A 142323-nucleotide genomic window follows, 5' to 3' on the forward strand; every position below is an offset into this window, starting at 1 on the left:
AATCATTGTGGTTTTTTGTATTATAGTACTAGAGCAGAAATTAAAAATTTCTGTCAACTGCCTGGGTGAAAACCCCTTTGAGTCGCTTTTCATGTATGTAAGGCATGATTAAAGTAACATTTTTCTCTTCTATGGCTGTGAGTAAGACCTGATCCTGTACCTTTACTAAGAGAATGATCCATTGATCATAATAGGAGCTTTTCCTGCAGAGCAGTGTTTGCTTCTATTAATAACATCATTTGGCTATGCAGTTGTTGCACTGTTTTCTATTGAGGCAAAGAAATAATTCAGATTTGTTTTCCTTTTAAAAAGCAAAACTTGGTGTCTCTCCATCTTTCTGGTGCACATTCCCGTAGCGGGACGTGCTGGTGACTGAATGGCTCAGTTGCCATCTTGTCCTGGCTTTTCACTGTCTGGAGTTTCAAGTAGGATTGCATTAATAGTGTGAGAGATGTCCATTGAGGATTTAGAGCCAGCGGTGGTGTTCCAGCATCTGCAAGTGATGGTAAGTGTGTTCAAACTTTGCAGCAGTCTAGCATGCCTGAGCAATCAGCCCATGTGGTATGTGTTTGTATTTGACAGTGACCCAAATTCTCCTTTGTCATGGTCACACAAACTGTTCAACAGCTGTGGCCAGCCATGTCCTTCAGTCACCTACCAGTGCATATAAAAGTTGCACATTTGTTATTGGGGATATCAGACTCATCATTACACAGCTGTTTTCACTAAAACTATCAATCATTTTCCGTGTACAAATGATAATAGAATCATAGGAGCAGAAAGGACCTCTTCTTAGTCTATTCTTTTTCCCCAGCTCTGGCTTTCTGCTCCTGGCAGATATTTCTTTAACTTATTCTTAAAAACACCTGTTCTTCCCATGCAATCTTTTTCTCTGCTCCTTATTGTTAGAAAGTTTTTCTACTTTTCCTTGCCATAATTTAAGTCCGTTGCTTGCCTTCTACCTTGTGGAAATCATTCCCTTCATCTTTGTGGCAGCTTTTTACATAGCTGCAGACTGTTCTCAAGTCACGCCTGTGGAGAAAAAAAAAAAAAGCACAAAACTTATTGATATGCTGCTGGTGATTTTGTCAAATGGATGAAATTTTACTCCGTATTGATGACTTTTCTGACATAACTTTTAAATCATATCTCCTTTTTCAATAGCTATTTGTTTCTCCTCAAAGCGAATGTGCTATTCACGTATGCTTCCTCAAGTACATTTTGCAAAGCAATTTTCTTCTCACCGTCACTGCCAGCAGATGACTCTGTGTAGTGTCAATCACAAAACACCTGGATTTGCATCCTTTTCTGTATTTTCTGTATGAAGCATTTCCTCCTTCTAAATGCAGCTTTCTATGACACAACTTAAGCAGTCTGCAGTCCATTTTCTGTTGCAAGCATGGTTTTCATCATTCTGCGTGAATTCTGTAGAGTGACACAGTTTTTTTCTTTGCTGTGGGGCAGCTTCGCTCGTTTACACTAGTTGCTCCAGCAGGGCAAAATTACAGGAAAATACTGCACATAGAGCAAGGTGGACAATAAATACTATGTCAATGACTGTAACTGACCCATTTTGTATTATTGCATATGATGAATTCTAACATCACCCCTGCAAGACTGTGTGAACACATTCTATTATGTAACGTTAATTTGTGAGTAAACTGATATTTTGTTAATCTTATTATAAATGTGCACAATTTTGCTCTGGCTGCATCTATTCCTATTCAACATAAATTATGGAACAATCACAATCAGCAAACAGATCTTCATTTATAGTTAAACTGCACCATTTTTTACATGTATGGAAATAGAGAGGACTTTTTTTTTTTTTTTTACTGTAGTCATTACTTCTGTAACCTTGTCTAAATAGCTAACATTTTTTATTTCCAAAACACATTGTATTTGTAGCATACCACTGTCTCATACCACTGCATCTCATAAAGAGATCCTCCTTCCTCCAGCCTTGTCTCCCATAATGCAGAAAGGTATTGAGAAGCTGTCAGAAGTGATACCTGGCCAGCTCCCGGGGAACAGCCGCGGCCACCTGAGGTCAGCCTCGGCCAGTGGCAATGCCTCCAGGGCAAACCTCACTGTCCTAGCATATCATGTGCGTACAAGATGACTGTATGGCATCACCTCATAGCTCATATTCCTGTAATCTCAATGAGATCTAAAAATTGTCATAGCTTGTAAATTCATAAGGTATTTATGGGTATCTAAAAAATCTGTATTGACTAGCCAATCTGTTTGCTGCAAGAACAATTACTTTCAATACATTTTCCGATAGGAACCTTGGCAATTTTTTAAATTACAGAAGGATAGTAGCGCTTTTTCTTCTGCCTAGAAGTTGTGCTAACAGAAAGCAAATCAAAGCAGACCAATGGCCATATCCCAAATCTGCAATAGGTAAAAATAGGTTTTGGCGACTGTGGAAGGATCACACATTATACCAGAGACGGTATAATACCATTTGTAGTGCTTTCTCAAGAATTTGAAATGTCCTACATGATAGCAATTCAATTACCTGCCCATTTGTTTTAAGGAGAATAGTATTTGAACGTTATTCAGTGGATGACCCTTATTCAAATAACTGCACCTATGCACGTTAAGTAAAGGCAGCCTTTACTGGATATTTGGACAATGTACTGAAAATGCAGATGAAAATCTAGTCAGCTGCTATTTTGGAAATGCACTTTGATATTTCCTTCGTGCTATTCATTAACCATATTCCCAAACGCTGAATGTGTGCCAGTGTCCATGACAGCATGGCCAAGGCAGCTGCCCAGATTTTGTCTGAGCACCAAAGGAGGAACACAGAGCTGTGTGCTGGTGGGGTCCCCTCCGTGACCAGAAGGACACTTGAAAGAGCCTTGCCAGTAAAACAAGATCTAGAAGGAAAACTCATATTCCTCCACTTTTCCCATCTGCTCTGGTGAGGAGAGAGCTCAGAGGTACTTGGGAGGGTGGCAGCAGGTGCAGCACAACTCAGGGCTGGTGCTGTGGATGTCTCCCATGGCATGAAGCCTGGCCCAAAGCCTCATGCAGCTTTTGCCTGGGAGCCAGAGTTGTGCACCAGAAAGGGCTGGCCCTCATCTGAGATAAGCTCGAATCAGGATAAAACCTGGGGAAAAATGAAAAGTGGGGAAGTAAGGGTTTCTTTTAGAGGAAGGGTGGAAAATGCTCATTGTTTCAGTCCCTGAGGCAGAAGTGGAGCAAAACACCAGTGTCCTCTCTACGCCGCAGAGGTGGAAACTTTGACAGAGTAAAGGAGTGGAAGAAGGTGGGCTCGCTCTGCCCATGAGCAGCTCTGTAGGAAGCCATGATGAGGGATTAGAAAGTGGCTGGGCTTGTTTCCTTTGGATTTGTATTTGGAAGTGCCTTCGTCAGGGGATATTGTTCCTTTGGCTGCCTGGATAAACTGCTGGGCCTCTCCCTCCGCCGGGCGGGCAGCGGGCTGCTGCAAAGGGCATGCAGCCAGCCAGCCTGATGCTTCCTTGAGCAGGAGGGGTGAGCAGCCTTCCCCCCTGCCCATACCGAGCTTGAATGAGCACAGAAACGTGGGGCGACGCAGGTGTTCGAGTTCTATCAGCACAGTTGTATGTTTATGGGTAACTACGTGAAAGTATTATGTGAAACCACGCTGTCCCTCAAGCCATGCCATGGTACCAGAGCCCCAAGGCAGGCACGGGCAGCCCCAACACCCCGCCCAGGGGAAAGGCCTGGGGCAGGCGCCTCACGGAGGGCGGAAGCCCCATCGCCTGTCCCCGGCCCGCCCTGGCAGTCCCTACCGGGACCGCCCCGGCCCCTCCGGGCTGAGCGGGTGGCACTGCCGCTGCCGCCCGCCGCACAGGTAAGCGGCGCCCTGCGGGGGGTGGCCAATGGCGCGGCCCGGCCGCTGCCGCCAGCCAATGGAAGCGCGCTTGGCGGCGGCCCCATGGAAATGTGCCTGGTGGGGAGCCAATGGGGCGCGGCCGGGCCGCGGGCGGCGCTTTATCAGCTGCCAGGGCCGGCGGCGGCGGTCGCTGCCGCTCGTCCCTCCCTCTTTCCTCCGCGCCCCGCCGTCCCCGCCGCGCAGCATGGCCGGGCTGGGCGGCGGCCCCGCCGCCTTCGGGCGCTGCACGCACGCCGTGGTGCGGGCGCTGCCCGAGTCTCTGTGCCGGCAGGCGCTGCGCACCGCGGCGGGCCCCGAGGTAGACTTCGCCCGCGCCGAGCGGGAGCACCAGCTGTACGTGGGCGTGCTGCGGGGCAAGCTGGGGCTGCAGGTGCTGGAGCTGCCGGCTGACGAGAGCCTCCCCGACTGCGTCTTCGTGGAGGACGCGGCCGTGGTCTGCGAGGAGACGGCGCTCCTCACCCGCCCGGGCGCGCCCAGCCGCAGGAAGGAGGTACGGTGCGGTAGGGGCCGGGCCGGGGGGAGCGGTGCCCGCACTGTGCAGGTGGGCTCGGGGCGGCCGCGCCGTCGGGCGTGTCCCCGGGCCCGCCGCGGAGCCCCGGCGGGAGCGGAGCGGGGGGCGGCGGTGCAGGGGCGGTGGCGAGGATCGCTCCCGGAGCAGCAGCTCTCCGCGGCGGGCCTCGGCGGGCAGCGCCCGGTGCCGCGGAGCCCGGCTGCGCTGGGCTTTGTCGGAGAGCGGTGTTCTGCGCCTGGAAACAAGTGGACGGTGTAAACTATGACTCATCCTTTCCGGGGCGTGTGGGCTCGGGCTCCTGCTCCGTGCCAAGTTGCCCAGCTCGGTCCTGCGGGATGGGTCGCCAGTTGGTTCTGCAGGTTTGTGTCCGTGCTGCAGCGCTGCCCAGTCCAAACCTCGTTTTACTTACCTGTTCGACTTGAGCTCTGTTCCAGGCACTGCATTACCGATACCTACGGTGATTGTACCCACTGGCCTGTGCAAAAGAGCTGGTGTCTGCTTTGGTGTGCTCAGTGTTAGCCTGAATGCCCTTGAACCTGGTGTCGCCTTCCTTGTCCAGCCTCTGTAGGCTCTGTGGGCCAGAGGTGTGTGGATGTGCAAGAGACACAGGCTGTCTCTCTGGAGAGATGTGAAGGATGTGCAGCTGCAGGAGCCTTGTTATCTATAGCCTTGAGACTGTTTTAATACGCTCAGCCAGTTCACCGTTCATAAGGCAGTGCGTGCATTGAAGTGCCACCCAGTCATCTCCTCAATGAGTTGTGAGTAGCAAATTAAGCCAACCTTACCTTGTTTGAAGCTGCGAAACTACTACACTGGCAACCTGCCTTCCTGTAAGCATGTGTTGTTGTAACCCACTCCTCATCTCTTCCAGTTCCCCTCTTCTCTGTGGTACCATAGCTCATCTTGCGATCCACAAGCATGTACTGCTGTGCCTGTGGGACAGGAGTGGACCACTAGCCGTAGTTTATCAGTAGCTGCTCTTAGCCATTAAGTGCAATAGATGAATGTCTCCCCTTGGTATTTTCGATATAGTACCCTTCTTTAGCAATAACAAAGTTGACTTGAATTTTGTCCAACAGCGTAACAGTCTGAGTTACTGCACAGATCCTGTATGCGTGTACTTCTTGTGTGTACCCATCTGTGTTTACTCTTTGAAGCACATCTGAATACTCTTAAAGGTGACAGCATCAGAGTAAAGTGTGTTTGCCACATGCTGCTCTCAGAAGCAGCTGTTTGTCAGCCAGAGTCCAAGTGAGTTTTCACTGGTCCTTCCCATGACTCACTGGTATGTAGCTATATGACTCCCATTGCCGTTTGCCCAATTCCCGCTTTGGGGAATGATCAAAGGGGGAGTTGAGCAAATTCACAAGTGTGTGTGTGTGGGGAATCAGCACGCACTCAATATGCTTTTTTTCCATTTTGAAGTCTCAAATTGTGCCAATGCACAGTGAATTACAGGAGATGAGATATGACAGCGGAGCTGAATGTGAGAGTAGCTGTAACTATTTGCTGTACCATTTGAGGTGCCATAAGGAAATTAAAAAGTGTGAAATGAAAAAGCAAAGGATATGGGTTACTTTTTACTCTCTACAAAGAAGCAGATTACTTTCTCCTCCTCCTCCTTTCAGTGTCTCTAGTTGTTCTGGCTTAGCAAAGGTAGTGGACAAAGACATAACCTAATGCTGCAGGAGTAATGGAGGAGAATTAGTGATGGGTGAGGCAGAGAGAAGGGGTTTGCTGGGCCCTTGAGCAGAACAGTGTTGGGTGTGAGTGCCTGACTGCATTAGCCTTCTCCTGGGGCTAATTAAGCACCAAATTACTTGTATCCTGCCTGTTAATAAGTATCAGTCAGGTAAAGCAAACCTTTTTTCTTTGAACAAAAAAGACACAAGATGTCACATTTACTTCTGTAATCCTAAATATGTTGAATTGTTTTAAACCATAATTAGATGCTATTTCCCAGTATCCACGAAAATTAAAAATAATTGTGCTGCATGTTATGCATATGGTAACAATTTATTATTGAATTACACAGTTTGTCAGTTTGGAAATAGTACAAAATCTATTCTGTTTATGTTCTGGGGTTTTTTGCTCAGCCTGTGCCTGCTGGCCCTGAGATCAGGTTTCTTACTGATCAGCACTCCCTATTTTGCATGAAGTAGTTCAGAAGTGATTGGAAGTAAAGCCTGAACATGGTAAACTTTTGCTAGAAACAGCAGAACACGTTTACTTCTTTCCATGGATGGCTTGTCCAGGCAGAGTCATGAATCAAGAGGAGACAAAAAGCTCTGAAGCATAATTTGAACCTTATTAGTTTTCTTGAGTGATGGAGCGATCCCTTCCCTGAGTTTCTGTGAAGTAAAAAAGGAACAATAATTGAACAAACATACTCTTAAAGCTATAACAATGCATGGCACTGCAGCGTAGTACTTGTCTGAACATGTAACTTTTAATTATTTACAACAGTTCTTCCTCCTGGGAACATCATTATGGCAGTGCTTTGCAGAGAGGGGGAGAAGAAGCTCATTTCTGTGGGATAACGCCTGGCTGCTCCTGGTCCCTTTCCCCTCCAAGGCAACCCCTGGGACGGCCTCTCCTCCCCAACATGGTGCCTTTGAGTCAGTTATGTTTAGCTAGTGAGACTGCTTTGTTTGAGTAGTTAGTGACCAGTATGTCATCTTGAGAACAGTAAGATGGTCAAGACTTTACAAAGCAGAAATATGTTCTTGACTACTTTTCCCAGAGCTCTGTGTGCTGTGGTGGAGGGCTTGCCATGTGCCTTGGGCATCTTGGCAAACATCTACGATAACCTGGGTTTTATAAAGGGCTGCCCAAGAAGCAGCAGTGTTTTGTTTCTTGTAGGTCCCTGAGAGGATGTTTCCTATTGTAGCCAGAGTTTCTCTGCTCTTGCTGCCTCCCGCCCTGGTTCTGGAGGTACCAGCTGCTCAGGCAGTCCAGGCACTGAGTGAGGCCTGCAGCTACCCTGAGCTGAGGGAGTCCAGCACCTTCTCCTGACCCTCCTCTTCATCCTGGTGGGTGGCTGTTGGCAGCTTCCCAAGGTCTTTTCTGAAGCTTATATTCAGTCTCTGCCGAATTCGCCATTGAGATAATTCCTGGAGGCTATTGGCAAGTGGAGTTGCTATGGAGTCTGACTTAGCATCTGCCCTGTTAAATGTCTTTATCAGTGCCCTGGAGGAGGTGGGGCATCTGTGTAAATCTGTGAGTGGCCCCAAACCTGGATGTGGGGAGCAAGAGTGAGAGGCAATAACCATGAGGTCTGGGATGTGGTTCAGAGGGACATTGCCAGGCTGAAGGAAGGGGCTGATCCATGGGGACCTTATGGACTTGAACAGGGACAGATGCAAAGTCCTGCCCCAGGGAAGGAAGGATCCCTAGGTGGGACTGAGTGGGTGAGGGACAGCTCTGTGGAAAAACCGCTGAGGGGAGTCTGGTGAGCATCACAGTGGCCCTGAGCCAGTGGTATGCCTCTGCAGTAAAGAAAGCCAACAGGATCCTGGGCTGTATTAACAAGAGCAGAACCAGTAGACTGAGGAAAGTGATGACCCTTTCTACTTGACACTCGTAGGCTGTGTCTTACCGAGAACATGGAGCAAGGCTGTTCAGTTGTGTGGCAGGAGGGAAAGAGACAACAGACCTAGATTGAAACATGAGGTTTTAATGGGCTATAAGGAGAAGGCTTTTCAATGCGGACAGCCAAGCGGTGGAACAAGGGCCTGGAGAAGCTGTGTTGTCATCCTTGGAGGTTTTCAAGACCCAATTGGATAAAGCCCTGAGCAGCCTGGTCTGTTCTCATAGCTGCCCTTGCCTTGAGTGGGAGGCTGGCCTAGAAAATTTCGTGCTAGAAAATCAAAAGGATGAAGCCCTGTGAAACCTGTTTCTTTGTGCCGCTTCTGAAAGACTGTACTCCTGCCTCTGCTAGTTTGTCCAGCCTGGTATGAAAGTGAACCGAGGGTGGTGTTGTGCATTGTCACTCATATGGTCATCTGGGTGACAGAGGAAAAGAGAGTAGATGCGGTCTGTGTATGGCACCAGTTTCTCAAAGTGCAATCTCTTATTCTTTTTATGTAGTGTAAGTACAAACCCATGAATGTTTTAGCAGTACAGTTGGCGCACGCTTGGTTTAACCCAGTTAACGTAAAGCCCAGCTCCTGAGCATGCACTCCTGACCTGAGCCTCCCCCTACAGCAGGACTCAGACAGACTTGTCTTGCTGATCTCTTAACGGTTTAATGGACTCTGTACAGAGCAGGCGGAGGAAGGAAGGGGTGGGGGAAAACAGGGTTGTAGGGTGCCATCTCTGCAAAGAATTAATGGAGGGAGAGCTCGTGTCCAGGAGGCCTGCGTTAGGTCAGGCTCTGAAGCCTGATCAGACCAGTGAAAATTGAAGGGCTCAGGGAGCTGCCAAGGTGCATCCCAAAGACAATGTACTGGTTGAATATGCAGCTGGAGCAGCCCTGTTTCAGGTGCATTGTGACTCCTGATAAACTGTCCGCCAGATGCGTGAACTGAGCAGTGCTGTCTCTATCTCCCCTGTTTCTTGCTACTGAAAACCCATAATTCAATATTTAAGAACTGATGCAGCATGTTCTAGACTAGTCACTGACTAGACTCCTTATTAAGAAGGCTTGTCATCAATTACTGTAATACTGTATGCAGCAGGGAAATTTCTGCAGTAGTTTGTAATAGCACTGATTGAGCTTTCGGGCTTTATAGGGTCTATTGCTTATCCTTCCAGCACCAATGAATTCTTTACTGGTTGTCTGGAATAAAACAAAATAAAATCTGGGGTTATGTCTGTTCTTGCTCCAAGTTATTGTAGGGAGAAAAGAGTTGAATTAAATTTGGTCATGTTCAGTCAGTACTGGGAAAAAGCCCAGTATTTTTTTAGTAAAGTAGAAAAATTAGTCATGCATTTAATGATTTGTTTGCAAGAGTCAGACTTATTTCAAGGCATTATGTTTCTATGTTATCAATTTCTGAACTTGTTTTAAAATTCATGATTTCTAGGGAGTTTTGGATTTGGTAGAAAGGTAAAGGCTTTTGAAGTAAGCCAGAGATGTGGATAAGCTGGTGTTTTGTTTATCTGTGTGCAGTCACCAGTGTACTTGATCTTCAAGTCGAGTAACTCCAATGGAAATATTGTGATCACTGATCAAATTGCTGGTTCCAGCACCTTTTGTTCTCACAGTATGTTCTCACTTGTTTATTCCTCTAGAATAAACTCTTTGCGTCACCTTCTGAACACAACAGGGTTAGTTGCTGAGAAGAGCCCTCATCATCACATTGCTCTTACTGCCTAAGTTGTCTTAATATGCTTGGGATGGCACAAAACAGCATTTCCACCATTTTTGTGCTTATGCAGACAGATGGAAACCCAAAAGCTCAGCAAAATGCACCCACAGTGACCTGGCCTCTTCTCAGGGAAAGCAGAATAGCTGCTGCTGGGAAAGCGTCAGGAGCTGCTGCAGCAGAGAATGCTGTGGTTCCTTTCTTGGTTGTTGAGAGGAAATTTCCACCCAAGAGTAATGCGGTTCCCCACTCCCCCAAGACCCACTGGGAATGACTTGTGGGGCTATGTTCCTGTGGTGTAGGAGGATGGACAGTCCTTCAGCAGTGAGGACAGGAGTTGAGCAGCAAAGGAGTGTGTTTGTCAAATCCTGTCCTCAACAAGCGTAGGAGAAGCCTCCTAATTGCCTTTTGAGCCTCTCTGGGTACCTCTTCCCTAATCTGCTTGCTGGGTGGCAGAGCTTTGTCCACAACAGTCCTTCTGTAGAGCTTCCAGCTGTGCTGGGCCAGGAAACCACCTTCTCAGTGCTGAGCACCCTCACCTCAGCTGCCACCCCCCTCCCAGTCTGTACAGCTTCTGCTGGACTGCACAGCCATAAGCAAAATAGAGCTGGCACCCTGTGCTGGGCTGCGGTCCCAGCTGCAGCTTGCTGCTTGCAGGAGTGTTTCTCAGGCCAGTTGGTGGACACCTCTGAGAAAATAGAAGGCAAAAAGAGTTAAGCAATAAGTTGTGTATGTATTGCAGGTAATACCACATAGCTACTGCTAAATGCTAGACACTTTCTCCATTCCCTCTAGACCTAGATGGTTCTATAGGGTAATGATGTCTACTGCAAAGTAATAGCAATGCTAGGCTTGGAGAAGCAGATTCAAGGCTCTGCTAGCTCCTGAGCTTAATTAGGTTCTGGGGGTTTTATTTTATTTTATAGCACATGCTAGTACAAAAGAACCTGTATTTGCTGACTAATCACTTAAACCAGCATCTCTCTGTACACCTGGCAAAGATCTGTCTCGTTTCCATGGAGGATTAGAACTTGCTGATCGCTAGAGAGGCAAGAGATTAAACGTTTTATTACTACTTTAAATAATTCATAGTTCTTTAAACTATCATAACAAATTATGGAGGTCTTCTATATTTGCACTCGCTCCTTTGCATGCCCTTATTGTACTTTACCCTTCATGTTACAGACTAACTTGATGTTCTGCCTGGAAAGCTTAATGATAGAAAGCGCAGGGGTAGCACTGTGTCACTGCTTAGTGCTTAACACAGCAGATGAGTAAACATGTGCAAAAGCAGTACTTGAAGGTTGACAGAAAATTAGGAATGGCACTAGGTACCTTTCCACCCTCTTGTCAAATTGTTTTTTCTGGAATACCTTTCCCATTTTCACTGAGTGATAAGCATGCTCATTTAGCCTATCCTTTTCACCATCTTCTCAGTCTAACCTCAAAATTAGAGTGAAAGTTTGCAAGATATTCAGTGTGTTATTTTCAGTTATACTGAAAACATGTTGAGAAGTACCAGTCAGACTTCAGATGAGATGTATACCTGATTTTTAATGTGGGTTTTGGTTGTCTTTTGCAGAGCATATAATTAGCAGAACAAAATGTAATGATCTTCCACAAAGTGTGTGTCACTTGGAGGCTTTCTCCAGGAGCAAACCGGTGATGCCCATCATGGGGTACAGCAGGCAATGAAGTAACTCTTGTCAGAATCTGCATCAGTGTTCTCTTTAATATATTTCATTTACTTTCGTATTCAGTGTTTTAGTATTAGCATATAAATTAACCGAAAGCACCTAGTAGAGGAGAAAAGCTTAAACAGTACTGAAGTTTCCTCTTAAACAGCATTGGGAAGTTTAAGAAACAATCTTTTGGACACTATCAAGTAGACTTGTATCAGGAGCCTATGTGTAATGGTAGTATCAGTAGACATGAGAAGGGATGTTTTAGCCTCCTAAAGCAGACTATTTCAAAAGCAGTTTGATTTGTTTCTGTGGCTCTGTCCCTTCCATCTGCTTTGCAATTTGAGCGCTGCCTCATGGTTTGGGTAGGTGGTTCTTTGGTCTTAAAGTTCATTGCTGATGTAGCTCTGACCCTGCGTTAGTAGGGCTGACACTTTCGGTGAACTGTATTTTTTCACTTTCAATTTTGCTTCTGTGATTTACAGATTTAATGAAAATGTTAGGAAGTATCTTCTAGTCAGATCAATATAAGTGAACTGTGTTCATTGTAGTTGGTTTCTATCTATAGAACTGTAAAACAATCTTTAAGGACAGTCTAAAAGCAACTTGAGTTTCTTGATTTTCTAGCAGAGGCAATATTTAGATCTTGTTATTAAATTGGGATGTCAAATTTCTCAGGAATATCCAAGTTGCTGACCAGAAGATTAAAAAAAGGCAGAACCCAAATTAAATGCCTGTTAATCTCCTGTGGACACTGATTATTATTGTACAAGCCTGATGTCAGCTTTTGTACCTTGTTAATCACTGTTCCTTTAGCTGTAATAAACAGCCCTTGGTGAGCTTGGTTCAGTACAAATGCTAAGTGGTTAAAGGTTCCAAATGACCGTAAGCATTTCCTCAAGGTGAAAGAAGCCTTTTCTGCTGCTCTGACTTACACATATGGCTTGGAGCTACCCTGTTCCTTTCCCCAAAAGCTTTCTGCCTAGACTTTCAAATTGAACCTAAATCTTTTTGATAACTGTTTTTTTTTAAAGCATTGTTTAAAAACTAGTTTACCACAGTCACTGTTGGAATTCCGGTTTTGAGATTCAAAGGTGAGTTTGAATCCCCGGTGTAGGTTGCCTGATTGTTGTTTTTGTAAAATCCCATGCTCGCTACAAGCCTGCAACACCCTACACCCTCTACAGAAGAGGGTTGGTATGCAGACTGCAGTGCTGTCTTGCTCTTGGTGGGATCTGACAGCATCTCCAGAGTGGCAGAGCAGAGTGTGTGATGCAGAAGAGCTCCTGCATGCTCTGCTTCTGCCTGTTGGCTTCTGAGATGCTCCGGCATGGAGGGCGAAGTTCCCAGCTGAGGGTTCCGATGCTGTACTGATGGTATAAGCAGCAGCAGCTGCTTGCACTGCCGTGCTAGGATGCACATGTGCACAGAAGCAGTGTATGTCTTCATTTTCCCTCCTCTGCCTCCTACATGCTTCCACTTGCAAACCCACCTCCAGTCCCGTATCTCTCCACCTGGGCCCCTCTCTCACCCTCTGTATCTCCAAAGTAGCCTCCCATAGCCCCTGTGTATTGGTCCTCAGTCTGGGATCCTGCTGTGCCCTGCCCACCGTGCTCGCATGTGGAGCAGGGACTATAGTGGTGCTGGGCTGTACTGTACTTCCTAGGGGAAGAACAGGAGCTGGGCTGGCAGCTCTGACAGCACCTCTGTGGGGCTGTGCTGTGATCGAGGGTGAGGGCAGCTGTTTTCCCCTGATAGTGTATGGAGGTGCCTGTCTGTCACTTCATTAAAGTTTTCTAAACTTAATTTCCTTTCCACTAAACTCGTCAGTAACCAGTGTGTTATAGGTTTGCATAGCATTTCCTCTGAGCGATGTGATGCCAGGTCTTCTAGCTGATACAGAGCTTCTGTCATAAAGGATGCTGTCTTGAGAAAAGATGTACAGTGCTTGTTTCTATGTCCTTTACTCCACTTTCTAGGAAGAGACAAGTTTCATGTTTTTATACAATGTTATTTATCTAGCTATGTATATAACCCTGTGGAACAGTTATTCCTTAATCTCTTATTCCCATTCTCTTTTACACATTTGTGTTTCTTTGCAGGGCCTTCTGGCAGTTGGCTTTATAAAGACAATACTCTCCACATTCTGGTGCAAGTTCATTGTGCTCTCTTTTTGCCCCAATGCTGCGTTTTGCCAAACTTCCTCCACTTCTAGGGTTCTGATTATATTATACAAAACTCCTGATGCTGCATATAAAACCAGTGTGATTCCCTTGATGCCAATTCAAGAGCATGAGTCTTAGCTCTGGCAGTGGACAGGCTGATTCATTGTAAAACATATTTACTTCTGACATAGAAACATAAATGTGGCAGAGGCAAGAACCTCTGGGTTGTTACTGTTTCTCCCAAAGCTGCATTTGATCAAGGCCAGTTGTGTCCTTAACAAACTCACTGCCTCCAGTTGTCCCTCTTGGTGAGGTGAACAGGGCATGCAATTCTTCAGCAAGCATGATTGGTCTAAAGACTAACTTTTTTATTAAAATAAACACATGCAGACTAATTTCTACCAATATTACTGGTTATTCTTCCCTTGCTGGTTTCTCTGGAGTGACTCTGGAGCAGTACTTGGCCTCTGCTGCAGACACAGCAAGACTTCACCAAAGGTGTTATGGGAAGTGACCATATAGCAAGCTTTAACTTGCAATACTCCACTCATACTGGATTTTTTGTGAGCTTAGCAGCTCAGATTAGCCTGGGCAAATAGTGTCTGTGCTTCTGTGTTCAGTTCTCAGAGGATTTATTGTCTCTGTCAAGAGTCTCCTGGTAAATAGTGTTGGATCAAAAACATAGGTCAGACATTTAAAAATGAGGTCTGAAACACAAGGCATCTATACAAAACAGAGTCATCATTGCCCATAAGTTACCCTGATACATTTAGATGTCTGTGTAGAAGTTATTGCTTATGGCAGGCTAGCAGAGGCTGGTGGCTGCAGAGAATGTGTTGCTATCAAGAAAGAAATTACTGTCCGTAATTACTGATCATTAATTGTTTTTTTTAAAAAACTTGTTTTTTACAGGTGCATATCTCTAATAGTCAAGTTTATGATGTAAAAGATTCTGTAAAAAGATCAGATGTTGGCAGTCATAGCTCTATGGTGAAGATAAATGATGCACCCACAGCATCAGGTGCCGATACCTTTTCTTTCTGCCTCTTTTGTAGCAGTATTAGGAATTTTTCTTTCAAGAAAATTTTAATGAAATGTTTTATGGCTGAGTTGTACCTGAGCCAGGTCTTGCATTAACCCAAGGCTACTGATCACATGCAGATCAGGTAGTCACACTGTAATGTGCTGGTTTTCTGTCATTTTTGAAGCAATAGCAAAACCAAACAAGTATTTTAAAGATAGCTTGTTCAAGACTTGTGGAACTCATTTTCATTTCAGTAGAGATTCAGAATTTGGCACTATCTTTAAAAAATAATTGTGATAATTTGTTTTTGGAAGGTTTATATATGTTAATAGTAAAGGAACTGGCTATCCATGTCTGTCTCTAGATGCCAACTGAAGTTCTCTGGCAAGATGAAATTCTGTCTTAGCTCAGTCCCAGCTGGCCGCTGAAGTAAACTGAAACAAGACTGCCACATAATTGATGCAATTGGCAGTGTTGTGATTGATTTTGCATTTCTTTTTTTTTCTGAGGCTTAATGTAAGACCTGTCAGAAGCTGAATCCTGTACCTCATAGAAAGGGTGATCTTACAGGACAAGAATCTGGCTTGTGCGTATGCCTCTACTTCAGTATGGTTGATATCCTTTGAGTCACAGACCAGCAGCCGTGTTTTAGAGATGGAGCTAGTTTTTGGCCTGCTTTCCAGAAATAGCAAGCTATGCCTTTTTAATACTTTAAATGTTTAGCAGTAAACTCCAGACCATGCCTCTCTAAAGATGAGACACTTACCAGTCCTACAGGAGTTAGTTTTTCAAACAGTGCAAGTGCTTTGGAGAGTTTCACTTACCCAGATAGCCAGTGTGCCTGTCATCACTGTGCTTAAAACAGTAAAAGTGATGAATCTTAAGTATCTCATGTTCTTCCAACACTATAAAGACAAGAGGTGGTGTGGCTTGCTAATCACTAGGTATTCACTGAAGTTTAATGCACTAGTTCATGGCTCAGTGTCTGTTACGAGCCTCTGGTGGGAATACTAGTGCCTGTGCTAGCAAAGAGCTGAAGTGAGCAATGCTGTTGAGGCAAATGGAAACTGATAGAAAGAATAGATACTGATGGAGGATAATACAAATTGAATATCTGTATTTTTCCAGCAAGCACTGAAGTCTTCTACAAGTTTAACCTTTCTTTGCAAAGTGCTGCTTAGTCCTGCGCATGGGCTGGGGCAATCTCAAGCACAAATATAGGCTGGGTAGAAAATGGATCAAGAGCAGCCCTGAGAAGGACTTAAGGGTTTTGGTTAATGAGAAGCTCGACATGACCTTGCAATGTGTACTTGCAGCCCAGAGCGTCAACTGTTTCCTGGGCTTTATCAAAACAAGTGTGGCCAGCAGGTCAAGGGTGGTGATTCTGCCCATCTGCTTTGCTTTGTGAGACCCCACCTGCAGTATTGTGTTCAGCTCTGGGGTCCCCAACATAAGGAGGACATGGAGCTGTTGGAGCAAGTCCAGAGGAGGGCCACAAAGATGATCCGAGGGCTGGAGCACCTCTCCTACGAAGACAGGCTGAGAGTGTTGGGGTTGTTCACCCTGGAGAAGAGAAGGCTCCAGAGAGACCTTCTAGCAGCCTTCCAGTACCTAAAGGGGGCCTACAGGAAAGCTGGAGAGGGTCTTTTTGCAAGGGTGTGTAGTGACAGGACAATGGGTAATGGCTTTAAACTGCAAGAGGGTAGATTTAGATTGGATATAAGAAAAAAAATTTTCCCTCTGAGTGGTGAGGCACTGGAACAGGTTGCCCAGAGAAGTTGATGCCCATCCCTGGAAGTGTGCAAGGCCAGGTTGGATGAGGCTTTGAGCAACCTGATCTAGTGGAAGGTGTCCCTGCCCATGGCAGGGGTTTGGAACTAGGTTATCTTTAATGTCCCTTCCAACCCAAACCATTCTGTGGTTCTATATGGGGTGACTTCTGTAGTCATGTGTATTCAGAAACTTCCAAATGTGCTTTTCTGGAGTCGAGGATGTTAAAGGAAGAGGAGGAGGTAGCACAGGGTTGTGATAAACCCTTTTCTACATTCCTTCTGGCTGCAGCAGCTCAAAATGTGTGCGAAGAACAACTGGTTTTAATGCGGTTTCTAGAAGAAATTAGATACTACTCTGCTGTTGGCCTTACTCTGATATTTGGCCAATAATTCTTGATCCCTTTGATCTGAACTGGTTTTAAGGAAGGAAACTATCTGAAAGGTAAAACCCCACCAATGCAGGAAAAGTAGTCGGGACAGAAGTTGAGATACAAGAGACACTGTCAACACCAGTATGAAGAATGGGGGGGGGGGGTGTGTGTGACCTGACAGTCTATGTAGGGCAGAGCCCTTGTCACTGCTCTAGGCACCAGGCCGGATGCCACATCACAGGTGCTGCCAAGTCCAACTGTGAAACTCCAGCCCGTATGAAATGGAGCTTCACTGGTGCCATACAGCAATCTCTTGTTTTTATGACCCTTAAAGCAAGTGTTTCTGTTAATCCTCCTATTGTTCTAGGATGTGATCTTACTGTCACAGCATAAGACAACCAGCTTGCCTTTACCACAGGGCTCTGGGTTAGGACAGTCCCTTCTAGATAAGCATTTCTGAAACTCTTTGAAATGCTATATACTTCCAGTATTGCTGACGGCTGGTTTTTTGGCCGGACTTAAATAGATTATTCATCTGGACTTGAAATGCTGTGTAAGGTTCTGGTTACCTGTTCTGAAATGCAGTTAAGGAAGCAGAAAAGGAAGGGGTGATTGAGAAGACCTTGCTGCAGTGTAGGGCTGGTTCTGTATGAAGTGATGCTGATCAGGTAAATGTCTTCAGCTAAAAGTTATTTTGGGCAGAGGACGAGAGAAATAGGAGAGATCTACAATATCTCAAATGGTACAGAGAAAATGAACTGGGAATGATAGCATGAAACTTGATGACATCCAGAGAAATACCCAGGCAGCGAATTCAAGCAGGAGGAAGCGCTTTGTCATGCAACGCACAACTGAACCGTCAGATTCACAGCCAAGATGTTGTGGGTGCCAAAAGTACAGCTGGGTGTCAACTAATGAAGGGGAGATCCATCAATAGCTGTTTAACACGCTGATCCAGATACATTATCTGGCTTTGAAAGTATGTACGTGGCCTCTTACAATAAGCTAGGGAAAATATACTGGACACTTGTCCTCTTCATGTTATTCTTTCCTTAAGCTGCTGATGCTGACCACTGTTGAAATCAGGACACTTGGATACACAGATCTCTGTGCCTTCCTTAAGCTGTTCATGTATTATGAATAAGTTGTAATACTGATAGCTGTTTAGCAGACTCATTATGAGTCACTTGCTGTGATCCTCAAGGTCACGAGTTGTCCAAGGACTGCCTTTTGGGAGTCAGCTGCCCTGCCTTAATGTTGCAGAGATCTTGCTGGTATTTCCATCCCACTGGGCAAGTGGAACCTCAGGTCTAATCAGGGTGTGTGGCTTAGGCCAGCCAGCAACTAAATGCCACACAGCTGCTTGATCACCCTCCCCTACCCCCAGAGGATGGGGAAGAGAATGAGAGGAGAAAAGGAAAAGAGACCTGTGGGTTGAGATAAGAACAATTTAATACAACTACTAAAATATGAATATATACATATGTGTAATGATAATATATATAAACAAGTGATGTACAGTGTAATTGCTTACCACCTCTTGACCAAGGACTAATGATCTCAAAACAGATAAGTCCTAACACCGCAATCCCGGACAAGCGAGAGGCCCGAAAAGAGAACGTGAGAGAGAGAGAGCAGTCTGAGAGTGAGAGCTCCTAGAAGAGCAAAGGCCCTTCTTTCTGCCTAACCCTCATTTTTATACTGGGCATGACCCTACATGATATGGAATACTTCATTGGCCAGTTTGGCCCTCAATCCTAAGTCTAAGTACAAACCATAAGGGGAGTTGTGGACCCTTTGTCCTGGCCATGCTCCCCCCTATCCTGTTGTGCTCCTGCACACCGGCAAGAACATGGCAGCTGAAAAGTCCTTGAGGCCTCAGTGCCAACTATAAACATCAGTGTGCTATTAAGATTTTTCTCATAATGAGTCCCAGACTAAAACCAGAGTGCAGAGCTCTTCTAGTTGTTAAAAAGAACTAAGTCTGTCCTAGCTGAAGTCAGGACAGATGGCATAAGGTGAGCCATCACTAGCTCCAGGAATGGATGCTCTGAGGTCAGATGTTGATTTATTTTTTTCTTCCCTGCCTCAGTATATCCATCCTAGAACAGATAACGGTGGAATCATTCCATTTTCTGCTAAGACAGACAGAGATATTTTATGTCAACAGTATAAAAGGATTCCGCCCCCCCCCCCCTCCCCCAGCAAGTCAGATTAACCCTAGGAAGCAGTACACACTTTGTAAAGCAGAAATTTCTCATTGGGAAATGTTGTTTCTAGCTTTTCCACATCAGCTGTGAAAACATATTGCCATCCAGTCTTTTCAAAATGATTCTTAGAAAGGCCTAGCAGTGAATACTTGGCATACAAAGGTTTGATATATTGGGAGCCAGGCTTAATGTTATGGAAGAGTGTCCTAGAAGAGCCTTTGCAGAAAGGTGGCAGGGGGAGGACAGTCTCCCATGGGCCCTGGGGTCTGTGGTGGTGTGGGACAATTCATGGCAGCTGATAACCTGCCAGTTTGTGTGGTGGAGATGATGGACAGGCCTGAAAATACCAGCATCAGTGACAGGAAATAGCTCTCCGTTCTCAAGGAGCGCAAGGAGCCTTTTGGAAAATGCACCACTCTCTTCTGCCCTTACACCTCTGCTTCACAGCTAATTGAATCACTAAAAAGTTGCAAAACAGAGCTGCTGGTCTTTTTATGCTCACAAATGGGAGAAGTGGGAGCTGTTTCTAGGTGGGTTTGATAAATGTCAGGCTGCCAGGAGTGGCATCCATCTTGTTATTTGAGATAATGCCATGAGCAGCATGAAAGCCATTTCTGACAGAAGAGCATCAAACCAGCCGTGCATTGCACAGGGCTGACTGGAGAGCCTTTACGGGAGCAGGACTAGAACTGATGTGGCCAGGGTTGGATGGTGATCACTCTTATGTGGCCATGTTAAAAGTCCTCCCAGCCATCAGCCCTTTGCGTTGAAGCCTGGTGTGGACCCATGGCATCAGTGATGCCCTGATCAAACAAGGGGCAGTGAGAGCCTGGGACCTGTAGACGTTACAGTCTGCTGGGCAGGGAAGAAGGGCTCTTGTGCTGCATCTGTTTGCTTTGGTGCCAGTGGCTTGGCTGCAGTAACACTCCCAGTGGGTTTGCCTGACCCAGTAGCTGGAGCCGTGGCTCCCCTGCAGCCTGAATTGCTGTGGCACCATGTCCTGGCCATGCAGCATGACTGGAGAGTAGCAAAAGTAAATGCTTGGGAAGGTTGAAACTAATACAAAGAAGGACGACTGCTATCCAGGCTCTGACAAAGGCAGCTGGGTTTGTGGGCCCGGTGGGAAAATACTCCTGTGACTGTCCCCTCCAGTAGCCATGAGTGTGTCCTGTCCCTCCTGGGGTTTGCTGTTTTATGTCCTGGCTTTGATATTTCCCAAGCATGGCTTTATCTTTCTCATTTCTCCATCCTTAGGGAACCTTGGCACAGATGTCACTAGCCACCAGAAACCTCCAAAAGCTTTTGTGCAGTTGAAACGTGCTCTGTCCGTGCTTTATCTGAAGGACTAAATGCACTGCTTGTAATTCTGCACCAGGCTTCTCTGATTTTAACCTAGTTTCCACTTTGCTTAGTTTCTGTACCCTCTTTACAAGCTTGCTGCACACAACCAGAAGCCTAACAGGAGCTCCTAAAGGTCTGCCAGCCCTCCAATGTGCAGCAGTATTCCCAAGACTTTTTAAGAAATGGGTTTGTATTTCTCCAGGATGGAATGTAAACAAAGGGCTGCTAATAAAACAGTGTGTAAGGTCTTATTCAGATTTATGTAAATCCTGAGACCATGTCTAAAAATAGTGCCGTGTTTTGCATTCCTGAAAGCAGATTCACTGCATACCTACATCTGCCATGAGATGCTATGCTAGTCACAAACTGGACTTCTCAGGAGTGGTATACGTACTGAAAACCCATTTTAATTTTACTAGCCTTACAAAATACATATTGACAGTCGTGTTAATATTTAAACACATGGAATGGACTTCAGCTTTGGTACTAGCAGGAGGCATCTAGTATTGGAAACAGCCTAGAGGTGTCTGTCGGAGAAATACAAGTGTTGGCTGCCTGCTCTGAAGCTGGTGGGATCTGGAGCATGGCGGAGTGTAGGGGAGCTGGATGTAGATCTAGCTAATGATTTCAGTCCAGAAAGGAGTGGAAGGATAAGACAGGCAATTGCTGTGCGTCCTGTATGTTATATTAGGATTGAAGGAGAGGGACTCTTAAGGCTTGTGCCTGTGACGCAAGTATGTAAGTAGCTGGGGCTCAGTCCTGTAAGGTGCAGTGCTTAACACAGAGCCTGTAATCACTCTTCTTGGTTTAAAGCACTTAGACTCTTTCCTGCCCTGTGCCTGCTTACTTACCATCTCTGTGAGCTGATCTCATGATTATGTTTTTCAATAGTGGAAAGTCTGATGTAATGTAACGTTTGTCAAAGATGATATGGCTTTAGCTTTAAAGTGTTTCTTAGTCTTAATTATTGACTAGGAGGTTTTAGACTGTAGTGTGGTGCCTGCAAAAGTGTGTGGTTAACAGCACAATAGAATTTGCATGCATAGTAATATCAAATACAGCATGTAGCAATATTAAATATATCCTGCAATGATTTTTAAGAACAAGCTAAATCCGTGTGGAGCATGGATCTTTAAAGGGATTTTTAAAGAATGCTTAACCTTTGTGCCTTGCTTTCTGCATGCTTCTCCAAGGCTGGGAAAGCTGTCTCTTCATTGTTGATGCATAAAGCATCTGACATGCCTCCCATATGTGGTGACTGCTCTAGCAATGAGATTTTTCTGTGGGTTTGCCCCTTTATACCTAGTAGAATATGGATGTGCTCATTTAGCTTTTTGGGAAGGTACTTCAGAGGAGCTGAGGATGAGGAGGTGCTGATGTCAACACCAGCTTCTCTTGTCACATGTACCCTGTCTGGTGCAAGGCATTAACCCCAGCCCTGCGCAGACACCAGCGTAGGTAATAACTCCTGTGGATGAGATCAGCAGCAGAATCTTTTTAAAGTATTTTAACATGCTTGAATAGCTGCTCACACTGTGGTATGTGTCCTCTGACCCCTGGCCAAAGCCTGAATAAGTACAGGCTCAGCATCTCTGAAAGGCAGGCTCTTTCCTCCTGAGCTTACTATGTGATTTAGGAGCCCAACCTAGCTGTGGGCACTCGTACTGCCAAGTTTGGGCTTCTGTTTCTAAACTTACCCTTAAAACTTGAGCTGCCTGTATGCTAGGAGTGGGGTTTTTGGTTTTTGCAAAAGGTATTCTTGCCCTCACTTCTCCTGCTTTTGCTGCTATAAGAAAGCTAAACATGAGGCAGAGGAGTGTGCCGTTGCACACAGGAGGTAGGAAAGGTATGTTTGAAAGTTATCTGAAGTTATGACTGCTGCTTGTATCAGTGTATCTAGCTGTATTTCCAGTGAACAGCTAGAAGAACGTCTGAGGGTCACCTCTCTTGAAAGGAGCCAGGTCCTCCCACAGTGTCCAGCATGGTCCTTACTCCATGTCAGTGGCATGGGTGTGCATTCAGGCTCTCCTACGAGGTGAGGCCTGGCATTAGGAGAGGGGATTTGTGTGGCCCAAATACTGAATTTCCAGCAAGGATTTTTTCTGAGCTGATCTGTCAGTGGGAATTGTATTGATCCAGCAGTGATGCCTAGAAAGATGCTTCCTGAAGTACAGGTGTGAGCTGTAGCAGCCTAAAGTATCTGAACTATTTACTGCGAGTGAGACATTAGTCACACTGAGAAATGGCCTTGTCTGGCTGTAGTGCAGGCTTGCATGGTAATTCAATAGAAGAGATCAGAAAACGTGGAAACTGTGGCTTCCTCAGTCTGTCATGAGTTGCACTTTTAGGAACACGCATGAAAGATCTGCAGGTCTTGCCTGAGGCTCCTACACAGAGTTTTCACCAGCTAGTCATCTTGATAGAAGTGCTTGCTGGAAGTACCCCAATACTCGTGGAAAACCTACTTCAGTGTACTTGGAGAGTCAGTCGTTTGTTCTTTCCGTAGCACTTGCTTCTCTGGAGTAAACTGCTCTGGCACCCTACTGTGGTGGTGTCTTACCAAGCTGTTTTCTGGGAAGCGAATTTTTTACTGATACCTTCAGCACTGTAGCTTCCAAATTCAGTTAATCTCAGTGGAAGCAATCTTCTAGCATGGAAGCCAACCAGACATCCACAGCAGCACAGGGAAGAGCTGAGTTATTTTAAAATTCTAAAATTAAAAAGTGGGTTTTTCACTTGCATTCCTGGGTCTTGGCCTGAACAAGGAGTGGAGGTGCCAAAATACTGCGAGAGCGTCTGTTGCAGTAGGTCTGGCTGAACCAGGAGCAGGAAATTCTTGTGAGAGCCTGTCTCAGGAGATTGCCAGCCAGCTCAGAGCCTTGCTGGTTGCTCATTGTGGGTGTGAGCTGGTGAGGTGGGAATGTGGCTGAGAGAGAAGTGCTTGAAGGTGGGTAAAGTGGTTCATTAGAAGTGATAGCAGAGTATGGGGGGCTGGTGGTTTTCTGTTTTGAACACAAAAGCAAGAAGTGAATATGCAAAGCAAACTTGCACCACCTTCCTCCTTCCAGTGGAGGAGGAAATAGGGAAAACTCACCGCATGGGTTGAGTACTCCTCTGCCGGAGCTGCTCTGCCCCCGTGCTCTGCTTTTGGGTCTCCCTCTGGTTTGAAGGGGGCCAAACCCAGCCCCATCACTCATAGCATCCTTTTTAAAACTTGTAGGTCATGATTTTTTTTCTTACCCTAGGCGAGCCTCTGCTCTAAAACTTTCCATGTTGTGTGCAGAGCTGCCTTGGCAGGAGCAGGGATGCAGGCAGGCGCTGCAGTGGGAGCCCTGGTGCTTTAACCCCCTGTCCAGTAGACTTACTCCACCTTGGCTCTGATTCAAGACTATTTAAAAGGCTGTAGCCAGTCTATGCTGCTGTTTTCAGCATTACTGCTCCTGGTGGAGCTGTAACAGTGGGAAACTTTAAAGGAAAAGGACATAATGGAAACTGATTAGAAAAGTGGAGAAAGTCTCAGGGTACAATAAAGCATTGCCTAAAGAAAGGAGGGGGATAAGGTGAGGCCTTAACAGGCATGTATTCGATCACAGCAGGGCAGGAAATAGCTTTAGGAGAATTTTTTCTTTGGTCCATTCATAACCTGGTTTGTACCTCGTTAACTTTCTGTTAGTGCTTTTTTTCTTCTGGAATCCAGGGCAGCTGATTCTTACTGAAGTCAGTGTGAAGAGTCGTTCAGCACCGAGCGCATGAATCCTCTCGTGCAGATTACAGAAGAGAAGCTCCCTCATCCTAGAGGGATGAGAAGCGTGTTGAGGATGTGCTGATGATGCGTGCTTTATTTATTCTGTTTCCGTGGAGCTACAATAAGCTTCCCAAGATGCCTTTTCCAGGGCGCTTGCGCCATTTTTCTATAATACATTGCATGTGCAAATGACAGCCCCGGTGAAACCAGTTCCACTCTTGCTACTGGTTGCATTAAGCCTGTTACATTGTTAGAACCTCCTGTTTTTTGAAGGAATTGCCGTAAAAGCAGCATGGCTTAAAATGTGCCTGATCATTTAAGATCATGGAGATTTTTCTTTCAGCCATTCGCTACTTACCTAACAAATGCTGGTTTTGTGAACTGTTGCTCTGCAGTGCTAAAATTGAATTCCAGGTATTTTAAACTCCGCTTCATTATATCCTTTAGGAAAGACAGCTGGGGTTTTGTGTTGCTGATGGAGCCTAATTTGAATGACTTTTCTTGTCAGCCTGTTTAATTAAGATTCATTACATTCTGTGTAGTTTAATGGTGAAAATGCAGAAGTGTCCCCTAGGCAGCCAGCTGCCGAAAGGGAGGAATTAGCTATGGCAGATAGGATAAGAAGTTGTGGGATTAAACTGCAGCAAGCAAGATACAGGTTCAATACTGGGGGGGGAAAGGGAGAGGTAGTGAAGTGTTAGAGCAGGTTGTGTGGGTGTTCAGGCCTTTCCAGTCCTGGAGAGTGGGTATGTGTACATCTGTGGGATGCACTTATCTGCCTGTGGGGTAGGAGGGTAGACCTCTCGCTGTCCTCTCCTGCCTTCTAAGAAGGTTTAGTGTAGACAGCACAAAAGAGAGAGGATGAACTCCTGCAAGCTTTTGTAAAGCCTGTATGGTTTGCAGTTATATGGGTCTTACTCAGGAATGAGGAAACAGCAAGGCAGAAGATAAAGACTGGAAATACCTAAAATGAGGTACTGGGTTTTGAGACAGGAGCACTGGTCGTATCCCAGCTACTTTGCTAAGTTTTTGTCCCTGTGTCACAACTGTGTGTGTGTATGGGGAAAGGAGTGCTTTCTCGAGTAGCTGTTCAGCAACAAACACTTCCAAAGACCCATCAAAAATCTTTTGTGCCAGCGTCCTTGGTGGCAGTTGGCTCTTCGATGAAGAAATGCTTCTGTGAGTCCCTCGAGTGGTGCAGGGGTGCCACTGGAGCATCCATGCAGGCCATTAAGTTGTAGATCCAACTTCTGCTTCAAGGCAGGGATGAAGAGTTGTGTATTGGGTTTTGAGGGGTTTAAGGGGTTGCTTTTGCTTGAAAGGAGAGTTTGATGGGTCTTATTTGTATTGAAAAGAGGAATAACTTAAAGAGGGATGCTTCATATAAATCTCATGAGCCTGGAAAAAATTCCAGGTATGTTTAAAAAGCTTGTTAGAATTCTTTCTGAAGTGCCTGTTGATCTTGTTTGCTCTGATCAAGAGGGGAAATCTTAGATGGACAAACCATCAGAAAGCCTAGCATCACTGGTCAGACCTGCCATTCTGTGAGGAGCCTGCTGAAGACCAACACTTACTCCTTCTGGTCCCAGTTCTTCCTATCTGTTCAGGTTTGCTTTTTGCTTAGTTGGGTAGGCTTTTCCACATTCAGAGCAACAAAACAGCAGGTGCAGTTTCTTCTCTGGCATGAGTTTTGTGGCTCTCACTCACCTGGTTCCATAGCGTTTGAAGGCATTTTGGTTCTCTACCCACTGCAGCCACTGGTTGGTGGCCAGGCTCCCCCTCGCCAGCTCTGCTCAAGCAGAACTATGTCACCAGAGAGCTGTTCCCTGGCACTGCCATGCCATGTGCTGGGACCCCAGGTGGTGGCAAAGCACTGGTGGGGAGCCGGGAGCTCCCCTGCTCCCAAAGGGTCTCCCAGGAGCATTTTATAGCCCACACTGAAAATACTGTGTGAGAAAGCTTAATTAATTGAGATTTTCTTCATTTTATTTTTAACAGTATGCAAGGAGACCACTGGTGTCCCAGGCACAAACATAGCTCCGGGTGCTGCTCCCTGGCAGAGTGGGCAGGTGGAAAATGGATATCTGAGACTGTACAGGACATGGTCTGAACTTACAGATTTCAGAAAGAGACAAAGAAAACACAAAAATAGTGGTTTCTGTTGGAGGCTCTAATGTGGTACAATGAGCCAGGTAGTGTCTTGTGGAGCATCTCTGCTAGCATGGGGTTACATCTGTTCTGCTCTGTGCTGGGCAATTTCACAGACCTGTCTGTTGTGCGTGGTGGGAAATTGCTGTTCCAGGAAATACTGAAAATGCTGAGATTCTCCCCCTTAGGTTGCAAAAACTCACTAAGCATCCCCAGCCCCAGTTGAAAGGTTTCTCATATGTGTGGATATGCATATATGTACACACATACAGTGTATGTAATGGTATATACATATATGGTTCATTGTGAATGATACTGCAGTTTTTTATTGCTGCAGGGAACTGCTCTTATGTGGTAATGTCTACTGAGAGTTAAGTCCATCATTGAGAGCCGTTTTCAGTCTTGATCTTAGGCAGGTTTTAAACCTGGGACCCAGAGGTCGGAAGAAGTGTCCTAAATGGTGACCCTAGCTAACTCTGAATTAGTGTGATGTTCTTGCTGCCCATCTTTCTCTTTCATCCTTCTCCCTGACTGTATTTCGAGACATCTTGTGGAAAAAGGAAAAGTCGTTTCCTTTAGAACTGGCTGTTTTTCTTCTTCCCGTATTTGTTTTTTTCCCCTGCTCTACTCTCAAGTTAAATGGGAAAACAAAGTATGCAGTATTTCTACTGCGGAGTTAAAATATTGATGAAGATTAAGATGCATTAAAAGACTGAGGAAATTCATGGGACAGGAATAAAATAACAAAACCCAGAAAATTAAAAAATGTTCAAGTGCATGAATAGCCCTTTATCTTTCTGCCTTCCTGTATGACTTCGAATAAAATGTTTCAGCATCTTGATGCAAACATTCCAGTTTCACTGAGCTGGGGGACAAGGAAGTGCTGTACAGTAACAGTTATGGGGGGAAAATGTTCTGTGCTGTGTTGGTCTTGGACTTCCTCAGAGTATTTTTGTTCCAGATGTTAAACTGTTATTTTTTCAGAAGCCTTGTTAAGTTGCCAGAACATTAGATTTTTTGAAGGATTTTCCGAACCCCAGCTGAGTATCACAACACGCAGGAATCCAAACTTGGACTTGGCTTCGCTGCGCCGCAGCAGCTGCAGAAAATCTGTGCGAAGGCCCTGGTTCGCAGCGCCATCATTGAATGCCCTTATAGGGTAAAACAGGGAGTGAGGGAATTCTGCTCTGCTGCCTCGTACAACGCAGGGATTCACGTCAGCCATTGAGTAACATCGAGTTCCCCAAAGCAGAAATACCACTGCACGCGCTCCGCGGCAGAGGTAGTAGCAGAGCTCCCAAAAGAGCCACAGCAGAGCAGCTCCGGGATGGAAAAAATGACATCTCATCTGCCTCCATCCAGGCAAAGGATAGCCTGCTCAGAGCAGAGGCAAAATCGGTCCCCAGCATGTTTTGTTTCTAGATATAACGGTGCTTTTTTTAGCTGGCGGTGTGTGATGCAGCTGATGGTACATGGCACAGATAGCATGTTGTTGCTTGGCTGAAGTCAAGCGCCACATCCCCTTCCTGCTCACAGCTCCCTGACCAGGGCGCTTGTGCCCCAGCTCCCTGCAGCCCCGCTGCTCACATTCTTTTCAGTCCTTTCATCTAATCCTTATGGAAATAGATGGAAAAAAGTCTTCTAGGCTCTGGTTTGTCTGTTGAGAGTGTTGTCAATAGGAAGCTTCTCTTTACAAATGCAATAAATGTATAAGCACCTTCTACTTTTTACCTGCCTAATTTTTGTCTTTGTGCATTTACAGAAACTCTCAGCTCTGATGTTTTTGCACTTAATGTGTCTTCCTGACCTTCTCTGTACCTCCCTTGCTGCCTTCGTTTCACTTTGAAGGGTCGTCAGCCCATACAAGAGGAAGCCTGTGACTATCCTGGTATTAAAGACAGCATGGAGCTCAATGTGTTCAAATTCCTTTCCCTGACCACAGCCCTCTTTTCACAGGCGAAGTCTGCCAACCGACTCGGGCGCCCCGCTCTTCCGTGCCAAAGAAAGCGGCTTGTTTAGCCAAGCGTATCTGCTTTACCTGGAAAAGGGCTGCTGGAGGATGCCGGAGCGAGGCTCCTGCCTGTGAAGGGAGAGATCCCCAGGCTGCTGGTGGCTGGGGCAGTGCAGGGCTGCCAGGGTGTGTTGCCAAAATGGTAAACAGATTTAGCACGCTGCAGCTTTTCGTTGTCTTGGTTCTGCGCCTGGTCTGTAAGGACCATAGTGCTCTTTGCTGGGAGTGATGTGGGGTCAGAGCACTTGTGTGGTGCCTGGATGGAGCTAAGGGTGGGCCTCCCACCAAGTGCCACTGACTCATCCCCTGCCTTGACAGAGAGATGGAGGACAAGACCTACTGAAAAGATGGCAAAGAAAGGTGGCTAAGATGTCTGTATCTTTAAATGGAGTTTCATTCAGTTAGGTACCAAGTCAGCAGTGGCTTGAGGCAGCTGAAGTAGAAAGGGCAACAGTGTCACCTGTCTTCTGCTGTGAATGTCTCAGGGAAGAGTTGATTAAAAACAGGGTCCGAAATGTGAGATATGAGCAGATGCAATGGATAAGTGGCTATGAAATAGAAATAAAAGCTTTTCAGACCCCTGGAGCTGAAGTTCGTGCCAGAGATCCAAAGGGGCTCGTCACTGTAATGACATTAATATGAGGCTGAGAGAGGGCTGTCTCCATCTCCTGGGACCAGACCCTGTTACTCACATGGGGTTTCACTGTGGTGTCCAGTGTGTTGGACAGGAAAAGCTCTGGTTATGACTCATGGTTGTAGCTGAAGGGAAGGGCCTGTGACTTATCCTCTGTCACTCGATGCCCCGCTGTGTGGGACTAATCCCAGCAGTGCTCTTCTGGTTTTGTTTACTTTTCAATAGTATTTTGTAAAGGATTTGCTTAAGTCTGTTTTTATGTAGGAAGTATCCACATGAAGAGCATAGACGAAACTCTTCCAAAGCAAATCTGAAGCTTGGAGTGAAACCGGTCAATGAAGGCAGAAATTTGACTGCAGAAGTACAAAACAATCTTGTCTCTGTGTCAGCCTGGTCTTCAGCTGGCTTTGGAGGGTGATAAAGCAAGCATAGCAATGCATACGAATGGATATTGGCACTCCTCACATGCAGCTTCCACTATTCCGCTCTGACTCATGGGTGCAGAGATCTCTCTAAATATTTAAATGACAGTGGGTCCCACAGCATTAGGTGAGAGATTAAGCCCATCTTTTAGTCAATGTTACTCTGGGTAGACTACCCCCATTAGCATCCTCCAGACTCTTCCTTTTCCAATTTCAGAGCAACGGAAATGGAAGAACTTGTCCCTTATTTACACAAACTGATGGATTTTAGCAGTTTCCTTTGAAAGGTACCATTGTCCTAATTAAGTGAAAACAACTACCAAAAGTCTCGGTATTATAAATAGAGATGTTGCAGTTCAATTGTATTTCCAGACTCGGGCGAGTTGCTGGAATGCATGCAGTTTAACTTTCCTCTATGATATAACAGTTTAAAAGAGATCAGGGTACATTTTACCATAGTGTCTAGCAATGTGAGTTTATTCAGACTTTTGGCAGGCAGTTCTGCACACTCTTGCTAAAACTGTGAATCATCCATTGTTGGCTGATTGCACTCTAGTTGCTAAGAGATCTGTCAAGTGCATACTGAGGCTTAATTCTACATTTGCTCTAAGAAGGGCTAAATGTATTAAATTGGAACATGTCACATCCTTCCTAAACAAGTAATTAAGGCACTGCTATGAGCCTGTCTGATGGAGAGAAGAGAAGGAGCTGGGAACAGCTGGAAGATTTAACTCGGGTTGAAGTTGTTCTCCTCCGTCTGGGAACACTAGACTTATTGCATGTTGGATTTTCACAACCTGATGCATAGTGGAAATAGAAAGGGGAGGGAGACGTTAAAAAAATAGAATTTGCAAAAGGACTTGTTTTCAGTGTCCTTATATAAACCTCTTAAAATGATCTAATGCTATTTCACAAAGTGTAATTTTTAGTAATGGAAAGACAATACGTCAGTGTTTCCCAAGCCGCCTTGCCCCCCGCCCCCTCCCAAGTGAACTCTGCTCCTCCTCCCAAGTTATCCCATCGCTTGGACATGCTGCGATACATATCACAAATGCTCTGTGCGTTCATTCAAGATCATACCATTTAACGTTCCTGTTTGCTGAGTACACCAGCAAAAGTGGCGAGTAAGTGGTGCTGTGAGATATCTTTAACCACCCTGTCTGTCCTAAATAGCCACAGCTTTTCCAGGGAGGCCTTTTACTACCTGAAAAGAGAAAATTGATCCATTTGTCAGTAGTAAACCAAGTACGTCATCTGTTTCTGTGAGGGTACTCCTGCCTGCATGGGGATGTGTGGCAGCAATTGAAAAAAAAAAAAGTAAAAGAAAAGTTCTTTAGTCAAGATTTTCAGACTCATCTGTTCCAAAATTATATCACTTGTGCTGGCATTAGCTGCTGTCTGAGAAGTGCCTTAGTTTCACACCAGGCTCTATCTTCTTTCCCTTTGCTGAACAAGGAGGAAAAGTCGTGAGGTCATGGTTTGTCTGTCAGTGTTTTCTGGTGCCTAGACTAGCGACAGGCTCCAGGTTCAGCCTCTCACCCATCGTCTTCTCCAGACCCACGCTATCCACGTTGGGGGGTGGGCTGCTTGCTGCTGAGCCACGAGTGCCCTCTGCTTGGCTGCGAAGAAGGGAAGAGGTTAACACAATCCTTGCTAAGTTATCTGAATGATAAATTATCTTCCTTTTAAAAGTAAAGACATTATCCCTCCATCAACCATAGCTCCTGGTTTGGATTCAGCTTCTAGGCACTGTATTGTGTCAGAGCTTGTTACTGAATTTCTATCCTTGTGTAGATCTTTGCAGACATGATTGAAGACCTCTATAATCCTCTCTTTGATCAGCGAAACAGATTGAGCTCTGTGAATGCTGCTTTGATTGAAGTTTTGGAAATTATGCCTTCTTCCTGGTGGCTCCTGTCTGAGACCTTGGTAAGAGTTGGATGTTCTCCATGTGGTGGGTGTGGTACTGGAGAGCAGCTGTGGCAGCAGCAGGTGCTGGGATGGTGGATCTCTCTGCCCCTACACAGTGTTCCTCTGGTTGTCTGTCCAAAGGTCTCTCTTTGATCGCAGGGTTGCAGTTAGAGCCCACGTGCAGATGATGATCCTCTGCGGAGGCTCGGTTTTATGAAATGAAACAGATGGCCCATCTTCTGGCTGTGGCCCGAGGTCCTTGTGCCAGCCCGTAGCCTTCGCAGTGGCCATATGGCGGTGTGGGTTGGTTGCTTGTCCTCTTGTGCTGTCCTCTCTGCCTGTTGCCTGATTTGCTCATGGTTTAGCACTGTCCTGGCTGCTGACCAGTGGTGATTGTGTACCCTCAGGCAATTTGTGTGAAACTTGAGTGACCTTGCACTGATGGGTGTCTGTTTGAAACACACCTATTCAGCAATGATTTCTGTTCTCGTCAGATCTTGAGGTACCTGGGGAAAACATGCTATTTGCATACCAGCAGCAGTATCCACTTGCATACATCTTAACCTGGTGCGTCAGTGCTATCACTGCTATTGACTGGAGTTATTATTTCATCTAAAGCTGTACCAGACTAGACAAGATTGACTTTCTGTAAACACGTACTGATTGGTATTAATTATTTTATCCTTCAGTTCCTTCTCTCCTGCCAATCATCTTGCAAATTTTTCTGGCATCCTCATTAGGCTGTGAAGGATTATGAACACTACAGAACTCCTCCTTAGGTGGAAATCATCCTGACATGCTGTTTTAAAAGTGCTTTTTAATGACTGCTGTTTAATGGCCTCCTGTGTTACGGTTGGGATGAAAATTGCTCTCTGTAATAAAATCTGAATATTTAACTGGCTTTTTCCCCATGCAGAGCAGAAATATTTATTCAGTACTTTTACTTTTTTGATGCGAATATTGAGAATTTCACCCTTTCCAGGTAGTAGTGAATCAGCACCACTGTTGCTATTCCTGTTGTTTCTAAGGCAGGGAAGCAAAGGAGGGGAAAAAAAAAGGCCCTTGTGAATCTTGGTTCTGCTATCCAGAGATTTTCACTAGGTCCTTTTGCTTTATAAGTTCTCTTAATTTCTGATATATTGCCCTAAAAGCACTAAAACTTACTTGTCATAATTGGTTGGCTTTTATATCTGATTTAATTTCCCCTCTACACCAATTAACTTCGCCATTATCTTTGATCCTTAATCTAGTACAGCATTCTTTCTCACATGTGAGAGCAGACTTTCTGGACATTTAATGACATTTTCTCAAATTGTTCCTGGGCATCACTTATTTTTAGCATGTGAATTAGCTGCTTAGTGATTTGGCTCAACTATTTCAGCTTTGTGAAAATAAAGCTTTTGAAAATTATTAGTTCTGTATGTTCATTATGTAACTGCTTTACTTATTAGAGACGTTTTGTCTGTGGTATCTGTCACTTGTTTGGTGCATTTTAGCTTCACTACTTTATCTGTAGCTGAAAGAACATGGAGTGTTATCTGTATTCTGAAAAAAATATCATGCCTTTATAATTATCATGCCTTTATAAATTAATATCCACTAATTGTGCGCTAGATTTTTCAGGAGCATCATCTTTGTGGTCATTGTAACAAGTGGCCTCTGAAGGAGAAGCTGTACTCCTTTAGAGCCAAGTGAGTATTGAAAAGACTTGGTGTGTTCCAGTGCATTGAAGACTTGCTTCCTACTTTCACCCTCTTTCTGATCTGTTACTCTGCTGATGCGGGAAGATGAATGTGGAACAGGCCAAACAAAATATCATATTCCTTCTGCCCTGACCTTGTAGACTCTGTTTCTGCAACTTCTCTTCACTATTCTGTAACTACAGTTATGACTTTATTTTACCAGCCAGAACAGCTAGGAAAACAAGCCTTTCCCTTTGAGCGCTTACCACTTGTAGGACATCAAAAGCATTCAGCAGTAGATAGACAAGTTTTGAAAACAATGCTAACATCTACAAAGAATATAGCAGTAATTATTTTCCCAGATTTCAGCTTTATTGCTTGACCCACGGATCTGTAAGTGCGTGGAGTTATACTAGCCAGCAGAAGACCCTTCCTGCAGAAGAAGCTGAAAATCTCACTGTACAATATGTGCTTGTCTCTGGTCTTCCTAAGTGTAACCCAGTGAGGAGTGAGCGAGGAACTCTTGAGCTGTCTCCCTTACATGGGGGTACATAACTAGCAAGTTTTAGGGCATCTTTATTTTCTCCAGGATGCTTGCAGCAGATGCACTAAGGACTCAGTGCTGCAGTCAAAGGCAGTTGTCCATAGACCAGATACTCATGGCAGTTTCCCCCACACTTGCCACGTGGTGCAGGCGTTGTTTCCCTCCTCCCAGGCTGAATAACATGGCATGTCCACAGCTGAGACCTCTTGGTAGGGCTGGGGCTTGCCTGGCTGGGACTGTGGGCCTCGGGGAGGCTCAGCCACCCTATGCAGCAGTGATGTCCTCCCCAGTGCAGCCAAAAACAGCTGCCAAGTAAATACACAGTTCAGCTCCTTAATGGCAGGAGCACATTAAGTGACTTTTTTAACTTTTTTGTTAACTGGCTGCGGCTTCAGCCCCAAGCTCACCTTTTGTTTGCAGCAGGTCTTGCCGGTACCTGCGGGCTCTGGCATCACCTTTGTCTGGGAGCGCTGTGGTTACAAGCTGTTACCTTACTCTCACACCTCTGACTGTGTTGATAGCACCTGATGAGGTAATAGTTTCCACTTAGTTATAATTTTACAAATTTCAGTATTTCCTTTTGTTTCTGTATTGCGGCGAAGTTATGTAGTACTGTGCAGAGAAAGGAAAAGCCATTAGACTGACTATAAAGTAATACTGGAGTCTGCTGTATCACTGACTCTTGGCTGTTATTCCAGCAGACATGCTCCTTCTTCCCACAGGAGTCTGAAAAAGGACTGCTGTTGCCTTGTGTCCATCAGTCGTGCTGCTGCTGTTTGCTCTGTGCAGTGGTGAGTCTGGGCTGGGCTCCTGCGAGGCAGGTGTCGCTCCAAATGTGGGACCTGTTGGGAGGATCATGGTATCACTGCATCCCCTCGTGCACATGAAGCTGGCAGCAGGCAGGAGGGCAGAGCTCGGATGCTCTGGTATGTAATCCCTTGGGAGCATTGCTGCTGCTCTGCGAAGGGTGCTGGCTTGGATGCAGTGAAAGATGGGCATGTGCTGCCTCCAATACAGGAGATGTAATTAGAAAGTGTAGATCATCAAATTCAATTAGCCCAGTGCAGTCTAGCTGGGAAGAGTTCTTGCTGAATTTACTCCCCCTTCAGAGTAGCTCTTACTAAATAATACCTTAAGTGAAACCCTGATTTCTAAGGCACATTTAAAAGCCTGCAGAGAGATATTTCCCTTCCCAAAGTTAACTGTTTGCAAAACCACGCGATAAGATACTGAAGAAGCCGTGTCTCCATCACAGCTTCCAATGAGTGGGATGCGTGAGTGAAAGGGAGACAGCTCAGTTTGCAAAAGCACACCTTGCTAAAGGAGCGCGATTGGCTTAGGAGTCTCACATCTAAAGCATCTTTCTACTAGAAGTTTAATTAAGTAGAATCTTTGAACAGTTACTTTTTACTTAGCTGTTATTTTGCTTTTCTTTATTTTCCCCCTTGTCCCTGTGCATTACAAATTTCCCTTTAGCTTCCCTTTGTTTAAATCTGCTTGTATTTTATGCATGTACAGGTGGAAGATATTTATACAGTAGCAAAGTGTGGAGTAAGCGAGTTGCAGACATGTCAAGGAAATATATTTCTTCTGAAAATGTAACACCACCACCACTGATTTCACTGCACTTCTAGATGAACATAATATTTAGTTCTATTGAGAGAATATGGTCTCCGGATGTTTAAAGTGTGTAGCAGCTTGTTTGGCAGGGAAAGGAGCAAAACAATGAACCATGTTGCACCTGTTAGTGCTCTGAAAGTGCTCTCCTTACAGGCACGCTGACATTTGCGTTTCTGCATTTATTGTATAAAATGTAAAGGGGCATCTTGAGTAAGGAGGGGGGAGGATCCTGGCTTCGGTGGGGCCAGGATTTCATCCTCTGCTGCCTGTCTAGACCTTATGTCCTGTGTTCAGGTTTGACCCTCCTAATTCCCACTTGCAACTAAATGCTGTCCTACTGGCAAATCTGTGTGGAGTTGTGTTGATGATGCAGGTGATCAAAGCAACAGTGTCCTCTGAGGTTTGAAATTACCATGACTTGAACTTAGAATAAGCACCTAAGCAATTTCTATTTAAAAAAATAAGTAGTATTCAAGTCTAGGTTTTGGTTTTAAACTTGATCAGTACTCATCCATCATTAAGTATTAAAAGGATGTGTGTTGCTGTGCTGCATCTTTACAAAATGTTTTAAATTCTCTATCTTTGTGCCTATATTGCGGAAATTGTTTGGAGGAACTGAGCAAATGTCAATGCACTGAAACTCATGTAAACTTCAAGGTAATTAAATGCAGGGAGGCCTTAAAGGGGTTCCTTTGGCTTGTGTTTTGTTCATATTTGTTGCGTAGATTGGAGTTTTTGCGTGCCCTTTTTGTCTGGATGAAACATCACTGTGTTGAAGGGTGGATGAAGAGAGGAAACAGCCAAGCATTTAGATGTCTGCCATAGACAAGAAATTCACAATTTTTCAGGACTTTTAGCGATGTATCACCCATATCCAAGTTGGCGCTCAATCATGGGGCAGACTGGTGCCTTTCACAGCAGTTCTGATGGCAAGGGTTTGGAGCAGCTTTGGGAAGACTTCCATGCCCCCTCCTCAGGGCACAGTTTTATGTCTGGTGGGTCCTTGTCCCCTCTTGGGCATTAGGACTCAATGCTGTCACGCAGGACGTTTAATCGCCATGAACTTCCTGTTCTACAGCTCTCTGGTAATTTTACTGAGCAACAGTGTCCTGAGTCCCCCGAGAGGTTTGTGAGGGAAGGAGGGGAGGCAGGCTGTGGGCACACTGGGTGAAAAGTAGGAGCTGTGTTGTGCTGGTATCACATTAACATGACGTACGTTACAACAAAGGCAGTCTGCCTGCAGTTGGTGGTGGTTTTAAATGAAATATTGCCTGTGAGTTTTACGGCTTAAAACCACAGAAGTTGAGAAGGGAGCTTGTACTGCAGTCCTTCTGTCCCCAGGGGCACAGGGGGGACGAGGGATGTCCTGGCCAAGCAGCCTGAGAGGCCATGTTGTCCCTCTCCGCGTTTGCAGGGTTGCGCAGCAAGTGCCTGGGGGGGACAGAGGCTTCTCTCCACCTGGTGCTGCGGGCTCCATGAGCTTGCAAGGAAGGGCAGGGCACTGCACATACAAAAGTTTCTACCTCTTAAAAACGTGTGGTTATGGAGAGACTGTATGCACTGCTGTACTTTGCACATACTCTTCATGGTTTAATGCCTGCTGCTCTGTTTGTGTCCTCCGTATGACTGTAAGCCTCGAATGGGAGATCGGCGCAGAAGCAGGACTTGCAGAGCTGGCTCTTTATTCGCCTTTGTCAGTTTGAGTTCAAGGAACAGTAGCCAGAGGTGGATACTTGCTTATGCTTACTGCATATTTAAAGCTTAAGAATTAATTAAAACTCATCAGTAGAATATTAGACTGCTAAAGGTTATTTTCAAGTTGAAATGCCCTACCTAGCACTGTGATGGCCAGTTTGTTCAATACATTACTCCCAGTTTGCCTATTTGTGTTGAGATGTATTTTTGACTACTTAAACCTGTTGGTGTGTCTTCAAGGATTTAATCCCATTTCATGGATACCAGCAAACTTCTGTAATACTACTGGGATGACCCTTTTTTTATCCAGTAGTGGAGACCTTACTGGAACTAGGTGGGAGATGGAAAATGGTCAGAATTTACATTTTTTACTATTGTTGTTATATATGTCTAGACACTTCAGGGCATTCTTGCAGGATGTGTTAGCATAGCTAAAATAAGATAGACAACTCAGCTTCTCTGAAAGCATGAATGAAAGCTATTATTAGAGGGGAAAAAACACTGGGTTAGTATAACCTCTGCCCGTGGGGCCCTTGTTATAAAATAACATGGGAGCAACCGGATGCTCCTCAGTGAAAGGCTAGTTATTGAGCGAATTCAATGTGAAGAAAATATTCTCTTTGCTGCCTGTGACGATGATTATTGCTTCTCGAGCTGGGCTGGCTCCAGAGGGCCCTGGACAGGTGCCCACGCTGGAGCAATTGCTTCTCCTCCCTGCCCATCCTTGGTAGGTGGCAATGGGGACTTGGAGGTGACCACTGAGTCTTGTCTGTGGCTCTCTAGCAGACAGGCTAGATGGGACCAAATCTTCCTGATGATGATTCTCTGCCATTGTGCAGCTGAAATCTACAGGTTGATTCCCACATGCTTCAGAGGTGATGGGAAGAGTTCAGAGCTGGGTGGTGATAATGGTTCACTGTTGGGACAGAGCTAGGTGAGAGCTGCTTTTCAGCAGTATCAGGTTACTTAATACAATATTAAAGCTTCTAAATCCCCTTCTGAGAAGAAAACTGACATGCTTCTCAGTGTTAGAAATTACAAAACTCTGAGTCCCCTTGGCACAATGACATGTACACACAGCAAGATCAGAAGGCAACAGCAGGCATGCCAGCAGTTTGGCAATCAACTCTGAGGGATCTAACAAAATCCATTTTAATGCAAAACAAACACTCTTGAAGGTTTTTTCAGAAGTTTTTGATATTTATTTTGATTGATAAAACTAAGATTTAGTGGAGGGAGGAGGAAATGAGTTGCTAAACTGCAAACTCAAATAAAAATTCAGGCCAGACCAAGCTTGACAGGGTGCTAGGGAAGCCAGGAGGTGCTCATACTGTTTATCACTACTTTGAAATTGTGAGCACCCTATTCAAGAATTTACAAAACCCCAAATATCCTGGTTGAAGTATAATTATTTTTCACTTCTTCAGTGTAGATTTTTTCCTTTGAAAAGAGTTCACTACCTTAAAGTAAGTGGAGTATTATCCTTGCCAAAGATCTTTCAGCCTGTTTAGAATAGGGCATTTAGATTACTGGGGACAAAGTGAGTATCTTGAATGCTCTGTGTCAAGGCACGAACAAACGACACAGAAACAGTAGTACAGTACAGAGTGAAACCTGACAACTTGGTGTTAAAGGAAAGGAATGTTACTGTATGGTTCGATTGTGATCAACTTATCTTCAAGTGGGTTTATTAGCAATTTAATGAAATATTGGTTATTCAAGAGCCATAATAGCCCTGGTTGAAATGTCCCTTCTGCGTGGTTTTCCCATACCCTGTGGAATGAGCAGAATGTGACAGTTGAGCTTTCAGCAGGCTTCATGAATTTTAAATACTTTTCAGCTGTGAAATGGGGCACATGGCGTGTGGTCAAGGGTGGACAAGGAGCTGGCAGCCACTGGGGGTGTTATGGGATATTGAGTGTCTGGGAGATAATGAATGCTTGGCTTATCCAGGTACATTCTTGGCCTGCTGTGCATGTCCAGGCAGAATGGAATATATTTCTCTGCCTAACACTTCACAATTGATCATTTTGTAATTGTAAGCAGAAAGTATGTAGGACATTACTTTCTCAGCATGCCTGTGTACGACTTAAATTTCATGTCATCGTCTTTATCTGGCAAAATCTTCACTGTTTTTCTGTAACAATGCATTCATGATGCTTAAACTTTTCCACTAACCTGATTTTATGCTTAGTGGATCGTAGCGAGCCTTTTCTTCTAGTGACTTAAATCTCCGTCTTTTTAAGCATCCTTTTTTTTGCTGTGAATTTTTTATACCAAATTGAAATTTTTTCCACTTGCTGTGGGTTGAAATTTCAGACCAACTTTTTATAGCAAGTGAGCAGATTGCTGGCTTCTGTTTTGTGGGAAAATAGTGTCCATGTGTTTTAAAGGCTAAGTGATGGAGGAGAGGAAGGGGAAACCTAGACCTGGTTTACTGCTAGTAAGCTGTGTTGAGTTCTCAGGTGCTTCAGTTCTGTTTAGCTATTAAAATGCAACATGCTCCAAGGACATCCAGATTAATTGTGTGTTTAACTGTGTGTACCTGGGAGAGGAGGTTGCCACTTGACCTTCTGAGACTTGCCAGGCTGGAGCTCCCCTCCTATGCAGCTGAGAAGCTCCAGAGGCCACCTGCCACTTTCTTCTCTTCCTCCGTGTGCTGTCCCTCTCTGTGCTGCCTCGGGTCTGGCTCTTTCTATGTTTCCCCTCCCCATTAATCCCTCATGGTGCTATTCTCACCCTAATCTTGGGTCGCTCTCTAGAGACAATGGACATTTGGCACCAGATGCACCAGCTCTAAACACACAGTTTGTGACTATTTCTGTAGTAGGGCAGTAAGTGGATTTGGATTCATAATTAGCAGTGTGTGGGCAATAATGAATGGGGTAATTATCCATGTGGCTCTTTCTGAACTCTGTGATTCATAAACTACCTAAATTCTACCAAAAGCTGCACGTGCTTGGTGCAAACTTTGGGTAAGGGTGAAACTGTCTCAGAGCTGCAACCTGAGAGTGTTGGTGTTGGAATCTGTGTATTGGGAGCAACTAACAAGTTATCTTCTGCTTGAGGATGTGGTGTGGAAGTGCCTCGGTGTTCCTTCGTGACCCTCCCGTGGCCTCATTCGATGAAAAATGGTTGCGAGCAAGCTGTGCTGCATGCACACTGGACAACACGTCTGGCTGGGTGGGGCGGAAGGAGCACGGCGTCTGCCGGCACAGTGCAGTGCTGACTGCGTGCTGGTGGGTGCTCCGGTACAGTCACTGAGGCACTACGAGTCTGACTGATGCTACAGCACAACTGCCCCATCGTTTGGGTAAGGACTTGGCCGTGGAGCTCCACGTCGGCAGAGTGCAGCAGGTTAGGATCAACTGAAACTCCCAAGAAGGGTTTTCTGGTTTTGCTGACATAACACTGATTTCCACATGTCATGATGCATAGCCTAGTTTGATGAAGTCATGGTCAGATTGCCCTGAACTGAGTGGTCTGGATGCTGTTTGTCCGGGTGCAGTGGGAGCAGCAGCATATCCACCCATGCCAGCTGAGCAGCTGGCAATTTGCTTTGGGACCAGGCTGCTGCTCGTCTTTACCTTCTCTTGCCTTCCTGAAAGAGGCAATGGGATGGACACAAAGGCCCTGCGTAGGTGGAAAGGGGAATCGATTGCCAAATTGAGCTGCAGTCTGTCAGCTGGCAGGGGCGGGAATGGCAATTATAGGGCATCCTTACAGGGCTGTGCTGGTGGCTGTCTGTGGGACAGAGCTGACCTTACTTGTCTTGCACTTAACACACTCCTACAGCATGATCTGCATCAAATAGCAGTGCTGAAGCGTCTTGTTCTTCCACTGCTTTCCCGCTGACCTCTCAAGAGCCAGGGCCCTTTCCGGTGTCAACACTGGGAGCAGGAGTTGGAAGCTCTGCTACAACCCATGTCCCCTGGATTTCTGAGATCAATATACACGAGGGTGTATATCTGACCTACTTAAACCAAGAAAACAACCAGTAGTGTGTTTTTTTTCTCGTAAACCTCAAAACTATTACAGTGCTGCTTTATTTTCTTTGAAGCCTCTGCAAGCCCAGAAGGGCAATGCTTATCCTCAAGAGGAGACAGGCTTTCCTCATCTCCAGAGGCCAGAACCTGGATCGTGACCAACACTGGTATCTGGTTTTGCAAAACTGAAGTCTACCCTTTCCTGGCCCCGGATTTGTCCATCTCTATTTATAGCCTTCACTCGGAGCCTTGCTGAAAAATGCATTATATATTGACAGTGGCACTTTGTGAACTCGGAGCTAATGGCTCCAGAAATAGTCACCTCAGAGATATCATAGTCTAACTTCTGCGTATATAAAGTGTGACATTTGCTTTGCACAGCTATAAATGACAGTTTAAAACACAATGAAGTGGAGACTGAAACCTAATAATTGTGATTTACCACACCGGAGAAATTAGTGGTGGATGTAAAATTTCAGGAGACAGTGTGGTAGTGTGTCTTGGGCTAAGAGCTCTTTTTGTTAGGGCTGCAGTTGGTCTCCAGAGATCCAAGCTGTTAACACTTAGAGCTGAGCTCCACTGGTTTAGAAACCTCATTTAATCTCATCGAATGGTCTTCTGCTCTCCAAATCTCTCTGCATCCTTTACTTCAAAACAGGTCTGCAGACACCTTCCCCCTTTCACTGAGAGCTTGGAGGTGATGGTGGATGGGTAATTGCAGTCATTAGGGGATGCCTCATTTGGTATGATCCACAACTTCTGCTGAGCCCCAACTGTGCCCCTGCCCATGGGGCATTTGGGAGCCTTGGCGGTGCCTTGACCGCAGTCCTGCTGCCCAGCCCTGGCACCCCAGGGGAAAAGCTGCCCTGCTCTTGGCAGGGGCAAGCCCACGGCTCGCAAAATCATTTCCCTGTTTCCCCTGTCTTTTGAAAAGATAATTTCCTTCTTACTGTCAATAACGTAAATCCCATAACATGGTTATTGTGCAGAAGACCAGTAAATAATTTAGGAAACAGCCTCTGTTTAGAGTGCATCAAATACTAATATAGAGAAGGAAAAATCCCTGCACATCAGTTACAGTAATTGGTGGAAGGCACCCGTCCAGAGGGTAATGAGCTCCATTTTTAAAGCACAAGGAAATTAGATTCTTATAAATGTCAAACACAGTTATTGTCCTCTTTCCTTGAAACAGAGCTGAGCTGGCTGGAGCCCATTGTCTCTGTCAGCTTTGCTATGGATTAGACACATCCTGTCTCACACCAGGAATGTGCTTATTAGAAAAAATATCAGTACACAAAGCATACAAGCTTTAACACTCAACCAATGTACTAATGGGTATGTGTACAATAAAACCCAATATTGTGTTGCAAACCTTAAGCTGACCTGAGATAATATGATACAGAAATCTTAAAGGATACAGATGAGTTTTCTTTATGTGCTATGATTTGACTACCTGGGATTTTAGTTTTCAAATAAAGGAGATAAAATGAGGGATGGTGACTTTTCCTCTTAGCTACTTAAGAAAAAAGCAACCAATAAGTTGTCTTCATAGTGAATGTACTTTTAATCAAGTCATGTTGAAATACTTGTGTATTTTACTGGTGTCTCCTGAGTAACTGTGGCTTCATGGAGGACTTTCTCCATCCTCCTTTTTTCAGTTCACTCCTGGGAAAAAAAGCAAGAGGTGATTATTTGTTCATACATCAAAGCTAGCTCTGGGAATTAGTCTTTCATTCATTATAAAAATCTTACTAGTATGTGTTAAGACTCCACACTTCAGAAAAATGGACATCAGTTGTTTGGGGAGGATAAACGTGAGGAGGATAGGGGGCTTTGTCAAATCAAACCCCTTTGTGTCCCTATTTTTCACTTCTTTCTTGAAGATAACAATCACTTGTCTCTCCTTAGTTAGAGATTGTATCTTGTTTTTTTTCTCTGGGGTAGGAGCTCTGTTGGAAAACGACACAGTCCTTCCTGATGTGGGAAGGCTTAAGGATGAAGCCGAGCTCTTGATTGCCTTTTGTAATGATGAGATACAGACTCGAGCTACTCGTGTGTGCGTACCACACTAACACAAACTCTGAATGATATAGTACGCTGTTTCCAAGATGGTCGTGTGTCAAACATACTGTGGACATGCTGTGTTGGAGACTCTACTCAGGACTGCTACAGGATAGCTTTAAAGATGATGATGTGGGCATCATGTGAGTCTGTGCTATCCCCCTGTGCAGGAAAATCAGCTCTCTGCAAAAGCAGATGAGCTATTCAGTTTTGGTTTCGTTTTTCCAGAATCCTGTATTTACAAGTTCTTTTTTTTTTCCCCAGTTGCCTTTTTAATAATGCCAAGCCATCTCTCCAATCTTCTCCATCTCAGTTTGTGCTCCTTTTTTCATTTCTGCTTCTTCTGAATGAAGTTCCTAGTGTTGCCCATAGAAAACAGTAACTTGAGACTTCTATTTTATCCAAGCAAGGAATATCGAAAGATATTCCTAGCACATGTCGCCAGATGTGTGAAGAGCACTTTCCAATTAAAACTCTAGGAATTTCTACTGCTTACTTAAAAAACGTGCATAACATTGAACTGTAGACTTGAATCCATTAATGCCCATCATGGAAAAAAAGATCCAGCTATTTATATGGCAGTAATTTTGTTTATTTAAATTTGGTTTCATAAGCTAAAATGAGCTCAACTGTCAGGGGAAAAACATCTTGAGCATCTTACAAATATCTTCAGAGTCTGGAACAATCATCAAGGAAATTAAACTATTTCTTTGATTTTGGACAACTTTCAGTTCTGATAACATTCTTTAATGACGGTGCTACAGCTGCATCAACCCCTGTAAATTAAATTAAAGAGACAATTCAAGGCATCTCTGACATAGCCTGGTGGTTAAATGCTAATTGCCAGCTGGTGATTAAAACATACGTATGACTCAAATCACAAATCCAAAGTCAGCATTTACCTTCTGCTATTCTCATTTAGCTAGGCACTTTACTTAATTAGTACTCTAGGATGAGTGTTGTTAATTGGCCATCCTGGCCCAGGGATGTGAGGTGCTGCCCCTTCCCTGCCTGCCCCTGCCCGGGAAGCTCTGTTGCACCTTTGCTGGCTGCCTTGGAATTGCTTCCCAGGATGGTGCAAGTGCTCTGTATGGTTGAAATGCTGAGATAAAAGGTAGGTTTCCCAGTTTATAGAGGGACCCCACACCCGCCTCGGTGTCTGGTGCATGTTTGTTCTGGTCACAGGCACGTCTTCTGCCAGGTACATCCACCTTTGGGCTATTGTCTCCCCTTAGCCTCCCGCACATAGCCAAGATGCATGCTGCTTTTCTTCTCTCAATAGTCTGCCTCCTTAGACCATTAAGTTTATTCAGCTATTAACAGACACAAATTTTCCAGCCCGACTGCCTAGCTTGCTTGCAATGCTTGTTGTACGGTTCCTGGTCCTGTTAGATCTGCAGGCAGTCTTGCAACATGAGGGACCTTCATGTCTTCTTTTCAGGCTGCCCAGGTTTTGCACCTCTTTACTCTCTCAGATGTTCTTCTGTGGTCCAGAGAAATTTTTGCTTTCAGCTCTCGCCACAGAAGGTAGGTAGGATGGTCCTTTGCCACAGTAACATCTGCAGCTCTGCTGATGCTCCAGACTGGTGGGGACATGATATCAGGGAGGACAGAAGCGGCATGGGGAGCGGGTGCTCAGCGAGGGCAGCTGCTGGCTTGGCTTCCTCTGCAAGCCCAGGCAGCTGCTGCTGGGAGCACCCGATCAGCAGCATGTCGCCTGAAAGGGCTTTCTCTTCTTGGTGTTTCAGTTTTGGAAGCTGCTGGAGGTGATGGATTAACTGGAGATAGGTGACCATGAAACAAGCTAGGCGATCCTGTTTTTTCCTGTGGTTTGGCCTTCTGCCTTAAATAACCCCCTCTAATGGACGTATTTGTTTATTCCAACTGCCTGTGGCTGGTGTGCCTGTGTGTCAGGGTGTCCTGGTTGTGAGTCTGCTTCATGTCGGCACAAAACAGTGAGTCTATGTGTCTTGGATTGGGAACCTTCTCATATAATGCTGCAACTCTATTATTCTATATTAAGCAATTGTTTTCTTCTTTGGGGTCTTATGGCTCTTAAACGCATAGCACCTGCACAGTAAAAACCACTGTACTTCACAGGTGAAAGAAATCATTCTGCATCAGCAGATGTTACAAAATGCTGCTGTGTTTGTACAACAGTTGTTTTTCCAATATTAATTCAGTTGTTTCCCATTTATTTTTAAAATACCACATGGATCCAGTCTTCCTTATAAACCTAATTTTGAAGATCACAGGACATAAAGCAGCAAGACTAAGATAAAGCCTTGCTGCTAAGCTAGGAGACTCTTGAGTGCAAAGTTTCAGCCTGAGGTCATTTTAGCTTCAAGTGAAAGACAGGAGAAAAAAGAAGCGTTAGTAATTGTAAAGAGTAGGTTCACTCCAGTCTGTGTGCCAAAGCTCTTAGGTGTGGTTTTGCATGGGGAAGATGAGTTCCTTGGTCTTGGGAGGCTCCCAGGGACAATTCTGTGTTGCAACATAACCCATCAACGATCTACAGGTGGCACAAAGACCTGCCTTTGTCCTGTTTGACTTTAAACTGAGGCACTAACTTTAACAGTGTGCATGTCCAAGGTTTTTTGTGTAAAGTGGCTGGAGAGCGAGGACATGTTAGAGAGAAAGAACAACTTCCAGAAAGCAGATCAGTCTTGGATAAGATGATGCCCCAGTGTATCCCTTATAGACCTACATCACCTGTCCTGACAGCCCATAGAGACCTGCTCTTGCCTTTTGGGCCTGGGCTTCGGGTTTAATGGGATCACTCACAAATGCCACATAGCCAAGTCATGGAAAATGAGCAGGAAAAGGGGGCTTAGGTGTATCACGTCTGCCTCCTCCCTTGCTTCCCGAAGCCAGCACTGCTCTTAGGAAGGTATGACAGCCAAAGTATGTGCTGCTGTTGCTCTGAGGCTGCTGCAGTGAGGGTGAAGGAGTAGTCACCATCATGTTCTCCTTTCTCTGCTGTGACAAGTATAGTTTGGCAGACCCCAAGAGCAGGGCTCCTAGAGTTGCTTCTGTTGGTGTATGGTTTTGGCAGACAAGTACCATGTCACCAGCTTTAGCTTCTTGCTTTTCTTCTAAAAATGCTTGATTTATCATACTAAATAAATAAATGACCTGTGGGACATGCAAAAATCAGAGCTGTCTAGCAGGTCTTTGCTGTGTCATCTACGTTCATTAGTGCTTGCTGGACACCTCTGGTTAACTGCAGTAAGGTGGTGTGTGGCATCAGGTTCACGGGTTTCTGCGGATGAGCTCGTATTTATATTGGCCTTCTGCAAGCTGTAGTCATAAACTTTTGGTGAGCGGTTGGTTGTGTGTAGGTGCTTCTTTTGGCTTACAAGGCACCAAAATGATGGCACTTGAACATAGCAAGCGTGATCCCCTCTTATGGATGGCCGATGACGTGAGCCTCTCGAAACTGGTTCTACTCTAGGCATCCTCAGCAGCTCTCACTGGGAATGAGGAAACCTACTAAAGCTGCATTCTCTGCTCCCGTTGTGAGCTCCTTTCAGCAGAAAATGGGCTCTGTAGCCCCAAGCTCCCTGCCACACGCGCAGCTCTCCACGGCCAGCAGCCAGCCACACAATGTGTAGACATGAAAGGTCTTGTAATTCTGTAGCTCAAAAATGTAAGGAGAGCTAGTGCTTAGTAAAGCTGCAAAACTATGAAGAAAACGAGCATTTACTGATTTGGGCATTTTTTTCTTCCTCCAACTGAAGAGGGGCTTGGGGTAGAGATGCTACCTCCATGGCTGGTAGAACCACGTCCGTATCTGAGCAGTGTGGAAGGAGGGAACATCACGCCTCTGTGGGTGCTTTTTCCTGCTCCAATCCAAGGGACAGAATTTGCAAGAGAGGGTATTACTGTGCAGAGGGACTGAACTTAAAATGTGTTTAGGACCTCTCAACCGTCTCCGCTGGATGTTACGTCATTTCTGTGCAAAGGCAAGAACCTGATCACTGCTGCTTGACACCCCATCCCCTCCAGACAACAAAAGTCTCTGGAGAGAGCTGGGGAGCTGCGATGGGCAGAGACACAAAGGTCCCTGCCATCTGTTCTGCTAAAGGCGTGTTAAAGGACTTTAATTCTTATTAACGATATGTATTTCTTGTCATTTTTTCAAGTTTTTCAATGATACAATGTATTCTAAACAACTTTCTTTTTAATAGGTTGAAGCCATGAAAAGAGTACTAGAAAGCCTCAACCTCAACATTGTAGAGATGGTAGATGAAAACGCAACATTGGATGGTGGAGATGTCTTATTTACAGGTATAGTGAATTTGCTGTTTACGCATTCTGACTGCCTCGAAGACTGCATGTTATGTCATCTGCATAATAAAACTTCCTTTGTGTGGTTTGTTAAATTAGCTGTTTACTACATGTCACAAAGGTAGCTGAGAGATGAATTTTCAATGTAGCCCTCAATGTCCTGCCTAATGCCTGAATAAATGAAATAGCAGTACACGCAGTACAAAGAGCAGTACTGTGCATACAAATTTTATTTTAGCTTGTAAAGTGCCAATAAGAAAAATGCTTTTAGTAGTCAACTGCCTGCGGTTTCGTATTTCTTATTACAAGCAGCTACGTTCATCAGACTCATTGTCAAGACTTGTAAAAGCTTGATACAGGCAATTGTCACTAGTTCAATGAATCAAATGCAAAAAATGCATTTTAAGTTTATGGAGAAAGTGGTGGAGTTGACTGCCAGATGTCATGTGCTAGACAACTTACATGCATGGCTGACTTCAAAGATGAAGATCCTGACTGTGTTTTTTATGTCATTAAACCCATTAGGCATTTTCTCACATTGGCTGTGCACATGCTTGCTCCCTGCCTGTGCTGAATGAGTCTGTTTATTTTGATCAGCATCACAGCAGACTGGCTGCTTGCCTTAGCTCACCAAGGGGAAAAGAGGGGTCTGAAAAGAGGCAGACTGGGAAGGAAGGCCTTTCTAAGGTACCGCAGATCCAGCACTGATTTTCTGTGGACCTGGAGGATGCAAGTGACTGCAGAGCTGCCTTTGAGACCAGAGGAAATCTCAGAGGGAGAGGGAAATGGTCAATCAGTGCTGTACTAATCCAGCCCAGCTGTTCTCTTTTCTGACTTGATGACCATTGCAGAGCTTTAGAAGAGGAAGCTATTTATGCTTCTGATGAAATGTGTCTTCTGGAAAAAGATAATTGCTTTAAATTATCAGCTCGCCATTGCAGGTTGCATTCTTCTATGCTGAATTTTCAATTTTATTACTCAACTTGAGAAAAGAAAGATAGCAAATTATATGCATGAAAGATTGCTTCAGAATGTCTCTAAAACTGGCCTGTTTTTAAAATGTGTATGTTCTGATGAAGGAGCTGATGGGGTGATTTTTTTTTGAATGGCTTAGAAAAAAAAAGCTATAATTGTTTTGATCTTCATTTTTTCATTCCAGGCAGAGAATTTTTTGTGGGTCTTTCCAGGCGGACAAATCAACGTGGTGCTGAAATTCTGGCTGACACATTTAAGGTTTGTAGCTTCTTTTGTGCCACAGGAAAGATAAGCTGTCATCTACTGAACCAATTCAAAAATTATACTGGCCAAGACATTTGTTATACTCAAGTGCTTTATTTAGGACTTATTTTTTTTAAAAAAAGTACAAGTTTCTGAAAAGGTTTGAGCATCCTGTGAAGTGACAGATGCCAGAGTTGGATCTGAAATCTGAGATCACTGCATAAAAGTAACTTGGATAGTGGGAGGCTGTTATTATTTGAGAGCGTATCAACATTCACGTTCTTACTGTTTTCGTGAATCAGCAACATGATCTTGTTGCTGATCCTTGGAGAGGTTTTATGTATGTATTGTTTAATTACGTATTTTAATGTATTTCTTTAAAGTTGCAACAATAGTAATTTTTGAAACATGTTCTGGATCTTACTCCAGTGCACCAGACAAGACAAGCTGGACCAGAGGGGTATGTCATACTTAAACAGTTGACTCTGTGCCCTGGGGTATGTTGCTATTGTTAATTTGCAGAGAGTAAAATTAATTATGGAATGTCTTGATATAATTATGGAACTAGGACAATTTAAAAATATTTATAGCAACCATTCTTTGCTTCCATACAGGATTATGCTGTTTCAACAGTCCCTGTTCATGATTCTTTGCATCTGAAGAGCTTTTGCAGCATGGCTGGACCAAACTTGATTGCTATCGGATCAAGTGAAGCTGCACAGAAAGCCCTCAAGGTAAAGCACATCAGAAAGTTTCCTAAACAGCAAACTTGTGGGTTTTTTTTGTTTTTAATCTCTGCTCAAGGATGCTGGTATTCTAAAATAGATACAGATCAATGAAAGAAGAAATCAGTACATCTCAGGGTCTCTTGTATGTGCAAACTGTAAAGCATGTTTATATCAGCCAAGGGAACAGTGATGTTAATTTAGCTTTAGCTATCTTCAGGAAATAAATGAATTATACAGGTTATTACTTTCAGCTTTCACTAAAAAGGTGATAATTTGGTGATGAGAGAGGAAGGATATCATCAGAGCAGTGGAGATGTTTACTTCAGATATTGTCATGAGGAAACATGGCTTTTAAAATTGCTAGAGGGAAAGTAAAAATTTTGGCATGAAGGAGGGAGAGGGGTCGGATCCCTGTTGCGAAGATGACCTGTGTACACATTTTACAGTGTATATACTTTGTGGATAAAATCAGTAAGTAACTCTGGCTGCAGGGACCAGAGTCCAGGACTCCCCATCTCTCCTTCTTCCATCACCTGGCTGCAAAGTCAGGTTCCTCTCTGGTCCCACTTTTTCCTCTCTGGTCCCATGAGGGTCTTACAACAGCATGGCTTCAACAGAAAGAAGGGATAATAGTCTTATCAGAGCCTGGCTGATAATTCGAGTCTCTGAATGTTTTCCTTTAAATTGGGAGGTGTGAGTTTGAACCCTTGGGCTAAGAGGCCTCGTGAATCTGGGTCTCTCTTTGCTGGTAGACTTGTAAACCAGTAATCTGTGTGTAGCAGGTCAACACTGTACTACCACCGACATCTGTAATGGGAAATGTTTGTTGGTGCTGTGGTTTGCACTGGACTCAGTGGCTTTCTTGCCTGCTGGGTGTGTTCAGAGCAAATCTACCAATTAACTTTTTTTGGAGATGTGGGCACAGAGACACCTGAGGCCATGGGTCTCATTATGCATATAGGCAATGAGACAGCTCACCAGAGACACCAGCATCCCTGCTCCTGCATAGTAGCACAGCTGCAGGCACTGATTCTTTGCAGCAGAAACTTTGGCACCAAAACAGCGAAGTGCTACTGAGACTTTACGTGGAGTGAATCTTGAGAGAGTTTGCCTCTCTTGATAAATTAGGACCTAAAATCCTGCATGCTTTGGTTTGAGATGCAGGTGAACTGGAGCATGTCTGAAAGCATTACATCTAAGTGTCTTATGCCTTTTTATCAAAACTTGCCTTCAAAGGTTAAACCAAAATTTACTTTTCAGTGATAGTGGCAAGTCCTAAATTTTCAGTTTATGGTTATACTGATTCTTTTGCCAATAAATAAGAACCTAAATGCAGGCTTTGCTCTTTGGCTTTGCAGAAGCCTCTTTGATCACTAATGCAACATGATCACTAATGCACGGAGGAAGCCAGCTGTGTCTCCTTTATAACAAATGAGGAGGGGTGGAGATAGTTTTGCTGTACTAATGAGAAAGCTTTCTGAAATCCACTCAGTTTAAATGCAGCTTACGCAACCTGGCTTGTATCTCTTGCCTTGATTATAAAGCATGAATTATTTTTAAGAACAGCACTGCTGTCGGTGCCCAAGGCTGCTGATCTGAATCTGTGCCACGCAGAACATTTACAACAGAAAGAGTATGTAAGTCTGAAATCAACATCCTTGGCCCCCAAAAGAGCTTAGGAACCCATCCTGTATGTCTTGTACATCTCCTTGGCTTCAGTAAGCTAGTGATATTTATTACTTTAAAACATCCTTAAATATTTGCAAGATAGAGGCCTGAGAGACTTCTTGTCCTTACTGCCACACTGTGATATCTCATTGCACGTTTGCTTTTCATATTTTATACGTTTTCCTCATTGGTGTAATCCTAGGACTTTTCCCAGCGGCATTGTTTTTACTATTGGAGCTGAGCAAAAATTTGATGGGTTTTTTTTCTTTTTTACCTTGTGACAGTTCAAGATTTAAAGTGTCTCGGTCCCCAGCTAAGATAAAACCAACATTTCAGATTTCAGAATCTCTCCTGCTGCACACAGGTTGAATTATGGAGGCCAAGAAAGTGCAGTCCTGGCTGGCTTAACTTGCAGCCTGGCAGCAATTAAGGGAATAGGATAGCAGCCCGATTGCTCTGTGTTAGCTTAGGGGAGCCCTTAAACAAGAGGATAGTCCCTTGACTTCCCACATAGTCTGGAGTGGCTTTAAGTTTGCTCATTCATTTGAACAAGCTGTCAAAGTTACACTTAGAAATCACTACTTGAAACTCTGGGGGCACATTCTATGCACTATCCCGTATATTCAGGCTCAAACCTGAAATGTGTCATGAGCAGCAGCCTGATGAAGTTTGCAGATATCCAGACAGCCCTACGCTTGCATAGAGTGTTTATAAACATGAGCAAAATTCAAGTACAATACTGGTTGCTCAGAACTGCAATTTGAACTTGAGCCAGGACTAATCTGGGAACTCATCAGTTTGATTAAAGCCTTTTGCACAACTCGGCTAATGGTGTTGCAGTGCATCAATTTAGCTATTGTAGCCAAAAATAATTTTTGGATAAGCTGATTAAATGTTGCTGGTAACTAGCCATCAAGTAAATACCAGCATGAATCAAGGTACAGTAAAAAGCAGACACATTTTTAAAAGAAGATGGTAATTAACAAGATAATCTAGTGGTCTGATTGTTGGTGGATGTCTTTTTAGAAGTAAATCAACTATGTCAGTTTTCAGAGTGTTTCTCTGCATCAGACATTTAGCAGCATGTTTGCATGGGTGTGATGGTTGTGTTTGCTCGCACCCTGCCAGCGAAGGTTAGGGACTCTGGCCTGGAGCGGCGGTTTTGTGTCATAGCAAGTGCCCTTCTCGTGTTCCCATTAAGCTGACAGGTTACATCAGGCAACCACGTCACAGGGCAACAAATGAAGTTACCCAGAGAGTGTTTCTTGCTCAGTGTATTGGATCCAACTCCAATCTCATCCTGGGGAACATCTCACTCTTTCTCCAGGAGTCTAAATCTCTTCAGAGAAATTAGTGGAAAGCAAACAGGTAAAGTGTCCGCCTCAAAAATGACGGAGTTGGCAGTGCTGCTGATCACTAGCTTCTTCCAGCATTTGAATTCTTGCTTTTTGACCTGAGTATTTGCTCATTTGCCTCTGAAGAAAAGAATTTCATTTGGCAATCAGCTTCCTGTAGTCTTGTGGGAATGCAATTGCAAGAGGATCTCTGAGGTGCTGATACTCAGAATTAAAAGCTGCTCCGTGGATTTCAGCAGATGGACTGCACTATAGCAGTGTTGTCAGCTGCTCCTCGTTACCCATCACAGTCAGTGTGGCAGAATGGTCCCCTGAGCTACTACCGAGTCATTTGCCTGGCACAGCCGAGCGTGCCATTCCTTTATTGTGATAGCTTGCTATTTTAAACTTCTCCTTTGTTGTTGCCATTTTTCACATCTGGAAATGCAGTCATACAAGCGAGATGGCTAAGCTGTCTTTAACTATCTCTGGTAGTTGAGTTGTTTTCATTCTGCAGTGTGTCTTGTTAGGCAACAAGTGAACTGCTACGTCATGCTATCCTAACATTTTATATTTAAAATAGGATTTATCTTCCTACTAACAATCTTGTTTGAAAGAGAAATTTTTCTTGATTATTCTTACTGGTGCAACTCACTTATCATCACAATGCTTTAAAAACAAAAATAAATTACATCTGGTGCTCACATATGGTGGAGTGCAGTTGATCATGAGTTTAGTGCAGTATGTGTAACAAGTGCTGCAAGTGAGCTAGGGAAAGTGTGCAGAGTTTAGGATTATAGAGCACATAGTGGAAACAGATAATAAATCAGAAATGACATTTTAACCATTAAATCCTCTTTAGGCTCTGGCAAGTATAGAACATTTCTTTGGGCTGCAGCTGAAAAGTGGCACTTGAGGAAACTGGGTGAAAGAGATGAATTAACTGCAGAAAGTACCAGGGCCTGTAGTGCTATCCCATCTGAAACTTCCCTCTGCCATTTTCAGCATGCATTTAATTCCTTCTTCTGTAGTTAAACCTGTTCATAATTCTGTACACATAATTCCATAGTTGGTCATTGGCCATGGCTGTTGAGCTGGTAAAGCCTGAGATGATTATTCTGTTCCCTCAATGAAGCCAGGATTTCCTCCAAACATGTCACCTTTGGGCGCAGGTCCTGCACTATTGGAGTCACTGACCTCTACCATGAGCGTGAATGAGGACAAATTCGGGCTGTGATGGTGCTGGCACTGGTGTAGGGAGGTGATGGGGCAGCCCTGCGGGTGCACTGCTTTTTCTACAAGGGACACTAGGTCTGGGGTCTTGCTGGGACAGCAGAAGAGTGGGAACTGTCCCAGGACATAATCCAGTTCGGGTTCCAGCAGCAAAGGCAAACACTAGGCAAGATGATGATGGGAACCATTGCACAGCATCTGTTACGCACTCCTTTCTGTACTCTCTTGCTCTGTACTAAATCCTGAAAAGCAGAGTTTCTGTCCTTGGCTGTTTGTGTTGGTTGGTACAGAGCACAAATCCTCTCTGCTTTCTGTGACACGTGAAGACTTGGACAGCGGCAGATGATGGTGGACACAGTCCTTGGTTTAAGCGACTTTGTCTACAGTCAAACCATTCTCTGTCACCCTTTGGATAACTGGATAGCAATCCCAAGGGGTTACACCTGTCATTCCCAGCTTTGACAAGTTCAACTATTCCCTTGCTAGCAGTACGTATTGTATTTGTAGCAAGTGCCTGCTAATGAAGTTGTTCTCTCACCCACTGGGAAATGAGATTGTCTTTTGGGTACGCTCTGATGTTGGGCACTCTCCAGAAGACTAGCCCCAGGGTCTCCCCATGGGACTGGTAGAGAAAGCCCTGATGTGAATCTGCTGCTCTGGGGTAATGCTGGGTGCCTGGTGATTGCTGATGGATCTCAGAAGGGAGCAGAAGACTTGGAAGAAGGTAGGAAACCTGGCATGATGCCTAGGGGCGAGGGCTGCAACATGGAGAGCACCCATCCCACCATATGGCCTGAGCTTAATCCCCGTGGCCAGCTATGTCTAGGGTATTCCCTCCAAGATCTGGGATAATGGAGTTGTGTGTGAAATGTCCAGGTTTTCAGTTAGTCATTTCAGAGAAATGGATGCTAATTGCAGAGGCAGCGTGGCCGTGGCAGATATGGCATTTCCAGGCGGGGTGCAAAGCAGAGCATGTAACACAGCTGAGCGTGTAACTCCTCGTGTCCCCTGGACAGGCCCAACCCAGCAGGACCCAGAGCGGTGGTGACATCTGCGCTTCTGGACTCATCCTTGGTATCCCACGCTCCAGCCTCATTAGTCAATGGAATTGCATTGTGTGTATCGGAGTATGTACAGTAGTGCAATACTGTGACTTCAGCAAATACCTTTCTTTCCACCCTCCCCCCATCGATAAAAGGTTGGACATGATTACTTTGCCTTTTTCTTGACTCTCCCATTTAGTATCTCATATTGGGAGCGGAGCTGCTCATTCATTCCCTAAATTATTCCCTGAAGGACACTATTGCAAATGCAGCTGTTTTGACGGAGGTCAAGGGAGGCTTATCGAAACCACATCTTAAGCATAAAATAGAAAGGAGTCTCTTTTGGCCAACCAGGCCCTTGGTCTGTATCCAAAGCTATGAGCAGAGCAGTGCTTTTAAAGACTTGGGCGCAAGGAGTTGTTCTAGCATTGGCACTTGCCCCCATTCCTGCGATTAAATGCCTTTTGTTCTCATTCCATCTCGTATAACTGAAGTCTCTGCAGTGTGCCAGCTTTAAAAAGCCAAGTACTGTTTCCATGCATGAGAGCAGGGTTATAGTGCCTGCATAGAGCTGAGGGGTTCCCAGCTCTGCCACAGAAGCACCTCCAGAATGTGCTTTTTAGCTATGGGAAAACTTCATCTATCTAGTGTTCTTAGAAAGCAGTCCATAATCCTGGGCAGCATGAAAAGGCTTGGTTAAATCTGCTCTTCCCATTGTCCTTAAGGTGTCTGTCTTTTCTAATAATGCACAAGTTTGCATGAAAACATTATCTCTTCTTCCCTAAGAATTCATCATTTGTGCCTCTGCTTATTCCCTGCATGAAGTCATAATCCTCTATTTACGATATCACAATGGGTTGCTGTGGAAATGATTACTAATATTAATAACCCAAAGAGGATGACATCAGGTAGGGAATTAGCAAAAAGTGCAGATGAATGCTGACTTTTCTGTAATGCAGCAACAAAGAAAAGTTAGTGAAATGCAGAGACCAATTGACAGCTTGCCCCTAAAAATAAAAATTAAAAAATGAGACTTTGCTCTCAGCCTTATAGATAGAAAAATTAGTCAATTTATAAAATTCTGTGCACTTTTCTTCAGCTCCTCCTGATTTTCCACTACTTTATGAATTACGGGTGTACAGCATCTCAGATGACACAGGTCTTCACAGAGTACCAGGTAGCCTGCTACTTTAAAAAGGCAACTAGTTGTGTTTTTCTTTTAATTAAAAGTTAAATGTTGTAATAAACATACTGCACTTAACTGAGTGTCAGTGCTGTTCAGTTTGCATATGTGCAGAAGAATTTCGTCTTTTGGAAGATACAGACTCAAATGTATATATTTATAGAATAGAGACTGTTGTATTAGCCTATTTTGCTCATTGATTTTTTTTTTTTAAAAAGGATGAGAGAAGTGTCCCTTTCAATATATATTTGTTGTCACCAGTAAGGCTGTTGGCCACAGGAGCTGGGTCAGAGGCTGACTGAGAAATGTCATTTGATTTGCATAAATGGGGGACTCATGTTTCTATTCCTTTGCTCTGTTTTTGACTATTCTTTCCCTGGGTTCCTGTTCCGAAAGACAGGATGTTCGTCCTCTTGCCTTTTTGACCGAAAGCAACAACACACGTAAGCTGCTTCCTTTTCTACTCCTCAGGTCGTGGTTTCCCTTTGCAGAGGTCTTTGGCCAGAGCTGGCAGGCAGGTGACAGCATGCCCACAACACAGGGTGGTTCAGAGGGGCAGAGCAGCACAGGTGTGCATGTGAATGGCACGTGATACCCGTCACATCTGTGGTGATGCAAAAGGTGTCCCACACCAGGAAAAGCTGAGGAGCAGGGTGGGAGAGGTTGCGTAAAGAACTCTGCCTTCTGGAAAACATGACTGAGAGAGTGCAGCAGGGAGGAAAAGCCCAGCTGCGGAGAGCGTGGGTGGAAATTAAAGTAATGCTCTGTGTATTGGCGTATTGACCATGGCAGACTGGGGCATTGCTGGTTCCAAATAGATCTTGAATGCAGTTTGCATCCATAGGGTCTCTGCTGTCCTATCCTGTGTCTCTAGCAGACTTTTTGGTACCTGACAAGAAGCCTTAGATCATTCTACTGTGGTTTATGCTGCTCAAAGTGGCTGTCTTGTCCCCTTCCTACTGAGTGTACCCCACTGTTACCTCTCCCGCCTATCTGTGTTTTGGGGGTGACAGTCCCAATAATTCTTGACATTCAAGCAAGATCACTGGCTTTTCCAGCTCTGCTCTTCTGTCCCCTCTGGTCAGCCTGGCCAACTGTCTGTTGGCACTGCTGTGTTTCGAGGAAACTCTGAGGAGCTGTTGAGTAGTGTGGTTTGTATGGCAGGCTGGGTCCCTGTGCACAGGCATGTAGCACCGTGGCATAGCTCGCCAGCCCCGCTCTGTCCAGCACTTCTTGTGTTGAACCCTAAGGCTGCTGCATTCCCTCTCCAGTGCCAATTGTTTCTCCAAATATGAAGACGCAAGGGGTCTCCAGCTCCACGTGAGAAGTGATGATATCCCACTTCTGGATCCTAAGACAGGGACTGGAGGTGACTGAGATTTGGTGTTGTCCTGGTTTTAGCTGGGACAGTTAGCTCTTCTTTTTAACAGCTAGAAGAGCTCCGTGTTTTGGTTTTACTCAGAGGATCGCTCTGAGAAGAATGTTGATAGCAAGTTGATGTTTGTGGTTGGACGTGATACTCCAAGGACTTTTCAGTGTGCCGGAGTGCAGAAGCACGGCGGGATAAGCGGGGAGCATAGTTGGGACAAGGGAGACACGATTCCCCTTGTGATTTGTGGTGGAACTTAAGATTGAGGGCTGAACTGGCCAGTTAGTATTCCATATCATGCAGCGTCATGCCCAGTATAAAAGTGAGGGTCAGCCGGAAAGAAGGGCTTCTGCGCTTTGGCTCTTTCGCCTCTTTCGTGCTTGCTGTGCTTTTGCTCTGTTGCCTTTTTGTTTCCTCTCTTCCAGTACTCTCAGTCTGAGTACTATCTCTCTCTGCCCCTCTCTATTTCGGGGCCTCGCATTTGTCTGGGATTTGCAGCTTTGGGACAAGACGGGCTTCGCATACAAGGGGGTGGTTTAGTTGCTGGAGCAGCCTAACCCACAACAGGTGTGTGGTTCCTGGGAACCTCAACTCATCAGCTGTCATACACAGTGATACCACCTGTGTATCTCCTCCATATTTCTCCAAATATGAAGGAACTTAATAGAGACAGGGCAATAAAACAATGAGTGCAATTTGGTGTAGATAAGTGTAAAATGCTGTGCAGCCAGGGACAGGGAGAATGACAATGTGAACATCACGTATGAAATAATGTGCTCTGACTGATCATTACCACAGAAATAAGATCCCGGGCTTGCTGAAATTGACAGCTCAGCTGAAAACCAAATGGAGACCATCATTATGCCACTGATTAAAGCTATGCATCTGCATGTTGGCTGTTGTGTGCACTTTGCTTGCACAATCCATTCATGCAAAAAAAGAGAGGAACAGGAAAGATTCAGAAAAGTGTCATAAGGGTGGACAGATACCTGGAACAGCTTGCCTAAGGAGACAAACTAAGCAAGCTATGGCTATAAGCTAAAAAAGAGACAACTGAGATGGGATCATAGGTGCCTATAAAATCAGGGATGATATGTAAAAGGTGACTGGAGATCAATTGTTTGCTGTCTCTTACAGTGCAAGAACCTAGGGACCTCTAGAGGCAAGGGAAAACTTCAGAAAAGGAAGGAAAAGAAGTGTTTCCTCACACAGTACGTGTCTGAGCTCTGAAGCTACCTTGCTATGGGTTCAAAAGTGAACTGGACAGACTCCTGGAGCAGTGCTGTAGGTGGTATCGCTGTGTATGACAGCTGATGAGTTGAGGTTTCCAGGAACCACACACCAAATCTCAGTCACCTCCAGTCCCTGTCTTAGGATCCAGAAGTGGGATATCATCACTTCTCACGTGGAGCTGGAGACCCCCATCATGCAGCACTAAAAACGAAGCTCTTCCAGGTTCTGCAAGCATTAATAAATGGCAGGTTTGGTAATCAGCAGTATTTTCCAGGTAGCAAGCAATAATTTACCATTCTTAGTCCTCCTTCCAGATGGCAATGTACTGGCCAGGTGCCTGTCCTCATCTTTTGCCTTAAGTGTGTAAGGGCATAAGCCTTCACTTTTCCCCGACGAGTGGTCCTTCCTCCAAGCAAGAGACATGTGCTGTCCTTCCAGACTCCCAGCCAGCCTCGGGGAATGTGACTGCATATTGCTGAGTTATTCTTCTCATCAGTGTTAGTTGCCCTGCACCACAAAAATACTTCATTTTCATTGTTTTAGGCAAAATCTTTATGTAGCTTAATCTTTTCTCACAACTTTCAATCTCTTGGATTAAAATATTCCAATTTGCTCTGTACCCCAGGCCAAGTGTTGCTTAAGCATCAGTGTAAAACAGCCCGAACTTTAACATGCTTGAAAAGAAGGATGGGAGATGGGATGGAGAAAATACCTGAAATAGTTTTAAGTGAATAGTTTTCTTTTAAGAATTCTGTGACTTGAAGGATTTAGGAAAGGGTAGCTGAAAATCTGGTGAGGGAGTGATCCTATGGGTGTAGGGCTACCTGTATTTGACTTGGGCTTAGATTTTTCTTAAAAATGTTGGGGGCCAGGGGAGCCGGGGCTAAGCAAAACAAAAATCAGACCCTGGAAATCTACACTTCTGCTTCTCTGTCAACATGTGGGCATTTTTAAGTGCAGTGTTCGTTGCTACATAACCAAGGGGAACATTCACTATGTGTTTGGTTCTGCTTGTGGAGTGTTGGAGATACCAAGGCAGGTGTGGTGGGTTTTGTCACTGTCTGTCCCGCATCAGTCTGGATGCGAGTAGGTCCCGGATGGTAGCAGGGCTCTGACTGGGGGCTTCCTCCTGTTGGGGGAAAACTCGTAACTAGGCTTGGCCTGTTTTAAAAGTGCATGTGGTCATCTTAACTCTGTCGGTGATAATAGGCCCTAAACGCATACGCATTTTTCCCTCATGCATAATGCTGCTTCATATTTAGGATTATTTAGCTTATCCATTACCTCAGTTGTCTGAGGACACACTGTAAAAAAACTATAGAAAAGGCATTTTAGGCTATGTGAATGACTTCAGCTTAAGGAAAGCATGACTAAGGGCTGAGAGAATGTGGAGTGAAAATTACCCTCTTCAAGATGAAGAAAATTCCCAGAAAAACTAGGCATGGGGGAAATGCCTGGCTCTTTAACGTAGCTGGTCGTACAATGTTTGTGGGCAGAAAGCCAGCCCTCTACAAATGCATTGTGCGAGCGATGTAGTCTTTGTAAACTTGTCATTTAAATAAAAAAAACAACACAACATTTTTGGGGTGTATCTGATAGAAAATACATTCAAAGGACCTTGTGGTTATCTCTTTCTCTGCCCTGGAGTCCTATTGGACCAGGCACATGTGCTCAATGGCTTTTCATAATTCAAATATGGAAAATGCCACAGGTCTTTAAAATAACCTGATTGCATTGTATCAGTGCAATTCTGCTGCATCCAGAGGCTCTCTGTGGGGCAGGTTTGGGATGTTACTGCCTGCCTGGGCGCTGTCAAGAAAATGGTTTTTGAAATTTTTTTCAACATGCAGGCATGGTTGTAACAGTGATGAAAGCCTGCAAATATGATTTCTTTTTTAAGAGCTGAGGAAGAGAGTAATCTTGTATTGTTAAACCTCCAGTTACTAATAAATGCTTTCTTGTGGTGTTGTTGAAGTGAGCTGAGATCCCATTCCCGCTGTCACAGCTGTGTACTCAAATTCCTGTGCTGCTTCATCTCCTTTCCCACTCATTTTTTTCTGAACTAATTCAGTGACCACCTCTGTACTTTTAATCTTGAAAAAAAGGCTCCTAATGTGCCCTTGCCATCCTCTCCCAGGCTCCTCAAAGCTGGCTCCTGCAGCACAGCTAGAGCCCTGCCACTCACTCTTCATTTCTGCTCGCTGCTGCTGTTCTCGCTTCAGAATTTTGCAGAAGTGAATGTATGGGGAGATGTGTCCATACCCTTAAGAATTCATTCGTAATTTCGTACGGAAATGTTTCACAGTGATTCACAGTATATTTCTGATGAATGAGCTGTTCCTACAGAAAAACTACAGTATCAGGCTTGTGTTTCCAACAAGGACTGGAGAAAGCACAAGTGTTTGGGAGCTGAGTTAAATCCAGACATGGTGGCCTTTCCTCTACTGATACATGTATTTTAGTGCAGATTTAATAAATATATTTCCTTAATCGAGACTTAAAAAGATTATGTAGGGAAGAAAAGAGAAGCTGAAGGCAGAGGACAAGTTTACTGGCTCAGGTTACCAGGGAGAAGAGTTGCACTGGGTGCAGGCATGTCACCTGCTGCTAGATGTCTGCAACATCAAGGAAAGCATAATAAAATACATCTTGGCAACATAGCAGAAACAAAATTGTGACTAGGAAAGTCAACCATGGTAAGCACAGTAATAGTACATCCGGTGAAGTAAAGGTGCAAGGAGTTTTCCCCAGAAAAACACATTAACCTTTTATGGAGGGAGATGCGACCTTGGGAACTCAGGAGAGTTTCATAACTCCAGAAGGAACAAGAAATGACAATCTGATAACACTTCCTCAAGAATGCATGGCATTCTTTGTCGTGAGTTTCATGTTCTCCGAGGGATATGGATGACTCAGGCTACAACAGGTCTATGAAGGAATTACTTACTGGAGGTGTGTGCAAGTGTGAGTTGCTTTGTTGCTTCCCAATATGTTGTAGATCCTTGTTATAATTCAGTCCTATATAGTATTTTTTTATGAATGAGAAGTAGTACAAATGAATGACCTTGTAAATAATTTGTGATAATCTTAACTGTACATAAAATTAAAGTCTGCACTCTGCTATGTGATGTAAATCTGTGGGGTTTCCCACAGAGAAGAGAATTTGGTTGAAAAATTTTGTTAACGGAATACCAGTTTATTTTTAAGGTAATATTAGTGTGAGAATTTGTAACCTGAAAAAAAAGCCTTTTCTTTGTTTGCCATGTATGTAGGAACATAGCGGGGCTAGGAGAGAAACTGAAACACTTGCACCTGCTTATGCTTTCAATAGGACCAAAGTTTTTGACTTTGAGCTTTGTTCACTTCTATGTTATTCTCAGTCTCTGTCAGGGTGAAGCTGATGTAAAGCTGGAACGGTGCAATGGGGAGTCGGGCACCTTGTCTCCAGGCTTTTCCCGTCTTTATTAAAAAGTTGAGCCTGATCCAAAGCATGGGATATCAGGCTTCTCATGTGCTTGAGAGTATCTGTCTCTGAAATTCCAGCCAGGATCCAAATTTGTGTATGAGCCATATATCTATAAACAGAACCTCTGAAACCCACCAGCTCTACTGTTCTGAGGAGGTTATTGTGTTGTCCCCTTGGGAACAAGGATTAGCGCAGACGTGCCTTCTGGCTCCCTGGCACAGGTGCTTAGTGAAAGAGTAACTGCTTGGAAAGGAGAAAGGAGGTCTTTGGAAAGAATTAAGATTGGGCTGATATCCAAACGGGGAACTGTTCCTGCCGTATTTATGTTAATTCATGCTCATTTTATAAATATTGAATGATGGCTGCTTTTTTTGAAGGTGCTGAACACCTATAGTTTCCATCAATACAAGCGGGCATTTTGCATACTCAATGCGCATTCCTTAGGAAAAGATCCCACTGAGGATGCTTACTGAGTCCCCTGCTTAATTCTGCTGCTTGCAGGAACCATTCTACAAAGGTTTTCTGCTGCTCATTTCAGTTAGGGTTAGTAGATTCTTCCTCGAAGGGCAGAGATGAAAAGAGATCTCCTTGCTTGCTGCATAGCAAAATGGCTCTTGGCTGACCTGGCAGTCGAAATTAGCTATTTTTTGAAGGCTCTGTTCTCCCATTTGTTTGGGACTGGTAGTGTTTTGGCCTAAATAGCTGTGCTTTGTGCCTCCTGGCAGACCATGCAACAGATGAGTGACCACCGCTACGACAAGCTGACGGTGCCGGACGATGCTGCAGCAAACTGCATCTACTTAAACATTCCCAGCAAAGGCCACATCCTACTGCACCGAGCCCCCGAGGAGTACCCAGAGAGCGCGAAGGTGAGAGCTGCGCTGAGGGTGCCTGAGACACCCCCAGCACCCTAGCCTCGCTGGGAGGTCAGTGGGAGTTGGACTTAAGTGCTTTCCAGAATGGGCTGTTGCATCCCATCATGGAAATACCAGATGGTGAAAGGTGGGAGTCCTGGCCTCTGTTCTCACCTCCACTACTGATTTAATTACTTTGCTTCTTCTGCCCCTGGTGCTGCTTCTACATAATTAGAAGTAGTAACAGTTTCCCTCGCTGCAGTATTGATGCGCATGAATCCCATAGCCAGAAGGCCACATATACTGTAAATGTTAGCGTTGATTACAAACGATGAGACAGCTTAGCACCCGCTGATAATCCATGCCTGTTCATTCTGTAAATACATAGAGAAGAGGGAAAATAGGTGTCAAATGTAATGGTTTCTGTTCCATTTTCTTTCCTAAACAGGTTTTTGAAAAACTGAAGGACCACATGCTGATCCCAATAGCGAACACAGAACTGGAGAAAGTAGACGGGGCACTCACCTGTTGCTCTGTGCTTATTAACAAAACTTCAGAATTATGAGTTTACAGAGTCCCTCCCTTGTACCTGGCAATAATGTTACACACAAGGTAGACGAATCTGTATCCACACTTAATTATTGTTTTTATTGACAATCTACTGTACCACTGTGCTACTAACCCTTGTTTACAAATATTTTGCTTTGTGTATTTTTATGTCCTTGCAGATGGTATTTAAGGTGGATGTACAGTTTGTTGGGGGACACAACTGAAGTGCGTTAGTTCCATGGGCTTGCAGAAGACAATTGTAATGGCTAGCTCCTAGCTTTAGTGATTTAACACATCCGTGTGAAAATTTTGTGAAAACCCACTAATTCTCAACATTTCAAGCACCTCTGATGTCTTTACACTGTACCCTTCTGTCCTTTTTCTCTTGCTTCCTTGCTCTGCATCTTTTTTTCTTCCTTGATCCCCTCTACTTTCAGTGATGCAAGGTATCAGGGAGGAGTGAAGAAAACTCATTGGGCTCATGAACTTGGTATCTTGTGTGGTATGGAAGCTTTCTGTACAGTAGCTGGAACCGTGGGCAATGGACTGTCCTCACTGCCTTGGCCATATCACGTTGCTGCTGCTGGGCAGAGTTGTGGCTGGTAATCAGTTTCAGACACCAGGTAGCAACTTTGGAAAAAGCGTCCTCCAACAAGAGTGTTCAAGGGCGTCTGCCTGGGAAACTCAAATGACAGAAAAAGAGAGAGTAGTGCAGCCACACAAGATAATACCACAAGTTCAGGTCCCAGTTTGCTGCTTAATGCCAGGACTTCCAATTTGGCGAGAATGGAAGAGGAGTTTTTGAAAAGGCCAGATCCTAGGGAATACCCAGACCCTGAAAATGACAGACTTGAGATGCTTTTGGTAAAGTTAAACATACAAAAGCAATCTAAAATATGGGGGGGGTGGTAATTCTCTTTGTTTACTTTTAAAAATTTATTTCTCTCTCTGTTTTCTCCTCTTTTGGAGGCCACTTACTAGCAAAATTCAAAAGGGTGATAGGAGTTGAAGGGCAGCTATTCCTGGATTATGCTCATGAATAAGGGAAGCTATATTTTCCTGAAAGATTGGCGCTTGTACTTTATCTGCCCTTGGGGCAGTTTTTCTTGGAACAATAACCATCTTTTTTTTTAATTGCATGAATATTTACTGTGGTATTCAGTTAAAACGAATATAATTTTTGTAGCAAATTCCACAACATGTTTACCCACTGAGTCATGCTTTTTGTCACCACAGTAAAGCATAGCATACCCCATTGTATTCACATGCTTCTCATTAAATCATTTGTAAACTAAGGATGAAGAAATTCCCTAACAGAGGCAGTAGTGGGAACTCTCCAGAGACTGACAAATAGTCTGAACATGTTATCAACTTCCTAGACCTCCACTTTTCCTGAACCACTTGTGGTGTGTTGCTAAGGTACAGTAGGAAGTGAGCACGGCGGAGCTCGGGCAATGTGATCTGCAGGAAAGCAAACATATTAACTCAGCGCACACTTGGATATCCTTTGGAAACCTGCATGCTTTTTTGTCCAGTCATAAGAGAGGAAACACAAGTACTCATATCCGTAGGTACTCCTCAGCGTATCTCTTGTCTCATCTCAGTGGAAACCTCCTGGCAGATACTGGAACACATCTGATGATGCTCTGTGGGCACACTGTACGTTGTGATGACATGAGATATCATGAGGGAGAGAGCAATGACGAGTGAATATAATGTGTGTGAAAAGAGAGTGTGTCCCAAAGGAATTCTTTAGCCAGCCAAACAGCAAGTGCTGTTTTTATGGCTGTGTGCTGTCTCAAAGGATTCTCCTAATGTTTCCCCTTTGTCTCCTCCATTGCCATGCACCATCACTTAAACCTGACCCAGGTGATCAGGCTCTAAGGTTGTAAACATTGCAGTGGGGAATCTCTTTTCCTACCTTCCTTTGGTGCTTTTAAAATATCTGATAAAGCAGCTTGCATTTTAAAATGACTCGACATTAAACAGAGATTTTGTGCCAAAAAGTGACCCTGTAGTATTTAACTGTGACCTTGTGGAGGGAGGCTGTACTCCATTAAAAACCTTTGCAGCCATGGGAGCTGTCGTACAAAGCCAGAAGAGAATCCCCCTGACCTGTTTGTGCACCTTGTGGGGCCTGGTCCCCATCCCATCCTTCAGTCCCTCTTTCCTCCTCTCGCTAGGGAGCAGAGCATCCAGCTATGCTGGGACAGTGTTAGGCATGGGATTTCAGTTCAGTTTATCTCTGAAACTTTGTTGTGAGTTTTTTTTTCTTCCACCTTCTCTCACCTTTCGCCTGTCTTTCACTTCCTCAGACTCTCATTTCTAGTTTATGGCATGATGAGGACTTTTCTCTTTTAACCCCAAGAGATTTTTCCTTCTGTTGCCTCAGTTCTACTTCAGTCTTTTTTTTTTCTGCACTCCTTCCTCTTTGCTGCTCACTCCAAAGTATCCCAACCCATGGTGGACTATCCTAAATTTGATCCCTCCTTGAGTAGGTGTCAGGAGGGAGGAGAAACTGAGAGGTCTGGTTTGGCTCTGGGTGACTTCTTTTGAGCTGGAAGGATGGCTGTCAGCAGGAGCTGACAAGGGTGACTCCTCTTCTTTAGGATTAAAAGAAAACAGAAAAGAGAAACATTTGTGGTGGACATTGTTGATATCTTGTGTCCCTAAAAGCAATAGATAGGTGACAATGAATTCCGCTGGCTTCCCGGGAGAGGGAGAGTCAGGATCTCAGAGCTGAGAAGCATCTCTGTTGACTCAGAGGTCGATCTTTCACCTCTTGCCATTTAGATTTCCTTGCCCTCAGAGCTGCATTTTGGTATACAAAAAGAACAAAGGAGTGGCTGAGACCTGAATTTCCTCAGGTGATGATTTCAAGTTATATTCAAACTGTCTAATTTCAGGCACAGAATTTAGGTGCTCTAAATCACACCTGCTGTCTCTGGTCTCAGTAGGTGTCATAGTCTCCTAACGCATATTCTCTAAATTAAACCTTAGCCTGATGCCAAAAGTTACCTAAGCTGGTTAGTGGGATTGCCCTCGTCTCTCTGCTTTTAGCATTATTCTTTATTATGGCTTTATAAAGCAAAAACACTAAGAGCACTTCAGTTTGTGCATTTGCAGTATGGTACTAAGAACTAAAATCATGCCAAATGGTTCTCGTTTGCTATTTTTTCTGTTGCCCAAATGAAGAATTCAGTTGTGAGGACATTTCTGCTGTGATACATATGCATCTAGTGGGCATCCTGTACATCTTGTCACCAGAACATTTCTCAGATGCCTGATAGAAATCATCATCCTTGATTAATATAAATAATAAAATAAATTCCCAAACCAAAAAAGGAGATGAGACACTGAACACTAATGGCTGCCCACATGACAGCTGACAGGCTATATGACACAGCAGACCAGTGCAGAAGTTCTTGTGGTTAATAGCTCAGCAATGGGGCTTGAATTACTCATCAAAGGTGGTGGTTTTTTTTTTTCTTTAAGCAATCAGTTTAGCTCACTTCAAATGAAGGAGCTGCAATGTGCATGATAGATCTTTCATGGATGTTATCTTTGCTAAGAGTTTAGGAAAAGCTGTGATATGTGGGTTGGTTTCCTCACCAGAATGTGAATACAGTGTCTCTCTCGGCAATGAAAATGTGAATGCATACTGTACCTTATAAGATAAACTTGAATTCTTTCATTTCTGCATTTTTGTCTTTTCTATGTTAATATGCTTCTTTTTGGCCTTAAATAGATGCCAGTGTGCGAAGCTATGCTCTGGGGTTGTTTTGAGATTTCCATGTCATAGGTGCAGAGCTTGTAGGCAACACTATGTCCAGTCTTAAAAACAAAAAGTCAGTGCACAGAATGCACTGTCACAAATTAGGGATGAAATATGAAAAAAAAAAAGAGCTTTTGATTTCATTCAGCTTCTTATACATTATATCAATAAAGTCAGAGCCAAATTACTTTGATAGAAAACATTGGCATTCATGTGGAACCATTTGAGGAAAATAATTTGCTATTTAAGATTCTCTATTTTTGCTTTTATCAATAAGGAAGCTGAAAAGGTGAGACTGCTTAAAGGTTGGTATTTGTTAAGTGATTGTGAACAAAGTATCATTGGACCTCATGTATTTTCAGAAAAGTTTTAACTGGACGTATGATGTAACTTGTATAGAGTTGCATGTGAATCGTGTTAGTCACTGTTTTACATTGTATTGTTCTGCAGTGCACAAATATGACTACTGAACACAAGCGTTACGTTTCATTAAACTTAAAATCTTGTTGCAGTATATAGTTCCCCACTTTTTGTGCCAAAACCATCAATGCATTCCATAATCTGTTCTAATAGAGGTTTGCACTTTGATTTTTTTCTTTTGTGATTCTTGCAGTTTCAATACTATATATCCCCATCACGAAGGAATAAAGTGTCAGTTGTACTGTGCACTGTGTATTTTTGCCTCTTCTTTTGAAACATTAGTACTGTTTCATGCCATCTTTTATTTGGAAGCTTGTTATATGCCTAGAAATAAAGAAATTAAACAAAATAATTTATAGACACTAGTGCTAAAACCTTTAAGCCTGTTAGAAGAAATCTTGACTCTTTAAAAAAAAATCATGAATTTAGACTCTACCTTTACGAGTAATGTATAGAAAGAGGGGTATTGCCTAAGTACTCTAGACCCAATGGTTGTGACTAAATTTTATTATTGTCCCAGATAACTAAACAGATGTTACTGTGATATAGTATTTTCTCTGTAGTTCCTGTATTTACCGTAAGTTACAAAAGGTGAAACTACAAAGGTTTAGTGGCGTGACCGTTATGGTTAAATTATTAACGTAGCTCTTGTGTCTTTTCTCCCCCAGGATGTCAAGAGAGGTGACTACATTCAGACATTGCTTTGTGGAAACATGACAGATGATCGCATGTTTTATATCTAAGTTGTACTTTTTGTGTCCTACAAATAGTGCACGTGGAGCTAATCTCTGCTTATACTCTAATATCATTAGGTTATGATTTTAGGATTAACGATCTCAGGAGACAAAAGCAATTACTCCAGGCTTCATGGACATGTGTGTAAGTGCTCATGGGCCTTCAGTGCCACCTCGTGGCTATCCAAGTTTCAATCATTCAAGGCCTCAATATTATATTATTGTTGCCTCACCTTTTTAAGAAATTCAACATAAAATTGAGTGCTGTAGCAAAAGAATTACATCACTTCCAAACTGTACAGCTTTGCTAGTAATAGGACTTTAAGTACACCATAATCTAGTATTCTTCTTGCTGGAGAAGCAGGGACAAGGAAGGATTTCATTAGGGCTGATCTAAACACAGCCTTTTCTACTAATTTAACTACACTAGTTGGAAATACGATTTTTGCACTAATATGTTTTAAATGTGGAGATGTCCATGTGGAGACCGGTCACGAGTGGCGTCCCTCAGGGGTCCGTGTTGGGCCCGGCCCTCTTCAACATCTTTGTCGGTGACGTGGACAGTGGCATGGAGTGCACCCTCAGCAAGTTTGCCGATGACACCAAGCTGTGTGGTGCCGTCGACACGCTGGAAGGGAGGGATGCCATCCAGAGGGACCTCGACAGGCTGGAGAGGTGGGCCCGTACCAACCTCATGAAGTTCAACCAGGCCAAGTGCAAGGTCCTACATCTGGGTCGTGGCAATCCCAGGCACAAATACAGACTGGGCGGAGAATGGATCGTGAGCAGCCCTGAGGAGAAGGACTTGGGAGTACTGGTGGACGAGAAGCTCTATATGAGCCGGCAATGTGCTCTTGCGGCCCAGAAGGCCAACCGCGTCCTGGGCTGCATCAAGAGGAGCGTGGCCAGCAGGTCAAGGGAGGTGATTCTCCCCCTCTACTCTGCCCTTGTGAGACCTCACTTGGAGTATTGCGTCCAGTTCTGGAGTCCCCAACATAAGAAGGACATGGACCAGTTGGAGAGGGTCCAGAGGAGGGCCACGAAGATGATAAGAGGGCTGGAGCACCTTTCCTATGAGGACAGGCTGAAAGAGTTGGGGCTGTTCAGCCTGGAGAAGAGGAGGCTCCGGGGTGACCTTATAGCAGTCTTCCAGTACCTCAAGGGGGCCTACAAGAAAGATGGGGAGAGGCTGTTCAGGAGGGCCAGTTGTGATAGGACAAGGGGTAATGGTTTTAAAATAGAGAGAGGTAGATTCAGGTTGGATATTAGGAAAAAATTTTTTACCATGAGAGTTGTAGAACACTGGAACAGGTTGCCCAGAGAGGTGGTGGATGCTCCATCCCTGGAGACGTTCAAGGCCCGGTTGGATGAGGCCCTGAGCAACCTGATCTAGTTGGAGATATCCCTGTTCCTTGCAGGGGGGTTGGACTAGATGACCTTTGAAGGTCCCTTCCAGCCCTAACGATTCTATGATTCTATGATTCTAAATCAGAGCACCATCTAATGTGGATACATTTAGCTTGGTGCAATTGATATAGTAAAGTACTGCATTTACATGCATCTTATCTACATACCCATATCTACAGGAGAGAGTTGGTACTAATTTTTTTTCTAAATGGCAGTAAGTAACAATAACAAAAGCTATACAAGCCCCTTCCACTTACCACATTAAGAGGTTCCTCACAGAATATCAAAACCTTCAAAAGCGTAATAGTGATTTAAAAAGGAGTACCCTTTGCAAAATTCAGCTGTAGAGCTGCAAAATTCACTTCTGCACTTGGGTGTACAAATTTACTCTCCACTGTAAGTGCGTCCTGCTGAAAAAGCGTCAGTCTCCTGCATCATAATTCCAGACATCCTGATGTTCTCAACAGCCTCACCCTCAAAAATTCATGAGCTGCAGGTTGATTGCTGTGGGTTTGTCATTGAAAACTTGCTGTTGGTAGCTCCAGACATCCGTTTGGTTTGGGCAAGGCCCTTGATCTGGATCTGTAACTGAACCAAACTCCCCCTTCTCTCTGCCTACCAGCTTGCCTCCGTTTCCTTAGGGAAGTGCAGGTGTACAGCCCACTTGGTCTCACAGGGAGGGGTCCTTCCAGCTCCAAAAAGGAGTATTCCTGGGTCAGGACCCAGACCCTTGAGTAAGGACCAGGAGGCAGAATGGGATGGGAGCACAAGAAGCTCCCAGGTGGAGGCCCCTGCTCTGCAGTGAGGACAGGCTGCCTAGAGTGGGATTGATGAAGAAGGGGGAATAAAACCTGGAGCCAGTCACAGCTCTGAAAAGCTGACCAACAACTTCTGACAAACTGTGACAGTGTTACAGTATTTTCTGGGACCAATATTGTGAAAGATTTGAACTGTTGTAAACAGTTTCCAAAACTTCTTTGGCTCAGAAATTTTAGATGGGCATTATATATGTACATACTCATAAAACCAATGCAATGTCCCAGATCTTCCCAGCTCCCTTGAAAGAAATCATCTGTAAGTCACTTCTCATTGAGGCGCACTTCTTAATACTGAACCGATGCTAACCTCCTGAAATGAGGTTCATCCTGAGAGTAGTCGTCTTCCAGCTGCATGGACCATTAAATCCTGTTAGGGTTTACCAGCATTAAGTCTGCTAAAATATGTTCTATTCTTGTATTCTCTAACCACATGCTTTTTTCCTGATTGATGAAGTTAATTCATTTCAGTGTGTCTCATACATGGCTCAGGAATCCAGAAGCCTAACCCTCCAGACATCACATGGCTTTGAACTGCACCTCTTACAGGGCAAGATTATTAACAAATACTCTAAATCCACAACATGCGATAGCCATTTTTGTCAGCAGTATTGTACAGAGCCACCAAAGTCTACAGTGTAATTCACCTTGAAGAGGAGGAGCTGGAAGACATTTGGTTTCCTGAACAAGGATGGGAGACAGGAGCTGGGGAGAAGCCTGGCTCTGTCTCAGCTCACTGGAAGCTTCAGAGGATCTGAAACCTTTCCATGTATTTGAGTGCCTAGCACAGATTAGGGAGGATAAACATAGGCACATGGTCTTGAAAAAAATGGCCTGCCCTGCAGCCCTCTGAGCAGGGAAACAGGAGGTAACTACTTGTTTACCTTGTATTTCAGATGTTTAATCCAGAGATATACAGACAGCTTTGAAAAATTCAAATGCACTACAGCAAACAAAGGCTTCCTGGGGTGGGAATTAACACTGCAGAAAGATTTGGGTTGTGAGCAGAGGTGTGCTGCTAAATTACCAGTGATCAGGTCTGTAGGGCTGGGTGGTGAGGGTGAGTCTGAAGGAGTTTTCGCAGCAGCTTCAAGGAGCAGAGCTGGTTTGGTGTTTTCTGGCAAACAGTTTAGGGGCTGGCTGTGATTTTTAACACCCAGCTCTATGTGCATCAGCTCTGTCACCAGGTAAGAACAACGACTAGTCCTTTGTTTTTGAAGTGTTCTGGGCAGGACCTTGGCTATCCTATGGGTTCACTGAAAAGCTGGGAACGCTAGCAGTGTAAAATAGTTACCATTGCAGATAATATTTTAAGCATGATTGCATTAACAAGGCATATCAAGCCAAAGGACTTTGCAAAATACCGTAAAAGTGGTAGGTCTGCCTTACTGGCAGCAAAACCCAGTGTTGGTGGCTTTTACTTCCATTCCTTTTCATTTTTAACTGCTGGAAACGAAGTTTTCAGGACTGCAGCCATAGCCTGAGCTGTCCGCGCCCACTCATCGTTGCCAACACCCGCTTTAACGGAGGGGGTGTCCGGGCGCCCTCGGGCGGCGGCCGTGCGAGCTACGGGCACAGCCGCAGCCGGGCGGCCGCTCCGGAGAAGGGAAGGGTTTACCCGCGAAGGGAGTCGGGGGCGTCGCCGCCGGGCGCTGCGGTTCCTGCGCTCCCGGCCGGCGGGAGGGCAGCCCTTGCGCAGGGCGGCTCCCAGCCGAGCCCGCCCGCCTCCGGCTCCGCTCCCGTCAGGCCCCGGCGGGCCGAGCCCCCCGTTACACGGAGGGGGGGGGGGGGGCGGAGTGACGCCCCTCCGCGCACGCGCTACCGGGCTGGGCCGCCGTGGGGGCGGAGTGCCCTCCCTGCGGGCCCATGGGCGGGGGCGGGGCAGCGACCGGAAGTGCTGCCGTGAGCGGTTTTCCCCGGCGGCGGCGGCGCGGTTTTCGCTATGGAAGGCCTGGGCCCAGGCTCGGGCTCGGGGTCAGGGGCTGTGGGGCGGCTGCTAACGGAGGACGAGATGGCCGAGGTGAAGAAGGATGTAAGTGGTGGGCCGGGCCGAGATGCCGGAGTGCCCGGGGCCGGGGCGCGGCGGGGTGGGGCCAGGGCCCGGGCGGGGGAAGCGGAAGCCCTGTCAGAGTGGGCGTCCGGGAGGGGAGGCCGCTGTGGAGGCGGGAGGGCCGCCAGCGGCCGCTGGGCTGGGCCCCGGCCCCGGCCCCTGCCGCGCTGCCCGGAGTTCCCCGCCGCCTTCCCGGAGGGCGCCCGCGGGGGCGGGCACGTCACGTGTGGCGCGGCAAGGCGGGGGCGGGGGCCCGGCCCTGGGCTCCGCTGGGCCGGGGCCTCTGGGGCGTCCTGTCCGGAGCTCGCCGGGAGCGGCAGCCCGCGGCCTTCGGGAGGTTTCCCGGTGTAAGGCTGATAACGACTTGCAAAAGCTTAACCCTGGGGCCAGGTATTTGCCTGAAAGTTCCGTGTCCTTTTTGTGTTCTTCGAAGTGTGCCGCTCCTTGTCGCGTTTTAAGGCCGGAATAGCGAGGGTTTGGCTTCGGGGTGTCCGTATGTGCCACAATAAGTGCTAGAAGACAGACCAAAAGTGATGGGTAATTAGTATGATATCCAAGGGTTAGTTACAAATGTATATGCTTCTCTTGGTGTTAGTAAGACTCTCTCGTAGAGCATGAATATTTGGATTAAATATTGATTTATTTTTCTTTGAGGCTTTTTTTCTTGTAGTTTCCTGATTTTTTTTTTCTCACCACACTTGTTCACTGCTGTCTGGAATCTGAGAAAAGTTTTCATCCTGATTGAGTTTGGAATTGCTTACCTTCTTGCTAGGAAGCAAGCAATCTGTTAACCAACTTCAACAAGTGATTGGTTAAATTAAAAAATAATAATCAGAGTTTATTTGTTGACCATCCATGCTTCTGTTTCTAATTTACAGCATCTTATGTTTAACTGATTTAAGTTTTTATTGCTTTGAAGTGCAATGTTTGGAGTTCAGTTTTGGTTTCTTACAGCTTTATGCATATGTAATTTTCTTTAAATGCTTTGTCATAGTTTTGTGAGGCATATTTTTCAAGTTATTACTTGCTTTTGTGGAACCACAGGGTAATACTGCAATAGTTAGCATCCGGTAGTTACACCGAAAAAAAGATAAGAACTACTTAAATCAGACTATATGTAACATGATATATTTGTTAATCTGTGTCGGTGACAGAATTCACGACTGTGTCTCTCAGAAGCGCGCCTGTGGTGCTTTAGTCCTTAATCTCATAGGGTCTCCTGTAGTAATTGGAGGACTTGATGGAAATGTAATATAAAGAAAGAAATAATATTAGTTTTATCATCAAAATACAATCCAATAAATCTGTCTTTACAGCCTCTTCTCTAAGATTTTAAGTGTTGCAGCTTCATGATACAAAGTGCTGGTTCAGTGTAAACTCACTTAGCTGTTTCGAACTTGTTCAAGTAACTTTGACAGGATTGCTTCAAACAGAAGTGCTGCTTTACCACAAGTTCTGTGTATGTTATGTGACAGCACACCCCAGAAAGCTAACTTGCAAGGATAACCTTATCTGGGTAACCTTGTCTTGAGGAGGAATTTGTAAAGGTTGGAGTCTTACATTCAAGAGCTGAGAAGGAGGCAGTGAGCCATACAAAATCATCGATACACAGCAAAGTATGTTTAAAGTTTCTGTTCTAATGTGTTTTCTCTTTCTGTCCCTCATAAACTATTAACCTATGAGGACAGCACAGGTGGGAATTCAGAACTGATACACTTCATACAGTGAAAGACTCATTGCAGGAAGATGTTAGTCAAAACACAATAGTCTTTCTCCACAATAGCAACTCGCTCTTTTAATGTTGAAACATTGATTGACTTATGTTTTAAAGTTTGTTAATTAATCCTTCTTGTGGTAGGATGAGATTTCCATGAGAACTGAAGAAATCTGTATTGCCCACTGCTTTCATAACCATTCAGACATGGGCTTGATGCAGTTGGGACGCTTGAGATGTATTCCAGAGCCGCCGACATTGATACAAGCTGTGCTGTTGCACTTTTCTGCTCCCATCATGGTTGTTGTGCCACCACTAGTGCCAATGTGACTGGATGTTAAACTGAATCAAGTAATTAATCTGGCTGTGGAGCAGGGAGAAAAAGCACCAATTCAATTTCTTGACTGGATCCTCTCATTCACCAGTACAAGGGAAAGGATAGGAACATGCAGCTGCCGTGCAGGGGAGAGCATTCCTTGCCCTTGAATTGGCCACCATGGAGCTGCACCCTTACAGTTTCAGTTTTATTCAATCTAGTGGTGATAGTCTGCTGCCAAAAGCCTTCTTTTAGCTTCCATGTGTGCTCATCTGATGTTTTCTTTAACAACTGCGTAACCATAGGCTGTTTATTGATAGTTTAGTATTTGTTGGCTCCTAAAGAGCAACTAGAGGAACACATTTATCCTCTGCTGTACTTAGTGGAGCAGTCCAGGAAGTTTTTTCTTTAAGAGTTATTGGTTCTTTCCCTAGTACCAGTATGATAGACAGTATTTTGCTGTTTGAAATAATGTCTTAAAGTACCTCTTCATGTCCAGCTTTTCCTCCACTTCTATTTACTAAGCTAGTAAATGGCTATAAGGCAAACAGTCATTTTCAAATTTTAATTTTTAAGTGCTGCTGTTATGGAATCTAATCTCAAAAAGCAGGAAGACATTATAAAATTTTATTTGGGAAGGTTTTGTTTCCATCTCTGAACATATCTTGTATGTAAAATTGTTTTTCCTTCTGGCTGTCAAATCTTTTGTTGGTTTTTGTTTGTTTGTTTGTTTTTTTAATCGAATGAGACTGGGAGGACACTAGTTTTTTCACATCAGTAGTATTCAGCTAGTGGATATCTGACTTGTGTAATTCTGCACAGTGAAAAATGTTGGTGGGAGAAACTGTCAATTTTGTAGTATTTAAAATGAGAGCTTGTTTTTCAAGCACATAGATGTCATTTGTGACTGTCATCTTCAGAGAGTAGTAGATACTGAAACCAGAGAGTTGTGAACACATGCTTTAATTCTGTTTTGATGTTGATATCAAGCAGACTTGTTAATGTACAGATTGAAATAAGATTAATGTTTACATTTTTGCAATGTTTGTGCATGTATGTACCCTCTGAGCAAAGTAAAGGAAGATTGTTTTTTGTTTTGCTAACTGTAAAAATAAATTGGTCAGTGTAGGAGAGGACACTTGATCTTCCAAGGAGGAAATCAAAGTGGTGACATGGCAGTCTTTAGTTAGTCCTGACATTGCTCCTGTAAAATTACCTCTGAAATAAATTCGTAGTCAGTTGGAATTGAATATGGTTACAAAAGATAGCGTGTTTCCCCAGGAAGAAGAACTCTGAGGGAATGTGATCTGATACTAAGTGTTACAGGTCCTGAGGATGCAGAGTGGCACTGCTCCTTAAGTGCTCAAGACTGTCTCTGCTTCATTATATCCAATTTTAATTGAATGCATGTTAGGGTCTTTAGACAATGAAGAGAGTCCCCTCCCTTGGGCAGATTGTTCCACTTCTTTCTTTTTACTGGTTACAGAGAGGATTTAAGCAACCAGTTCACACTTGTAAGCTGAAGTTATGCTGCAGAGGGTGGAGGCATTTTGCTTTTGCCAGAGTCATCAGAGTTGCACTAACTCAGTTGTCTGTGCAGCATGTTAGAGGTGTGCGAGTTGCTTCAGGTGTTTGGTATAAAAATCTTAAACCAAAAGAAGGCAGTTTGATGAAGATGAAAAGCAGTCAGTAAAGTTTTCGACAGTAGGTATGTCTGTGGATGAAAATGCCTGTATTCTGGGTGCCAGTAATTTGTTGAACTTGTAAATAGTGGTGTTTATTTAACAAATCTTTTAAACAGTGCATATATTCATGCTGTTGCTCTGAGATTGCTGAAACAATCATCAATGTTTCAATATTGAAAACATCAGTAGTTGCAATATTTTTGAAGTTGAGCATCATGGAAACAAATAGTATGGAAATGTGGCAATCCGGTAGTCAGTGAGAATGAGTGTGTCTGTAGACAAAGTGAGAGTGAGCAGGTGCTGTTGTGTTTTGTTGGTATAATTTCTTTTCATTTTTACTTCGTGACTTCTGAAATGCAATAACCACAGACTTGATGTAATTAACATTTTTGGTAAGTATTTACCTTATTACGTAACATTTAAACTCCTGAGTTCACTCAAAGAAAACTAATGAAAAGGATAAGTAAATTAGGTAATGTTTTTTAAAAATATATATATATTTTTTGATACTGAGAAAAATCTCTGCTAGGTAACACAGTGGCAGCTTGTAATCTTCATATAGATTTTACATGCAGGCTTCTAAATAAATGGAAAGATTGTCTAATACTAGTTTGTTTTGTTTTTCAGGCTTTAGAAAGAATGCGTCCTTACCTGTGTGATAAAATCATAGCTGAGAGGCACTTTGATTACCTGCGTTCAAAGAAAATACTCACTAGAGAGGACACAGAAGAAATTTCTTCTCGATCTTCCAGTAGGAAGAAAACTGGGAAATTATTGGACTACTTAGCAGAAAACCCAAAGGGACTAGATGCTTTGGTTGAATCTATCCGACGAGAAAGAACACAAAACTTCCTGTTACAAAAGATAACTGACGTAGTGTTGAGAGTCAAAAATGAAAAACTTGAAGCTCTCAAAGGTGAGAGGTTTGCAATAATATAAGACATAAGTTTTACTTTGACAGTCTGCAAAATTAAACTCCAACAATTCTTGAAATCATATTTCTTAATACAGATAATTTTTTTTTTCTTCTCTTCCTCTAGTGTTTGAGACAACATTCTTGGAAATATCACCAGTTTCAGTTTAAGATCCTAGTGCATGTGTCCTGGCTTTACCTTTTTACATTCTGAACACATCATAGAGAAAAACTTGCAAAAAACCCCTATCATGTGTTGTGATGGATAAGTCTGTCTTCACATTTCAGTTTCATTTGCTTTCTACACGGTTCTAATTCAGAACTCAAAACAGGTGGTTATCTTCCATCTTGCATTTCTCTTGAAGCTATTTACTGCAGTGGCAGGATGCTCTGGTTTTGTTAAACATTGCACCTCAGCAGAAGATAAGCCAGCAAATGCTGTATTCCTTCAGTGCCAAAACTTAAAATTAGACACTGTAAATGTACGTATGTGTTGTTTCATACAGGCGGAGAGGTTTCGTTGACACACAGAGCTTGAAGCGACTATATGTACTCATAGTTTAAGTCAGATAAAGAAAGTAAAAAAGCCTTCTAAACCAAAAACCTTACTTCCCCTTCCACACCCATCAAAAGAGAAATAAAGATGGAAGAAAATACATTTTTAACGCTAGAGGTGAAAGGCCTGAAGCTTTCTCTGGCTTCAGATAAAACAGCCTTCAAATGTGGTCCACTTCGGAGTAGAACTATGTAGCTGAATCTTTTTAAAGTTTGAAGAACCCAATGAGAAATCTGTCAAAGGATGGGTCAAAGGGCTAAAGTGACTTCCTAAAATGAAGCTTAAATTAATGGTGCGTCTTTGTCAAATAGTAGCTGATACAGAGACATAGAGAAATCATTCACATCAGCCGAGATAACCTGCATTAATTTTTTAATTTGTCGTGGATATCGGAGTGTCACAGGTGAGATGAAGAGGTTAATTTGTTAAAAATAGACAGTTGATCTTTGGCAATCTTGCTACTATTAAATCAGAGCACAGTTTTAAGAGTGCATGATATGGTAATTAAATCCAGTCTCTGTTTTCTGTCTTAGGTCTAAGCTGCAGCACCTGTATGACATCGCTGTATGGGGGAACAAATAATCTTTCTAGATCATATTCTGATGAATCTAATTTTTTTGATAAAACAAAAGACAAAGAATCCACCCAGATACATCATCCAGAAGAAGATTATAGCACCGCCGCATTTGTGTCTGCTGTCTCTCTTCATTCAATGAATTTACCAGTTGCAGAGATGGGAAATGCACAGAGTGCTGTTTTTTCAGCCACCCTTCCAGGGCCTGGAGACCCCGGTGCACCCCCTCTCCCCCCAGAGCTCCAGTCAGAGCAGCAAGAGCCATGTACTAGCTCAAGTGACAATTGCTTTTTGCCTTTAAGATCGCGTTCTCTTCAGCCACAGTGAACGTAGTGACTTTTGTCTGTTCATCCAAATGGTACTGAAACTTTGTGTGATGTCTGAAAAAGGTTAAAAAAATGTTTTCAAACAGTTCACCAGCAAAATCAGAGGAAACAATCTATGCTATTTACTGGTTTTAAGAAGTAATATGCTTTGCTTTTTTTTTTTTTTTTGTAATTCAGTGACTCTGGAGCTCCTTGATTATATGTTCTGTAGGGAGCTTTATTCAAAAGATCATGGTGTTATACCAGCAAAGGTTTGGTTTTTAAACCAGTGTATTTAAGATTTCACATTTGGTTGCAGATATTTAAGCTGCAGTTATAGAACCAGTGGGTTTTTTTTCTTCCTACAGAAACTAACAAATCTGCTTTTCGTAATGTTTCTGTGATGGTTGAATTGGGAAAGATGGTTAGGAAAAGTACTGAGTATTGAAAAAGAACTTTCTGAACTGAAAGCTTAAGCTCACTAAAAAGCTTAAACTCATTTACCAAGTGAAATGTTTCTCTGTAAGATAAATTCTGCCCTTTATATGTGTGTGTGCAGCTCCATTTCCAAAAAACAAAACAGACAAACAAAAACCAAACCCCAAATGAATCTGGCCAAATCTGTAGCTATGCTCATTTGCAAGAAGTCTCTTGTATGAACTCTGTTTTCTGTCCTGCTAGTAAATCAAAAGGCAGTGCTTTGAGTTAGCAAATATACTTCTACAAGTCTTAGCATATTATTCTTGTATATTAGTTAAAGATTTCTGATTTGAGATGCACTTTAAATATAAATTCTCATTAATAATGGAAAAGGAATGTAAACTGCTGTAACAGCATCATGTGGGCTGTAAGAAAATGTTACTGTATAATGCTATTAAGGAGCAAAGCTTGTATGTTTTGTCCCAGTAGGTAAGTAGAGGAGTCCTGTAGCAAGAAGGTATCCGTACCGGAAGGACTCTTGGGAATGTTGCACTTCAGATACCTACTCTTCAAAGCAGATAGACTGGTTTATGTTTCAGATTGTTTAGAGTCAAATGCATTTTAAACTATTTTGACATGGGAAGGTTCTCATTTCTTGACACAATGTAACGTGCTGTATTCCTCTCATGCTCTTGGGTTGTAATCTACTTTTTAGGAAGCTGGTCTATAACCACTTTAATAGGCAAAGACAGACTCTTACTTGAAAACACGTACAGTTGTGTTCTGCAGTACTACACTTCAAAGTCATTAGATGTTTTTGGTATATGAAAGGGTAGGTTTGATTTGAGGCTTTAAGTTATTTTGGCTCTCATACAGTGCTATAGCTGTGTAATTCCATTCACATTCAAACTTGGGTAATATTCCTAAACTGTGTTCTCCTTTTGTGGAGACAGGTCATCTCCAGGACCTCAGTATAGTCTCTAATTTTTTTTCCATGTTTACTCTGGTTTTGCAAGTAGCTTAAAATAAACTGCATGTTCAACTGCACTCTATACTTAATATATGAGTAGCTTACATTCAATAAAGATGTGGGCTTCTGTTTCGCATTTATAAAAGTCTTTATTTTTCTTGTATACATCTATGGTCATAGACTGTCAGGGCAGTGAAAATACTTTTCAACAAAACTGCTTGGTTCAGAAGGCACTCTGGAAGTTAAGTGCTTAAATATGCAAGCAAAATTTTGCTCTCTAATGTGAAATTAAGGGTTGGGTTAAATCCCTGTCCTCCATTAACTTGAACTGTAGTTGCACATACTTGGGATACCTAAAAATTGATTTGTCTAAATGCTCTCAGTAACCACTTGAAGAGCTGTGCTTAGGTTTGGAACCTTCTTGGATTCTTGTAAATGGAGGGGAGCGAGCAAGCTCGGCCGTAACTGAAAAAGAGCATCAGCTCAGGGTGAAGGCAGCCTTGCAGATCTAAATCCGAGCACACCAGGTGTGCTGCATGCTGCGTCACACAGCCCGCAGGAAGCCTACCTGTGCAGGGATCGCTCCTGCAGTGGAGCCTGTTAACCTGAGACTTTAAATGAATGTATTATCTTACAACATGTTTATAGCGTACATTTTTTTTAACATTTAAAATATTTTTATCACAACTTTTGGAATAAATTCTTTTGTATAATTGCCTGCTTTCCTGTCTGCCTCTCTCATTATTAAAATGTATCAGTTGTAAGAGCTGTTCATGCCAGTATCTGGACGTGTGGTTTTGGCTTTGTGTGTGCAGGAGGCTTTTGTTCTCGTTCTCTTGTGAAAGGTGGAAAGACTGACTTAATGTGAAACACCTGAGCCTGCAGGACTGCATTCAAGAGCAGTGTATAGAGAAGACAGGCATGTGAAATGAAGACCTTGTCTGCTTAACTACACTTTCTGTGGTTTGTGACTAGTATTGCTAACGTGGTTCTTGGTTTTGGGCTTTTTTTTAAATGACTTTCTTGTCTTGAAGAAGTTGAGTGATCAAGTGTTGCTTTCAGCCATGCATATATTAACTTCATTCTTATATAAACCTTTTTTTTTTGTTTTTATTAATAGCAAGGGAGAAACAAAACCTTTGAGCGCTGAGGAGCATGACTCAAAAAAGGATTTGCAAATGTTGCGGGGAGCATCGAGGCTCACTTCAGTGGTTGTTTTCATCGTACTTTGTATGTAGGGTTTCTTTCAAAATAATTATTATAGTATTGATTACGAGAGACCGGCTGGACACAGTTCAGTATCTTTACAGTGAAGGAATTGATCATACCATAACCAAAGTCCCTTCTTAGACCTTATCCTGCTTCCATGGTAGTGTAAGTAACCTAAACAGGGCTAGTCAGTATTTTAGCTGATGCAGCAGCAGATACATGAGCCTTGTTGACAAGGGAAGTCTAGTACAAACTTTTTCCAATAGATTTGAAAAACCTATTTTGGTAAAGACAGGCCATGTCACTGTTTATTGCTGGGTAGGTGACTTTGAAGCTTTATGTGCCCTGGATTAGCGAATGCTTGAACATTAAGGAAAACGTGTTTTCTCTCTACTTAGGCTTGCAGGTGTAAAAAAGGAGAAATGGAGGTCGTCTCAGTTTCACGTCTGATTTTCTGCCTCTGTCTATGGTCACTTGGAGAAAAAAATCCCCGAGTTACTGGGGGTGAACCCCGCGTACCCCGGGGCAGGCGCGCAAAGGTCAGCTTTTTCCACCTCCTCCTGCTGGATCCCGTTCACCACGTGCAAACCGGTACCCCACCCACATAAAAATTGTGTGTTCCGCCTCCCGGGGGCCAGGGCGGAGCCCGGGCCGGGGCAGGCGGGGGCTCCGGCTGCCGTCGGTGCGGCGGAACCCTCGGCACGGGCCCGGTTTCCGTACGGGCGGTGTCGCGGCGGCAGGCCCCGCCATGGCGGCGGAGGGAGAGGACCCGCTGGGCTATTTCGCGGCCTACGGCAGCTCCAGCTCCGACTCGGAGGCCGACGAGCCCCAGCCCGACGAGCGCCAGGCGAGGGGCGGCGCGGCGGCGGCGGGCAGCCCGGGGCGGCGGCCGCGGCTACCGCCGCCCGACGAGCTCTTCCGTAGAGTGTCGCAGCCGCCCGCCTTCCTCTACAACCCGCTCAACAAGCAGATCGACTGGGAGAGCCGCGTCCTGCCGGCGCCCGAGGAGGTGCGGGGCCGGCGGGCCGCGGGGGGCAGCCCGGGGCGGCCGGGTGGGGCCGGGCCGGGCCGCGCCGCCCGGCAGCCGAGGCGCGGTGTGACGGGTGCCCTGCTCTCTCCTGCAGCCCCCCAGGGAGTTCAGGGTGTGGAGGAGCAACGCCGTGCCCCCGCCGGAGACCTACAGCCTGCCCGAGAAGAAGCCTCCGCCGCCCCCGGCCCTCGACATGGCCATAAAGTGGTCCAACATCTATGAGGACAACGGCGCCGACGCACCGCGGCAGGCCAGCAAAGCCAAGTTTCTGCCGGATGAGGAGCAGGAGCCCCTGGAATCGGGTGAGGTCCTGGCAGAGGGCAGCTGCGCTTTGCACAAGCGCGTGTGTTTCAGATTTGTGTGCGCGAAGAGCCGGATCGGGTGGGTGGGTGCTGTGAGCGGAGCCCTCCCTGCCCAGAACTCGGAGGAGGTTCTGCGGGTCCCTCTGGCATCCGACGAGCCCCAGCCAGTTGGTTGCAGAGATGGTCAGGCTTTGGTGCGTGTTCTGGTTTTCCTAGAATCAACATAGACTCTCCAGCAATCTCTCTGTGCCCCTTCCGTTGTCATTAGTGGAAAGATTGGAGAGTCAGTAGAACTGTAGTTATAGGAAACTTACAGGTTCAGTCACGGTACTGCTAAACCAGAAGGTGGTACAAGAGCTTCTTTAAGCGCTGCTGTCTTGACCTTGGGTGTAGATGGAGGTCGTATTATTTTTATAATGTTTGCAAAACTTGAGAGCGGAGAGGGGAGTGAAATATAATGCACATGTGACAGATTACTGAAGAAAATATTTACTGTCCTCTTCACTTTTAATCATGGTACAAGCTGTCATGGTAATCTAGGAAGTAAAGAAATATTTGGCAGGAAGGAGGAATAATTTTTATAAACGATTGCTGGAGGAAGATGGCCAGTAACAACCAAGAGAACAAAACCAGAAGAAGAAATTCTGGGCTTTCAGAACACATGATAATGTTTTCATTGACCAGTAAAGATGTCAGCGAACCTTTTCCAAAGGAAGGTTTTGCTGCTGTCTTGCTTCTTTTTTTTTGGTCTGTTTGTCCCTTCAACAGCGGCAGTTTTCTGTCTCTTTCTTGCTCCATTTTTTCTGTATCCTTCCCCCCACACACACACACATTTCTCATAGCCTTCATTCAAAGACTGGGAAGATAAACTGTTAATTGACCTTGACATGACTTCCTGCTTCTAAAATGTCATTTTCTAGCTTTTGTCTTATCTATTCAAATAGTAACTTTTCTAGAACAGGAGCATAACAAAGCTCTATACAGGAGCATAACAAAGCCGCCTCTTAGTTATCCTTGATGGTCTGTGGTAGTAATAACAAGTAATCATTCCTATTCTGTCCACATATTGGCCACATTCCAAAAGTGAGGATGTTGTCAGTTAATAACTGCTGTGACTTTTTTCCAGGCATCTCAGATATGGTTTAAGTTGGTTGTTCTGGGACAAGGATGGTGTTTAAGACAAAAATACTGGCTTTGCTGACTTTGATTAACTCTGTCTTTTATTTAAAGATGACGAAAAAGATGATGAACCAGCTTCTGCTAAGAAACGTAAACTAGACTCTGGGGAGCAGACAAAGAAGAAGAAATTATAAGCAAGGTGTGCTGGATTTAGCTGTAATGAGAATTTCAATGAACTTGGATTCCTCTGCTGGAATGGGAAACAAATACATGTTTACTGAATTTCTCTCTCCTATTGGGTGGGAAGTTTTATTTCTGTAGTATGCTTGCCTTTTGGAAAGCACAAAATTAAATGGACAGTGTTGTAGAAACTTGTCTACTGAACAAAACTTAAACCTGTTTATGTAGAAGAGGGATTTAGAAGAGGGATCCATCATGATGGATACTTGTGCTCATGCAGGTTACAGGGCTTCATGGTATTTTGTTTATCAAGAAACCTGGTAACCTGAGCTTTTCTGGACTGTCTTTTCCATTGTGTCAAAACCTTTTATAAAGGAGTATATACTAAAAATTCTTTTAAGTGCTGTTGTATGATATGTTTGCATAATGTTGTTTTGAGATATATGTAAAAACTGCAAATAGGTCACTGGAATAAAACTACATTTGAAAACATCTGTAGTATAAATATTGCATTGCATGCTTTTTGGTGAATAGGAGGGATGAATTCTGTGCTGTATGTATTTCTAATGACTCAACAGATTCCTCAGGGTTTTATTTGTAATAAATATACAACTGCAAACTGAAAAAAAAATGGACCTAATAATGGCGTTTAATATCTGATAATTATTTTTGATGTTATGCGATCTGCCTCAGTGAAACATGAGACTAACTGATGCAGGAAGAATTGAAGCATTTAATGTATTCTTCCTAAAATTGAAAAAAAGGAATCTAGATATTTATGTGGAAAAAAAAAATGACAAAAGGTGTGATAGAGTCTTTATTGCCAAATTGTATTTATTTCAGTACAAATAGTTGGTAATCTTCTTAAAGTGCTAGTCGGTATATGCTGCATATGTGATATTACGTTCATAATTTTTATTTTCCTTCTGTCTTGAACTAGGTCTAATTTGGCAGAACAGATTCTGTAAGCGTATGTGCGCATATGATGGTAATATTTTTGAAAGTGATTTTTAAAAAAAAATTCTTTTGAACCTCAACATATAGAAAAATGTGAGTATGTGAAGTAAGCAGCAAGTGTTGCAATTCTCGCCTTGGCAGTGTGATAATGGTTTGTCTGGATCCTTCTCTACCTGCAGACTCTGTGACTGCATCTTGCTGATTTTACAGGCTATTGGACCAAATCCATGATATATTCCGCCCCTGCTGGTCTGGAAACGATTCAAAAAAGGGTAGTTGTAGACAGCCGAGGGTTCCCCATGAACCAGCTCTCCTAGCAGAAGTCTGCATATCTGACACTGTCGTAGCAAGCGCCAAGATGAGAGGTGGTGGTGTAGGCAAAGCTGATGTAGTGCCAGATCTGTGTATGGTTTCTCAAAATACTCCTTCCTCTTGGGTTGTGATGGCTGGGCTGGAGCAGGGACTAGGCTAGCAGGGAGCAGAGCAGAGCTGGCTTCAGGACTGCAAGGGGAAACCTCCCATGCACTTGATGATGACCCTGCAGAGTTCCAGCTGGGATGAAGACCCCTTCGCAGCAGTCAAACATGACTGCTTGCTGAAACGGAGCTTTTACTAGGTGGACAGCCAGTGTAGCACGACAATTCAGGAGCTGTGGCTGTCTGCATTGGGTTGAGTTGAGAGACTATAAATGCCCATACTTTGCTTTGTCTAGAATGTTAATTCTCCCTCATTCTAGTATAGCGTGTGAAACTTCCACTAAAAAATATAATAATGCAGACTGGTTCTCTTACAAGAATAGCTGTGTCCATGCAAGTAATGCCGCCTTACATCATCTGCTTCAGGGTAGATTGTCACAAGCTACTTGGGTAGCTGGTCTCTAGGTCATGGTCATCTGAGATCACATGGCTTCTGTGAGCTTTGCTTACAAAGAAATGAAGAATGTTTTTCTTGAAGTGCTGAACGTGAAGTCTCTGAATTAAAAGGCTCACTAATCTGTTTCTTTTCTGCATCTGCTCTTCTAATGTAGCTAGGTTGAGGGTGCTAATCTTCAGAGAATGTGGTAGAAAAAAAGACTTGTTATGCTCCTTTTTTAACAGGATTGTCTTTAGCTGGCACAGAGACCTAAGTGTAGGGAATAGTAGCAAGCTCCTGTTCAGAAAAGAAAATCAGATGTTAGGTCAGCTTCCCAAAGGTTCGATTTGTGTCCAGGCAGCAAATTGCAGATTACGGTATGTCTAGGCAGATGCTTTTTGAGAGATCTGCCTCTACTGTCCTATATGCGTACAGAATTTATTCCAGGGTTATGTGGGATGAATGGTACCACTTGTGGAAATTGGAGGGATTTGACATGAAGTACACGGTTCAATGGACTGCCTAAATCTCAAGTCTTACGATAGTTCTGTTTGCTACTGAAGTGCTTCTTGAAGAGCCTTATAGCTGAAGGTGAATGTCACCAGCTCTGGAAATAGGATGCATTCCCACGACTGCCATGACCAAGCAGGCTTTTGTCCTTGTATTGTCCGCTCTGCTATTCTATGGGGCAGCTCAGGAAGTTACCATGCTAATCACTTCTTTTGTTTTCAGATAATATGATATACGTGGTGTCCAGTTGTCTTGAAGTTAACACCATCTGATACTCAGTTTCCAAGGAGAAAACCAGTGTGGCTAATCTGGGAGAAGAATGATTAATCGTATTATTTACAGGTTGAGGAAATCTTCATTGTGAGCAGTGACCATAGCAGCTTCCCTATTCAGGAGAAATGGCAAAAGCAACTATGCATCCTTTTCTTTAGTAAGACACTTGAAACAAGGCTGTGAGAAAGCCTGTCTGAAGCTTAAGTTATCTGGGTGGACTGATTCTGTTGCTGGAATTTTTTTTTGGTAGGGATGCTCCAGTGCATTGTCTTCAGGAGAAGATGATGAGAGAGTGTTGCAGCTTCTGAAGCACGTCAGAAGATTTCATGACAATACAGGGCATACAAGAAAGCCCAGAGCAGGGAGGGGATTGGCCTTTGAGTTCAGAGGTAACAGACAGCATGTGCACTTTAAGTAAATGAGATTGCATAAAAGAAATGTTGTGCTTGTATCATCAGTGACATGTAATGCAAACAACTAGAGAACTCCCCGCAGTGGAGAAAATGCTGGGGTCCTAAAGGGAAATTCTGATGCAAGAAAAGAATGAGACGCCGATGCAAGAAAAATCCGTGGGGCTGTAGCCCGGAAAGCTTGTATTGAGTGTTGTTGCTAGGACTGCACTAGGCCTTGTAGCCTAGGAGTTCATGGGACTCTCTGGCACTGCACAGTCACACAGCCTCTTCCCTGCCAGGGGACGTGCCCCGGATCCTGCTTCTGAATGCATAACTGGTTGGTTTGTCACATCTTGCCTCCACGCTCAAGTACATACCTAGTCAGTAGGTAACCAGCGGCTGGATTGTCCTGAGTATGCGACTTTTCCCAAAGTAAGTGAAACAAAAAAGAACTTCACCAGCTTTGGTTTCTGATGAAGAGCTATTGCAGCTGAGCTATCTCCTTAGGAAAGCACATAAGGAGAGATTAGATGTTATAGTGATGTGCACCATCTTCTAGACATATGTAACTGTGTTAGAGGAGAACTTAGAACAGGATACTCGCAGTACTCCTTGTTTGTGGTTCATGATGGCCCACTGTCATGAGAAAATGTCTGCAAAGACAGAAAATGTTTTAGTGATTGGTTTTGATAGTATGGTACTTGGTGAGCAGTACTTCCTTCCATGAGGAAAAAAACACAAGTATCTATAGCTGGTACAAAGAGGCTGTTTGAAAACACCTGGACTGAGCTAGATAGAACATAGCTACTAGCCAGGAGAGGAAGAAAAGGAGAGACAGCCCACTGATTTTGCCAAGGGTCTGTAAGGTCTTATTCAGATACCATAAAGAGCTTCTAAGGAAAATGGGCAATAGGCTAAATTATAAATGCTCATTTGGAGTTGGGCTTCTAGATCAATATTACCAACAACACATCCATGGCATTCATAGCTGCGAAGCTGTAAATGACTAGCCATCGTTCAAGTTCGTCAATAAGTCACTAGAGAGAGCACTACCAGGAAAGTTGCAGTCACGATAAGCCTTGCAATTATAGGGTGTATCCAACAAATCACAGTGGAAAAGGGGATTCTGGTCTTCTCCATGCCCTTTTTAGGTGATTAGGAGAAATGACACAGATTTATAGAATAACAAAAATTGATAATGATGCAGGGCTTAAAGGAAGCAGATGAGGTAAGTGTGAAGAAATGACCAATGAGATTTTTATCATTTGTTTCAAAAGTAGATGGGGGAAAGACTCCGAAGAAGCTTGAGGACAAAGCTTGATAGAATAAGAAACAGACTTGTAGGTTTTCTTCAGGGTTGGGCAGCTAATAACGAAACATTAGCTACTCTGTGCATCAGGATCTGTGAAATGTGTGAGTGAACACTTACTAAACTTAACCTGATAGATGAGATGTTCAAAAAATTTCTAACTAGAGAGCAGTTTATCCTGGATTGTCTTTCAAGAGGAGAGAGTGACAGTGAACATACACCCCCGCTGACAGGGAAGATTGGCTCTGAGAATTAGCCCTCTATTAGTTCATCACTGGTTTTATGATGAATCAAATGTGATGATGATCATTATGTGTAACAGGGAAAAAACAGCAGTAAGAAATGCCTGCAAGTCTGATCTGAGAAAATTATCTTTAAAATTAGAAAACGGTGTCTGGAAGACAATTAATTAGCAATGAACACATTGTGCCAGCATCTGGAGGCAACACAATAGCAACAACATGATGTAGATTTCCAAGAAAGGCAGGATGATCTGGAAAAGAAGAATTCACATCAGTATAAAAGTAGAGCTGTTGAGGATAATACCTTTCATCCAGGGAGCACTTTCTCCCAGAACTGCTAATGGAGAGGTTGTTGCAAGGCATCCCTCAGTCTGCTTGCTTTTCCGATGCCACAGATTGACGCTAACACTATCAAAGAACTGATTCATTTACAAATGGTTTGTGATAAGCTTAAGGCTGCCAATTTGAAATTGAATCCAGGGAAACGCAGTGTGTTCCACAAAGGGTAATTTATCATGAACCTATAATCAGTACAGGGGAGGATTTTTTATCAGTGGAGAGAAACGCCAGCTGTGCAGCGCTGGCTGGGTCCTGCGTCCCTGGTGACAGGAAGCTCATTTGCCAGTTTGCTAATCTTGCAAAATCATGGCAGAAGATGGATGAAAATATGTAATGCTTTCAGTCACCAACAGGATACAATTTAGGTTTTCTTTTCATGTTCGAAAGGCTCTTGTGCCTGTTTCCATCTTAGCTTACTGATTTTTCCCAAACCCCGCTGACTACTGGTCACAGATGTTTGTGCTTTTGCTTTAGGTGTGGGTTTGATATGAGAACAATGCAGGACTGGAAAGTGATTTAAAGTCTGGAAGGTGGTTACCACTGAAGTGTGTGTTCTTCAAAAAAAAAATGGCTGTACCAGTTGACAGGGACCCCCTGGCACTGGCTACGGCTGTGCAGCATTTCTGTTTGGAGAGAAAATGTGTAAGGACAACTCCAATTACTTGTTAGACTGGAAAATTCCGAAAGGTTGGTTTCTGAATAGCTGGAAAAATCCTAGCACCATCAGGCCTGGGCACAAGCATTGTCATACCGGTGCGCAAGGGGAGCTTGTTGAGAGGCTAATTGCTGTAGCAGCAACAGTGGAAATGGCTTCCAAGGTGTGCTCAGGAGGAGGCACTGTCTCCTCTCCTCATTCACAGGAGGGCAAAAGTTACAGATGAAAAAACGTCTCAAAAAGAGAGAGATGGGGTGGGTTTAGAAAACCCTTGAGTAAACGGAGGGACCTTGCTAAGAAATACGATTCCATTACTGCCAAAGGCATTTTCTGGATGCATTGGCTAAGGTGAAGTTTAAAGAGTGATGGAACAAGAGGCGATGATTAGCTAGGCAGCCTGCAGCTGTCTCAAAATGTCAAGACTGGAAGAAAAGCAGGATTTCTGTAGAGTAAAACATTGGCAAAATATAGAAGATTGCTGAAAGAAATACAGTGTTTTCATTGCACAGGAGGCTTCCTGTGGGACATGGGAACCTCAGGGAATGGTTCTGTTCCCGAGACAAACGTGTGAGTAGCAGCAGACTGCTTTCTAAAAGCTTGTAAGTCATATAATCAGGAACCAAGAAACAGTGGGAATAACAGAGAGACAGAGATTCCAGTGAGCTAGTTCTTCATCTGTAGAGTATCACAGACCGAAGGGAGCTACGTCGGCTTCAGGGGACTTCAAACTTTGTGTCACTGATAGAAATGTGCAAAGATCTGCTGGACCGGGGAGGCGGAGTCACACCAGAGATTGGAATGGGTTTGTGCTGCTGGTTCCTTTGAACTATTTTCTTCAGGGCACTTCTGAAAAAAAAGCAAGAATTTTCAGGGAAGCCAGGACCTGTGGAGCTGGATTGACAGAAGAATGTGATGAATTCAGTGAATGGAGATAAGCATTTTTGGTCCTTATCTAATAATTTTATCAGTGCTCTTCATTTAGAAGATGAAGTGCTCTTCAGCTTTAGAATGCTTTCGTCTTGGTAGCTTCAAAAGATAAATCACATCTTTGCTTTGCTATAGCTGTGAGCAACAACACAAGGACTCTGTTTTGCTGTCTTCTAACAAGGTGAACTTACTCTTTCGAGCAAACATTGATTTCCCATCTCTTTGCTTAACTTCTCCCACCATTTGTTTCTTGCTGTAGATGGACTGATATGAAAACAAATACAGGATTAATACAGGGTAACTGCAGGAAAGTGTAATGGGCAGTTAAACCTAAACCACAGGACCTATCAGGAGAGGACTAATGTACTCTCCTCAAACTAACTCAACCAACCAACAACACTCCCCGCAGCAGCAGGCTCTCAGCAAAAGAATTGGTCCAGTTTTGTTAAAGAAGTAACTTCTGTGGTGCAGGGTGGTAAGGGATGCCTTGAGGAACCAGACCAGGTAACGTGAGAGACTAATTTAACTTCTTTCGTAGGAAGGGTCACAACTAGTTAATAAAGACCTAAAAAAGGGTTTTACAAAAAATGTTTCTCTGTTACATGTGTGGTCTAGAAAAAGTGTCGCTTTCTATTGTAATTAAAAGATGCTTAAGAGAAATGCACAAATCCCTTCCTTAGGGCTAATAAAATTGTATTTTGTGAGACTAAGAGCTTATATATTGTCTGGAATGTTTCCAAGAGCTGTATTATTTAATGTAGTTATAAAATTGGCAATGGCAAAGACTTGTTTGAAAACATACTGTTTTACTAGTTAGGAATACTGATTTTTATACAAGATCTAAGGTTTTGCTTACCATTAGTGACTTGTTCTCACAGGAACCTTTGTGCATGCCTCTTGGATAGTTGTAAATAAGCTGTATCTGTCTGACAGTTTAAATAAGCCATGTCTACATGATCTTTGACATAGTAATGAAATACTGCTTGCATCTTACAAACTTAAATTTTTCAAAGTATCTATAAAAAGCAACTCATAGACTGCTATGAGACAACACAGTTATATGCTATAGAATGATTACATTATTGTAACATTAATAGATTCATTGCGTTATTTCCCCACAGAAGCATAATTGACACCTTAAGCTGGCAATATGAAAATAAGTAGAATCCATGTCATTAAGTGATTCCAATGCTGATGAAACAGGGGCACTTACCTGATGCAGACTGTGTATCTCTAAATTCAGAGCTCCATGAATGCTTGAGAGCCAGCGGCAAATAAATTCTGGTCTGACCTTGTCAGGATCGCAGGCATCTGTCATCCCCACCCTCCTCCTGAGGATCCCCTATTTCCCTGCCTTTTCTTGGCCTTCTTGGGACAGACGTAGAGTTCATAAAGTATCATGTAGCTGTCAGAAAAATGCACTGCTCCACCAGCAAAACCATCCAACAGACCACGGGGCAAATGAAGCCCTGCAATAATTTAGCTCTTGTATTCTGTGTTTGCTGGCTTTTCAGCTGCATTGTTCCAGTACAGGCTGCTTTTGTTAGCTGCTGGCGTAGTGCCTGTTTGGATCCGCAGTACTTCTTCAAACTATGGACCTTGATTTTCTTCTAATTTTCTTTCTGATAGTTGATTAAGTGTCTCTTGAAACAGTACACATGTATTTTGGTTGCTTTCTTGATACCTAGATTTTCTTAGAATTACAAAGGCTTTTAAAACCGCTTTTGCACTGTAAATTTAATGTTATTTTTGAATCCTGTCCTGTAATCTTTTCTCTTTCAGAAATAATTCTTACATTGATGGATCACAATGAAAAGATTATTCGGAAAACACAATTTTAGTCAAGCGTGTTTGTCTGCAACAAAGCAGTGAAAACCGGTATGAAAATAATGAATGGCTAAATGTCACGCTAAACTTCTATTTCAGACAAACTAATTACTGAGTTTCAAAGTTTCTAACTTAGTACACAATAACCCAAGAACAAGGGTTTTATCATGTTATGATTGAAAGAGTAATGGTTGGTTTATATTTAAGAACACTCAAAACCCCCCTTATTTCTGCAAAATAAGAAAGTGAGGAAGAACTTGCTTTGAAAAGTTGCATTTATGTAATTTCCCATATACTCACAAGCTTCTTTTTATGAAAGTCACAGAAATAAGGCTGGAATGCGCCTTCCCCAATGTGACCCAGCCCACGGGTTGGTCACCAACCCGGCCGGCCCCACACCATTCCATGCAGACCTCTCAGCTTTAAAACAATGCTTGAAGGGGAGATAACAATGCAACAAGCACCCTCAGCCCTTCTGCCAGTGTTGCCAACTTAATGTATTAGTGAATCAGTATGAATCAGCCAAAACATGAAGAGAGTTTATAACTTTCTTCTCCATTTTGGGAAGCATAGAACCCTCTTGAGCAGCCCTATGGTTCGTAGCTTTGTGTTGCTACAGGGCAAGGACTCCTGCATAAGCACAGGTGTAAATGGCTCAGGCTCAGGATGATGTATTCATAGTTATAAAATGTGATTTATCTGAGGTTTTGCTTTGACTCTTTAGTCATGGCATAGTCAAGGGAAAAATTTTTTAAAAAATAAGTTATTTTAAGCTAAATGACAGAATTATAGAAAAAGACATAAATTCTGAGGGCAGTTTGTTTGGTCATAGGACCTGCCCCAGTGCACCATGTCCAAGTTTCCTTGGAGCAGACTTCTGCTGAGGACTGCGTTGCTGCTGTACTGGTGTAACTCCGGACAGGGTTTAACAGTCAGGCTCTGTGGTTCACCAGGAAGTTAAATTAGCCCTTAAACCCAAGTTTTTCCTCAAGACTCTTCAAAAGGAATAAAAAGAATCTACCATTATACTTGAGAGAAGAAATGGAGGTCCTAGAGATGGAACCCACTCTATGTGTTTAGGCTTTTAATTAAAAGACCTTGTTTAATTTTTCATAGGATTTTGACAGCATACAAAGCTGAAAGTTAATGCTCTTGTTCACTGTGGAAATACCTAATGTGATTTTCTTAAAGGGCAAATGCTGCCAGAGGCTGAATATACCCCATAGTAGGTGGAAACTTCACTTGATGCTGCTTTGGCTACAGCGAAACAGTAATGCTGGGGGCTACAGAGCTGTCTTCATTGATTGCTCTGAAATTCAGAGTTTAGTAAGTAACGTGAAGGGGTTTAAATAAAGCAGTCCTTTTATGTCGGGAATATTTTGTAGCCTCTGATTTTTGTTTTTCCTTCTCATTCTGTAGATGTCCCATAGATTTTAATAGCATTCTGTAGAAATTAACCTGAAAAACTATCATATTTAGTAACAGAACTAATTCCTGGGAAACTCTACAGGATTTTCCATCAGAGCTGTGTTTATATCCCAGATTGTGCACACACATTTAAGCATTAAGAACCAGAAATAAAAACAGTTGGGAAATTGACTCTCCTGGTACTTGGGAAATAATCCACTTCAGAAGCTCAGTTCCATCTTGAACGTTTGTTTGTTTTTCTTAATTATATTGCATGCGGCTTTTATTTGTTAAATAAGTAGTTCTTCTGTTTTTATAAGAATAAGCAGGTTTACTGACTCTCCTGGTTAATGCTATGGGGTTGTTGGGAAGCTATATGGGATATAATCACTCCAATTCTATATCTGATACCATGCTAAAGGATGCTCTTTAAACTATGGCTATGTTTATGTTAGTAAGTCATTTGGCACAATAGGAGAGTGCCTGTAGCATGAACTGGTCAGTGCTGTGGGCTACCTCTGCTTTGCTCCTGTACACTCCATGCCCAGCAGCGGTCCAAGGGCATTAAACGTGCTCCTGCAGTGCATCTTCTGGTTGGATTTTCAGCTGAAAGGAATCCAGTTGGTGCACTCGGAAAACCAAAGCAGAGTCTGCTGGGCCGATAGGGAGAGTCACTTCAAAAGCAGCCTGCTGATCCAAACCAAAATACTTCTGCAGTCACACCCTGCCCGTGCCAGGAGCTCTGCATATGCAGAACCTGAGTGTCTCCGGGATGTGCCTTCACACCCGAAATGCACCTCACTGGGAAAAACACAACTGTATGCAACCTGAATTCAAGGTCTGTGCTCTTGTTAGCACACCAGTATTGCCTTCTAAACTTAGCTTTTTCCTCATCTTAGAATTTTTTTTTCTATTAATTGATTCACTGCTTCTTATATTAAGTACAGTGGGTGGTGGAGAATGAGAGTGAGAGTTAATTGCAGCACTGATCATTGCTAATCCACTGTTTCCAGACCAGTAATATTTCTCCTTCGAGATGCTGCATTAATTCCTGCAAGAACCTATATGTGTGTATGAAGCTCAGCTATGTATAAATCCTGCTATAGGCAATGGAAAGTCCATTGTATCTGAAGATAATCATATATGTGAATTTACTCTGCCAGGGGCCCTAGCGTTAAGCCTCTGATTCTTGATAGGGGCTGAAGCCTTGTTGTGCATTAGCAGTAGAATAATGGAAGTGATTTGTGGGTTTTTTACTGCTAGAAAGAATGGATCCCTTCCCCCCTTCCCACTGCTTTCTTCTCAGGAAAACTCTCTAGCATCTGAATTTTGCAAGCTTACAAAAACATTTTTTTCATTTCAATGTAGTTGTCTTAAAAGATTAATTTCTCCCTGAGGACATTTGGGCAATGTGGAGAGAGAAAGATAGATCACTTCCAGATGCTCTTTGCTGACAGGCAAAGAAAAATTCTGCTTCAAGTTAACATTTGTGAATCTATTTAAAATATATATATATTTTGTATGCAAATCTGACAGGGAGAGTACAAGCAAGTATGACAGGCATCTTAAAAGTGCCTGAGATGCATAGATTTGCAGTGTCATAGCTGCATTAATAAGATGGGGCTTGTCCCTGCTGATGAGGCTAAATGCCTTTGGAGCTTCCCTCTCTATCTCCTATGGATGAGCAGAGGAGATAGGTGCATTTTTCAGACAGAACCACGTTCAGCAGGCTTTGCAGTAGGCAAATGACTCAGCAGTGCTTGCTTTGAAGTGGAATTGAACAGATTAAAAATACATAATTCACCTTTTATTCGATGCTTTGGTGCATTTCCTGATGGGATTCCTGAACGTTGCACACTAAGTGCTGGCAAGACTTGGCACAGCAAACAGCAAGTAGTTTGACTTTGAGTTTGTGGGGAGGGCCCTGAATTAGAGAAGCAGGGAGAGCTGATGCCTTACATGTCATCTGAGAGCAGAGCCTGTTGGAGAGAGCAATGGTGCATTCACACCCTGCTCGCCATGCTCTGCCTCGCTGCCCCACGGGGCACAAGCAGGGCTCCAGCACTGGCTACAGCCACCCACACTTTGCTTCTGCACAAGAGATCGAGGAGCGCTCTGATCTTGGCTCTCTTACCTGGCACAAGTCTCTAATGGCTACAACATGAGGAATTCTTAATGGTGAAAGCTGAGAACCAACCAGTCCTGTAGGAGACCCTGATACCTGGAAAGAGCAGTTTCTTCTTCAGTTGGTGCTGATCTCTAAGGTAACAACAGCCGTGGTGCTGAGCGCGGGAAGTAATGGGGCTCACGCCTGTCAGCAATGCCTCCTTGGGACGCAGCCCTGCCTAACATCCATCCATAACTACTGCTGTCCTCCTCAAATGGTGTGTGGAACCAGAAATGCCACTGGAGACCAGGACGCTTTTGTGAGTCGTAAGATGGACTTTGCTGGGTGGGCAGAGGAGGTGGGGGCAGTCCGTAGGACCAGTCCATAGGACCAACCGCGCGTGTTGCCTGCTCATGCACGCTGAATCTTGGAGACGCGGGTTTCTGCCAAAGTGAGGGACAAGGGGAGGAAAAAACAGCAGTGCCGCAGCTTGCACCTCATCTACCTGAGAGCAGACAGTGAGAGAGGGCTCCGGTGCAGTGTGGAGGCAAAGCTCAGGGCTCTGGGGGCGTTATGGGCAAAGCCCTTCCATGGCCCAAGAAAGGTGGGCTTGAGACCTAGTGCTGGTAAAGTCCTACTTCTAGGAACTAAGTCTTCTGCAGAGCTGTGTCATGGCACCTGTCCCAAAACCCTACAGTCAAGCCCAGCTGTGACAGAGTAAGTGAGGGTAAGGAGGGGAAGAGGGAACGTAATATGGCATCTTATTATTATTACCCAGCCGGCTTGAATTGAAACTGAATGCAATTAACTAAGGTTGAGACCCTGCCTACAAAAGGCGGACCATTTCCTCCTGGCTGTGGAAGATGCAATGGCATCCTTAGAGCTGCAGCCCAGGCTGGTGAGCAACATCTGGTGACCCTGACATGATATGTCTGAGAGACCCTGAGGACCGTGACTCCCTCGCCGGAGCCAGAGTAGCCTGAGCCAGAGCCAGGGTCGGAGCGAGAGTCCTTCGGTAAAGAAGGTAAAGCTGCAAGCCCCGACGTGGTATTCACGGGAGGGAAGCGTGCTGGAGTTGGAACGAATGGACTGGGTCTCTGCTCACCGTAAAGCCTTCACTTTCCTCTAAAAACAAAAAATTGTAAAACAAAAAGCGGGAATTATGGTATCCTGTTATTACCCAGCTGGCATGAATTGAAACTAATGAACTAATTTACAAAGGTATAGACCTTGCCTACAAAAGGCGGGCCATTTTCTTCTGGCTGTGGAAGATGCAATGGCATCCTTGGAGCTGCAGCTCAGGCTGGTGAGCAACAACTGGTGACCCCGACGTGATACGTCTGAGAGACCCTGAGGACTGTGACTCCCTCACTGGAGCCAGAGTAGCCTGAGCTGAGAGCCAGAGCCAAAAGAGCAGGAGCCAGGGCTGGAGCGAGAGTCCTTTGGTAAAGAAGGTAAAGCCGCAAGCTCTGATGTGGTATTCACAGGAGGGAAGCATGCTGGAGTTGAAACGAATGGACTGGGTCTCTGCTCACCATAAAGCCTTCTTGAAAAAACCTTTGAAAACAAAAAGCTGTAAAACAAAAAGGAGGAATTATGGCATCTTATTATTATTACCCAGCTGGCTTGAATTGAAACCAAATGCAATTAACTAAGGTTGAGACCCTGCCTACAAAAGGCGGGCCATTTCCTCCTGGCTGTGGAAGATGCAACAGCATCCTTGGAGCTGCAGTGCAGGCTGGTGAGCAACAATGTAACACTAGGGACCTTGTTCTCTGGGGTTGTTCAGGTGTAAAGCAGGTAAAGACCTATGGGTCTTCATTAAGCCCATATGCTTTTTAGAAAGGAAAAAAATGCTGGGTTAGAGCATTGATGGATTCATTGTGTTTCAGAAGCAGACAAACTAGATGGGGAAGATGACTCTGAGTGAAATATTTGGAGAGTCTTCTATGAGAGCAGGGTGTTGGTAGGGGGAAGGGCAGGACTGGGGAAGAAAATGAGGCTTCGTCCTTAAAGAAGGCAAACGTGCTGTACAAAAGAGGGCGTTGAATCCTAAGACGAGGTACAAGCCATTTCTAGGTGTCGAAGCTCTGAGCCGTGATCCTGTGGGTAACAAAGCAGCAGCTGTGCTGCATCGGCAGCGCTGCTGGAACAAACTGCCAGGTTTGGGGTTGGTCACGGAACCAGGTGGCAGGCAGTCTGTGGTGTTCGCTTAGCATTTGGCTTCATCCCCCGAAGTATGGAACACGTATGAAGGTCTGAAGAAACACATTCTCTGTGTTCCCCCCCAGGTTTTCCTTTCCCGACTTGCAGGCTTTGACCTGCCAGTGGCTGCCCAGACGGCTCCTCTCTGTCATACCACCACACGACACCCCAGCTCGGGACGGCCGGATGTTTGCAACAGGGTCTCAGCACATGGTTTAGCCTGTGACACCTGATGAACTATACGCCTAATTAGAATGTGTTATCCGGGGGTACAGCTTCCAAAGGGAGGCTAAAATGGGCAGCTTCACAATGTAACCTGGTTTTTCTTTGTTGTTGGTCGTAAAGATAGAGGCCACTATGTGGTTAAAATCTGTTTTGTTGTGTTCAGTTGGTTGAGTTTTATTTTGAGAAGGAGGGGGATAATTTTAGTTCTTCAGAACTAAAAAATAGATTCAAATCCTGGCAACTGTTCAAGATAAATGAGCAACCTTGCAATAAAGGGGTTTCTGTCACCTTGGAAACACAGTTTCAAAAAGTCAGTTGGAGTAATTTTAGTTCCAGACTTCCCTCTGCCCTTGTCCCTCCCATGCAAATTCTGTTTTTACACTCAGTGTATCCTGTTTAGCTGTGTTTCTTGTCTCTATAGACAACACAGGAATTTACCAGAAGTGGAAGAACACTGAAAATGATCTCTTGCACGATGTTTCAGAGCATGAAACCAATGTTTGGAAACACAGAAATTTAAAGCCATCCAAAACCAAGTTTTAAAAAAATCAGTCATTTTAGATCTTATGGATAAAAGGAAAAAACACTCAGAAGTTAAATTTTAAATATGGGGTTTTTTTTTACATACTGTTGAGTCTTTTTATTCTGAAGAAGATGGCATTTAGGAAAAAAATTTTAGCAGTGAGAAGGAAGGTTGGGGGGTTAAACAAGGAAAAATCTACTTTTAAAAATGGATGTAATCTAGTAAATATACATGGGCTTTTAGAATCCCCACCATTGTGATATCTATCTGAAACTTGTGTTAAAGTGCCATGGGTCATTGTTGTGGGTGTTACACAGATTATGCTGTGGCATGGCTGGAAACTCAAGTAATTAGAGAGGAGATTAGGATAAAGTAGTGCTTCTATCCACTAAAGAATGTAAATATTTTGAATATTTTCAATAGCTCACTCTTCTCAATAACAGATCTCATTTGAAGAGTGCCCTTACTGTGAGGGCCTACTAGAAAAAGCACAGAACCTTTTGTAGCTTTTTCCATCTACTTGAAATCAGCTGAGATACATGGACTTTCCACTCTCACTCAGAAAATATTTCAATGAGAAAAATAAATTGATTTTCAATTACTTGAAAGATCAAATTGCATTTAAACACCTATTTTATTGTGTAGGTAATATTCCTGAAAACTCAGAGGAACCCATGCAGGACTGGCTGACAGCCCGTGTGCCAGCATCTGGTGTCATCTCTGCCCGTTAGACTGCTACCAGCTGTGCATGGATAGGAAGAGATGCCGCCCTAGGACCATGTGCCACAGTTTGAGCAGCCACGGAAGACCAGCAGGACATTACACTAACATATCACATGAGACATTACTACATAAAATAACTAACATTTGGGTTAAATATTTGGAAGTACTTCCTAACCACGTGACTGGTTAGAGTGCTGGGACAATAGTAGGACCACATAACTTGGGATATTTAGACAAGATTGGTTTGAACATGTGTGAATGAGGAGATATGTGATTAAGGGAGCACAAATGAGGTTATAAATCTATTTTTTTTCCACCTCTGTTTTCTTGGATTCTATTGTGTCTTCCAGAGGTGACCGAATGTTATGATGGACATTAATAATGAAAAGAAGCTTGACCATGCCATCATCCCATCAGCTGCTGCGCGTTTGTCATTCCTTGTTATCGCAGGAGCGGGTGAGTGTTGGGAGCAAGCTGTCAGCAGATGGTAGGCAGCAACCCTGGCAAGTTTGCAAATGAGGGACTTTCCCTGCTGAAGCCAGCAGGGTCAAGTACTAGTCTTCTTGTTGCTTCATTGTTCTTTACAAGTCAAGAAAGCTCATCAGGTCAGAACACGAGCTCCATAGTGCCTGGCCTAAATAGAAAAACTTTCTTCCCCTGTGAAACACAGTTTTCCTCTGTTCTACTTGATAGGTGCACTCCAGGAGATCCAAAAGACGCTTCAGGGTTCACCTATGTAACTATACAAGAATGATTTTCTGAATACAAGAATGATTTTCTAGTTTTCAGTCACTGTACTGAAGCAGTGTTGTTCAGACTCTGCAAACAAGCTAAGTGTGAGCATACTAATGCATGCACAGACTTCATCGTCATAGTTTCTTACTATTAACTTCTCTCATTGCTCCCTTTGACGCACATACAATGGAGAGAAAGAAGGGAATATTCCATATATGAAATTCCAGAGATCTCTTAGCAGCCTGAGGTGATGTGCGGGGTTTCTCTGGCATTTTTTCTCTTTTTTTTTGGCTTTGTAACATACAGGATGACTGTAATGAAATGATCATATATGCACACATATAAAGCTCTTTGAGTAATAAAATTATTTAGCTTACATAAAAGAGAAAAACAGACTAGATGCTTTCAACACGTGAAAGTCAGTGGCAGATTTTGCCTACAGAAACAACGTCTGTTGCTTAAAATTTAAGATTATAAGTACACATCTTTAAGGCATCCTTGTGATTATCTTAAGTACTTTGAGCACAACATACTATATACCGTTCTTAAAAAGGATCAGTCTTCCAATTTAAGGACCTTTCCACTTCTCCTTTTAAATATTGCCTTTCCTTTTATGGCATTAAGTTGTCCTCTATACTTTGCTCTGACTTGAAACTCAGAGTTTTGATGCTGATGATTAAAAAAATAATTTGCTATTTCTAACAACAGAAGTGGAAGAAAGGAACCTGAAGAAAGTGGATTCCCCTAAGAACATGTTCATTAAATGTATTCCCCTGTTCTGGCATTCCGTTCCCTGGTAATAGGCAATCAGAAGCCATTCAAGCTATTCTTCTTACAGTGTTTAAGTTTTGCAAGATTTTTAAAAAATAAATAAATTTTGCATATGCAGCAGGTTTTAGGACCCTGTGGATAATGGGATTTATGGTGGATGTACCTTGCAATGTCTCCTGGACTCTGTTGTGTGTGGACTAGCAGACCCTGGGCTCTACCAAAGGTCTGTCAGTCGGTACAGAACTCCCGTATGATATTAACAGGGATCACTACAGGACACAGCTCAAAAACCTTACAGCTCTAGCTAGTTAGGAGATGAGATTCACAAATGTTATATTTAATCAAAGTTTGGATTAATAGTCAAATACTTTGTGAAGGCATGATGCCGAGGAGAAAGACGGACCACAGGTGGATGTGGGTGAGAGCTCTGCTTCTTCCCTGCCCTCCTGGAGTAGAAATGGCAGGACCACAAGCGTGGTCCTGGCCTAAAGGGATAGGTCAAAATAGACAGAGAAATGTTTATTTAGTGATTTCAGTTCCTTTGTAGAGGATCTCCTAATGTTTTGAGCATAAACTTGAATCTATTTTTCTTTTGTTTGAATTACACTCTTCCTTGGCGTTTACTTTCACTTCAGCCAAGGTGGAGCATCACCGATCTGCTGGTTTTGTCTCCATGTTAGGAGAAGGTAAGGTGATGGTGGTCATGACACTGACTATTTTTACTGTATGGGTAATGCTTTGGCTTCCTCATATCCAAAATACTTTGGTATTTTTAGCATATCTTCAGTGAGACTGCCATCCTACCATAGCACTGGCATGCTGTAAGATGACAGTCAGAGCTGGTAATGACAGCCCTGAAGTTCAATGACATGTTTTGAAAAGCTCATAGGGATGTCAGCTTGCATTCTCTAACAAGACAAATACCAACTTAAAAAAAAATAAGTGCAAGATATTAAAAAGAGCATGAATTACTGTCTTATTTCTGTTTAAACAAAGCAGAGAAGGCAGAGCTGTTAATGCTTCTGCTGCTTAACTTAGCTGATAGCTATGAGCAGAAGTATTTCCATCACACCGCTCATTGGAATCTAGGTTAACAGTACATGGTTCTTAAAATCCGTGCCACTGGGAGCAACGGGCTCAGTGCTTCAGTCAGCCAGGGCAGGAGCCATCCTGATGCTACAAGTCACATTGCCAGAGCCCAGGAGGCCCATGTCACAGGAGCCAGAGAGGAACTGATGGTGGTAGTGGCTTCTCAGAGGTCCATTAACTCTTTGTGAGAACGCAACAAAGTTTGGTTGGCCGTGACCAAGCAACAGCAATGCAAGTGTGGCGCCCTGGGTATAAGATCTTGACAGCAGTGCCTCTTAAAGCAGTTTTGGATGAAGGAGGTTTCTGCCAAGAAGGTGCTCTAGAAGGGAGTTAGTGGTCTGAGCCAAGCACTTAACTACTCCTGGAGTCTCTAAAATTTGCTTTTAAAAAGCACAACCCCAACTGCAAATGGTGTCAGGGACCAGGGAGCACATGGTGGAACCGTTTGGGTAATGAACACCTTCAGCTTTGTCCAGCCTGTTGTCTAGCAACCTCCTCAGGTTTAGAATATAAATGGTTTATTCTCCCATTGACTTGTCTTCCTGAGAAGATAACCAGCTGTATTCTGGACCCTCTGGGCCTCTGGGGTACCTTGGCTGGCCAGTTCAAAATAGGGTCTGGGGTAACAAAGGTATGGATGACTGTAGTGGTGTCTGCATGTGAGAGCGATCAGTCGTTTGGCAGGCTGGGGATAATGCACGCGGCTGTTAGCTGCCTGATAGAGTTTCATGGGACTCTTATTTCAGGCCATTTCACTGTCAGGAAGGCAGACGCTTTCAATAAAAAGAGTGCTCACAGATTTTATTGGGGCATTCAAATGCTTCCAGTTCCCAGCTGTCATCAGCTCCGCTTTAGTCATATAGTTGTCACTTTATCCCCCTGTCTGCGACAGGTCTTGAGAGAAGAAAGATACCGATTCGCCAAGCTTTACTGAAAAGGGGACTCACTCACGTTTCCAGACACTTTTAGTTTTACTCATGTGAATGAATCCCCCACTAATGTAAAACGAAGTATATCTTTACACAGTTACATCCTAAATTAATATGTAACTTTTATTTCAAGTACAGGAGCAGGTCTTAGATGCTACGAGGGGTGGAATTTTCCAAAATCAGACCACAGCAGTTCAATACTATTCCCTGAGTTCGTACAGAAATGAGAGCCTGTGTACTTAGGAAAGCACAGCTTCTTCACAGTATCTGCTTAGGCAGAGCTGACCTCTGAAACTGTCGGCACAGCTGTAAAGGTTGTTTGTTAGTCTTTTATTAGGAACTATTCATCTGTAATTTCATCATTCAGCTGTATCAGTGCTCAGACATTGCCACCTATGCATCAGCTGCTTCACCAGGGATGTCCTTCTCATCAGTGCGTGTTTTTTTTCCAACTTAAGCTTGACTTTTTTGCTTGTGCAGACATTTACAATATTTGTATCATCAACTTAGAAAAGATTAAGTAATTGGCAAAATCTCAGTCTGTTAATGAAAAAAAATTTTTAAAACATTTATCTTTGTACCTTCAGAAGAATACTGCTTTCTATTTGTTTAAAGTTACACTGTTTAACTGGTCCTAAATATTTGCCAGTTTCCCAATAAGAAGCCTCTTCAAGTCGATGCAAGTTCTACTACCGTTCTCTTGAAGTAGCTTTTACCTTTTGTAGAATGCCCAGTAAAAGGACTCACATTCAGCACTGTGCGCTTTGCAGCTCTTGAATAAAACAGGCTGAGCTGAAAACAAAAGCTCAGCTTTGACTCTTACTCTACTGGCTCAAGTTAGTTCCAGCCAGATCCTTAATGTTACTTTATCTGCAGGGATTTTTTTGTGTGATCGATGCCAACTCTGTTGGGCAAATACAGGATGCACAGGGATTTAAAAAATATCCAGCTGCCAACAAGAAAAAGTGCTTTGTAACCACAGTTTGGAATGGAAACAATTTTCTAAGATACAGATCAAACTGTGTTTATAGACTCAACTATTGGCAGCTTTTCACCGAGCTATTTCCTGTGTGCCTATTGCATAGAGGAATAATCTAAATGCTTAAACTAACATTTAAAACCATACAGAACATGAAGAAAATACTGTGTGAAGCAGCACAAAACACACAATGGTGTTGAATTTGCTTTTGTTTCCATAGCTAATACTCATGGGAGAAGGCAGTACTGCACACCAAACATCACTACTCCAGTTCTTTGCAGGATTTGGTCCTTACTCTGGCTAGTACCTGCTTTCTACTAACACTGTTTTAATTGTTAAAAGATAATATCCAAGTAACAAAAATTTCCAAAAAGACCGCCTAAATAAGAGGAACTTGCTAAAAATTACATACAGTTACTTTAAGTGTAATAAGTTGTTATTCATCAGGCAACTAATGCAGACAATCTAAGGCATGGATAGGCAGAAGGAATCTGATTTCCCATGAGAACAGGTGGGAAATCTGCAGGATATGACGATGAGAGTCAAGGTAGGTGTAGACTTCTTTTGTTTGCTCAGCTTGAAATGGTTGCAACAACTTTTTCTTGCAGAAAAAGCCTGGAGTTCATCTCCTGGCTGTTATGATTCTTTTCAGTGCTTTTTAAAGGGGCAGATCCCCTCTTTCAGTCTTTACATGCATGCCCTTTGCTTTAGGGACACATTTGCTGGTAGCACAGCCAACCTCCTGATAGCATCAGTAAGGTCAGTGCAGTTGAGCTGTGGTGCCCATGCAGAATTTCACTACTGATAAATTTTATTGCTGGTGCTCTGCTCAGCTGGAATTCATTCCTTCTACCCAAGCCACGTCTCAGCTAGGGAGGACGGCAGCTCTCATACAAGGAAAGATTTAGAATCAGGAGAGTAATTTAGGTTGGACGGGGCCTCTGGAGGTCCTCTGCTCAGCCCCAATGCGGAGCAGGAGCCACATAGGTGAACTTGCCCAGGGCCAGGGCCAACAAAGTTTTCGATGTCTCCAAGATGGAGTTTCCACAGATTTTCTGGGCAACCTGTTTCAACAACTGGCTATGAAATGAACAAAAAAATGCCATCAAATATGTTTATACCTTTCTTTTTTGACTGTATCCCTACAGATCAGGATCACAGTTCCGGAAGGTATAGTAAAAGGCTTAACTTTACATACTGATTCCAGCTTGAAAATCAAAGCTTTTCTTGAGGATGAAGGTTTAACCGCTCAAAAAGGTAAGCTTGGTTTAAAGGAGATGGCGCTGGGCTTTTCCTTTACTTGGGCCCATGAGTAATGCAGACAATGTAATTGTGAGTTAATCTGCTGGAGGTAGATGCACTAATTGTGCCCAGTGAGTGCACTGTCAGAGAAGTACTGATAGTTTTGGTTTTATTTCTTTCTTGCATGCTTCTTTGCCTGAGAGGCTGTTCTTAACCCAGCACGTTGGCACTGCAATGCGGCTGTCAGGAGGGGCAGGATCTGACGGCTGCAGGGACAGAGGCCAGCAGACCCCTCGGGACTCGCAGCTCCTCACCTGCACAGCAGCGAGCATTGGATCATCCCAACTGCTGCCGTCTCGTTTGCCGTTTTTCCCAACCAAGAGCATTCTGGAATGGTGTTACATTTCAGTCTGAAACTCATACACAGGTATTTTCCAATATGTGTATTTGAAGGAATGCAAATGGTTTCAAAAGACAGGATGGCAAAGCAGCATTTCAGGTTGTTGCTATGTGACATATGATAACTATAATGAACTTTATTTTAGATTAACTACTTTGTATTTTTTTTTTTACATTGTGTATTTACAGGTATTACTAGGTTACTACTGTTGGTGTTTCACATATAAAGATTTAAAAATTTAATCTGATTTTGTTCTTCAAAAATATTTAGTTTCAAGTGATCAAATAATTAAATCCCCCTCAAAATTTGGTAGGAGATTAAATCTGTGAATACATTCAATGTTCACAAGTTGCAGTTGTTTTCTGCAGAACTGCAGCCCCATATTTGGGGTTTTGTTATGTACTGAGGCAGTGCTGTGCTTGGCATGCAGAATGTGTGGAACGCCCGCCTGCTCCCGGCTGCCTTCGGCAGTGGGGATACAACATCCAACCCACTGCCAAGCGCCACCGCTCCTTCGCTCTTGCCCACCACCAGATAGGTGTATGGTGGATCATTAGTAAGATGTGCCATAGAGAAGGCAGCAAAATATACTCCTGAAGTTGCCGATAATGAAATGTAGACCCTTGTAGATGTTAACCAACGAAAGGTGTCTCCGTATTTTATCTTGGTAAAAAATCAATGACATACCTTTTTCCAAGAGTGATTTCGAAGGGCTGTGTGCTTGCTAATGGAACTAATGCACGATGTAGCTGAGCAACACATACAACAAAACCAAATTTTTGCCCACTTCGGCAGCCTCAGTACATTATTTGCTCTGTCCTAACGCCATTTGCCTTTTACCTACATGGTATTTTGGCTGGAATACTAAAGGCTACTAACACCAAGGCAACCTCATCCCTGCTTTGGTGGTGGTACTTTGTGGAGGAGCAAAGTCTTTTCAAGAGAGTGATGTGCTGTTCCCCACGCAGCCAGGACTGCAGGGAAACTGTCTAAAAACCTGCCAGGAAGCAAGAACTGCCACATGCACGGCCTAAGCCCCAAGGGGAAAAATAAGTTTGCAGCCTACAGATTTGTTTCTTTGGGGAAAAAAAACCAACCAAAACCAAACAAACAAACATAAAGGGAAAAGAAGTATTTAAAATATGCTCTGAATCTTTTGGTCTTTGGCTAGAAATACTATGCACATGGCTGACGGAGAAGATGATGCTTTGAGGAGTAGTGAGAAACACTCCAAGTACAACTCCAGGTCCTGCTGGGGAGCCTGTGCCCGAGCAGGACGGACCCCCGGGGCCGGGGAAGCGGGGTGGCCACCCACCTGCGACAGCCGCAGGAGCCCGGGCCACCTCCGGCAGGCACGGGCAGTCCCGCTCGCCCTGCACCGCAGGTAGAGACCGGCTTCCCTAGGCGGCCCGGGGACGACACCCTCTTCCCGCTGCACGGGACGGGACGGGACGGGACGGGACGGGGGAGCCGCGCTCACCGGCATCCCCCGCCGCTCCGTCGGGGAGGGGCGGGGGCGGGCGGCGCCCCCCGTGCGGGCGGCGCGGCGGCGGGCATGCGCACTGCGGGGCGCCCTCTCACCCCGCTCAGCTATGCCAAGTATGTGCGCGCCGGGGCCGGGGCCGGGCGCGCGGAGCCACGCCGCCATGGGGCAGCGCGGCCCAGGGCTGCCGCCGCCGCCGCGCAGGGGGGCCGCCGGCTCCCGCGGGCCGCGGGGCAGCGCCCGCTGAAGGCGGCGAGGAGGCAGCACCAGGCATGGCTGACCCGCTGCGCAGGACGCTCTCCAAGCTGCGGGGCAGGAGGTCTCAGCGAGGGGCGGCGGCGGGCACCGGGCACCGCCACGGCGCGATCTGCGCTCCGCAGGGTAAGTGCCCGCGGGCGGGGCGGGCTCCGGCTGCCCACCCGGCCGTGGCCGACCTTCCCACTTGCCGGGCGCGGGCGGCGGGAGCGCGGGCGGCGGCCCACCGCCGTTTCTTGCCGGGCGATGAGTCCCGTGGGCGCCGGGGATGCGCCGTGCCCGCTCCCCGGAGAGCCGCGGGAGGGGGCCGAGGTGGGTGCCGGGCTTCGGTGCTGCTCCCGCCGGGGCCGGTGGGGCTTTGCCCGGGGCTGTGCTTTTTTTCATCTCTCTGTCGAAGCGGCTTTCACGTGCTAAAACAGCGGTTCCACTTTCAGACGTTAACTTTTTTTATTCCTCTTCGAAGCGGGAGAGAAAGCTCTCCCAGCCAGTGGAATGGCGCTTTGAAAAAATAATTAATTTTCCATGTCTTTGAAAGGTCTAATTTCTTTCTACAAACCCGTGAGGCTGTTGGTTGCAGCTTGTACTTTACATTTATGTTTTGGCATATTGGAATAGATGGGAATAGCGTGAGCTGCTAAAGCAAAACGCAGCCGGTCTGGTAACTCCTGCAGCGTCGCGGCTTTGGTAACTTCAGCCTTTGCAGCAAGTCAGCAATTGCAGGGGAAAGGACTCACTGTTGGTTTATTCCTTGTGGAGTATTTTAAGCCCATCGTCCATGTTTAAAAGCAAACTTTATTTTCATTGGTCAGTGCCAGCTTATATAAACTGTAAGTAAACAAAAACAGAGCCTTAAACCCAATAGGGTTTTCAGTGGAGCTGCCAGTATGCAGAAATTGAGTTACTTACTCGTGCTTGGAAAAGTTTTGTCCTTTTTTCCCAGATCTTGTGTAACCTTCATGTTTGTTGTGAGCAGAGATCGTGCGCTTCAGCAAATCTAAATTTAGGTCTTGAATCAATCCTCAACAGTAGCATCTTCACATCTGAAATGACTCTTCTTCTCAGGAATAAGAATTCCTCATTAAAATAAGAGATTCTTGAAGTTAGACCACAACTTCGTGTGAATCCCCACACGTTTTCTTATCATATGACTGTTTGTCATTCTATGGCCTTTGTTTGCTGCTTGGTTGGTTTTGGTTTTTTTAAAGGTGCGCTTGAAAGCTTCCAGATCAATTTCTATTCTTGCCATAGTTCCATTTAAATACCTAATTATTATGTCTTATAGTTTTACTAGGAAACTTAGTAAAAGAAAATGTGTTTGAATAGGAACCAGAAGAACTATGAATTGTTTGATCCATATATGGAGAGGCTGGTAAAAGCAGTTCCCTTCTTTGTTACGGTCTGAAAAGCAGAGCACAGTATCATAGTGAAATATTTTATATGCCAGAATATCAATTTTGACCTCAGTTGAGCTGAAACGTTCAAGCTTTGGTTTCTGAACATACATATGTTGTTACCATGGTGGCTTAACTTTAAATACTGATTTATTTAACTTTTTGTAGATAGAGTGGAAGGTGAAGGGAACACCTAACTTTTATTTCTTCTTCTTTTCTTTCTTAAACACCATATTGAAGCCTTCTGAGAAGGAACCATTGTCATGTTCTCTATTTGTGTGGAGGCCTCGTCTGGTTTTGAGCATATATTAAATATATTAAAATACTAAGAGAGTAGGCAGTGTTCTTCTAAATGAAGCTTTGCTCTAGAACCAAAAGTAGGTGCCTCACCTGTACATCTCTGAAGGTTTTGTGTTTGTTTAAAATTGGCTTGTTACTGTAACAGCTAACGATGTTGAAAACTTGCTTTGTGATGCTGAACCACTGGTGGTGCAGATACTTGCATGTGAAACAGTTTGTTACTAAAATAAACACAGGCACAAGGGCTGTCAGGATCAGGGCCAAGTTCGAATAAAGGAGAAGCAGTGCTTGCAAATACTGCTATCAGCTGCAAAAGCTGCACTCGGAAGATTTACATGCACGTGTATCATTTGGATGAGATTCAGTGAACGTTTGCAATCGGTGACCTCTGGCAGCATGTCGGCTAATTCGGAGACGGAGAAGGGATGGTTTTGAATATGTGTGCTGGGTGGCGTGTCTCTGCAAGCAGCAGGGTTATTGGAGTACGCTGGCGGTACTTGATTATTAATGTTTCTGCAGTAAGCTTTTGCAGATGGTTCCTTATTGAGATACCTGGACGGATGTTGAAAAGAAAGTTGAGTTTGCTCTGTGCGCTTGCTGCCACTGGGACCAAAGAGCAGCCTGGGGCTGATGCCAGGGGTGTCACCGAGTGTATGTTGAGTCACACTGTGCTTCGTAGGAGCTGACTGTTTTGGGAACTGTAGGCTGTCTTGCCCAGTGTGGAAGGTCCTGCGTTTCTACAGTGAGGCAGGAAGTAGCAGATATTTTTGTTTGTGAAAACGCAGCTCTCAGATGCTCCATCTATTTCTGTCACTGGAGCGGGGACCGCTCTTTGGGCTGTCCCTGTAGAAGTGTGGAGGGCTTTGAGGTAGTTGTCACCGGCAGGAGGAAGGCTGCCCAAGAAGTCTCCAACCCAAACTGACTTGTTGGAAATGTAGACATAGCCCTATGCCCGCTGGACGTTAGTTCCCCCTCCTTTTGGTTAGTTCTTACTTGAAATAGTAGTGAAATGCTGTAAAGGGGAACCTTTGCAATGGCACACTTACGCTTCCAGGCTATGGTGGGGCAAGGAATTTTGGAATCACCAAATCCCTCTGAAGCTTTGCCAGGGATCTGTGTCCTCAATCCTGCTTTCACGTTCTCCTCAGATTCTATTAATTAACCAACTTGGGCCCCAGTGTAGCACAGCACTTCAGTGGAGGTGTGCACAGGCTTCAGAATGAGCATGGTTAATTTTGTTAATTCTTTGAACCAAGTTGGTTCTTCAAATGAAAAACAGTGTTCATATTGCAGTTTAGCTAACAAGCAAACTCTTTTTTTAAAAAAATTGCTAAATGATGAATCTTTCATCAAATGAAATGATGGTGTTTCTTATCAAGGATCTCTTCTGTCATTAATGTACAAACCTAAACAGAAGGGTGAAGGAAAGATGCTCAAGTGACAGGTTTTTTCCTGTCTCCAGTGAACTTAGCTGGATTTACAGGGCTGCTCCTTGAGTCCTCCAGAGAGGTGTCTGTATTTTAACATCCAGTATTGCTGTATAAATAACTTTTTGCGGAGGGTAATGTTCGAGCAGTATGAAACAGCAACTCCCATCTGACATTTCCAATTGCAGAGGGCTTTGCATGAAAACAAGTTGTCTCTTTTAGGAGAACCCGGTTATCCTTATTTGGTCTTAGTGGCTGAGCAAACCTTGTCTGAGTTTTCCTCTTCTGCAGAGGAGCATGAGGGTTGTCTGAGCTCTGTTCCCTGTTTTTAGTTTTGATGTATTTGCAGCTTTCTTTCCAGTCCTAGCAAAGGGGCTGGTGCTTGCTTAGGGGTGAGGTGCTCACTCCCTGCATGGTCCCACCTCCCCAGGTGGGACACGCTGCTATGGTGACCTTTAAAGAACTGGTGTCAAGTTTTGGGAGCAGTCAGTGGAATTTGCTTAGGTGTTGCATTAAATTTTTGTTGTGTAATGAGATATTTAAAAACTTGCTACATTTCTTTTTCCTGCTTCCTTCCTTTCATGATAGCGTGTTTTGTTTTATTCCCCACAAATCAGGGAAAGCTTCTGTCTTAATTACAGGATGAAGCTGCTAAGGACAGTCCTTTCTGGAGTTTTTTTTGTGCAAGACATATCCTCACCTTTATTTTGTATCTAAATCTGGAAGTTAATCTGTGTGGGGTTTTTTTAGCCATTTAAGCTATACATTATACTAAAGCCAGGGGCTATTTCTTTGTTGGCAAAAGTAAACTGTGGAAATACTACACAGCAGCTTTCCAGACCAATTGTACCTGAACTTAGCTGAGCAAAAAGCAGCCATTTCTGTCTGAGTACGTGTGACCTTTCAGCAGGCCTATCTCACTGCCATTTATCTAAATTACATGGTGTTAAAAACACAGCCAAACAAGCCTGACTCTTTATTAATTATGTGCACATTCTGCTTTGGCAGACTGCAATCTATTTTTATGATCCCAGCAACTTATCTTTTGTCTTTTCGGATGAAGTCTAATGCAAACGTCATATGACAGCATATGTATTCATCTATCAAAAGCAAAATGATATTCTAAACATTTGTCTTTTCCTCTCTTTTTGCCTTTCTTCTTGGGAACAGATTTAATAGAAAATGTTTACATAGCTTCAAGAAGCAGGAAGGAGCCCAAGCTCCCCCAGGCCAGCGAGGTCCCTGAGCACAAACTGCAGATGAACAGCATTACCGTTTCTAAGAAACGCAACTGGTTGCAGCAGAGCACACACCGACCTCCTCCTCCTCCTCTGGAAGAAGAAAACACCTGTAAGGAAACACACGGGGCTGTTATCTCGGTACCCAAATCTCCCATCCTGCTGCCTGAACCTGCAGTGCTGCGGACTCCTTCCACGTCACCGGTGGGGCGGGAGTGCCCCACACGAAGCCGTGCTCCCATCAGCGCCCTGCCGAGCATCGTGAGCCCTGCTGTGCTGAGGAGCGCTCCTTTGGACTTCGGAGAGGATAACGACGCAGACGATGAAGGAGAAATATGGTACAACCCGATCCCTGAAGATGATGAGCCAGTCTTGCCGAGGGTTCGACCTTCCGCTGTGAGCAGCCCTGTTGCTGTGGGCTCCCCAGCAGTTCGGTACAAAACTCTGGCTGGGGGTGACTCGGGTACAGCTCTGGGTCCCCATGATGGTCTTCCACGCTTTGTGGAGAGCACAGGGGACAGTCGGACAGCTCAGCCCACCGAAGCGAGTCAGGCCGATTCAGTGCATCCTGGGGAGCAGCACCGGCAGAGGTTTGCCTGCAAGGCTCCCGATGTGCCAGCGGTAGAGGACAATCCTGCCTTTAAGTGCCCTTCAACAGGTGAGAGGGTTCAGGAACATAAAAGTGTGATGTCCTCTAGCTTATTTTAGAGGAATAATAGCCTGTTCTTCCATCTCTCTTTTCTGAGAATTCTCCCCTCCTTTTATCTTAAGCAAATTTCTGGTGGAAACGCCTGTCAGGTTCATAAAAAATGACTCAAATTGTGAGACTGATACCCAATAATTGTAGAGCTGTGCGGTGGTTTCTCAGTCAGTTTGTTCATGGCATGTCCAGGTGTGGTAGTCCTCTATGCTCCTTGGCCCCTGCCTTGCTGAAGACAAAGGTTTTACAAAAGGAGCTTGCGAAAGCCCAGTAATGTGAGGGCACGCTGGGTTTCTTTTTTGTTAGCCGATGTCTAACCCTGGCCTTAGATTCTGGCCTTGAACCTAATTAATGTCTGCAGAAGTTTCTTTAACTTGCTGTCTGGGACTTTTTATTAAAGACTTTTCGGAAGACCATTTAAACGCTGTTCATCATGTCGTTTTCTGTAATTGCTGTCTCATTGACTGTCTCAGGCTAATCTAATAAACTGGAGAGGAGTGGTTTTCACTTGCAGAAGCCAGCCTCTTTGTTTCTTGTTATCTTTGGCTGAGTGGTTGATAGTCACATTTTCATAATTCCATTAGTGTATGAATTCAGCATCTTATTAAATATTTTTTCCAGTCTATTAAAAAAGCACAAACAAAAATAAAACCACATGAAACAAAAGGAAGTGGAAAAAACCCTAACTCTTGTCAAAAAGGTGGTATTTTTAATTACTGATATGTCTTCTGTTATTTTGACCTTAACTCTAGTATCCTGTTGAGGGTTAGAAAATTTGCATGAAGTTCAGGGCACAGGGAGTTCCAGGTTCTACTCTTTAGAGAAAGCTCACGCTTTCTTTGCTCCGATGTTTAAGAGCCTGTATTTCTGCCTGGCCCAGTAGAGAGGACCTGAAACCCCCATATCAGAGCTGGGGTGTGCATTGCCCTCCAGAGGAGTCCCCTGTCTGGGTTGTCGGTGCCCAGCGTCACTGTCCCAGCTGCCTTCTGGCCCTGCATCCCCGCGTGCTGGGAGCTGCTGTGCCTGGGTTCCCAGTGCTGCGATCGCTTCTGGGAACTGGGCTTGTTTTCAAAGGCACCAAAGCAACTGCTGTAAACAGCAGAAGAAAAACGCTCACGTCTTCTCTTCTGGGAGCTCACATTTTGTTCTTTCTGTGGAAATGCTGCAAATACAAGCGTATTTTTACTTGCAAAGTGTGTTAAATATCGGGCATTTATTTAGAAATAGCTCACTTTATAGCTCTATTAAATGCTTAGACCAGTCATATTTGCTTGCGAGACAGATGAAATATGTTCTTAGGTAGATTTTTGTTGTCGTTGGAGCTCTAGGTGCTTTGGAGAGGTCAGTAAGCATGGTTATTTAGGAAAGCCATGTGTGTGTCCTGCAAACTGTTTGACTCCCATATAGGCAGTTAATTTCTCAATATATAGGTGGCTATTTCTTTTTTTAAAAAACAAATCCCTTTATGTAAGAAGAAAAAAGTCAAACTTGTTTTCATACATTTATCACTGAAAGCAGAATTGCGCTTTTAAAAGTGTTTCATGAAACCAAGAGAAAAGCGTTATGAATTTCCCCTGATTGGTTTGTTATGCATTGAGTTAATTAAGGTGCTTTAAATGCAGCTCTCCTTTTGCATGTATTGAATAGTGATCACATTGAGTAGATTAATTGATGATGAAGTAGATCCCTGCTGCTCAGTAATTGGCTTTATTATGGAGAAGTAGCTTAGTTCTTTCTAATCCAGTTAAGGTGTCTACAGTTATTGTCCATCAAATGTAAAATGACAGCTCATCCATACAAAATTACTGCATGAAGGGTAACATGGCCAATTTAACTTTATTTGTGTTAGTAGTTATGCAACTACTATGAAATAGATGTCTCTGTTCTTAGAGAGCTGGGTACATTAAGCAGTAACTCCTGAGAAATAAGCAATTACTGCTTTGGGGAAAAGTCTCCTTACCTTTCTTATTGATTATTATTATCAATAATTGTAATCAATAATCAATAATCTTAATTATCAATAATCTTATTGATTATTATTATCAATAATTCTTATTGAGTTTATGTGTGTCAATATTGGTTAGTGTTAGTCTGAAGTATTAGATTTTGAGAAGCATAGACAGAAAAAAGTGGGACACTATAAAAGCCAATAAATTATATAGTTGTTCGTTTTGCTGTTTTCATCTTTGGATAATGGAATCAATCCTGCCTTTAAAACTTTAAACATTGCTATCTTATTTGGATTTGAAACCTTGTAGAGAGAAAATGATCGTAGATTTTTGTCATTGTCTATTTGTTATTTTTTTGAGAAGATCCTTATTAGACAGAAGATTGAGAAAAGATAAACGATGGAATTCAGGTTTTGAGAGTCTTTCCAAACGCAGCAGCAAATAGATATTTCCTGTAAATGTTATCAATAAAATGGATCATACTTGTGGAGGTGATAATTTGCCCCATAGTCTTAATTTATATCGTTAGTTCCTGGTGTTAATCTGGTTACTTTCTACGGTAAATGCCATTTATGTTAATAGGATTTGTCAGGTAATTCCTTAGTGAATAATTCTAGCCATGTTGGCTTTTAAAAATAAACTGATTAAAAATAAGGTGCCCTTATAGCAGAGCTTGGGAAAATAATTCATGTATTTTTTTTATAACAAGGACACAAAAGGTAAGAATAAGAGGATAACTTGGTTCCCAGATAGTAATGTAGAAACATTGTGCCAGCTCGTGCTCTTAGGTCTGTGGGAGAAGAGTTTAAGTGGAAAGAACCCTGGGGTCTGTTTTTTATTTGATGTCTCCTTGCAGAGGCAAAATGGTTATGATTGGAAAATAGGAATTTTTTTTTTATAAATGCAATATGAAGAATTCTATGTATAGGTTTTTGTGTATATAAAATGTTAAAGTAAATTTGCTTTGCAACTGTTTAGGATTGAACTCTAACTGTATATTTTTATAGATGTGTGTATCACCTGCAAAACGTTGAAGAAAAACACCCCTTTGTAATGTCGGCTCCTGTGATAGATTTACATCGTGGAGCTCAGAATCGTGTCTTCTGAAGAATTTGTAATATGCTTGCTTTTGGGGAGGATTACTGTTGGGATTAGTGTCCACCTAATCAGCGGAATCATCTCACGTGTCTGTATCTCAGAGACATCCTGGTAGAACTTGCACACTGTAGGTTGCCAGGATCTGGACTGTGCTTTTGCTATTGAAAGTGTATGTGTGTTAGCTGTCTGGATGGAATATCCTTGTAGGAGTCACCATAAACAGATTTCTTTTCAGCATTGTGGGAAGTGAAGGTTGGTACCGTGTTCCCACTTAACCCCAAAACATGCCAGCTGGAGCTTGGCTTGAATCACGTTGAAACTACAGTGCTCTTTCTTTGCTTGGATCATGTCCACAGTCCTGGTTTCCAAATACGTCTTTTGGGCTGATGCAGGCAAATGTTTTGCGTGCTTAAATGTTGCAAATAAGCTTCCAGCGATATACGTAGAGTATGCTGGGCGGCAAATCCTGTCTACCACTTTCCTTCCACGTGTTGCAAATACTATTTGGGTAATTTTTAATTTTTTTTTTCCAGATGGAAGATGCTTTGTGATTTAATGGTTTTCCAAGCACAAGGAGCTTTGGTGTCATGAGGCAGAGAAGCATGCATGCGAAATATTTGTGTAATGTTTGAGATACCAAAATGGTTCAGTGTGTGGCAGAAAGGTCCCTCTGCTCCCTCTCTGTCGTGCAGAGCTGAAGCCAGTTTGTTGTTGGGCTTTTGGGGAGTTTGTGCATGTACTTTTTAAGGTCGAGGGCTTATTCATGCATGTGTCTTTGATACAAGGGATGACAATGCCATAAAGACCTGCTGGTGAAAAGGGCAAAAGGATGTAGCAGCTGCGGAGTGGAAGCAGTTAATTTAAAATAGCTATGGCCTTTGTCAGTTTCTGATTTGTACAAGTGACTGTTTATATCCTCTGACGGGGGAAATAATGACAAAGCTGATTTTCATGCCATGAAAGACCCAGTGAGGGGAGGGAATCTTGGTGAGAGCAGCCCCATCGGGCAGTGCTTGACATCAGCCACGGCGCTGCCACTTGCGTCTTGATGCGACACCAGCGTCTCCATAGAGCCGGCTGCGACTTACGTATATTTCAGAATCATTAATGGTTTAAATATTTGCAGCAAACTCATTCTTGTTTGTAGACACTGAACTCCTAAGTCTGGTTAGAGATCTAAAGGGTTATGCTCCTCTCTCTAGCGAGGTACCGCTGTTGAGGATGCTGTGAGGATTGCCACGGTGATGAAGAGCTGGCAGTGGTCAGCCCCTTTACCTCTCTGCATGCATGAGCCTCGGGAGGTTACTCTGTTATCATTTCACATTTTAATTAATGGGCTATTTAAAGTAATTTATTTAAAGCAATTTATATCTTTTGCTTCCATGAAAGTGATCCTTGGGCTGATGTATATATCACAGCTTAATTAATGTCAGTGTGCATAGTATTTGAAGAAAGCAAACTACTTTTACAGAGTTCTTAGATTTTTTTTTTCTTTTTTTAACCTTGCTAATTTCTCCATTCCTCGACTCTGAAGCATTATGTGGGATAGAGCTCAGACTGCATTGGTCTAAGTAGTAAGTTTTATAGGGTTAAAAGAGACATAGGTTGTTTGGATTTTTTTACAGGTTAAAAGAGGAGATTGTTCCATTTATTTAGGTAATTAAGATGTTACATAGAAATAATTCTATCTCGATTTTTAAAAGTTCTTTTTATTTTTTGTTTGTTTTTTTCCCCCTAGTTGCTGATACAGATAGAGATGATGCTTACCTTATATCTGAATTGAAGTTCCTTGAATTTGATATAGCATGAATTCTTCTCTTAATGCCATTTACAGATCTGAAGTCTTGTATCAGAACAGGTCTGGAACTATCTAAGGATGTAAAAACATAATGTGCCTGTACTTGAGTAAGTTACAGCCTTTGACATCAGTAGAGCTGTGCCATTTGTGTCAGTTGTGGATCTAGATGAGTATTTCTTGTGGAATCTACCGCAGACAAACAGTAGCCCTTTTTCACTCACCCATTGTTTACTACAAGAACAATTTTGAGATGTTCGGGCTTTTCTGTTTTGATTTGATGCTTTTTCATCTTTAATACATTTTCTTAGTAAGTCCTTGGGTTGATTTTAGAAATAGTAATAATAATAAAAGCATGAAGAATGTAGGCAGAAGGGAGACTTTGGTTTTGAATGTTATAACCACTCAGTGTAAGTTGTATTTTTTTTTCTCTTTTCAAAATCAAATGACTTAGATCTTCAACGCTAATGCCATTATTCTGGAGAGATGCTTTCACTGTTAGATGTAGTATACTTTGGGGACAACAAGTTGAGGTGAACGAGTAAGTCATACTTATTGTCTGGAGAATGGTAGGAAAAATTAAATTACCTATCAGGTTTAGTTTAGTGGGAGCGCAGCATTTCCATTAGCTATGAGAGTGGCTTTTTGATACTTCAGTAGCTTGCTATAATAAGGAACCAATAGTTTTCTGACTTACTCGTTCACCTCAACTTGTTGTCCCAAAAATAAATTACAGGTTTTCTGAGGAACTTTAAAATAACTCAGTAACCCTGCCTTAAGCGACGAGGAATGTTACATGTGTGATGGGTAATCAAATGTGCCTGTGAAATAGCATGCATTGCTGGCAGCTGATATGACAGTGATATATGTGCCCCAGTACATGTAAACAACATTAAGCAGGGTCAGACAGGCAGTTTTACTATGCTAAATCATTGCATGTGTCTGGCAGGGGCTGTGTCATAAGCTTAAGATAGTTTGGGTCCTCCCTTGCCTTGGGGCAGCATTGTGCAGGGGTCCGGTCAGTCAGTGCTTCTGCGCAACGGTAGCGGTTGCCCAGGCAGACGCACACCTGGCTGGGTGGGGTGGGAGAGGGGGGTTGAGGTTTGTGAAGCACTGTGTTCCCGTCGACTGCTTATGTCTCCCCAGTTGTGTCTCTTTGGTCACGAAAAGGCTTTATCCTTTCATGCAGCTGTATTGCTGAGCAAAGTCAAAGGTGGCTTTACTAGTCAAGCTGAGCAAGTAGCTGATGGAAGCAGTTGCTTACAATGTTGGCTCACTTTGTCTTGGATTGCGTTGTCCTTCAAAAGCTATTTTTTTTTCCTGTCTTACTCATTCTGCTAAAACTTTTGGAAAGCATAAGGTAAATATAGTAAAGATGGTATGTCATAGAGCAGGTCAGGTTAGAAAAGACCTTGAAAGATCATCTGGTCCACCCTTTGGTGGGAAAGAGAGCCTACATGAGATTACCTAGCACCCTGTCAAGTCGCATCCTGAAAAGCTCCAGTGATGGGAACTCTACCATGTCCCTAAGGATGTTGTTCCAGTGATTGATCTCACTGTAAAAAAAAATATATATATATATATAAACACACAAAGATTTTCATATATATATAAACACACAAAGATTTTCATATATATAGTGCGCTGCATCACATAAAACTGACCATTCACTTGCCACCTTGGTAGTTATTTATGCGACAGATGCCTCTTACATTTCATCTCCTCCTACCATCCTCCAGTAAGGATATTTTTAAAGTTTAACTGCTTGGATGGGATGTGCCATGGTGGAGCGAGCTGGGACAGGGATAGCGAGGAGCCTGTTTGCAGCACAGTCTTGTAACTTGGCCCAAGGACGAGGCACAGCTCAGTTTCCCGGCACCCCGGTGAGAAAGCTGTATGGGATGGGTTGGCTGGGATGAGAAGTGTTACTTGCCTGGGCTACAGCTCCTTTTGCAGCTTGTTCGGAGCTGTGTCGTGTGCACTGTTCAAAACTGCGTGCATACCTCAGCACATTGCTGGCTTTAGTGGAACATGTGGCTGAATGCTGATGGGAATACCATCCTGCATAATACTCCACTGTTAAGTTTCTTCCAGCCGCATATTTCGTTTTAACTATTTGGTGCTGAATGCAGCAGAAGTTGGACGCATAAAAGTCAGAGTGTTAGGTTGACTCTTCGGTTTTAATGAGCTGGGGAGAAGTTTAATTTGCTGGCCTGCTTTTCCAAGCCTGTGCCAGAGACTTTTGACAGAAAGGGGAGATTAATGTTAGCAGGCTGAAGTATGGCACTGGTGGCTGCAAAGCGCTCCAGGCCAGCCCACCGGTGGGACCGGGCTGTGATTTGCAGTACAAGGGAAGGCTTTGTCCGCTTTTATCAAACACCACATTTCTAACTAGCTGCTTGCCAGAAAAGCACAGCAGGCGTGCGAGAAACAGCCCTTCCCTTGCGAGGGAACTGCTTCCATGAGATGTGTGGCTAAATGAATTTTCCTCTGTTGCTCTGGAAAACAGATTCTATGCATTATTCTTCATAACTGGAACTTTCTTTTATAAAGATACTCTTTTAAGCAACCATCTGCAAAAGTTACTAAAGCCAGACTTCTGTTGGGACCAGAACTAGTCTTTGTAAGTGTTGTTTTTTTTTTTAAAAAAAAACCTGAAACCACAACAAATCACTTTAAATCACCTGATCTAACTGTTTAAGGTAACAGGTATAAAAAGTAAGTTATAGTTAAATGGTGAAAATTAACTTGGATGAGCAGAGGGCTTGTAAAAATCACTAACTGTATGGTGTTTTGGACTTGAAGTGAATAGTTTAGAATTGAAGCAGCCTTTGAGAAATCTGTAAGAATTGGTTTCTCAAGGGACAGAAAAGTGACTCTAAGTGAAAGTACTCATGTAATTTTAATACCTGTCATTCTGGCCTCAGTTCCCCTCTTGCATTCTTCATTAACTGGTGTAAATTCATTGCCTCTCCTACAGTCATTACTTCTCATGCTGGTGAAAGCGAGAAAAGCTTGAGCTATAGCTTGGTATTTGGATTTCCTCGAGTATTGGAGCATGAGGTGACCACAGCTTCCTGACTGTGCAGTACTGGTTTATGTGTCTGATCGTGTTCCTTAATTAGTTGTCTTTTACTGCTAAATTGAGGGAGTCTTTTTTTCTTTTTCCCCTTTTTAGCATCAGTGCCTGATGTTATGATTTACTTATTTATTTTTGGTACCTTGAAAGGTGGGTGATTTCCCAGGAGGATGTCACCTGGGAACTGTATAACTTTAAGCCCTGTTGCGGGATGGTTGTGCCAGGAAGGATGGAAAGTTGTTGGCAGGACTGAGGCAATGCAGGATGCCGCTCTTGGAAGGAGTAAATCCTTGTTGTGTTCCTCTTCCTCTGTCCTGCGATGAAAAGGGAGGAGCTGAGAGAAATGGAAAAAAAAAAAAAGTGTGAGACACTGCCTGTGTCTACATGGGAGGGATTTAGGGCTCTCTTGGGTAACAGAGGGACATGTACAAGAGCGTAGCCATATTCTTTGCTAGAGATGAGCGTCTGTCCTCTAGGGCTAGGGGTAGTGGGCAACACTGATGTGCTGGCTACGTAGCTAACTGCTTCACAGACAAGGGTGCGTTTGTCATACTCCAGTGTTTTCCCATTTAAGGCTGGTTTCATTGCACCTGTGCCCCGGGGATGCAGCCATATCTGCTTGTGTGGGGGATCCAGCACAAACGAATCGAGCTGAGTGCAGCGGGTGAGATAGCTCATTTGTTTATGGCCCTTTCATCTCCATAAAGCAGAACAAATCCGGCTTTTGACTATGAACTGCCAAATTTGACCGAACAAGTCCACAGAGTACAGCTCTCTGAATGCTCATGAACATCTGACTGATGAATGAGTGATGGTTGGCTGAGTTAATTGCGTTTATCAAGTTATGACAAATAAATCTTCCTCTAGTTCAAGATTTATTTTTTTGTTGCTGCAAACTGCAGTTACTGAGCGGTTTGAAAATGATTATTCGTTCTCTTTTTTCTTCTAAAGGGCCTGGAGTTTTACTTGCACACAAGGCTGATATACCGTCAACAGAGGTTTCTCCTCCAAGTCCCAGTCCTCTGAAAAAAAGCGGATCAATCAACTGGCCTTTCCCTGATAGAATTAAATCTCCCAGGACTGTGAGGAAGCTTTCCATGAAAATGAAAAAGCTGCCAGAGCTGAGCAGAAAACTGAATGTCAAGGGAACTTCAAGCCATACTAGTTCAGATAACTCTCCTTCCCTGCTGAAAAATAGCTGCCGGGATGCAAGCCATACTGTGTCTTTGACATCTTCTGGAAACTCAGCCACCACTGCCAGCAGGAATGTGATAAGTCGTTACCATCTTGACAGCAGTGTGTCATCACAACATACCTACAAAAAGAAAAGCTCGAGGAGCTCCAAGTCCTTCAACAAAGGTGGTTATCTCAGTGATGGCGACTCTCCTGAACTTATAACAAAATCAGGTAAACATGGGCATGAAACCAAGTGCGGGAAAGGAAAGGAGAGCCTTCCAAGTAACAGTGGTAAAACTGAAATAGATATTGATGCTTTCAGACACTATAATTTTTCTGATCAGCCCAAGTGCTCTCAGTACATCTCTGGACTCATGAGCATTCACTTTTATGGTGCTGAAGACTTAAAACCACCAAGAATAGACTCAAAAGATGTCTTTTGTGCAATACAGGTTGACTCGGTAAACAAAGCAAGAACAGCCCTGCTTACATGTAGGACAACATTTCTAGATATGGACCACACGTTCAACATAGAAATTGAAAACGCTCAGCACTTAAAGCTGGTGGTGTTCAGCTGGGAACCCACCCCACGGAGAAACCGGGTGTGTTGTCATGGAACTGTGGCTCTTCCCACTCTCTTCCGAGTGACAAAGACACATCAGCTGGCTGTCAAACTGGAACCAAGGGGGCTTATTTATGTCAAGCTGTCGCTCATGGAACAGTGGGAGAACTCTCTTGATGGTCTCGATGCAGATCGGGAGCCTGTGATGTTCGGGGTTGATGCTCGGAAAGTTGTAGAGAAGGAAAACGCGGGCTTGATGGTGCCGCTTTTGATGCAGAAGTGCATTCTGGAGATCGAAAAGAGAGGCTGTCAGGTACTGTGCGTATTTTAATCTGTTTTTTTAACATATCTGCATTGGGATAGCTGTTGTTGCAGACCATGAGCAGTGAGGAGGAAAAAGGGAAAATTAAAAACACCTTTACGTGTCACTGTTTTTGCTTTTGTGCTGCTGCTGTTTGACCATTGTAATGGGGGAAGGATAACAGGACTGTGTGAAATTGATGCTTCCAACTTGGCCTTTGTGAAGGAGATGCATACTTGCTCACAGTTGTGCTTTAACAGTAGGAATAGTGAAATGAACCTGCAGCCCCTGGAGTGTAGTCACCCTCATAAAGTAGAGTTGAGATGAGAACTTGAAATGCCTGATTCCTGAGACACAGATCACTCTGTCAGGACCTATTGTTATCTACCTGCAAAAATAAAGAGTGTAATGTTCCCTCCTGCCCAAAACTGAGGCATCCTGTGCAGTGACGCAAAGTGATGAGGACAGGTCTTGTGACAAAACTTTACTCACGTGTGTGCAGTCTCAAGCCAAGATGCCAAAGACTTGTTTTTGCCGTCGCTTTGATTGTGCACAGCATTAAGATAAGGAGGAGACACTGAGGGGCTGAGTTGCTTCCCCACACTACTGCTCTCTGCCTTTCTTCGGATTGTTTTCAAAATTAGGATAGGAGGTGAATAATGTAAAGCAGCAGTGCCCAGTGCCTCCTCTTCCTCCTCATACAGTTTATTGGTTGATGTAACCTAATGGACAAAAATACATATAGAAATGAGGTATGGAAACGAATCCCCAGTTACAGATGCAGGACAAGGAGTCTGTTAGGAAGAGAGATGCACAGTCCAAAGGTCAAAATGTTCCCCTTGGCAATTGATTTGAAACTGGTGAGAGGACTCTTGCATGCTGTTCCACAGCATGTGTGAGCCCTGGGTTTCTTTTACACCTGTTCTTGCTCAGGTGGAATTGAGAAGTGATCACACCTGCCACTGTTACTTTTTAAAATTGCTGACAGGTTGGATGTAGTTCCAGGTGTTAGGAGATTAACTCTGCTGTTTATAACCTAGGTCATAAAATACAGACAGAAATGGTATTTCTGTGTAATGGCTTTGCTGGAAGTCACTGCTGATAACAACTGCATGATTCTTATTGTGACTTCTCTTGGTGTTATGCAAATAAGTGAAAAAGAGAAGTTTTATTCTTTCCAGTGTTTGTGTACCATGGTTTCAGCATTTTATTTTGGGCTTATTAGCACCTAGTCATGCAAATGATATTGGGTAATCAAGGCAACACTGGTAATGAAGCGCTTGGGATCTGAATTGTCTGAATATACCTGGTGCTTTTGAGCATGAAATCTAATTTGTGTATTTGCACAGGGAGAACCAAAAATGCAAAATATACTGTTAACTTCTTGTTTTAACTGTGTGCTTGTCTGACTCTTTTGACTTTCCTATAAACTGCAGACCACTGGCGTGGTATGGCATCTCCACCTGAATTTCAGACGTGGCATTAGACAATTTTAGAGTGAAAAGAAATTGGTTTAGGCAAATACTAGACCATATTTTGTCTTGGGAAAGAGGGAGTACAAATTCTGTTGAATAATTTTCCATTTATTTAAACATGAATTAATATATGGCCAGACAAATACTCTTGTTTGCAAACCTAGATTTGCATGGTCTAAGTCAGTACGGTCTGTCAGGGTTTTTTTGTTTTGGTTTGGTTTTGTGTCTTTTGAGTCCATGGTAGTTTTCGACTAGCTATTTACTGCTCAGTACACCTGCCTATAAAGTTAATTAAAACAAAGTAAAATTAATATATTTAAGATTTAGTTCCTTAATATCATAGGAGTGCTTTGTATAAATGGTGTTGATGAAAAATAAATAATGCAATTTATTGCATGCAAAATTTGAGTGCATGAAAGCACATCATTGAATTAGTAATTCAGTCCAGGAGCATTGTGGGTTTCATTCATATCACCTTGAGCATGATAAATAGCCCCTGCTTTGCATAAATAACACAATTTGAAACACCTGCAAGTCAGCATCTCATCATCTTTAGAACAACATCTTACAGGTGTAATAATGAAGTATTCACAATTCTCTTGAAACTCTGGTTACTGGTATCAAACATAATTTAAGTTTTGTTTACTGTCTAGCTTATTCTGTATGTCTTTGTTTCCTAAGTTTACATAAAAATGAAGCACTGAATGATTCCAATTTAAAATTCGTGTTCTACCAATAAAATACTGCTCACTATGTTCAGTGTTATGGAAAACATTAGTGTTACTCATTTAACTGCTTAACAGTCCCAACGATGTCTCTTGTGTAATGTTTGATAATGTAGGTTACCATTTGATGTCAACGGTTTGTGCTGTTGGAGTTTCCTTAATATACATCTCCAAAGAGTTCTTTGTCACCCTTCCCGGATGAGACAAAACCTGGTGCCCGTTGTTAGACCCCTGTGGAGGAGGACGACTGATGTGTGTCCGTTGTTTTTGCTCGTAGGTGGTCGGTCTGTATCGGCTGTGTGGCTCCGCGGCGGTTAAGAAGGAGCTCCGGGAGGCGTTTGAGAGGGACAGCAAGGCTGTTACTCTCTGTGAAAGCCAGTACCCAGATATTAATGTCATAACAGGTAATATGTTTATTTGCTTTTCTTTTAATATAGAACATTGCCGGGTTCATAACGTGCCTTTCAAAGGTGCAATTGTGCTCCGAACTAGTTTCCTGTTGCCATTTTTTCAGGGACAGGTTGGGTGAGGCTTTGAGCGACCTGGTATAGTGGAAGGTGTCCCTGCCCATGGCAGGGGGGTTGGAACTAGATGATCTTTGAGGTCCCTTCCAACCTGAACCATTCTATGATTTAACAAACTGTTAACTGCTGCTTTGTATTGCTAAAGGTTAGGCAGGAACAAGTGGGGTAACCTTGGGGATATGTAAACATGAAGCAGCAGGGATCTGGAGGGAACAAGGTGTGGAAGGAGCCGCTTTTGGGAACTGCTTCACCAGTTCATCTGCTTCTTTTTAAACATCACTAAATAGCAGCTTTCTCCTGCTCGCTGGAGTGTCCTTTTACTTGCTGTCACGCAGCAGCTTCTGGCAGAGGTGGGAGGGACTGGGAGTAGAGGGACAGGGCGTCTTGGGAAGCCTGTCTGCTTCTGCATCATCTCTTTATGTGAGTGTTTGCACAGGAGTTTTACTGCACAACTGAAGCAACTTGTTCAGAGGTTTTTTTGTTTGGTTGAAAGTGGAGCAGTTTTGTAACTATTGATACTTGTTATATAAACCAAAGTTGATGTAATTTCAGGCATCACTGAGTAAAACAATTGCTTCAGGGAATTAGGCAGGAGCATTCATTTCCTATGTATCCAGGGATGGAAAATGCAACAGCAATAGTCAGGGTATAAATTTTCGGTGCCAAAGCCCTCTGTGTAATATCCAACATTCAGCTGTATGGGACAGTTCTACCCTGTTTGGTGGTTTATTTCATTTCAGTGTGTTTGGAATGAATTTTGTTTGTTACACTTCATAGTTACACAAAGTGATATCAGAAGATACTATTTGGTCACATTGACTGGGTTAAATAAACCTTTTGATTCAGAATGCCCAGCTAGTCGGTTCCCCTTGCTTGCTATGGCTGGTTTCATGTCTGGGTTGAGCGTTGCTCACAAGTACCAGTTTTTACAAGAGTGTCCACTGATAGGACAAGGGGATATGGGTTTAAGCTGAAGGAGAACAGATTTAGACTAGATTTTAAGAAGAAATTCTTCAGTACAAGGGTGGTAAGACTTTGCAATAAATTGCCCAGAGAGGTTGTGGATGCCCCTTCCCTGGAGGTGTTCAAGGCCAGGTTGGACAGAGCCTTGAGTAGCCTGATCTAGTTGAGAGGCGTCCCTGCCTGTCACAGGGAGGTTGGGTTAGATGATCTCTAAGATCCCTTCCAGCCTATGCCTTTCTGTGATTCCCAGCAGCAGAAACTTGTGTATGTTTCGCTCTGACAGGATACACCCTTTGTAAAGAGGAGGTGTACAGTGAAATAAAAAACATAAAAGGTATTTTAAACTGGGTAATTCTGTTCTATTTACGAATAAAATGATGAGAAAAAGTGTGATAATTTCTAAGATCGGATTGTTCCATTAAATTATTAAAAAGTCCCGTTTTCTTCCTGTTTTTGTAAATCAACTCAGAAGGGCAAGAAAAACCCCCTCTGTTGCTTTCTGCCAAGCAGGAGAAAGTCTGCCATTTGTCCACTTATAAGTCAATATCAAACTGTTTGGTTAATGTAAACTTTTGGTTAGTGGAAAACCTTGTATTTTTTAAAAATGTTGGAATCCTAAAATGGCACTGCACTCTCATGCTACAAGTAAATCATTACAATAAAACAGTATTTGCAGAAACTATTCAGGAATATCATGGGAAAGATTATAGGAGCTCGATTCTCATCCATATGCAAAAGAACCTATGACATTTCATAAGCATTTTGATTTTCCTGAGTACATTGTGTACTCAGAACCAACTAGAACTGGCTGAAACTGAAGTCTGAACTGCAGGAGAGCTCAGTACTGATGCAAAGCCCTGGAAGGGCAGCAGCACGGTCTGACTGATCTTTCCATCGTGAGTTTGTGGTGCAGTGGTTAAACAGAAAAGCATACTTCAATTTTCCAGTATATGTTGCTGCAAGTTTCACCTATGATGATGAACTTTTGGTGACTGTGCAGGTCCTGCTGGACTCCTGGTCCTTTTTTGGTTTGTACTACTGAAGGATAAATTTGCATCCAGAATTAGTGTTATCAAGTGGGAAAAGACTACAGCCTTGGTGTCTGTCTTAGGGAAAGACTACTGGCTACGCTGTTGTATATGTTATATTGCATGAGTTTATGTACATGCTGCTTTCCTTAGAAGGAAAAAATAGTTTTAAGAAATGACATTAAAAAAATACTGAATTCTTTCCCCTAGTTACCCTGCAGCTGTGCTGTATGATTGCTTGTGGTGCCTGTGTTAGTGTTGTGTTGAGAGGACTGCACGCAGGGTCCTGCATGAGTTGGGAGGAGCAGGGAGGGAAGGGGGGTTTGCACCCATAACTGCCGCTGACCAAAATGCAGCCCACTCTCTAATGGTTAGAAACAGTGTGGTCTGGACTGGAAGGAGAACCTGCATTTTTTGCTGACAGACCTGAGGTACCCACCGCACTTAGTGCTAGGAATGAAAGATCCCCCAAATCCTCTCTCGCATGTGCCTGGGGAGATGGACTGGGAGGGAATGTTTCCCCTGATGTTTTACCACTGTATTTGCAATGCTGAGGCTGATGCACGTGATTCATGCTTTTATGAGCCAAAATGTGTTCCATAAAATACGAATCCTCAGCATAAATCTTGGCTGATTTGAAGAGAAGTGCCGCCTTCTGTCCTTTTTGAAATTTGAGTAGCGCTGCTTTTCTAAAAGATTAAAAAGATACTTTTTTTGACAGCTCTCCAAAGACTAAAGAACAAACATTTAGTGATTAAATCTTGACTGAGAAATGCTCCTGGGGTCGCACAGGCTTGCACACAACTCAGCGTGCCCGTGGCTCAGACCGAAGTGTGCAGCCAGTTTTCGGGACTGACCAGTAGTCGTGTTCTTGCCTCTCATGTCTGTTTGCATCCGCGTGGATTCATATCTCTGCATAAGGCGTGCAATGCTGTTAACAGTTCAGTGGCTCAGAAAAATGAGGAATTAATGAAGTGGATGGCAGTTTCTGCTCGCTGTCTATATTTGTTGTGTGTGGTTGTGTCAAGGGGAATGCGCTAGTGCGCTGGCAGCAACGGGAAGTGTAGATTCATGGAAAAAAATAACAGCGGGCTCTTACAGGGCTAATTTAGCTGAGTGAATAGCAAAAGGATTTGGAAAGGTCAAGGGGTGTCCATGGCTCCCAAACTATCCTGTTATTCAGGGCCAAACAGGAGAAAGTGCTTTGGCAGGTGGTGGCCCTATGACTGTGAATGCCGTTACAGGAATTCTTACTAAATGATTATTAATAGATGATTGTGAGTGTTTCAACAGCATAAGCTGATTTGATTATGACATATCTGTAAGCTGACTCTGATTCCAGCCTCCTCCTCCAAAAAAAAAGCACAGCTGAAACAGAAGTCCTGATAAAAGTCAGTATCTCTTGCTGGTGTTTTGCTTATGGAAAAAAGGAAAATATCCCAAACCATGTTGTACAGCACCAGTCTCAGCTGTGTTTGTCTCATAGATGTTTTAATCAGCTAATCCACGCATGGAACGTGGTCCTCTAACATGAGGGCGGGAAAAAAAATTGGAGGGGAAGGAGGAATATGAGTAAGTTCTTAGACAAAAACTAGCCACTTAAGCGGCGCAGTAACAAAAATAGCATATTCTTTTTAAAACCAATGAACAAAAAAACCCAAACCACCAGAGGGAATATGTTTTCAGGAAAATATGTGGATAGTTCACATTTCCTTTTTTTTTTTTGTATTCCTGGTGGGAAGTTCCCATTTTAAGGACAGGGCAGGCTGTTAGGTGCTGTGTGGTGTTCTGCGGAGACAGAAGTTTTGCCTGGCTGCCCCACGCCTTGGGCTGCACACAGAGAAGGTCTGGCAGCCCCAGGGTGATGCCACTTCTGATAGCACTGCTCATACAACATCGCTCGAATAGCCGCGTTACTGCTAGGTGCAGTGTGTTTATTTTTAAAAAATGAAAATGTATATACAGGTAGAAGCCAACTTTTACTTGACTTCTGCATGTGAACATGGCTATGACGGGGAAAATGTTAATTTCATTCCCTGTATTTTTTTAGAAATGACCTCATAGCAAAGCCCGCTGCGATACAGTTCAGTTTACAGTTAGGTTGTAGAGACTGAGTGTATAAAAACTGTTGCTTTGTTAAATAGCACAGAGTGATGGTATTTGCTGTGATTTGAGATTTTACAAGGCGATGAGGAGTGCATAATAAAAAAAAAATTCTACCTTTCCAACTTTGCCTTTTCAGAGGACAGGCTGGTTTGTTAATTACAGTACCTGCTTTAAAAAAGTTTTTTTTAATCCGCCCTTTCTTCTTAATAAAGTATTTAAATTCAACTGTGATCTAGCTAAAATGAGTAGATATTTGTGGAACAGAATGCATTTTTTCTAAGGGAAGTAAAAGCTGCTGGGAGGCAGGCTTGCCTTGTTCAGTTTTCTGCATCAGTTGTACTGATTATGTTGCTCCTGCATAGCATCCTGCTTGTGTCCTTTCCGGGGTATGCTGTTAGAAGTCGTAATGTTTTGGGGTTTTAATAACTGTTCTTGCAATCACTGAAATCCCGTTCAAACTGAAGTATTGGCCAGCCGTTAAAGCTAGCTTACAAGAATGCAAATGCTCAGTTCCTTCTTGTTTGTTTGCATCTGTGGAAGGAATAGATGTTTAATGAAGCACTTGCCTGGTTGTTGCATCTTCTAGAAACAACCTCTTCTCCAGCACTTCCCCAGCTTCTGAAACGGTGCAGAATGTCTCTGCAGCAGGAGGGCTCAGTGCCTGGCCGTTTTAGCCAGTGTCTGCTGTGGCTGTGAATTATATTTGTCCCAGCAGCAGCGAGCAGTGTGATGGGGGATACAGGGCACCCAGGGGCAGGGGGGAGTTGGTGTTTCCCTCTTGAGGACATCTGTTTGGTTTGTGCTTTGGTGGGTGAGAAAATGCTGGGTGCTTCACCAAACGTGCCACTGGCACTGGGATTTTTGCTTATTGTTTTATAGCTGAAAATAAACTGAACAGAAAAATCAGTTGCCAGTTGTATACAAAGGACGAGGTGTTATCCGGCTGAAGACTTTGGTGTTTGGGGGAGCTCCTTTCCTTGGGCAGGAGGTGGACTGCTAGGAGCCCTTTCCTTGCTTCACCCTTGCCCCGATGAGGAGGGGGACCTGGAGAGATGCTCCCCCTACGCCTGGGGCACCTGTTCCCACTCACGCAGCAGCCCCTGCACGCGCCCCTCTTTTCTGGATGCAGCACACCTTCCTCCCCTGCTTTCACTCCTTAGTGCGCGATGCGTTGCCGTGTGTGGGCTTGGGGAAGCTGCTGGGACGGTGGGCACATGGGTGGAAGTGCCCATCGGCTCCGTGGGGACTTCATAGATACCTCTGGCCTCGTAGCTGACCCTATGGAGGTCCCTTACGTACCCGTGGTTCACTGTGCCCTTCTGCTGTCATCCTTGCTCCCGCGTGCGAGGTTTGTCACTGACACAGAGAGTTTTCTCGTGGGACAGGTGAAGCTGATGTGCCTCAATGCCCCAAAAATCACTGGAATCTGCAGCTTGTTAATGGCAGCTGTTCTCATGTCTCTTGTGAAGGCGTCCTAAAGGACTATCTGCGAGAGCTACCCTCTCCCCTGATAACCAAGCAGCTCTACGAAGCAGTGTTGGATGCCATGCTGAAAAATCCTTTGAAAATGACGGCAAGCGGTTGTGAGAACGACCCGAGTGACTCTGAGCACACAGCAGCCCTTCTGGAGTGCCTGCCAGATGTTGAGAAGGTGAGCAGTGCTAGCAGGTTCAAGTAAACTGTGTGCTTCAGAAAATAAAGGAACGTTTTCACCCTGGATATAATGTGTCAAAATGGGTACACCTATTTCCTGACTTAATGATCCATGTGGATTTTTGGTGCTCCGCGTCTCTGAAAATACTTGCATGCTGTGATTAATTGAAGGGTCTGCATTGCTGGATTGATTCTAGTTTGCATTTTATGTTGTCTCTATAAAGCTAAATTAATAGCTGCGATCACTACTTCTACGTTTTTGTGGAGCTCTCTGATCTGTATGTTGTAATTACATGGACAAACGCATTCTTCTTTCCGAAGTATGTGCAATAACGCCTTTTCTTCCCACATGGTGCAGTGTAATAGTGCTGTTACTTGCCAAATTTGCCTCTGTAGAAAACCATGGTTAGCCCTTTTCTTGGAGGGAGAGAGTGAGCCAGTGGCCTGCACAGTACCCAGAAGTTACCTGGAAGCTTGTTTGGATGCAGAGATTGTATTGAGAGTTTCTTTGTTTTCTAATATATCTGGATCATCTGTATTGCTTCTGTGGCTCCTCTCCCCTCCCTGATGTCACCTTTCCACTATGAGAAAACTCATCCCTGTAAAACCGAAATCAGGTAAGAAACAAGCTGAATTTTGCCAGACAATCTCTCTTAACTAGTCTGCTCTGTGATAGTCTGATACAGCTTTTCTACTTCAGCACTTGAATGTTCCATTGATGGGTGTTGGTAGAAAAAACATAGCTATCAGCCTTCATCTTCTCCCTCTACAGCAGCAATGTTAGGATGTCAACACCACCTTCATCTAGTGTTTTGTTTCCTGAACAGTATTTGCTTCTTTTAGGCTACCCTGAAGATGCTGTTGGATCACCTGAAACTGGTGGCTTCTTACCACGAAGTAAATAAGATGACATGCCAGAATTTAGCTGTGTGTTTTGGGCCTGTGTTACTGAGCCAGAAGCAGGAGACCACCAACCATAACAACAGAGTCTTCACAGACTCGGAAGAGCTTGCTAGTGCCTTGGACTTCAAAAAACACATAGAGGTTCTTCACTATTTACTCCAGCTGTGGCCAGGTACTGTTCCATGAATCTGATCGAGGGAAAATGTCAGACCATTACTGTATGTTTTTACTGTGTGACAGTGTAGAATAATTCACAGGATGGCTGAGCAGCATTGGAATGCTTAAAATACAAGGTACTATGAGGTCATCTATTAATCACCTAATTAAAGAATTCATGTGAGTTTTATAACCTACTCTTTGTATTCATCACTTTGTTTAATGGGAAGTTTGTTATTCTAATTGCTTTCTTACGAGATGGCAGAGTTTGAGTATAATATAAGAAATGGAGAAAAGTGCTTTATGTGAGTAAAGACGCTAGAAAAAACAAACCCAGTGACAGTAAGGTTTCTGCGTCTGAATTAGGGGGTTTTGAGGTGGTTGGGTTTTTTTTTTTTTCCTTCTGCTTTCCTGCTTTGACTATTCAGGATTATCTGTGTATAGAATTCATTAGTTTGGTTAATGGTTACTTTATTTCTGCCTTTGTAATTTAGCAGAGTTGAGAACATCTTTACAATAAGAGATGTGCAACTTCTAGTTGTTTTTGCAGACTTTACATAAGGAGAAATGTTTTTAAAACAAAACACAACAAAAAAACCCCAAACCAAACAAACAACAAAACCCAAACCAAAACACCGTAAGTACCTCTTAGCTTCCACTTTGAAACTTAAGAGGTCATATGCTTTCGCACAATTTGGAGTCAATTCTTAATAGGAGGGGAGGTAAAATTATTATCTTCCTAATAAACTACCACAGTAGAAGTGGAGGTAACTATTTCTCCTAAGATCTGCCTTTCAAATGCGACATAAGTGCACGTTTCCCCTGGTATTGAGAGACGCATAAGCTGGTGTAAGCAGTCAAGATGACATCTGAAGCCCTGGGTTTCACCTGTGGTGAATTCCTGTGCGTTGCTGCTGCTGCTGAGCCGCAGCCTTCTCTCGTGCAAGCACCGCTCAAGTCAGGAGCAGATGAAGGTTTTGCAGCTTTTCAGCTAAACAGAGAGAGTTTGAGGATAATACTGTGAAAAAACTTAACATTGGATCTGATGAGTTTGGTTTTGTTTTTAGATAGTCTTTGGCCCAGCAGTTGTTGAAGGCTGCCCAGCCATGCAGGAGATGGGTCCGTTGTGCCGTGCTGTAGTATCTTCCTTTTTCACAGTGGTCTGGCTAGCGGTGTGGAGAACTAACTGAGCTGTTTGGTAGCCTGTATAATTTAATATCCACTTCTCAAATTTGAGCAGTGTAAACCCTTTAACTCTAAAGGCTAAGAGAAGATTCAGCTCTTCTAAACAGCTTCCTAATTTTTCCCTTTTGGAACACAATAATCGCTCTTGGGAAACTGCTGGATTTCAGCACTGATTGGAACATGAACTGGAATTACAGATAATCTAAATGAATAATATGTCTGGGTTTTGTTTTTAAATTTATTTCATTTTTACTTGAAGAGGAGGAGATCCGCTTTTTATGGGAGACTTGAGGTCACGTGGGAAATGTAGAGGGTCACAAAAGGCCTGACTTGGCAATACTGAAGTACACATGCTGTTGGCTGCATTGGAACCAGCCAGGTGGACTCTGCTGTTCTGTGTTCAGGACACAAAATATTCCCCAACTCATTGGAAGAGTGTGTGGGGAAAAAGCTTGGGGTTTGTTTCTTTGGGGTTTTTTTTACCCCGTCATCTCACCCTATTGCAGACGTTATAAAGAGAAATTACCATTCCTAGATAGGTGCTTCTTGAAGCATTCTATTCATAATCAAAATATGTAAGATGTAGGAGCTTGCTGTTAAATAAAGGGGTTTTTGTGATTACAAAAAAATACAGGAATCTGCACTGTATTGTTATTACGCAGGTCATCTTAAACAGCCTCTGCTCTACTTGATAAAAACAAGTATTACTTAGAGATTTATTTTAAATTTGTTAGCTGGGGTTTTTTGGGTCTTTTTTATTTTTGTTTTGGTTTCGTTTTAATTATGAGAGAAAGAAGTATCAGGACAAGTGAAGCAAATGCGAAGGAAGAGAGTTAACTGTAAGCACCCTTACACGAGTACAACGTAACTGCCAGGTTTGTGAATAGCCCATTGGGGTCTTCTAAGTGCTCGAATGTGTCTTGTGGTTTATCAGATCACTATAAAGAATATTCTGGGTGAGACAGTGATTTCGGACATCGTGGGCTACTTCTTCATTCTTCTTACAACGGTTTCCACTCGGAGAGTAGCACTAAGCTCCTGCCTACTGACACAAACCTTGTTGGCGAGAGCCGCTATCAGTTGGGACGCATTGCTGCTGCGCGGGCTGCGGCGGTCAGCGAGCACCCGCCTGTGTCTCTGAGCAATGGGAAAGACGAGTTGGGGAAAAAAGTCAATGCACGTGACTAAAGTACTGGAGGGAAAAAACCCAACAAGTTTAGTCTCGGTGGTGTTGTCTAATTTCGCCCACTGCCTCGTAAGTCTGGTTTATAACAGTTTGCTTGCATTAGACATCGCTACCTGCTCCACTCTGATCGTCAGCGAAGCAGCTGAGTTGCTTTCTAGCAGCTCAGGCGCAGGTGCTGAAAGGATGCTGGGCAGCTTGAGGCGCTGCTTGTGGACAATGTCAATGGCAGTGCTTTTATGTTTTTTACATGCTCTGCTGACCTGATAGTGGCCGTGTCCTGGAGTCACCTGCAGTGACAGCTGACCCTGTGGCTGTGACATGCTGACCACGCTCCGGGTCAGCCCTGCTGGGAGGCTGCCGGCTGTTGGCTCTGCTCACTTGCGGCTGCACAAAAACTTTCTCTGCCTGAAAGTAAGAGCAAGAGGAGAGTTAGTTTGCCATATGGTGCAGCTTCAAGAGGCTGCTCCCTTGTCAGCTGCAGCTGGACAGCCACAAAGCTGCTGACCATCGAGAATGAAAAGCAGCTTTCAGACAGGTCAGTGAGCCAGCACAGGGAGATGGGAAATGTGAGTGGAGGAAGAGGGAGACCAAGAGCTGTTTGGGCAGTAAATACTGTGCAAGAGCTATTTGTGATACCCTGGGGATAGCTTGTGGCATGACTGCTGTGGGAAACAAAAGCAGGTAGGTGTAGCTCTGCCCGTGGGGGTGTGTGTTGCTGTAAAGGGGGCAGGAATAGGGTAAGTAGTAGAGTTTTCCTTCACCTTGAAGAGAAACCTGTCCCGCAGCTTGCAAGAGCTGTGCAGGATACTGTGCCAAAAGGAGTAAAAAGGGAATGCAGACACGTGAGCAGTGAACACCATACAGTGTAAACAGAACAGTTGGACCCAATGGAAGGATTGTGGTCTGGACCCTTACATTTAATCTCCTGTAGATTGAAACAGCTTGATAATCAACATGTTGTGCAATACTTCAATTTCTGTATTTTTCCACCTGGAAACAAATGATCCTTGTTCAGTTAGACTGTATAACACTGGCAAGTGATTGTTAACCTGCAGCCCTTCATCTTAATGGAGCATAGTCTAAACAGAAGGGCTTTTGTTACAGTAAGATGGGAGGGGTAGAAAGCAGTGATAGTTATTGCATGTTACTGTGCAAGACTTAAGACTGAAATTCCCTGGGGAGACCTGTAACTCGGACCCAGGAAGAGAAGCATTGGGCACATCTCAGGACCGAGCCTCTGTGCTTGCGCGTGAGGAGTCTTAACGAGGAGTGGGTGAGACTGGGAGCTGCATGGGTTTGTGCAAACCACGTTTTCAATGGTGGGAATAGAAAGTCTCTGCTTCCAATTACAAGAGGTAATGGTCTGTTTAAAACAAAAAGAAGCTTTGCAACTCAGATGCTTAATAGGTACAGGTCAGGTCAGTAAAAATATTTGTGCTGTTTACTGTAGGAAGCCGGTAACAGTGGAGGAGACTGTTAGTAACTTATGCTGTATAATCGTGGGCTCAGGTAACATGACCATCAAACCTGTTTGAGTGTACTTCTGACATGGGGTTGTGGCTGCTTAGAAAAATAATGCATAGTGCAAATGAGCTTCTTTTAATAGTGCAGAAGACTGAGTTTAAAAGAGTTCAGCTCTTGGTGTGCCTTGAGCTTCTCCAGGTGTTTCTTCGTGGTGGTATTTTTTGTTGTGTTTTAACCTCTTTTGCTGTGCCTGCTTTCTGTTACTCTTTTAGCCTGGACGAAGCGTGTGAGCTGAGCTGTTTGCTTTTCTTTGACCCAGAGCCGGATGGTGATTAACTCACACAGTGAATTTAATTGGTGCTCTGGGACTTTCTACTTTTAGTAGTCCTCTCTCCATTGCAGTTTGAATCTGGCATGAATCCTCAAAACTGAGCTTTTACAGTAGTTTTTCTAATTATTTGATGTCAAACAGCAGCAGAAAACAGCAGTGGAATGTGTTGGCTGTAAGCTTGCATGTATTCATGCATGCTGTTAGCGTGTGACGTCGAGGGAGGAGAGTGGGCATCTGCCATGGACTTTTCTTGTTGCAGTACGGATTCAGCCCTCGCTCTGATTTAACTTCTCCTCTCTTCTAGTACATCACTCGCCTGCCAAAGAACCAGCGCATCTGAAGGTGTTTCCCGAGCACCCATCCTCACTGAATTACCTGCGACCCAGGAGGCAGAGACCTCAGATGCTGAACCTGAGCGGTACCGAGATGTCTGGGGTACTCAGATCAAGGCCAGCAGGTCTAGACAGCCCGTCGAGCAACCGCTATGCTGGAGACTGGAGTAGTTGTGGGGAGAACTACTTCTTAAACCCAAAAGACTGCCTGAGTGAAGCAGACTACGATGACGTCCCTTCGGAAGACACAGAGAGTGGAGATGACAGCAGCAAAGCCGAGGAGTCGGATGCCCCGGCGAGACGCCCGCAGCCCATCCCCAGAGAGCACACATTTCAGAGCTATTTGACAATGCAAGCGATAGACTCTGCGGTGGATCACAGAGCAAACCTCAAAGACCTGCAGGAAAGTATTGATACTCTGATAGGAAACCTGGAAAGGGAACTTAACAAAAACAAGCTAAACATGAGTTACTAAATCCTGTCCTGCATGATGCCACCTCCTAGTGCCTCCGTGTCCCTCACGGGGCTTCCCGCAGCCGCGTGAGGAGTCATGGTGCCCTTGAACGCCTTGTGGTAAGGCCATGGCCCACCTTGCATTAACAAATTTTAAGCTATTCCATTACATTTCTGCCTTTTTGTTAGACGAAGGTGTTGGCCTGATTCTGGTGTTGAAGACAACCTTAGAGACCATGAGGTGATTCCACATAGCGGCATTTCTCCCTAAAAATACTATGCACTTAGGTGGTCTGGGCAATACTTGGCAGAAGATAAAGCAACGTCTCTGCTGTCGGCGGCAGCAGAACTCCTCGTTCCTGAAACTCTAACTCCGGTACAGATGTTCCTCTTGGAAGAGGATGAATGCTGCTTGGCCTGAGTTTTGCAGCATGGACTTTGGATAGACTTGTTTTACTATATATGCAATGGCTGCTATGAAAAATGCTTTATATATATAGAATATTTATATACAAAGTTTTAATTGTACAAATATTAATGTATTCCTGTATTAACACTTTTCAATAATTATTTAAACAAGCAAAAATTAAGTATTTTTCTAACCTTGTTTGTATATATCTATATATAAATGTGCATGTCTGTAGCCACCTTTGGAAGGGAGAGGTCTCTCAGAATTACGAAACGTCCCTGTTTCTAGGAAGATGTGTTCAGTGATGCTAGGATGAAGTTAGCCCTTGAGTAACATGGTGTTTGATTTATGCACAGAAACACGGCCAGAGGGAAGGCAGGGTGAATGATTAATATAAATGACCTTGTGTGTTGCAGGGGCATCGGTTCACGGGTGTTGACTGTTAACTCTCTCACAACCACCACCTTTTCTCTATTTTTTTTTTTCTTCCCATGTGTTTTTTTTTTCTCCATGTTTTTTTCATATATAAAGGAGGTCTGGAAGATATTTACTTCTCAAAAAATAATTCTGGTTTGTTGTAAGCTGTTACTTTGTTTTTGATGTTTCAATACTTTTTTTTTTTTTTTAGTCTCCACAGTTTCATGTATTTTTGTTATGGTACCTTTGGTAGTTACATGTGTTTGAGCCCTTTCTGAAGGGCTGTGGCTCTGGAGATCCTCAAAATCTGCAGAAAGGCAGTTACTTTTTTCTCTGAGTCTTTTTTTTATGTGTTTTGTTGTGTTTTTTTTTTTAAATTAATCTCCCAAAATGGAAACTTGAGTTGTTACATAAGGTTGAATGGGTTGAGTGATGTTACTCCTGGGGAGTTTAGGTGGGATTGTGTTCACTGTGACCTTATTAGATTCAGCTATCACTGTCTTCTCAGATCGTCTTTTATCTTTAGTCATTTATGGTGAGCAATTAAACATTTCATGTTGAGGAAATACATTCTCAGTGTAATTAAAAATAGTTACTAAATGGCATACAGATGTTTTGATGGTCCCTCTAACCAAAAGGAGATACAGAGTCATTCTTTGTCCTTCACAGGTCACCCCCAGTGAGGAAGGGGGGATTTGGGCAGGTGGGGGCAAGAGCGATATGTGTTTTGGGAGGTCAAACATCCAGTAGCTGTCAGCTGGCAGGGTAGAACTTAATTTGCTTCATCTTTTTGTTACAATGTTGGCATTTCACCATGGCTTTCCGTTCACCCTGCGGGTAAGTACTTTTCTGCTAACACATACTTCCTTATATTGCTTAATCGAAGAGTTATTTATTTACAGTAGCAAGGCATAAAGAATTGATATGGGAAACATCACCCCTCTTTCCTAAGGAATTACTTAGCATGGTTTCAAATGGTTTATTCAATCTCATTAATTTATTTTTTTATAAGTGTTAAAAGATACAAAACAATTATTGCAATATAATGATAATGTATGAAAGTGTAAATTTAACCTGAAGCATTTATCAATAAATTGATGTATTTTTTTAAACTTTTATACCTACAGAATGTGCATACTTTTTAAACTATAAATTTAAATTCTAAATAAAATTTGAATTAATTACAAAACTTGACTAAGCCTAGTTAGTGATTATTTAAACCAGCCTAAGCTGGTGCCATATATTTGTACTGGCTGCACATGTGAATTAATTCTATAAAGACATTTAGCTTTTCAGAAGACATTTTGTTCTGTTATCTTTTCTAGATTGACCCAGCATTTCAGTTACATAATTAAGAAAAAACAAAAAAACAAAAAACCCAAACACTGCTCAACTGAAATCCAAAAGGAATAATGCCATAAGAAAGTTGTCAAACCAGTGTTGTGGCAGTATTTCTTCTTTTATTGCAGCATGCTGATGCTTTTGAACATAGCTTGGCTTCTGCACTAAGTGTGTAGATGTATTGGCACTAGTTGAAAGATGTTTGCATTTAAAGTTATGTGACGAATGATATATTAAGTTTTCGTTGTTTATAATAGTGTAGATAATGTAAATGAGCACCTTTTGAATGATTGTAGGCTTTGTCTACAGGAAGATTCTGTACAGTGCAGCAGTGTGCTGCTCTGCTCTAATATTTTAACCTTACAACTGAGAAAATTAATTACATGGTATCAACTGTGTGAATGTTAATCTAATTAGTTAATTAAAATATAGTAAAGTATTGCTGTTATTAAAATGAAACATTTGCTGTTAATCTAGTTAAACTTGTAGAACATGTTTTATATCTTAGAAATCATCTTTTAATGAGATGTTTTCCAAGTGGTATTTTTGTTATATGTTGTCCCTTGTATATATTCTTATAGATAATATTATATTTCACATAATTATTTATATAATCTGATCAAGTTGCATCCTTTGTAGTATTGTTACTGATCCTTAAGGAAGAGGATTAGTGTGGGAATTGCCCTAATCTAGAAACACCAAATTGTGAGCTTTAAAACAACCTGCTTCTACTGAAGTAGTGATTAATGGTTTCTTACATAAAGGAGTAGCCTCAGACTGTGTGGGCTTTGCAGGGTAGAGCTGCTGTCGAACTCTGTGGGTCCAGCCAAGACCTTCTCTTACTGTACTGACCTTTTTGTTGTGTGCTTGATGTAACTTGGTTGGACATCAAGAACAGCTCCTGTTCTTCAGAGGCTCTTGCCACTGCTAGAAGAGGTTAAAAGCAGAGGGCAGAGCCTGCGACTGAGTTCAGAGAGCTGATGTCCGTGGAGCATATGGACTCCCTTCAGGTGTGACCTGTGCTTCCCAGGTAAAGAAAATGGATGCAGGTGCTCTTATGGAAACAGTTCCAAGACTTACACCAAATCAGATACAAACAGATTGTTACACCCAAGTACGGGTTTTTCTGGTACTTTGAGGCCAGTGATGACCATGTGTTGCGCTCGGTAGCAACCAAGAACCATAGCTTATAGTCTCCAGGGAAAAGCAGAAATGCATCCGTAGGTCTGCGCAAGATTTTGCAGCCAAATGTTAAGGATATAATACACTTCAGGTGAGTTCCGGAATGGACTAGGCCCATCCATAGAGTTTTAATCCATTGCTGTTTAAACAAACAGAATTGTCCAAATGCTGCTTGGGCTGTGTGGCTGATCCAGCTGATGCTGAATCGTTTCTCTCCCCTTCTCAGCTTCCCAAACCAGGAGCATGCAAGAGATGGGTAGGGATCATGTGGGATGTGGAGTAGAGGAGGTGGCAGCATGACCTTGGGCTGCCTTAAGAGCTACTGGAGACCTACATCCTCAGAAACTTCAGATCTTTAAATTGGTCTTTCCCAAATGCGTAACACATGTGGGTGTTTATTAATGCACTAGGCAAGAAATGTAGCTGCAGCTATTCAAATGTGTTCTAAAAATAGAGGGAAACATCCCGAACAGAAGTAGATATCCAGGGGTTTTACAGAATAAATCTATAAATCTGGTAAGCCAGACACACATCTGGTATTTCTGCTGCCAGATCTTAACCCCTTCACCTTCCTCCCCATCCCAAGGTATAGGGTTTTCTTAATAGTAAAACCGTCTTTTGAAATTAGTCTTTATCTTGAATTACAGAGCCAGCAACAGTTGAAAGATGGTTATTTGGGGTGAGGGGAGGACTACTGTTACACTTAAGTGTCACTATGGTGCGTTCATTTTAAAATGTCATCCTACACAATGAGTTAACTGTTTTCATTCTGTTTGACTATTTCAGAGCTGTACAGGAAACCCTGTAATTTGCTAGACAAAATTAACCTGGGGAACAGTCTGCCATGAGAGAATGCAAAGCTGACCCTACAGGTATTGGTACATCGGGGTTGCGTTAGAGAGGATAAAAGGCCATGATGGGGTGTATAATCGCATGTCTCTGGTGTTATTTGAGAACAGAGACAAGGAGGAAGATGGCTCTCTGGAAAGCTACTCCATTTCCATTGGGGCATTCCTGCAGCTCCCCAGACTGCTTTGCTCTGCGCAGGGAAGGAGACTGATTGGCAGAGCCCTGATCCGCTGCCTCCTTGTCCTCACTGTAAGAAAAACCCAGCTGAAATCTGGCTCTCTTCTGGAATTTTTTCTTAATGAAAATTCTCAAGGGTGCCTCTGTGGTGGGCAACAAGGCTGATGTGGAGGCTGCTGCCTCTCCTGGGTTGTAGTCACAGAGCTACAGCGGAGAGGAGACGGCTGGGCTTTGCAGGTAAATCATGACCATATGGTTGACTTGAATGCGTATGTAGTTTGCAGCCCTGTTAATCAAAAATCTGTGAAAGATGATCTGAGGTGGCAGTCTAACAAAGTCCAGGCCTGATAGCGGACAGCTGAGCTTTTTAATTAATTGGTTGTGGGATATTTACATACCTGTATGGAGCAGGTTGTTAGTTAAATATTGATTTAGCAGAGGAGCTGTGTTCTCTTCCTGTTGGAGCTCTGACTGCAAACACTGTGCTGCAGGTGGTAGGGACGTGCTTGTTGAGATTTCCTTGGTTTTAATTTAGAGGTAGTTTAATGTGAGGGCCAAGGAATATTATTATAGTATTTAAACTTCAAACTAACAAAAGACTCTTTTTTTTCGAACTAAGTTCTATCTGGTGGCACCAAACCTACCTTAAATCTGACCAGCATTCAGTTGAAGTGGTGAAAGTAGATGATGGGGAGATACTGGCCCTATAAAATTGAAAGGGCATGTTTCTAACACTACTGAAAACCAATTTGCAATGTTTATTTCAGGACACAGGAGGCCCACAAAACAGCCTCCTGTTTTGTATTTGGCTAGACTTTGCTCTAGTGAAGCAGAGCACTGGGCCTGGCTATCGCTTCTCGGTCGAAGATCCTCTCTGCAAATCCCCTGTGTGTCAGTCGTCTTTTGTGCTTTAGTGTCTACCATGACCATATAGACATATGTTTGACAGGAGTCTGTGACCCTCAAACAGTTTGGTGAGTCATGGAAAGAGTGAACTCACCCGTATAGAGTTTAATCTGTGCTCCTCTGATAGATTTAATTTCTGCTTGACAGGCTCTGCTCAGTTCCATGATGTCTGACCTGGCTATTGAAACTGAGCAACCAGGAGAACGCTGCTTACGAAAGTGTTGTCTCTGTGGATGGAGGATGAACATTAATATTCATGAGCTGTTACTCATTTACACTGGTAAATATTAAAATGTTAAATATATTCTGTATAACACCATTTGATCTCTCAGGAATAATTGTCTTTTGACAGAAATACACACACTTGACAGACACTGTGCTTGGTAAAAGCTGTTTGTTCTAAATAATACTGATTTCTTTGAGGAAAGAATATATTTTAATGGCTTTGGTTTTCTGTTTATGAGCACTTGCCAAGCTTAAGTAACAATCATTTTCTGATCTGATGATGTCAAGTAAAAGTGGTTCAGCCTGTGAAGTTTATGAACACTGTGGTCAGATCTATGCTTTTGGTTCAGCAGCCCCTGAAGTTTGTTTAGTAACTTATATGGTCCTCCCTTAAGGTATCAACCTGTGGATTGAGCAGAGGTGCAAGGGGCTCTCCTGTCCTTTAAGTGTAGTAAGTAATAAATAGAAGACTTTATAGCATGGTGAATGTTTGTTGTGGCTGCATTTAAGGGAACAGAACCAGGTTGCTGTTGTTGAGGAAGCATTGATTTTGAATTGATGTT

General features: G+C 43.6%; 4 protein-coding genes across 6 annotated transcripts; all 4 read left to right on the forward strand.

Moving 5' to 3' along the window:
- Positions 1–3878: 3878 nt before the first annotated feature.
- DDAH1 (dimethylarginine dimethylaminohydrolase 1) lies at positions 3879–62920 on the forward strand. Its single transcript, XM_086617659.1, has 6 exons — positions 3879–4382; positions 46927–47026; positions 48186–48259; positions 48859–48978; positions 62227–62370; positions 62804–62920. Exons 1-6 carry the CDS (start codon positions 3879–3881, stop codon positions 62918–62920), a joined length of 1059 nt encoding a protein of 352 aa, XP_086473785.1.
- A 9074-nt stretch (positions 62921–71994) lies between these two features.
- BCL10 (BCL10 immune signaling adaptor) lies at positions 71995–80263 on the forward strand. 2 transcript variants are annotated; one of them, XM_086617312.1, is made up of 3 exons: positions 71995–72087; positions 76448–76736; positions 77823–80263. In XM_086617312.1, exons 1-3 carry the CDS (start codon positions 71998–72000, stop codon positions 78188–78190), a joined length of 747 nt encoding a protein of 248 aa, XP_086473438.1. In that variant the 5' UTR covers positions 71995–71997; the 3' UTR covers positions 78191–80263. The 2 variants fall into 2 exon arrangements, with proteins under 2 accessions (XP_086473438.1, XP_086473439.1); XM_086617313.1 differs by having other exon boundaries at positions 77856–80263.
- Positions 80264–81515: 1252 nt separating this feature from the next.
- C10H1orf52 (chromosome 10 C1orf52 homolog) lies at positions 81516–84066 on the forward strand. The gene is made up of 3 exons (XM_086617588.1): positions 81516–81776; positions 81892–82099; positions 83330–84066. Exons 1-3 carry the CDS (start codon positions 81516–81518, stop codon positions 83410–83412), a joined length of 552 nt encoding a protein of 183 aa, XP_086473714.1. The 3' UTR covers positions 83413–84066.
- Positions 84067–106771: 22705 nt separating this feature from the next.
- SYDE2 (synapse defective Rho GTPase homolog 2) lies at positions 106772–136276 on the forward strand. Of its 2 annotated transcripts, none has more exons than XM_086617636.1 (7): positions 106772–106880; positions 111043–111768; positions 120683–121782; positions 124248–124374; positions 130061–130242; positions 131088–131319; positions 135774–136276. In XM_086617636.1, the coding sequence occupies exons 1-7, from the start codon at positions 106772–106774 to the stop codon at positions 136274–136276; spliced, it is 2979 nt and encodes a 992-aa protein (XP_086473762.1). The 2 variants fall into 2 exon arrangements, with proteins under 2 accessions (XP_086473762.1, XP_086473763.1); XM_086617637.1 differs by lacking the exon at positions 106772–106880 and having other exon boundaries at positions 111132–111319; positions 111395–111768.
- The last annotated feature ends 6047 nt before the right edge of the window (positions 136277–142323 follow it).

The sequence above is a fragment of the Tauraco erythrolophus genome, chromosome 10 (genome assembly GCF_009769465.1).
Source record: "Tauraco erythrolophus isolate bTauEry1 chromosome 10, bTauEry1.pri, whole genome shotgun sequence".
Taxonomy (NCBI): domain Eukaryota; kingdom Metazoa; phylum Chordata; class Aves; order Musophagiformes; family Musophagidae; genus Tauraco; species Tauraco erythrolophus.

Bases quoted from the DNA above. Each gene is read 5' to 3' on its own strand.
- BCL10 (XM_086617312.1), top strand. From the start codon at position 71,998: ATGGAAGGCCTGGGCCCAGGCTCGGGCTCGGGGTCAGGGGCTGTGGGG. The intron at 72,088-76,447 runs GTAAGTGGTGGG...TTTGTTTTTCAG, and splicing joins TGGCCGAGGTGAAGAAGGAT to GCTTTAGAAAGAATGCGTCC. The intron at 76,737-77,822 runs GTGAGAGGTTTG...TTTCTGTCTTAG, and splicing joins AAAACTTGAAGCTCTCAAAG to GTCTAAGCTGCAGCACCTGT.
- DDAH1 (XM_086617659.1), top strand. From the start codon at position 3,879: ATGGCGCGGCCCGGCCGCTGCCGCCAGCCAATGGAAGCGCGCTTGGCG. The intron at 47,027-48,185 runs GTATAGTGAATT...TTTTCATTCCAG, and splicing joins TGGAGATGTCTTATTTACAG to GCAGAGAATTTTTTGTGGGT. The intron at 48,979-62,226 runs GTAAAGCACATC...GCCTCCTGGCAG, and splicing joins CTGCACAGAAAGCCCTCAAG to ACCATGCAACAGATGAGTGA.
- C10H1orf52 (XM_086617588.1), top strand. From the start codon at position 81,516: ATGGCGGCGGAGGGAGAGGACCCGCTGGGCTATTTCGCGGCCTACGGC. The intron at 81,777-81,891 runs GTGCGGGGCCGG...TCTCTCCTGCAG, and splicing joins TCCTGCCGGCGCCCGAGGAG to CCCCCCAGGGAGTTCAGGGT. The intron at 82,100-83,329 runs GTGAGGTCCTGG...TTTTATTTAAAG, and splicing joins GCAGGAGCCCCTGGAATCGG to ATGACGAAAAAGATGATGAA.
- SYDE2 (XM_086617636.1), top strand. From the start codon at position 106,772: ATGGCTGACCCGCTGCGCAGGACGCTCTCCAAGCTGCGGGGCAGGAGG. The intron at 111,769-120,682 runs GTGAGAGGGTTC...TTTCTTCTAAAG, and splicing joins CTTTAAGTGCCCTTCAACAG to GGCCTGGAGTTTTACTTGCA. The intron at 130,243-131,087 runs GTGAGCAGTGCT...TGCTTCTTTTAG, and splicing joins GCCTGCCAGATGTTGAGAAG to GCTACCCTGAAGATGCTGTT.